The sequence below is a fragment of the Rattus norvegicus genome, chromosome 11 (assembly GCF_036323735.1).
Source record: "Rattus norvegicus strain BN/NHsdMcwi chromosome 11, GRCr8, whole genome shotgun sequence".
In the NCBI taxonomy this organism is placed as follows: Eukaryota; Metazoa; Chordata; class Mammalia; order Rodentia; family Muridae; genus Rattus; species Rattus norvegicus.
This window is the reverse complement of record NC_086029.1, coordinates 99,390,630-99,534,808: the sequence shown is the minus strand read 5'-3', so window position 1 is coordinate 99,534,808 and position 144,179 is coordinate 99,390,630. Positions and strand designations below refer to the sequence as shown.

Genomic DNA, 144,179 nt, shown 5'->3' with positions numbered 1-144,179 from the left:
GTCCTAACCACAGTGTCCTTTGCCTTACAGAGCTTTGCAGTTTTATGAGATCCCATTTGTCGATTCTTGATCTTAGAGCATAAGCCATTGGTGTTTTGTTCAGGAAATTTTTTCCAGTGCCCATGTGTTCCAGATGCTTCCCTAGTTTTTCTTCTATTAGTTTGAGTGTGTCTGGCTTGATGTGGAGGTCCTTGATCCACTTGGACTTAAGCTTTGTACAGGGTGATAAGGATGGATCGATCTGCATTCTTCTACATGTTGACCTCCAGTTGAACCAGCACTATTTGCTGAAAAATGCTATCTTTTTTCCATTGGATGGTTTTGGCTCCTTTGTCAAAAATCAAGTGACCATAGGTGTGTGGGTTCATTTCTGGGTCTTCAATTCTATTCCATTGGTCTATCTGTCTGTCTCTGTACCAATACCATGCAGTTTTTACCACTATTGCTCTGTAATACTGCTTGAGTTCAGGGATAGTGATTCCCCCTGAAGACCTCTTATTGTTGAGGATAGTTTTAGCTATCCTGGGTTTTTTGTTATTCCAGATGAATTTACAAATTGTTCTGTCTAACTCTTTGAAGAATTGGATTGGTATTTTGATGGGGATTGCATTGAATCTGTAGATTGCTTTTGGTAAAATGGCCATTTTTACTATATTAATCCTGCCAATCCATGAGCATGGGAGATCTTTCCATCTTCTGAGGTCTTCTTCAATTTCTTTCTTCAGTGTCTTGAAGTTCTTATTGTACAGATCTTTTACTTACTTGGTTAAAGTCACACCGAGGTACTTTATATTATTTGGGTCTATTATGAAGGGTGAAGGGAACACTTCTGAGTATGTCTGTGATCAAGTTTAATGCTCAATAACAGGGTCCAGATAAAATATCTTCAGTTGTTAGGTCAGCTTAATTAAGGAGCTACTTCACACTTGGCACTGTGACAATAGGGAATGCAATATCCCAGCCCCTAAAGGATGAAACTTATAAAATTTGGATTTATTTGAAAGGAGAGAACCTGTACTCAGGACAGAATATGTACTAAAGAGGCCTGCCTTCCCAGGTTCAGTGCTATGGCATACAGAAGCCACTGAAGCTACAGTAGAAGGGGTTAGACCACATTCTGAAATAAAAGTAGCAATCTGCAATTAACACATGACGCTAATTTTTCAGGCATTCAAAGTTCATAAAGGTGCCTACCAAGTCTGCAAAAGCTGTTGAGGACGAGCAATGTGGTAGCTTTGTATTATTTGTAAATAGATGCCGAGAGGCCACTGGGCGAACTGTAAAAGTAGTTCTAATTAGAAATGTAACTTTGGAGATATTAGAGAACCCAGAGCTGTCAAATGTTCACCCAACCTAGAGCGCAATAAAACATGGTGATCTTGAAGAGAAGATGCTAAAGAAGAGGAACAGACTGAGGTACCAGAGTGTTCAGAGTAGACGTCATTCCCAGGCTAAGGCTGAGTGCTGAGAAGAGTTCTAAGTGCCTGCTGTGCTTGGAACGCAGAGCTGTATGTGAGCAAATGTAGAGTTGGTACAGAGCAGGTCTGAGATGTGTATCAGGAGTATTTCATCTCTGATCTTTTCACACCCATGCAGCCCATGTGTGCTTGATTTCAGTGTTCAGTTTTGTCCTCTCCACTGTAACCCACACTATTTTTTGATAAACAGAGTCAGAAGAGTTAGAAAACCCTAATTTTAACTAGACTATTAATGACTGAGACTATTAATAACTGACTATTAATGATCCTCAAAACCCAGAAATATGACTGGCAGAAAGAGGGACCAGTAGCTAGACTAGAGACCAGTAAGTCCCAGCAATGCTTCTGTCTCTGCCCCTCACTGTTCTGAGGTTGCACACCTTGCTTTTACCTGGGTGCTATAATCTGAACTCAGGTTCATGCTTATTTAGCAAGAGCTCTTATGCCAGGAGCATGTCTTTCCCACTCTAACCCACATCGTCTTTCATAAACTGAGAGTCAGAAGAGTCAGAGCACCCTAATTTTAGATAGACTGTTAAATACTGGGACATCTTCACTACCTAGAAATATGACAACTAGTAGCAAGAAGGAGTAGAGGTGCTGGGGTCCTCCATGCAGACAGGACTCAAAAGGACAACTCTTATTGGTAGGACCTAGTAAATGAAGTAGGACAAGATGTATCTTCACAGTCTTCTGACCTCCCTAAAAGCTCAAAGCACTATAAAATTGACCTCAGAGTAACATTCAGACACAAGCTTTTACAACTTATTACTCACATCTTTTTTCCATCCTCAGTTCTGTAGATACATTCCACTCCCATGAGCATCTACCTCTGCAGCTTAGGATGAGTAAGGCCTAATCATACTCACCATCTACTGTGTGTATTTCCCACTCTCTTATCCCCTCCTAGGGTCACACTAAGGGTCTTTATGTCTGTCCCCAGTGCTAACATTCAGAAGTATGTCTTGTTAGTGATTCTAAATCCAATCAAGGTAACAATGGTTATTAGTCTCAGAATTGAAGGTAGTATGGAAGATATCCATATTCACAGAAACTATAGTAGGATGCTCATATTCTGACCATATATAGTGGTCTTGATGTGGTCTTTGGGACCATATCTCCTCAGTTACATCGTGTAAAATCATTTTTTAAAAATTTTTAAATAATATCTACAAGTGTTCAAAAATGAAAAGACAGTTACAAGTAGCAAGTCAAAGCTAAATTCTTGCTAAGTATCTTATTTCTAAAACTATGAGAAAAATGGAAAATGCTTTTAAGAGTGCCTGTGGTCAATGTGGTCAATGGCATAGGAACATCTTAGTTTTCTGATGAAAGAGCAAAAATGCTCAGGGGACATAGTAGTGCTTAAATGTCTCTTCCCTGTTTTCTCTTAGATGATGAGGACATAAGCTTTTGACTTTATAAAGTCAGGAGTGGAACGCAGATGGAAAAGGAAGAAACCTTCTTACAGAACAAATGGACTCACTCAAACACCATTCTCTAGGTAAGGTGTCTGCCTCTGGGTCCTAAGTGCTCTGTGACTACCCACACCAGATCCTGAAGGAGTCATGTGAGGTGGCAGAGTGTGAGACAAGTTATGTATTATCAAACCCTGTCTCATCAGAGAAAAACTCGTCCCCACCTACTTGCCTACCAAGTCATCAAGTCAGCAAGGGCCAAAAAGAAAGTGAAATATGACTCATTCAAGCTGAAAAGTAACTCATAAAGGGGATTGCCTGGTGTTCAGGGTGATGCCATTTACATGTTGGGACTAGGCTTGTCTGTCAGATAGCTGTCTACCTCTGCCTTGGACAGGCATCAAGGAGACATGCCAGGCACACTCCAGCTTCATCTGCCACAGGGTGACTCATTAACTGAGCCTCACCCTCTGACCCCACCCAGCCCCTATGCCCTGCTTCTCTACAACCCAGAATGCAAAAAACTTGCTTAGAGGAAAGACAGGAATGGGGGGGGGCATGAAGGAAGCAAACAAAGGGCGGGGAAGGCCAGGTACCAAGTGCTGCTCTGAGAATTCCTAGAGTTATGGTAAATATGTAAATATTTCCTGTTATATGCCTTCACATATAACACATACCAAAAAAGGAATTTCTTTCTTTTTCCCTCTTCCTCTCTTCCTTTTTATTTTCCTTTCCCTTCTTCCTTTCTCTCATATTTCCTTGATGAAAGCTGATAGGTGCTTATACCTTGCTTTTCCAACAACAGAGAGCCAATTCTCAGGATGCATGAAGGTAGCCAGCACACTGCAGTGTGATGGCAAGGTAAAGGACAGTCAGCCCTGGTTGAAAAAGGGAAGTGGTCCATGACAGTGTCCTGAGATCTGAACCTATAGAGAATGATCACATAGCTGAGTAAGTGTGATTAAATAAACGAGGAAATGAATAACTGAGTATGAAAAGAAGCTGAGTGTTCTTTGCACAGTCACTAATCTAGGTATTGAGGAATGGCAGTAAACAAAATAAATCTTACCTTCAGATTAAGTGTACTTGGAGTGCAAGGGTTCATGATTCACTGAAGAATGATACCCTGAACTCAGATAATATGTAAATGCAAAGAGTGCGTTATTCTGCAGACGTCCAGCATGTTGGGATCTCCTATTATCAGAATAGAGAGACGACCAAGTGAACTTGCAGGAAAGATTTAAAGCACACTAATTCCAAGGTAGTTGACATCAATGTTAATCTATTTGTGTCCATCTCTACAGACATTCCATTGCCAGTGTGTGAGGGCTAGAAACTTGCTAGGGAGGTCTGGAAACTCTTGCTAAGGAAGTAGCTGAGGAAGTCTATAAACTGCTGCTGACCCATTGTCTTTGCCTCAGGTCATGTGGCAGTGCAGCTTCTGAAGCCTGGACTTGCTTGGACTTGCCCAGTTCTTGGAAACAGAGATTTAGGCCCAGTCTCCTTAACCACCAATTTGAAGCCTGTCATGGAATCAATCAGTCTAGCCTTCTCAGGAATCACACTTAACATTTTTTTATGTTAAGTGCAAAAGGAGCAGCAGGGCGAATGCTAGCTATACATTCATAGACCTGGGATTTGATAGGAAAACAGAGGAAAACTTTAGGGATCTAATGCCCTTTAGTAGTATAAAAATGAGAAAGACATCTCCTGGTTTTTGCTTATGTCTGATTAAAATTACTGCTGGCATTTCTAGACTCTTCATTGGTCACCAAAAGAGGAAGGAGAAGTTAAAAAACAAACAAACAAAAAACCGTAAATAGGAACTTTCAACCTGCCACCATCTGGCTATTTACTTCAAACCTGAAAGTTCTGAAGAGAACAAAAAATCCTGAAGGTCCTCTGAGACCTTGTCATCAACATGTGAAACTGGTTCCTTTCCCAAAGCCTGAGACCTCATAGCTCTCTCCAATTCTTAAATACCAACCAACCAACCAACCAACCAGCCAACAAGCAGAAAAACCCAATTTAGTAAAATTAGATTTCTAACACTGCATCTTATTTTATTCAAGTAAAATGGGCAGAAAGTTGATTTAATAATTTTAAGACTATAATTTGAAGTTTTGATAAGTGCACAAATCTGAGCATGTCCTCCCTTAGCATCACACCATATTCTATCTGAAGTTATATATTATATGATACTACCTAGAAACAGACAGTCACTTTACCATAGAAATTAATTCTCAGAGCTGCTATCAGTGGAATCATGAAGTATATATTTTTTTAAGTTCTGACTTCATCAGCATGTCTTTGAAGTTTTATTTTATGACTAACAATATTTTTCATTGTCCTTAGGTAAACATCTTCCAAAATTTTATCTTATTTTATTTTACTCTTATGAATAAAATTACTAAGTATATCATTATTATGGACTTTTAATTTTTTATTTCTCTTGAGATATACAATGATTGTTTTAAAGCAACAGTGTGTTTATCTAATAAGAAGCTTTCACATTGTTTTGTGAAGTACTTGTACTGCTTTATATTCCCATCATCTTTTTTAACTTTAGCCATGTGCTAAAGTAATAGAACCATGGCTTCTTGTTCTCTTGTTACAATTTTCTGCAATCATAGGGATTTTCACATTCTTATGCCATTTTTGGATTCTTTAGTAAAATTTCTGTGTTCATCTCTTTCATATATATGTAATTAATTAAAAATTAACAACAACAAAACAAATTTCAAGTTGGAGAGATGGCTTAGTGGTTAAGAACACTGTCTGTTCTTCCAGAGGTCCTGAGTTCAATTCCCACATGGCTCACAGCCATCTATACTGGAATCTGATGTCATCCTCTAGCTTGCAGGTATACATGCAAATAAAGCATATACATAAAATAAATGAATAAATCTAAAAACAAATGTATACAAACCCAAATTTCATCTTCAGATTTAACTTAGATGAAATCCTGCTCAGTGTGAGTGTATGTGTGTATATTATATGTGTGTCCGTGTGTGTATGTGTGTGTGTGTGTACCTATGTTTCCTTTTTAACTTAGAACTTCTCTTTTCTTCCTAAAAATATTTACCTACTAAAGTACTAATATATTAGTCAGGGTTTTTTAGAGTAAGAGAACTCATAAGCTAAAAAACACACAGTTGCTTCAAAGCAACCATTCTACATTGCAAGAGAAATGAAATAATAAAAAGACCAGAACAAGAACATTCTTAGCATTTTTATCAATAAAAGAGAATGTATTAGGAAGACTTAAAGTTTGTGGTTCAGATAATCCAACTGTGGTTGATAAGGAGCAGAATGTCCAAAAATCCTGTAGGTTTTCAGTCCATGAGGCCAGATATCTCATGATGTGCTGGAATCCTGAAGTAGTAGTCTCTGGTGTCAGGAAAGAAACAGAATTGCTAAAAGTGCTAGAGCAAGAGCAAAAAACTTCCCTCTTCACTGTTCTCATAAAGGCTTCCAACAGACAGATCAGAGGTTGTGATCAGAGGTTGGTCTTTTTAGCTCAAAAGATCTGGATTAAACATGTGTCTTCTTAGCTAAAAGATCTAGACAAGAAGTGAATCTTCCCACTTCAAATTAAACCAAAATCTCTCTAGGGTGAAACTACGTTTTTGGGTTTTAGATAATTCCCGATGTAGTGAAATTGACAACCAAGAATAGACATCACAATTTTATCCCTTGTCAATTTGGCACACAGTCATATCCCCTTATGTTATGATTAACTTCCAGATAAAAACAATAATCAGGTATTATAATATCCAAACATGATACAACTATCACATCCGAATTGCAAATGCATTGTTTATTTAACCAGGTCGTAATTATGCCTAACAATTCCTTATACAACTACAAATGAATTATAAATTTAGAATAGGTGGAATTTTCCCTTGAGGGCTATTCTTTTAGTATCTCAAAGTTAAATATTATAACCATTAATATTCTCTTTTTGATGTTATATCATGTGATAAAGAAATTGAGGAAAGAAAATACAAATTTATTTACCAACGCATTCTTAATAAAATATGAGGGCAACATTGGTGTATTCAGCCTTAGTTATAATTATATTTTCTGCAAGTCCTTAGCCAGTACTTATCACTACCTCCCTCTACTACCCATTCTGTATTTTCTCTGCCCTCAGCAGGCACATCAGTATGTCTTCACTTTTGTTTTTATGAAGAATGACCCATATGCTTATTCCTGCCATGTCTGTGCAATTTATCATCTTGTATTAATTACAGAACATGGTAGCTTCTTAACATTGGAGGCAAGAAATATTATATCTGGAAGGCAGAAAATACTTAGGGCATCTCTTGGTGCTAAACTGCAAGGCTAGCCAGCAGAAACTAAGATTATGGGAACAAACCCCAAAAAATTTCCTAATGGGTCACTACAAATGATAGTGAGTGGAACACAGAACTTTTCCCCCTTTCCACTGCCTGATTCCTGGACTCATAGATCCTGACTATGGGAGAAAACATACTGTATATCGGAAGCTCATTCAAGGTATATATGACCTTCTGAAGAACCTGTCTCAGTCTCAGTCCTCCAGGCTCCTACCACCTAATTGATTCTCTAACTGAATCTTCAAAAGACCATTCCATTTTTTTCTATCAGACCTGCTTGAAGGTAGTGATAAACATGATAAAAAAACTAGTGGATTCCATAATAATGAGCCCAGTGTCAAACTTCTTTGTCTGTGAAATGAGTTCCTTAGACAGAAACAATTCTGTGTGGAATGCCATGACAGTAAATAAGGCATTCTGAAGTCCATAGATGATGGTTTTGGCAGAAGCATTACACAAAGTAGAAGCAGGAAACACAAATGTATAACCAGAATAAATATTTACTCCAGTAAGGACAAAGTGTTGTCTTTAGAGCTCCAGAGATTTAGTCCATTATTGTCATGACAGAATAGAAGACATGATACTGGAGAATGAGCTGCTAGTTTTACATTTGGATCAGCAGGCAGCAGGAAGAACAATTGACCACACTAGGCCTGAGTTGACCATGTGAGACCTGAGAGCCCATCCCTTAATGATATACATCCAACAAAGCCACACCTATTCCAACAAGGCCATACCTCCTTAAAGTTTCACTTCCTATGTGCCTTTGGAGGCCATTTTCCTTCAAACCACCACCAGTATCTTTGGTCCTTCCCCATTTGAGGAGATCTAGCCACATACTTCTGAAGATTACTTTCTCACCGATTTTCCAATCATACATTTTCTCTAAGTCCCTGACTATCCAACCAATCAATTGGTCATAGCTCATGAATCAGTGAATAATCATACATCTGTGCATTTCTCCTACCAAACAAAATGTAACACCATGTGTCTGCCTAAAGTTCTGCCCACTGTGATAGATTTCCCTTCACATGAATGTTTCTGTTTGTAATTCTACAGCTATCCACTTCGGGGTGGTGCCTGCAGAATGTGCAAAATCATCTGTAAGTCAGGCCCTAGCTCTTTATTCCTCAGTCAATTGATTGTAGAATACACCCCAGGAGGCTATGTGCATAGAGTTGGTAGCAAATGACATTGTAATGAGAGTAGAAATCATAGACATTGGGGTAGATTCATCATGCAAGTTTTTTGTGCCCTCAGGACCTGCTCAGGTCTAATCTAATATACCCCACTTCTACTTGATAATGGCTGCTTCTGTGCATGTCCTATTTTATGATTTTAGGGGGTCATATAACACTGAGATCACGATGGACAACTGCATGAAAACTTGCAGTCACTTTTCCCAAAGTGTTGCTGTGAACGAATAATTCCATTTTATTTCTATCCATTATTCTTTTTTAAGTATCTCTTACATCAGTACATTAATTATAATATCTAATTATATACTTAATTTGAATAAACATGGGTATATATCTCCTCTTTACTCTCAGTATTTATTGAAGGAAACTAATATTTCACTACTCAGAACCAAATGACACCTCATAATGTTTTCCAAATTGGTATCTTTTATAGATTAAAAAAGTCCCTTCTTAATCTTATGTTCTAGTTTCTTTTCTGTTGATGTGATAAGACACATTAAACAAAATAAATTAGGAGATGAAAAGGTTTATTTCATGTAATAGGTATAACATTGAGGAAGTGTAGAACAGGAACTCAAGTCTGGAGGAATATTGCTTGCTGGTCTTGCTTTAACTTCTTTAAATAGCTTTTTTATATAGCGCAGGATCACCTACCTAGAAATAGTGTCACCACAATAGGCTTGGGCCTCCAACATCAATAATAATCAAGACAATCATTCCCCACAGACATGCCAACAGGCCAATATGATCTAGGTGATCAATTTTCAAATAGAACTCCCTTTTCCAGTGACTGTGGTTGTCTCAAGGTGAAAATTAACGATAACTAGTACATAATGATACAATGCCAATTTTTATAATGAGTGATTTTTCTGTATCTATAATATTATTATATAATTATCCTTACTGTATAAATGTTGTAAAATTTACTAATTAATACTTGAATATTGTTATGCTTTCCATGTAAAATGTGTCACTACTTGGTTTCTAGCTGGCAGTGCTCTCTTGGCAGGTTGTGAAACATTGGAAGGTGAGTTTTGTGTATCTGGAAGAAATAGATCTCAAGGATATGAACCATGCAGTTCATAACTGGGCCTCATGTCCTGTTCTTTAGCAAGATACAAGGAGGAATGAGATAAGAACTTCCAGGTGCATACCAATGCCATCCATTGTGGATCAACCTACTGCCTTGTCCTTCCTTCCTTCCTTCCTTCCTTCCTTCCTTCCTTCCTTCCTTCCTTCCATTACTTTTGTCAGACATTCTTTTTTTTTAATTTCTTCCTTTTTCAATAATCATTCCATTCATTTACATCTTTAATGATATCCCACTTCCTGATTACCCCCTCCACCAATCCCCCATCTCATGATATCCCACTTTCCGGTTACCCTTCACCAGCCCCACCCCCAATCCCACATCTGCACTCCCCTGTACCCTTTGCCTGTATGAGAGTGCTCCCCACCCATCCACACTGTCCAGCCCCACTGCTCCAGCATCCTCCTTACAATGGGGCATCAAGCCTCCCTTCCTGTTGCTGTCAGGCAAGTCCATTCTCTGCTACATATGTATCTGGAACCATGGATCCCTCCAGGCACATTCCTTGGTTGGTGATCTAAACTCTGGGAGAACTGTGTGGTTAGGGCAGCCTATGTTGTTCTTATAACAGGGTTGGAATCCCTCTCCTCAGTTTCAATAGCACTTTTGTGGCGTGGGCTTACAGGACATGACTGTTAAATATATGAGTCTTGTCCAAGTAGCTATTGTTTCGGTGAATTCAAGGGTGCATCATCCAAGTCATATCATGAAGATGTAATTATATAGCATCCATTTCCATCTTTACCTCATACAGTCTTTCTCTAGCATGAGGCATGCTATAGATGCCTGCTTTAGAGTAAAACACAATTAATCTAAACATTTACCATTCAATATCATTGTAGAACTGACTAAAAGAGAAAAGTGCTAATTTCTAGTGTATATATATATATATATATATATGTATATATATATATATATATATCCTACTTGCTTAACCATTTTCCACAAATACATCAAGTATATGGCACCAAAGTAATTGTATATTAATTCACAGTCTTCGACCCAGATAATCATGGAGAATCATTCTGTAAAAGGAGAAATATCAGTGTTTAATATGTGTGTAATAGTTTGTTACACATGTATTTAAAAAGTGGATGCACTGTGTTTAAGCCAAAGTAATTAGCTAGAAAAGGCTTTAATTAGTATATAATTTAAATTTAGATTTAATATTGAAGATATTAAATCACTGCTTATTGCAGATAAATTTTTTATGTATATTTTTTGTGATTGGGTTACCTCATACAGGATATTTTCTAGTTCCATCCATTTGCCTATGAATTTCATGAAGTCATTGTTTTTAATAGCTGAGTAGTACTCCATTGTGTAAATGTACCATGTTTTCTGTATCCATTCCTCTGTTGAAGGATATCTTGGTTCTTTCCAGATTCTGGCTATGAAAAATAAGGCTGCTATGACATAGTAGAGCATGTGTCTTTGTATGTTGGAGCATCTTTTGGGTATATGCCCAGGAGTGGTATAGCTGGGTCCTCATGTAGCACAATTTTATAATGAACATCTAGACTGATTTCCAGAATGGTTGTACCAGTCTGTACTCCCACCAACAATGGAGGAGTGTTCCTCTTTCTCCACATCCTTGACAGCACCTGCTGTAGCCTGAGTTTTTTATCTTAGCCATTCTGACTTGTGTGAGGTGGAATCTCAGGGCTGTTTTGATTTGCATTTCCCTGATGACTAAGGATGTTGAACATTTCTTTAGGTACTTCTCAGCCATTTGATATTCCTCAGTTGAGAATTCTTTGTCTAGCTCTGTACTCCAGTTTTTTTTTGGGGGGGTGGGGGAGCTGAGGACTGAACCCTGGGCCTTGCGCTTGCTAGGCAAGCGCTCTACCACTGAGCTAAATCCCCAACCCTGTACTCCAGTTTTTAATAGGGTTATTTGATTCTCTGGACTCTAATTTCTTGAGGTCTTGTATATATTGGATAGTAGCCCTCTATCAGATGTAGGGTTGGTAAAGATCTTATCCCAATCTGTTGGTTGCCATATTGTTTTAATGACAGTGTCCTTTGCCTTACAGGAGCTTTTCAGTTTGATGAAGTCCAATTTGTCCATTCTTGATCTTAGAGCATAAGCCATTGTTGTTCTGTTCAGGAAATTTTCCCCAGTGACCATGTGTTCAAGGTTCTTCCCTACTTTTTCTTCTATTAGTTTGAGTGCATCTGGACCTCCAGTTGACCAGCACCATTTGTTGAAAATGCTGTATGTTTTTCCACTGTATGGTTATAGCTCTTTTCAAAGGTCAAGTGACCATAGGTGTGTGAGTTCATTTCTGGGTTTTCAATTCTATTCCATTGATCCACCCGCCTGTCTCTGTACTAATACCATACAGTTCTTTTTTTTTTTTTATCACTATTGCTCTGTAATACAGCTTCAAGTCAGGGATGGTGATTTCCTCAGAAGTTCAACAATAAGTTGAGAATAGTTTTCACTATCCTGGGTTTTTTGTTATTCCAAATGAATCTGCAAATTGGTCTTTCTAACTCTACGAAAAATTGAGTTGAAATTTTGATGGGGATTGCATTGAATCTATAGATTTCTTTTGGCAAGATAGTCATTTTTATAATATTAATCTTGCTACTCCATGAGCATGGGAGATCTTTTCCATCTTCCGAGATCTTCTTCAATTTCTTTCTTCAGAGACTTGAAGTTCTTGTCACACAGATCTTTCCCTATTCTTTTATAGTACAAGAAAAGTAACTGATATAAAAATGAAACCAACTCTTTAGTTCTACAGAAAAAGCTTGCTTGCCCATAGTGCATTGCCATGGCTGTGTAGTGTTAGACATATTTAGATAAATCTATGGTTGTATTTAGAAATATGGCATTTATAAAAGATTGATCTGTATTTTCTCCAATATTAGCAGATTTTCAGTGTTAGACTACATTCAAGAAGCTTTTGAAAACTAACTTCTGCAAAATTTTAGAAAAAAATAATTCAATTAAATAATTCTAAAATTTAATATCATAAGTCATCTCATCTGAAGTAAATGTTATATTCCCAGTGCTTAAATTATAAAAAAATTTTAACTCCTCTATTAAAACCTAGAAACTTAACCATGTTTCAAGATCTTCAGACACCCAGTCTCTCCATAAACAATGGAGGTACCCATTTTCCTCTAAACTAAATCAACCTAACAATAAGTAACTATGAATTTCTATACAGAAGCTGTTTGATCATGGAATGAGTCATGTACCTTATTTGATTTAGGAAATGCAGGATATGAAAGATAGTTACATGAGGAAAAAAAAGAAGGGAAAACAAAAAGGCAAAATAGGATTTATGGGGATCTGGGGACATATTTTCTAAGAATTTCAGCAATGAAATGAGCTTTGATATTGTCATAGGGCAACAAGGGCCCAATATGTGCCATGCACATTTCCTATATAACAAGCAAAAGCCGAAGAATTCAAATATCAATTATCAATTTTGAACCCTTAGTGAAATGGAGGTCATAGGTTCTAAATAATGTAGCATTTCCATGGTGTCATTTCTGGGACTAGGAAACACTGGCAACAGGATTCCATCACATATGCTTTTAATTTTATTGTCTTTCCCTTTTCTTACAACTAAATCAGAAGGCAACTAAATCAGGAACTGTGCAGATTTCCTCATCATTGACTCTTAACATCATCACCCAATATGAATAACATGAAAATTAGTGGTATAACACATAATGGAGCTGGACCAACAAGTGTCTTCAGTTTATATGTCTGTCATTGATGGAACTTTTGCAGACAAGTATGAACTAAGAGTAATACTCTGAGAGCTCACCAACATACTTGGATATAGCATAAAAGTTTTTGTCATAGCAATAGTTCCATTATTTTTCTTGAAGAATGGAAGAAATAAGAGCAATTGATGATGCTGTTGTAGTAAAAGTAGGAAAGAACATTGTTAGGAAACTCTTTGACTGGGTAGAATATGAGCAGAAACTCTCAGTTTCTACAGCTACAAGCCATCATGGAGGCATTGTGCTAGTCTTTTAATTTCACCATGTACAATGAAGTTACTAAAATGATATCAAAAAAGGATATCTGTCAGGGAGGACAAAATGATCAGGGCTGAATGGTTTCAAAAACTGTGGGGAAGTCCTTATACCCCTTAGAGTGCTGAAAGGGTCTTGTTTAATTAGATAATTGCAAAGAGACACTCTAAATTTGGCCATTATTATTGCAGTAATCCTATTCATACATTAGTTTAAAAATATATACCGAGGCTGGCCTCGACTGGTCACCCAATTAGATAACATGGATGAAGCAAAGAAGTGCAGGCTGATAGGAACCAGATGTAGATCTCTCCTGAGAGACACAGCCAGAATACAGCAAATATGTAGGCGAATGCCAGCAGCAAACCATTGAACTAAGAATGGGACCCCCGTTGAAGGAACCAGAGAAAGGACTGAAAGACCTTGAAGGGGCTCAAGACCCCATATGAACAACAATGCCAAGCAACCAGAGCTTCCAGGAACTAAGCCACTACCCAAAGACTATACATGGACTGACCCTGGGCTCCAACCTCATAGGTAGCAATGAATATCCTAGTAAGAGCACCAGTGGAAGGGGAAGCCCTTGGTCCTGCCAAGACTAAAGCCCCAGTGAATGTGATTGTTTGGGGGAGGGCGGTAATGGGGAGAGGATGGGGAGGGGAACATCCATAGAGAATGGGAGGGGGAGAGGTTAGGGGGATGTTGGCCCGAAAACCGGGAGAGGGAATAACAATTGAAATGTAAATAAGAAATACTCAAGTTAATAAAGTTGGAGAAATATATATATATATATATATATATATATATATATATATACTGAATACCATGCTAAATGTCAGAGAAGCAAAATAGTGAGCAAATCATCTTGTTTTTTGCACTCTGTCAAAATGGTATCCAAAGCATATAAAAATTCAGTACATACCTGTACAGTATGATCTCTGCTATAGAGACCATGAACACAGAGAAGGAGCTGTTCCTAGCTGACCAGAGCAGAGATGCAGACTTATAAGGAGACAGAAAGTAGAAGGTGTGGAGTAGTAAACATTGTCAACAAGAATACATGGTTTGAGTACACAGTGAACAGACCATGTGCCACATGATGAGATGCATGTAACGTCAAAGCCAATGAGAAAGTTTAAAACTGACTGGAAATAGGGCAGTGGTGCTGTCCCTTCATACATTAATCCCAGAAAGAGCTCATCCATGCCTTGAAGGCACCTAAGCACTTAGATAGGCAGCCTTAACTGTTAGGCTTCTTTTCATTCACAACTTAGATTGTATTTTATGTGAAATTTTGAGACCTCTAAAAGGGCTTCCTGATTTGTAAACTTACTTTAGGAAGGGAGGTCAACTGATTCTGATTTTGCAAAGCTCTAGTGTCAGCAAAGAGACACTGCTTTGCACCCTGCCTCTGCTTTGCTGCTCTTTTGTTGGAAATGTTTTGTGCTTTATGTTTTGTTCTAACATCAAGAAACCATTCAGTCCTTGAATAACTCAGAGGGTACATGACAATATTTCTTAAGTAACAGATTCAACTTTTCAATCCTGTGAGAAATGTTGTGAAATTCGAGATCCTTAAAAATCACTTTAGTAAATTCAATATTTTCTTCTCTTTTCTCATATGTACCATTTAGATGTTTGTTCTAGTATAAACTCTTTCTGCATTATCAAATAATATAGAAGTGTTGATGTTTTGCCCCATGCCCACTAATGACTGAATCTGATCCTTAACTGATTTCTATACTATGAGCCCATCCCTGTTCAGTAACTTAGCTAAATTATTTTGTTTTATTGATTTCAATTTACAAATACAATTAGACAGTTTGTTCTTTTACATAATTAAAAACATATGCATATGAACTATATGTGATATGTATGTGTATATAACCATTATTCTATGAAATATTTCTATGAAACAGCAATCTGGGCTTCATTATATTTCAATATAACTCATGTATATGTGATTTACTTGGCACTCATATATAATAAATACATGTTATCTGTTAGATAATAAATTGAAATATGGCCTCTGAATTATATCCACAAAGTTAAAAGAGAAGACAAACTACTAGATATAAAAGTAAACTCCTGACATACTTATCACTTAGCCTGTGTTCAGTGATTCCATGCATGAGAAAAGGCATAAGCAAAAACTTGACATCCATTTCCAGGATTTCAGGAGCAGGTCTCATTTTCTCAGTTACCATTAGATATTTCATTATATACATATCTTTTCCGTGGTTGAATACAAAAGTCTAGTCCAGCAAAAATCACCAAGCAGAGTATCAGTGGATATAAGCAGACAGTTTTCTGAAATTACCTTCACCTGCTCTCAAATAAGTACAGATATATTCTGGAACCATGTGGTCTCACAGGAAGAAAATTATAAAGTGAATGGAGCTGAATCATAACAGGGATGGCACTGGGTTGAAAGACAAAGTAAACATATAGAATAAGTTAGATTTCCCTGTTAGATTTCATGGTATAACTAGAACACTAATTCAAATAAGTAAAGCATTTATTAACTGTCCCTTCAGAGTCCTGCACAAAGTCTATTTCCGTTGCTATAAGGTGTTTTTTTTCTGTTTAGAGAAGTTATGAGGAGCCTTGATTAGTTGACTTAATGACTTCAAAGATGAATATTTCAACAAAGTATCAGGAAATTTTAGAGATTCCTGGAAGCAATATTTTTACCAAAAATCACTTCATTAATGTCAGAGACTATCTTACCAGCCTATTCTGTACAAACACAAAATTTTAGATTTGTGAGTAGACAAGAGAGCAGACCAGGAGATTAAAGCTGTACTCTGAGTAGGAGCAGAACACAGTGACAGTAGACAGCTTTACAGTTGGGCCATTCTCCCTATAGGTGCCTGTCTATGTCATGACAGACATATCAGAGAGAACACAGGCTAAGACTGGAAAGAGTATACAAATCTGAATTTGAAAAAGTTGACTGTCCATAAAGATCACCTGCATAAGTCCAGAGTTAAAAGGTTGACTGTGCCTAGACTGACAGTGAAGATAGAGCTGTGTAGTCACTCTGCACTCCTTTTCAGAAGCCAAAGGCAGCCCTTCAAAATGAAGTGCACTGAAGATGCATCAATTCTTTTATGGTCCCATGAAGCAAACAGCAGTTGGGCATCTGTGAAACTACTAGATTGTACCTAATTACTTTGTGAACAAATTATCTTACTGAGGTAGAAAAGGGGGGAGACTAGTCTTTGTCATGTGTTGTGATCTCTGTTATATAAGAGTATAGTTCCAGAAGTCATATGGTAACAGTATCTTTCAGTAACCAAGAAGGAGCGAATTCTCTTCTTTTGAATATCCATGTATATAAACCTATTTGAGGGTCCTGGCAAAGGAGAAAAAAACCCACATATACTTGTGTGTGAAATATGAATTAACACACTGTAGTAGTTAGGGTTTCATTGCTGTGAAAAGACACCATGATTACAGCAACTCTTATAAAAAGCAAACATTTAATTGGGGCTGGCGTACAGTTTCAGAGTCTGTCCATTGTCATTATGGCAGGAAGCATGGCAGCGTGCAGGCAGACATGGTGCTGGAGAAGGAGTTGAAAATTCTACATCTTGAGCCGAAGGCAGCAGAAGACTGTGTATGACCCTGGGTATAGCTTGAACACAGGAAACCTCAAAGCCCACCCCTATAGTGATACATTTCCTTAAACAAGGTCATACCTACTGCAGTAAGGCAATTCCCCCTAATAGGGCAACTCCCTGTGGGCCAAGCATTCACACACATGAGTCTATGGGGGTCATATTTATTCAAACCGCCACACACGATAACAGTTCTAAACCTAAGAAAGTGAGGTTTACTGTGTGTTAAATTCTGTAGTTTAAGGTTTTAATCCTAGGTCAACACCTTTAGTATCTTCACACCAAATGACCTTATCAGAGGTCTCCATTCCACACTGGCTTCTTTTGTTTTTGCAAATAACCACTACTGTTTAAATTTTCAAAGCACATTGTTAAAAATGATGTTGCTTAAAACCAGTGAATCCCTTGGCAGGGAAGAGAGAGGCAAAGATTAAAACAGAGACTGAAGGAACACCCATTCAGAGCCTGCCCCACATGTGGCCCATACATATACAGCCACCCAATTAGACAAGATGGATGAAGCAAAGAAGTGCAGACCGACAGGAGCCGGATGTAGATCGCTCCTGAGAGACACAGCCAGAATACAGCAAATACAGAGGCGAATGCCAGCAGCAAACCACTGAACTGAGAATAGGACCCCCATTGAAGGAATCAGAGAAAGAACTGGAAGAGCTTGAAGGGGCTCGAGACCCCATATGTACAACAATGCCAAGCAACCAGAGCTTCCAGGGACTAAGCCACTACCTAAAGACTATACGTGGACTGACCCTGGACTCTGACCTCATAGGTAGCAATGAATATCCTAGTAAGAGCACCAGTGGAAGGGGAAGCCCTGGGTCCTGCTAAGACTGAACCCCCAGTGAACTAGACTGTTGGGGGGAGGGTGGCAATGGGGGGAGGGTTGGGAGGGGAACACCCATAAGGAAGGGGAGGTGGGAGGGGGATGTTTGCCCGGATACCGGGAAAGGGAATAACACTCGAAATGTATATAAGAAATACTCAAGTTAATAAAAAAAATAAAATGTAAAAAAAGAAAAAGCTCTACAATGTAAAATAATAATAATAATAATAATAATAATAATAATAATAATAATTTTTCTGGTTATTGATTAAAGAATCCACAACCTGAATGTAGCTATAAAAAAAAAACCAGTGAATGAAGGGTAGAAAGCAGTGGTTATAGAGAATGACTAGACACACAAAATGTGCAGGGTTGCTCAGACTTAGGACTGTGGAAAAGGTGGTCTCTAAGAACTGCTGTGCTCCATGCATGTTCCTATATCTCATAAGTAAGAGACTTCATTAATCCTCTGCAATCTTCCATAAATGTCTGTTGCCTCTGATTAAGGAGACACTTGTGTGCCCAATGAGAAATCTGGAACATAGTGTATATTACCATGTAATGCAGTCAGATGCATATTCACTTCTCACCTCTATATACTAAAAAATTTACAATTCCATGTTATTATTATGAAAGAAAAAACAATGAGCATGAAATGCATTTGCTGTCTCACTCTAACAGTCTTGAATGGCAAACCATCCATCTGCTGAACATTTCCTGTTGAGCTGTTGTTTTTCATGATGTTCGCAAAACCTTTGGAAGTCAAAATGTCCACAGAGCAGCATTACAATATTTTTAGGTAGAGATTCTCTTGCTAATTTAGCCTTGGAAGGACAAACTGATAGCTTGGGGTGGACCAGCTCAATGCAGAGCACACCAGCTGACACTTTTTTACTGGCATTCCATGGGATAGGATTGAAGACGATTATGTATAGGACCCACACAGTTGTCACAATATCTAAAGGGACATTTCAAACACAATGGTTTCTCTCCAGAGCATCTTGTTGAACTTGCTGTACCTTCCTCATACCCTTGTACTACAAGACACTACTCAAAGGTGTCAATAGAATCTGTACCCTTGCCAAGTTGACAAGACTTGTCAGTTCTTATTTCTTACCATTAACTGGAAAATTAAAACTGCTACAAAAAGAAACATCAACTGAGTCAAAAAGCTAACAAAGGGTTTATTCACAGAGGTATCACTTTTTAAAAAGAAGCAACATGATAGTGGATTTCAATGCCCAAAAGTTACCACTGGCTAGATATAGTCTCAAGGCTAAGCCTCAGGCAGCAGGAAACAGTGAAGAAACTATCAAAATATAAGAAGAAATACCTAAGCCTTCAAACCATGTGCACAAAACTAGCCCACAGCTGTTCAGGTATCATTTTATTTATTTTCTGTCATTAATGATAAAAATACATATATAGTGCTAAGTCAGCTCAAAGTTATGCAACTTTTTTTTTATTTTACATCAAACTTTATAAAATGCAATACCTCAAGGGAAAGAAAGGCGCACACACAGAGACACACACACAGATACACGTAAACACACACACTTTGGATAAGGGGATAGGGTTTTTTTTCCCCACTATTTTTTATTCATTTTAAATCCTGACACAGCCCTCCCCTTCCTCCCAGCCTCCTCCAGGATCCCTTCCCCCCATGATAGTTTTGTTTTTGTTTTTGTTTTTTTATTTCTTTGTTTTCCCCTCCATCTTTATTAACTTTGGTATTTCTTATTTACATTTCAATTGTTATTCCCTTTCCCGGTTTCCAGGCCAACATCCCCCAACCCCTCCCCCTCCCCTTCTTTATGGGTATTCCCCTCCCGATCTTTCCCCATTACCACCCTCCCCCCAACAATCACGTTCACTGGGGGTTCAGTCTTGGCAGGACCCAGGGCTTCCCCTTCCACTGGTGCTCTTACTAGTCTATTCATTGCTACCTATGAGGTCAGAGTCCAGGGTCCATCCATGTATAGTCTTTGGGTAGTGGCTTAGTTCCTGGAAGCTCTGGTTGCTTGGCATTGTTGTTCATATGGGGTCTCGAGCCCCTTCAAGCTCTTTCAGTCCTTTCTCTGGTTCCTTCAATGGGGGTCCCGTTCTCTGTTCAGTGGTTTGCTGCTGGCATTTGCCTACATATTTGTTGTATTCTGGCTGTGTCTCTCAGGAGAGATCTACATCCGGCTCCTGTCGGCCTGCACTTCTTTGCTTCATCCATCTTGTCTAATTGGGTGGCTGTAAATGTATGGGCCACATGTGGGGCAGGCTCTGAATGGGTGTCCCTTCTGCCTCTGTTCTACACTTTGACTCCCTATTCCCTCCCAAGGGTATTCTTGTTCCCCTTTTAAAGAAGGAGTGAAGCATTCACATTTTCTGTCATTAATGATAAAAATATATAAGTAGTACTGATAAGTCAGCTCAAAGTTATGCAACTTTTTTTGCAGATCCCTTCCTCCTTTTGTTTCTATACAAATACAAACACAAATGTTTTGTATTTTGCAGAGGTTTTGACATATAAGCTATAGCAGAAATAATTTTAAGGATGTATACTAAGTTTTACACCATCAATAACTGCTCATGACTCAATTATAAAAGTAGGGTATAGCATTTGCAGAAACTCATTGCAGAAATACTCTGTATCTCTAAACCAAATCTTCTCAGTTTCTCTGGGCTGCCATATGACAGAAACACCATAAGCATATGGCTTATCACAACAGAAATTTATTTCTAAATATTCAGAGGTCCACAACCAAGGTAATAGCAGATTCAGTTCCTGAGGAAAGCCAGCCTCCCATTAACCATCAGCTGTCCACTTGATGCATTAACATGGAGAAAAGAGATGAGCTTCTCTGGAGTTTCTTTTATCAAGACAAAAAAAAAAGAGAGAGAGAGAAAAAAAAAACAACCAAAAAACCAAAAACCAAAAACCAAAAAACAAACTAGTGAAAAAAAAAAAAAAACTTGAGGCCAAATCACCTCTAAATGTTGCATCTTGAAATTTTGCTGTAACCTTTAGGAATGGCTTTCACCATATTTAAATCATGGATATTCAGACACTAATACCATGGAACTTGCCACAGTTTCTTTAAATCCTAAGGATTCGTGCTGATCCTGGAAGGATTTCCTTATACTTAATGTGTACTCTTCAAAACACATTTTTTTCTCCAGGTTACAGAGGGGCCGTTCTTGTGTTTCACCTTCATCATTACCATAGCATGTCTAATAGAGATAACACAACTAAACTCAGGACTTGCTCACTGTTACCAGGTCACCATAGCCAGACTGAAAAAATTACTCAGCAGACAAAGAAGCCGATATCCTCAAAGTGTTACAAGAGCAAGTTTTAAATATAAAATATTGAAGACCTATGGCCAACAGGATGGTTCCTCCGCAGACTGATTAGGTACTGGTTGGGTAGGAGGGTCCTCAGCTACTCTGTGGTGGAAAATGTAAGCTTTACAGGAGCCTCTTCTGGAGTACTCTGCTCCTGGGCCTTCTAGCAAAACAAAGGGCTCACTTAAATATGGTCGGCTTGGAGGCAATTCAGAGGTGTTTTTGTACACAAGTAGCTCATTACACATGGAGAGAAGTTCTACAGTGCTGTACTCAACTGAACAGAATTTCTTTTCCAGAACTCCTCTTTCCAGTTCCTCTGAGCAGCAAAGGGAGACAGAATTTCTCAAAATGAATGAATTCCAATTCTCCCAGGAGTCAGACCACTCATAGAACTTTAAAGGAAAACATTTCAAGGGCTCTTTCCCAGAATCCTTATGAACCAGACTTTCCAAGGGCAGGACTTGGAGATCTTTAATTTTCGATATCTCCTATGGGTTTGTCACAAAAGGGACAGGTTTCACTGGTTCCCCAATATGTTTGCCACACATCATGAAGCAGAAACTGCCTCTAAACATCCAATAATTTTCTCTGGGGTACCTGTTCAGTCACACAGATCACCTGTAAGGATTTCCAGAATATTCACCTGGAGTGTAGAGGGACCTCACTTTTAAGTCTCAACCTGAGTATGAAGATGTAAGCCTGTGGCCTTGTCCAAAGCTAGGACTCCAGTGTCCCCTGTGACAAACTGACAGCTATAGAAACTATAATGTGTCCAGAGTGGCTGACTTAAATATAAAATGCCTAGTCTTTATACCCAGAATTCTGGTCAGTGGGTCAGCAGAGAACCCCAGGCTACTTGAGTGAGATCCTGGAGAATAGAGACATGTGTAGCATGGTGAGTAGCTTTCTACTTGGAGATGAAGGGTGCTGTCTATAACTAACTCCTTCTCAAGAGGTCATGGGCTTGTGGGAACACAGTTTTGTTTCACATTATTAAATCGCTTCTGGGGCAAAATAGAAAGATTTTTTTTAGGTCTGTTTCACAAAGAACAACTTTTGCAACCAGGGATGTAGATGAAATCCTTCTCCTTTTTTTTCTCTCTCCCTCCTCCTCTTTTTCCCTTTTCTCCCTGTTCTGTGCAAGTCTCTAAGTCAGGGATCATTATCCAGGCAAAAGAAAGAGTATGTGTGCTGTGGCCTTCATAAGGAGGCCTGTGGGTTTGGGCCAGGAGCAGGAATTCCCCACACAGACAGCAAGTCGGCTGCTGGGGATGAACTCGCCAGTTCTACAGAAAGCCGCTCTGTTCCCAAGCACCGAGGGGCCTGAGTGCTGTGCTCTGGAGGTTGCAGAAGGAGGGACTGTTTGAAAGGGGGTGGTTTTTTTCCTTAGAATACACAGTGATCCTATTTCCTTAGGGGTGCAGTAAAAACTAGCCATGAATAGATTGCCAAATGTAGCTAAAAGTCAGCAAGGATATTTATCTCCTCAGGCCAGAGTTGTTGGGATGGATCTCTGGGATCAACTTTGAATACTCAATAAATCAAAGTGAAAGATTAAAATAAGAAAGCATTTGCTAAGCATGTTTGGAAAGAACACTTTTATATTGCTTTTTTTTTTTTTTTTTTTTTGCTGATTTCCCTGGCTTTTTAATCCAATAAGAAATGTACATGTACTTGAGGTGGGAAACAAAAACAGAAGATGAAAAGGTAACTGATTCTTGGAGCTTTGACTCTTGAGAGATTTTCAGGCCAAAAAAAAAATCTAGTAACTAAATCTAAATTCATTTGTTTTATTAAGTGTAAAACACAAACAAAAAGTGGAAACAATCCCTGAGAGCACATGGATGATTAACAACACCACCAAAAAGTCTACTGAACTGTAATCTTTGTTTCTTTTTCGTTAAAATGTAAGGACTGATTTCCTGGGAAGCCCCATCACTAATGTTAACAACTATGAATACTTGTGAGCATGTGACTTTCTGGAATGCACAAGGAGACACTTCCCAGAACATGGTCTCTGGTGTGTAATGTGAAAGTGTCTTACTTGTTTAGAGAACGACATTGCACAACAAAGTTTAGGAGGCCCTTTGTAGCTTAGAGGCTGTCTCTTGCTGTAGCTTGGCTTAACCCCCTGGGCAGCCGCAAAACCTCTGCTTCTGCTTCTTCATACAACTGGGGGCTGGCTGCCTCTTCTCAGTCCAAAGCAGACAAGCACGTGCTGCAGCTGTTCTTGTGGGTGGGGCTTCACCTACTTGCATATCCATAAACCTACGGAGGACACAAGCATGCCAAGCAGTGTCTCTTAGAAGTTTGTAGACTGAGCCATAACCTCAGAATCCAATGGCTATATTTGGAGATAACCTTTAATGACATAATTAGGTTAAATGAGCTTATTAAGGTGGGTCTAAGTTAATATTACTGGATATGTTAACATGCCTTTGCTGAAGACTTGAAAACACAGACACATAACAAGGAAGACCACATGAAACACAGAGATAATGGGAGGATGACCATAAACAAGTCCAGGAAGAAGATTAAGGTTGCATCAGGCTTGTCAACACATCCACCTTGAACTACTAAACAATAGCTATCTATTGTTTAATCCAGCTGGTCCTCTGTGGTAGTAGCCCAAGTAGTTGATATTAACTTTGAACAACGCCTAGCATTCCTGCTCTCAAGCTTTAAACAAAAAAGGCAGAAGTTCTGCTATAGCCACGGATAAATCTGCCTCACTCTTGGATAGTAATGAAGATACATTAGTACCTAACATAAAATGTGGTAAAACACACAAAGCAAGCAAGCATGTTCATGAAGCTTCAAATGCATAAATACATGGCTGCTTCGAGATGGCAAGACTCTGGTGTTCACTTAAGCATCTCTTTGCAAGAGAAAGTCTGCTTTTTAATATAAATAATAATGAAGGAAGGTCAAATCTGTACCTAAGCCAAGAAATAAAAGCCTACAAGCCAGATTTGAGCAAGGTCTAGCTCTCAAATGACAGTGTATACATGTCTGTCGAAAACACTCAGCAATGGGGCATTTGGAAATAGAACACTTTCTTTACCTCAAAAGCTCGGTCTACATCCATCTTCCAAGGGAAACAGCTTTTCAGAGACTGCAAGCTGATAAGAAATGGCAAGTGATAAATGGAGCTTTCGTGGTAAAAATACAAATAGCCCCTAAGAATAAAAAGGCCAGGAAACTGTCTAAGGAGTTATGTAGGCAAAAGTATGCCTTTTAAAACACACACTCACACTCCTGCTCTCTCTCTCTCTCTCTCTCTCTCTCTCTCTCTGTCTCTCTCTCTCTCTCTCTCTCCTCTCTCTCTCTCTCTCTCTCTCTCACACACACACACACACACACACATGCCTCCAGGTACACATGTAATCTATGTGGAAGAGGAAGCATCATCAGCCCACTTAGAATGGAAACAGCAGTTTGTTATTATTGAGCCCTATTCTTCGGTTTGTAATACTGAGAAGGTTATGTAACTTCACAATCCCTCAGCCTTGATTTCCCAAATGTAGAACACAAAATATTGAGTAGTACGTACTCAATAGTGTTGTTATCACAAAGACTAACTTGTTACATGGTTAGTTAGTTCAGACAACAAGGCCTAGCAGATGACATTCACTAAATGGAGCTTGTTCTTTAAAACGAAGTATGAATAGGAGCAATAGAGAGAGGAACAGCAGGTACAAGTGATTTGAAAGGAGGATGGAAAAATTGGAAGCGGTTTTAATTAAGGGAGAGAGGAAAATAAATATAGAAGAAAAGGGAAGAGGGTAAAATAAAAGTAATGATGTCCAGAAAAGTTTTAAGAAATCATTATCCATTTACATAAAATTATATATAATTCATATAACAGACATAATTCTAGTGAAAATTTTCTATTTTGGGAGCAATGGTATTCCCCCCCAATAAAGTATCTAACAAAATCACAACACTAGGCATATGAAGACCCCCTTCTCAAGAAACTACCAAAACATTATATATTATTACTTTTAACCTTGATGGTCACCCAGAAGTGAATAGTAAGAGCCTAGGGCTGAAGACGCCATGCCACTTACACACAGAGCTCAGAGCATGCAGGCTGGATCGGATTTGAAAGCTTCCTCCCTGCAAACTAGTTTTCATCATATCAGAAGTCACCATGCAATCTTCCAAGGAAGGGAAACAACCAATGGTCTTACCCAGCTTTGATGATTATGAACTATAACAGTGACCAACGTGACATGATAAAGTTAAGTATACAGTAATGACATGCACAGCTTAGTGGTAACCAATGGCTCTTAAGTGGACTTGAGGTCAACAAGAGTCTGGTACTAGAAACCTACTCAACTATCTATAACTAATAAAGTTCTAGATCTTGGAGGAGAAACCATAACCACTACTTGACTAAACCAGCATAATTTCTAATCACTTTTTAAATATTTACCCTTATACCCATGGGTTGAGACCATTAAAAATAATCATAACTGTCAAAATGCAGAGAATAAGAGACTGTGTGGTACCCAATCCCATCTGATATATGGACAACACAATTCTTATACTTATGGTTTGGGAACTATTGTGAACGATGGGGCAGGGACAGAAAGATTGTAGAAGCAGAGGAAGATGGAAGTTTGCTGTGACCTCACTAACCCCAGGAAGTTGATAGGTTTCAAGACACGATTTACCTCCTGTTGAGTGGGCCTTATTTTATTAAATAGATGGAGATTATTATCAACATATGAATGCCACTTGCTACATTTTTACATATTTCTTGCCATAATGATTATTGTGGATCATGGGTGTTGCAGACGAATAGGACTATTAATTGCTTCCCTCCTGTAGTGATTTGTATTTCCTGTTATCCTGGAAGATGGCAAGGCGGTGGTGGTGGTGGTGGCAGTGGTGGTGGTAGTGGTGGTAGTGGTAGTGGTGGTAGTGGTGGTGACTATGGATTAGATTCAGCTCTAGTAATCTGAGTCCTGTGTCCTATGGGAAGTGTCTTCAGTAACAAGGGTTTACCTTCAACCTCTGAGAGATAAACAAGAGGAATGCCAATTTCTATATTATTTTGGAAATCCCTTGGACTAACCTGCCTAACCAGTCTAAAGGAAATTTCTTATGTCTGTTACTAGGGCATTATCAATCTATGGTTCTTGTGGGAACCACTGTCAATCTAATGCTATAACTTCATTTGAAAAAATACACATATTGCATTTATTGTATGTGTTGTGTATTTATATATGTGTGTATGTGTGCATGTATGTGTGTGCGTCTGTGTGTAGATATATATATGTATATGTATATATGGGTACACACATATGTATGCATATATGTATATATGTGTGCATATACATATATGATATATATCATCACTTAAGATATGTATGCACATTTACTTATATGTATTATTTATAACTTAGATAAGTATGAAATAATGCATTGAGGTTTTATCAAACAATCTTGGTGATGTCTGTCCCTCTTTCTTCTTCTGAATTGTCCTCATCTTCCTTCACCAGTTGGATATTTTTACATCTTCTGCTTTTGTGGAGTCCCTAAAATAAGTACCTAAAGCTTAAGCACAAATGCAGCAAAACTCATAATACCTCATGATCAGTCCTAATTGTTTCTAACCTCATCAATCTGTGTGTTCTTGCAGAAAGCACTCCTCGTAGATAGTAAACCACTGCCAAAGTGGCTACTCTTCCTAACTTGGCACCTCTTACTCACGCTTCACTTCTGCCTCAGCCTTGTGACTTGAACAAGTAGATGTGCCAGTCTCTGTTGACTTGGCTTCACAGAGCTGTAGCTCCTATTCGGGCTCTTTCTGTTATATGAAAGACTGAGCTTCTCTGAAAATATAAGACGAGGGCCTGGTGGAAGAAACCGATCCAAGACAATACAAAGCCTTTAAGAGCTAAGTAGGCACATTATCTCCATCTTGTAGGGATGAAACTATACATACAAGAAATCTTGGACACTGCCCATGGAATTGAATGCTAAAACAGACTGTGATTTTGAGCCTCAAGTTTCAGAATAATTTGTTTTGTATAATTAAGGTAGTGTCAGAATTTTTCTTTAGATATGGGGCCCTTCTCATACTTTCTCAAACATGTCATGCCTGAACCTAACTCAGGGATTGGTCTGAGATCTTTGGCCTAATGTTTTCTGCCCAGATTTCTTCTGCATGATCAGTGATCTATGTGCCTGAAGTTTATGTTGCAGAGGTTGCCTTCCAGGGAAGCTTCTGTTAATCCTTTCGCTTACTTCCCTGCCCAATGGAACTTGCTATTGTCAAACATAGCTGATATACTAACTTTGCTTATTTTCTATCACACTCAGCAGAACTCTGTAGGATTAGCTTCCAGAGATATACTACCAAGAACACAGACTCCTATATCAAACTGTATTAGCTTAGAGAGTATTGACTACTATAACAAAAAGACTCAAAGTAATCAGGTAGGCCTTTCTCAGTCAGTCAAGATGCACTTTCCAGGTTAGCAGATGACTATGGTCACAGAATGCACAAACTACTTATTTTCCAGGCAAGTCTTCTAATATACCTTCTAAGATGGACGCAGGTACCAGGAAGTTACCTTTTCTTGACATTTGGGAAGAAGAAAAATGATGTATTCAGATAGCTTGTGTCACAGAATGGGGTGGTACAAACCCCTCCTGACCTCTTGGTTATTTCTAATGATCAGGCCTTTAAAGCTGTGGTCTAGCTTGATAGATGTGTACTCAGCTACATGACCATGACCATAGCAACCAACTGAAAAAAAGGGTGCCAGCCAGCAAGCAAGCAAGCAAGAAATTTTACCTTTTTTCCTCACAAACAAATGCCTTTTCTGGGAATGATTACTATGAATTCATAATAAAGAGGAGAACTAAAAGATGCACTGCTTTTCTGATGTCCCTTGGGCTTCACTAATAGACATGATAGATCAGTTGGTGTGGTCCATAACCAGCAGTGAGAAAGCATCCAGATCCATAGAGCATTAGAACATTGCCATGTGAAAGAAAGCATAATCTGGACAAACACAATACTTGATTGAAGTCTGGCCTTACAATTGACTTGTTTGTGGACTAATCCATTTACTATTCTTCTTACCATCTTCTTTTTCTATAATAACCCAAAGATCACTTCAGAAAGATAAGATGCCTGTTAGAAGACAGGAATTCTAAAAGCAATGGTAATGTTCTCTGAACCAATATGGTGAGGCATCAAACAAGTAGCTAAGTAATTTCTGATACTATAATCAAGTCAGAACCTGGTCCAGGAATGGAGTTATGTGAAGAAAGTTCTGAGAAAACTAAAGGCTTGTGACCTTGGTTTCTTCGAAACATGGAATTGTTTTTAGAATATTTTCACGATCCTCCAAGGTATAGTGAATAGGAGTGAGTTTATTTTAGATTGCTGATAATTCTTGCTGTTGTTATTTAATTATGCCTCTATGAAAAAACATGTTTGTTTTTTTTATCATGTGGGGTTTATCCTCATGATTGCATACAGCTTGAACTCGTGAGATGTTTACTTAGGTGGCCCTTTTGATCCCTAAGAATATAAAGTGTTTCAGGTTCTAAATAAAGGTGACTACTGCATGAACCCTTTGTCCATCTCATTTATCAGCGCCATTGTTCCAGGTCCCACTGTCTGTAGAGTGGTGACCCAGTCATACCTATCATACTTAAAGAAGGAAGATGTGTACAGGACATTGTTTCATATCAAAGATGTGACACTTAGCATTAAGGGGTGACTTTATTAATGAGGTGAAAAAGGTAAATACTAGCAATATATTTAATTGGTGTGCACACAGGTCAAGCATGCTTAGAGATCAGTGAGTTCAGTGAATAGGGAAGAGCAAATGCATCCAAATTATTCTGTCCAAAAGGTGATTCAGCATAAATCACACTCTCCACAGTGGACTGGATTGGCCATTTTACCACAAAGAAACTGTGGTTTTTTCCTCAGAGACTCATAGTAAAATGTTCCCAGCAACTTTGTTTAAGAGAAAAGCCCCAAATTGCTTCAAAATTGTTTTTATGAGCCTCATAATGCTATAGTAGGAACTGGCTGGGTTCTGAAAAGCCTAAAGAGTGATTGTCTTATAGCCATGTCCTGCTGTCCTCACTATCTTAAAGTACTATAATCAACCAGTTACCTTAAAGAGAATTCAAATTCTCTTTTTAAAAAAAAACTATGTCACTTTAAAAGTACAGAATCTCTCAACTTTCTGTAAATCCAAAACTATCTAATTACTTTATTAACCCAAGCAGGAAGATCCAGGTTATAGCAAAATCCCATCAAAGCAAACCAATATGCAACAGTCTAAATCAAATCCTGTAGCCCAATATCCTGAAGCTGGGATTCACTCATGATTGTCTAGGCTCCAGAGCACTTGGGGGCCTCTACATCCCCAGGTCTATGATCTTCAAAGTACACAGATTGTCTCATATGCTTAGGCTTATGTAGAATCTACCTGCCATTGTTGTCGTAGACATCCCATGGCTCATACATCACCAGTGTGCTGGGATTCACTGCAACTAGGCTACACATTCACCATTGACCTCTCTTCAGGGACTCTAAGTCCATCACATGGTGTCACAATTCAGCTTCTCTTTAAAACCTTTCCAAAGAGGAATCCTGTGTTTTTCACCCCAATTGTAGCTGCTCCTTTAACAATGGCCTCTCCTGGTCTTACACTAAGTTAGGCATCAACATCTTTGCATACCCCTGCAAGCCTGTTATTTTCATCCTGCTAAAACTAGTAGTACATAGGAAACCCATACACATTACCAAGTTTGGCTACCAGCCTAATATATAACTTTAACCTCTCTGGATAACAGATATTTATGCTGACCCTAAGAAAATGCTTCTCAGAATATTTCACCCTGATGGAGGGCTAACAGATATATGCAACTAGCTTCAGGAGAATCTGATGCCTCCGGCCACATAGGTATGCTTATGTACATACTCATACACAGGCATGTATGCACAAAATTTAAAATGATTAAAAAATCTTAAAATTAAAACTTTACATATTAAATAAGGATTACTGATGGATGAATTATTCTGTAGTTAGGTTGGGCTTTCGGTTAAATGCATAGCCCTCTGAGCCCACAAAAAGAAAAGTTTTAAATTATTTGAAATTGAAAGTATGTGACTCCCCACTTATTTGCAAGCAGTCCAATCCAGTTTCAGAAATTTTTATTAATGATGAGCCATTGACAGCTTTCAAGGAGATAACAAATGAAATCACTCTGCAGAGTGGACTACTATCTTCTATTGTTCTGTTGTAACTGCTGATCCCTTAACAAGTCCTAAAGCTAGCAGCACACACATTCCTACCTAAACAGTCAGTTTCTTAAGGGTCTAAATACCATCTCAGATATGAACCATTTAATGACTATGCAATTCTAAAACCACATCTCTAGCCCCTTTCTTCTTTATCATTCACCATATTCATCAGATTGAGTCACACTTGTTTCATAGAACCATACTTGCTTCTGGATTGATTGGTCCTGCTTGAGAGACTCCAAAGACACATCGGTTGTGAAGTTCCATTGGCATAGAATAAGTTATACACATTTCCCACATTTTAAATACTTTTGGGGAGAAATTTCAGCCTATGTACTATGATCTCTTGCCTACTGTGGGCATTGAATAGTCATGTGTATGTAATCAGATTTTCATAAACAGCTCTTAGATTATTTTAAGCTGAAACCTTGATTTCATCAAGAACTATTTCACCACGGTGGATGAAGAAGGAACATGTATGTGTTTCTTTCTCAGTCATGTGGCCTGTAAAATTGAAAACGTTATTAAAGAACTGTTTGACTCTAAATCCTCAAGTATAACAAACCTACATGGTTAAATGTGAATTTAGCCTAGAATGTAAGAGAAAATGAAAGTCTGCTATCTCAAGTCTATCCTGTTAATTCTAGGAAACCAAACATCGTCATGTTCAAACCTCAACCTGATCTGTAACATGATGTCTATTTAATAGGTTCTGGTTGGGTTCTTTGACATGATTTCACCCAAATAACTGAAGATAGTTATATGTTCAAATGAAATACAAATGGGCATAAAAAGCTAAAACATTGATTCACTTGGTTTCAAGGTCATGTTCAAGTATGCACTTGAACATAAGCTGCAAAACTGAAGGGATATTTACATACTTTTGCAAACATTAAGATGGTTTTTGTTAGTATATTAGCTTTCTATCACCAAAACAAGAATCTTAGATAATCAGTATATAAAGAAAAAAGTCATTGAGTAGTTGTTTATAACTACTCAATGGTTACATTGTTTCTGGGACTCTGGTGGCAAAAGCACATCATGGCAAAAGCCTGTGGCTTAGTAAATCTGCTCATCCTGGAAGAAAAGAAAGGTAGGCAGAGAAGGGACTGACATATCTCTACTCCTTTCAAGGGAATGCCCCAGGTGTGCAAAACCTTCTTTTAGGTCACATTATCTGAGTTTTCATATATCATAGTTACTCTAAGATGAGGACTAATATTTTTTTTACACAAACCTACAGGAAACATTCTATACTGAAACTACAACAGTCATGAAGAACATATTTCTTATGCAACAGAATGGTTTTCTATGATTTTTTTCAAGGCAGATATGACGAGAATTCAAGATGACAAGATGGTTCAAGAATTCAGGAGTCCTATGTAGGATGTCATTACTTGTTTGCAGGTTAGGAGTGAGGCTTTGTGCTGAGGGATGTGCAGGGTGGTGAGGAACAAACAAAACAGGCAAAAAGAATTTTAATTTTTCACAAAACTCAATGGGTGGTTTGAAGTAAATTCCTGTATTGGCAAAAGATATCTTAAATAAATATAATTATCCTGACAAGGATGTGCTGAGGTTGTCTTCATAGCTCAAAGAAATGAGCTGCACACAATTCATGCAGATCTCTTTAACTCAATGGTACCTTGGGAAAGCACAGGAGTTTTCTTTCAAATGTTGTTTGATGGTTAAGAGATGTTTGTCACTGGCCTGCTTTAATCTCAGCAGGCTTTAACACTGACCCTGCATTTTTTTTCAGGTTAAGCAGACAGGGCCTGTTGAAATAATCAATCATCTCATATATATGTGCCTCTGAGAGACCTTCAATGTGTGCTGTCTCCCAAGATACTGGGACATACTTATTAGTGTGTTCACCATCAGTGGAAACCTGATCCCTAAGACACAAACTTGGTCTGTCAACTTGCCTCACCATCCATGGAAGCCTGCTTCTTAAGACACCTCATATGTCCATGATTTTGCCATTAATTCTGTGATGTAAAGAACAAACTCTAAGATTTTATGGGAACCAGATCACAGTATTTCCAGTCCCCATTTGCTTCTAGTACCCCAGAGCTTCTTGGCTTCTAGATGTGAGGACACTGGCACTATTTCATATTGCTTAACAGTTCTCAATTTTCTTTAAGGAGGAACAGTCCCTCGGGTTACTCAGGGTTTTTGGTTCTGGTTTCAAACAACACTGCAATTATTTCTACAAATAAAACAGTAAAAGAAAACCGGGGACCCCCAAAACTGGTACTATTTCATATTGGGCTGTTCCTTATTCTTAGCACAATGTATCTATTTCAGGTTGAAAGAACATTATGTTTACAATAAACTACTGTAATTCTCCAGCCTTTTAGATCTGAAGGTTCATGTTGAGGTAGCTCATTCATTTGCATCGAAATTCAAGAGGAGCATCCCATGTGTTGTTGAGTAAAGCAAAGGGTATTGCAGCCCATCCCTCCCTTTCCTTTCCTTTCCTTTCCTTTCCTTTCCTTTCCTTTCCTTTCCTTTCCTTTCCTTTCCTTTCCTTTCCTTTCCTTTCCTTTCCTTTCCTTTCCTTCTCTCTCTCTCTCTCTCTCTCTCTCTCTCTCTCTCTCTCTCTTTCCTTCCTTCTTTCTTTCAACAGAGCCAGAACTTGTCTTAAATATAAACAAAGGATCAATTTTAATGGGAATTTTAAAAAAGCAAACTTCAGTTATAAGCCATACCTAAGTGGGAACCTATTTCCATAGAAGAGAATGTATTTTTAATTAATGAACTTAAAATCACTGGTCTTTTGCAAATTTCCCCAATCCAACGAGTGAGACAGAAGATAGAGAGAGGGAGAGGGAGAGGGAGAGGGAGAGGGAGAGGGAGAGGGAGAGAGAGAAGAGGAAGAGAAGTAAGAGGAGGAGGGAAGGAGGGAGGGAGGCAGGCAGGCAGGGAGGGAGGGAGGGAGGGACGGAGGGAGGGAGGAAGGGAGGGAGGGAGGGGAGAGGGAGATCTACTTTCTCTTAATTGTTCAGACTCCTTTCTGGCAATTGCTCGGATGACACCCCTACTTCACTCCAGCACCCCCACAGATCTCCCTGAGAAACCTAAATCCTTCTTGTGCTCATCACACGAAACATCTATCCAGTTTGCACACCTTACTCTTCTAATTATGATGCAGTCTTGAGAGGCTGTGAACCGAAAAGATGGTGTGACAAGTGAAAATAAAAATTTCCAACACGGCAAACATTACAGTCTGCAAAGTGACAGGCTAGAAAGCTGCAACTGGGACTAAATGTAGGCACAGTGCCTATTCTGGGAAGCCTTGACTGGCAGGCATTACTGAGCTGACCAGGCTGCCTCCCAGACAGGAGGCAATCAGTGTACCGCCAGGCCGTTGCCACGGCTGCTCTGCAGAGGCTGCTTTAAACTCGAGAGCGCCCCGCCCCTGGGAGCCAATTGGTAGCCCTCTGAGGCGTTGTCATGGCTACAGTCTGTTGGGGTCGCAAAGGCGCAAAAGCTCAGAGCCATCTGGCTACACCAGGCTCCCTCGGCCTGGCGCTCCGGAGCCGGAGCGTCCTGGCACTATGCTCTGGATGACACACTAAAATCTAATTTTCTTAACACCGATCATGAACCGAAAGAAACTGCAGAAGTTGACGGACACCTTAACTAAAAGTTGCAAGCACTGTAAGTAAGAACCGAATGCGAGAGGACCCATGGCTTCTGGACTAGATCTCTTTCTACCCAGTCCCCACTTCCTGCTTTCATCAGCAATGGCCCCTCCAAACTCCCCCTCAAGAGAATCTGGAAGGGAATCCCTTTCTGGAGTTCCAGGTCCTTGGGAGGCATCCTGTCCCATCTCAAGCATCTAGTGTGTGATCTGCCCGAGCTCCCTCTTTATTTGCTTTTATGTTAGAGAAGCAATATGGTGTGTTGTGTGTCTGGGAGGTATGTGGGTTCAGCTTTAAACAGGTTGAAAAGTAAGTCCTAGAAAAACACCAGAATCAAGAAAGTAGAAGAGCCATAACCTACTTTCTGGCTCTTTCTAGAGCAAAAGAAGCTGAGGTCTAAGCTCTGGAAGTTTGCTAAGATATCCATAAAGAAAACAGTCATCACCATTAAGAAAGAGACTTGAAGTGTTACAGGCACTGTCTTAGGCATTCTTTTGAAAAATGTATTGCTCAGCAAATCTAAGATGGTAAGGAATCTGTCCCCAGTTTCAGATATTCAATTTCCAACTCGCAGTCATATCCACAGGTAAAGGAGATCCTGCGGTTGACCAAACACCAGAGCATTGTACTCGGACTGAAAAATAAGCTATTCTTGGGCTGAGAAGCAGTGTGATTCTCAATTGAGATTAGAGCAGTATTGTTTGATGTGTGAATTTAGAAGCTGTGTGATAGTCACAGTAGACACTAGAAGAGCTACTGGTCACAATGAAAATCGAGAGGTCACATCTTCAAACCACCTCTGTTGTATGAAGGTGTGGAAGTGAACTTCTAGTGCAGCTCTGGAGTTTTTGGGCCTAGCACATTTATATCATTAGTATCTAACACAGTGTATGAGAATTGATACCATGGGAGTAGTGCCCTGACTGAAAACTATGATACATTGTTACACTGCGAGCATCTTAAAATTCTCAGAAAGTGTCAGGCTGTCATTTAAGTTGTTTATTAATGTGATAAGAGATGGTGTTCTTTTGTTGTTTATATGAAATGCTTTCATCTCTGGGAGAATATCTGATATTTTTAAAATGAGTACAAACATTTCTGTAATCAGAAATTGATACATTAATAACTGGCACATACAATGTTTATTTGATTGAGTACGCTTCGTAAGTTCACAATTCTTCATGAACTGTGATAACAATTTAAAAAATAAAGAGGTGAGGGTATTTTTCCTATTTCCAAGAGCCATATACTATTTGACACAAAATTCAATGCCAGACTTGGGAAAGCTCCAGGCCAATTATTGGTTAGGAGAATACATGAGATTTCCAAGACAATATGAGCTGCAGCTGTTGCCTTTGTCTTCCAGAACTTGAAAGTGAGACCCTATTGCTGAAGACATCACACACTTAAGAGACAGAATTCATAGAAATTGACATGGAGCTGGCCTGGAAACCCTGAGGACTAGCTCTTATATTTTAAAGTGTTATGCATGCTGCCAAGAGAGAGGAGCAATCAGTAGTCCTACCCAGAGAAAAGCCTATGAGCCAGAAAAACAACTGGGCTGGCAAAAGATCCACCATACTGCAAGGTGGCACTTTTATCTTGCAAGTAACCACCAGCTGTTTAATTGGTCTGAGCAGGAGAGGCCTCGTGTCTGGTACTATAATCCTAGACAACTAACCATGGCTGGAACATGAACCCTAAAGGAGAACCTACAATTGCCATTTTCCTAAACCAGAATAATTTCTAACTGTATTCTAAATAATTATTCCTGTAGCCACAAATAAGTGTAGTTTTCATTCTGCATCAAGTAAGTCTCTTTCTCAACAGATAGAGACTATTTCAGAGAAGCACAGTTTGTCATTATGCAAGAATAAGGGACCATGAGGTACCTAACCCAAACTGATACATATGCAACACAATCAATCAATCTCTCTCTCTCTCTCTCTCTCTCTCTCTCTCTCTCTCTCTCTCTCTTTCTTTCTTTCTTCAGGTACCCTGTTCTCAGTTCAATGGTTTGCTGCTAGCATTTGCCTCTCTATTTCTCATTCTCTGGCTGAACTTCTCAGGAGCAGGCTCTGAATGGCAGTTCCTTCAGTCTCTGCTCCAAACTTTGTCTCTATATCCCCTCCTATGAATATTTTTGTTCCCCCTTTTAAGGAGTGAAGCGTCCACACTTTGGTCGTCCACTTTGGCCTGTGGATTGTATCTTGGGTAATTCCAGCTTTTGGGCTAATATCCACTTATCAGTGAGTGCAATACCATGTGCGTTTTTCTGTGATTGAGTTACCTCATTCAGGATGATATTTTCTAGTTCATTCCATTTGCCTATGAATTTCATGAAGTCATTGTTTTTGATAGCTGAGTAGCATTCCATTGTGTAGATGTACCACATTTTCTGTATCCATTCCTCTGTTGAAGGGCATCTGGGTTATTTCCAGCTTCTGAATATTATAAATAAGGCTGCTATGAACATAGTGGATCATGTGTCTTTGTTGTATATTGGAGCATCTTTTGGGTATATGCCCAAGAGAGGTATAGCTGGGTCCTCAGGTAGTGCAATGTCCAATTTTCTGAGGAACCTCCAGACTGATTTCCAGAGTGGTTGTACCAGCCTGCAATCCAACCAACAATGGAGGAGTGTTCCTCTTTCTCCACATCCTCACCAGCATCTGTTGTCACCTGAGTTTTTGATCTTAGCCATTCTGACTGGTGTGAAGTGGAATCAGAGTTGTTTTGATTTGCATTTCCCTGATGACTAAGGATGTTGAGCATTTCTTTAGGTGCTTCCCAGCCATTTGATTTTTTCTCAGCTGAGAATTCTTTGTTTAGCTCTGTACCCTATTTATAATAGGTTTATTTGACTCTCTGGAATCTAACTTGAGTTCTTTGTATATTTTGGATATTAGCCCTCTATCAGATATAGGATTGGTAAAGATCTTTTCCCAATCTGTTGGTTGCCATTTTGTCCTAATGACAGTGTCCTTTGCCTTACAGAAGTTTTGCAGTTTTATGAGGTTCCATTTGTGGATATTTCTAAGACTCAGAGAAAAATCAAAGAAGAGGGAGAAGACAGCTTTTAAGAGTTAGAAGACCAAGATGCTAGCTACTATATAGCATCCCTAGACATGACCAGGAAAATGCAGCCATAAAAACTCAACAGTATAATTTTGGGAACATGATCAGAGGAAAGACAACATTGGTTGACTTGTCAGTGTGTACAGAGGAAATAGGTGCAGCTCCTAGTTAAAGTGCTATACTCTACAGCATTCTACATAGCTTCTCTCTCTCTCTCTCTCTCTCTCTCTCTCTCTCTCTCTCTGTGTGTGTGTGTGTGTGTGTGTGTGTGTGTGTGTGTGTGTGTATACACAGCAATTTAAAAGGTCATGAATTTGGAAGGAATTGGAGATTATGAGATGGGGAGGAGTTAATGGAAAGGAAGGAGAGACAATGATGTAGGTGCACTGTTCACATATGAAGTAGTCAAGAAGTTTTAAAATCAGTGAGAAACTTTTTCTCATAGATGACTTTCAATCACAGTTACAAATTAAACTAATGTCACTTAAAGGACATTTCTGTTGAGATTGACTTGTGTTGCTGAGCCTTCCTTGGACACTAAAAGATCTTAACTTTTAGAGCTTTGCTTGATCATGAACATTCATTTTTTTATCATTAGATTTAATATATTAACTATTTTATATGTTTGGTTCTTGGCATTAAGTTCAGAAGTTTTCACTTTACCATGATAATGGGGATGAAGTTCAAGATGCCTGCTCTTAGATATATTGAACATTATGTAGTCGATGTTTTTCCCTGCATACATATATACCTAATGTATTTTAAGTTATATATGAGGCATCTAACAGGTCAGATTAGTTACAAAGAATACATTAAAATTGTTACAATATTCTGTAATAAAAGTCAAGTTTTTTAATTGCATCTATCAATCTTACACTATAATATGTGAAGTGAAACTTCATACAGGAGGGGACTCTGTAGATCACAGGGTCATGTCGCTGTTATAATCATCAGTCTCCAGTCTTCCCCAAGTAAACCCTGTACCAACTAAACACTAACACTCGTTTCTATGACACAACCACTGGAACCCATCAGACTCTGCCACTATTTTGAGAAAAGTAGCTACATCACATAAATGGAACCATATTTTCTCTTCTTGTTAAATCAACGTTGGTCCCTAAACATGCTTCTTCAGTTTACTGTATTTCAAAAGATAATAGAAAATAAAAATTGGTAAAGGAAAACAAGATTTATTTACTGATTGAAAAATTGAGTGAGGGTATCTAGCTTTCCTCCTGTGCCTATGGGCAGTTTCGAGTTTATAGAAAATTAGAAGAGACAGTAGGACACATGCAAGTATATCTACAAAACAGGTCTTTCCTTGGGGAAAAAGGGAGCCTAAGCCCAGTTGTTCTGTTGTTCCTGTTCTCTACTGTCCCTGTTTTCTGTTGCAGATATACTTTTATTCAGTTCCAGGAAAGAAAGTCATCTCAGGGGGTTTTGTTCTGGACCTGGCAGTTCTTTGTCCCTAGGTCCATCTCTGTGGTAATTCCATCTTTCTGCTAGGTCCATATATCTCCATGATAGGTCTATCTCTGTGCTGAGTCCCATCTCTGTGCTAGTCTCATCTTTGTTCTATGTCCATCTATCTCTGTGCTATGTCCATCTATATACTAAGTCCATCTCTGTGCTAGATCCCTCTCTTTCTCTTCCTCTCCCTTTCCCTCTCCCTCTTCATTCCCATTCTCCCTCTTAATCACCCCTCTCCCCCTCCATCCCTATCTCTCTTTGTGCTAGGTTCATCTATGTTCTAGGTCCATCTCTACTAGGTCCATATCTATGCTAGGTCCAACTATCTCTGTAATAAGTCCATTTCTTTGCTTGGTCTCTCTCCTTATGTTTGTCTACCACTGTGTAAGGTCCATTGCTGTGGTAGGACCATCTCTGTGCTAGGTCCATCGCTACTTGATCTATCTTTGCATTAAATGTGAGGCAGAAGAGTATTATTGTACAATTTGGGTTTTTTTCTTTTTCTTTTTCTTTTTTGTTTTTTCTTTGAAGGTCAGCTTCAGGCTCTGACTCCAGAGTGCCTGTCATTTTGCAAATAAAAAGCAGGTCTGATAGTGAAGAGACAGGCAGAAGTAGTTCCTTTTACATTATTTTTCCAATGCTGTGGCATCAGCATGAGGACATGGCTATACTTTCTGTCTTTCAGCTAAATGCTCATGAATCTTGTAACAACCCTCAAAAGTAAGGATTCTATTGCTTGGCTCTATCACATTTTGTTTAACCATTCATCCACCACAGAACACTTAGGTTGCTCCTCTTGGCTCTTCTGAAGGATGTTACTGTGAACATTGATGTCTAGGCATATACACTGAGTTCCTTCTCTCAGTTCTCTAGTGCTGTGCTGAAGTAAATCACTGAATCACTGGATCTCATTGATAGGGACTGACATGCTGTTTTCCATTTTAACAGTTCATTTAAAAGTCTTAACCATTTTCTACTATTGTTTTCTTTTCCAACGTTTTAAGATTTTCTCCTAAACTGTGATCCCTAACCATCCTCAGTCTGCTGTGGCATGTATTATGGGGTGCAGTTTCTCTATTTTCTTTTACACACAGGCTTTGTCCTTATGTACGAAAGCATACATACATAAAATTTCTCTAACTCCCACTCATATTTCACATTTAAATTCACTTATATTCTTTTTGGTAAACTGAATATAAAAATGTTTTATTTATTGTTGCTGATGACAGTGTTGGCAGTGCTGGTGCTGTATAAGTGTGTGTGTGTGTGTGTGTGTGTGTGTATCAAACTCAAGTTACCAGGCCTCTATGTCAAGGCAAGTGCCTTTTTTTAACCAGCTGGGTTATGTTGCCAGCCTTCACATATGTTCTTAATGCCAGTAAGTATTCATTCTTATACTCTCTCATTCCCTCTCATATTCTCACTCTCTCTCTCTCTCTCTCTCTCTCTCTCTCTCTCTCTCTCTCCCTCTCTCCCCCCCTCTCCCTCTTTCTCTTTCGTGTGTGGGTATATGTTTTAAGTAAATAAAAAAATCCGTTTACAAAGTAAACTTCATTAGTTTCTTGTTAATGTTCACACAAGTTGTAGGAAAAAAAATGCTGCTTTGTAGAACATGCTTAAGAGAAAGGACTGAAGTAGCTGAAGGGGTTTGCAACCCCATAAGAACAACAATATCAACCAACCAGACACCCCAGAGCCTCCAGGGACTAAAGCACCAACCAAAGAGTACACATGGAGCGACCCATGGCTCCAGCTTTGTATGTAGCAGAGGATGGCCTTGTTGGGCATCAATGGAAGGAGAGGCCCTTGGTCCTGTGAGGGCTCAATGCACCAGTGTAGGGGAATGCCAGGGCAGGAGGTGGGAGAGAGTTGGTGGGAGGGTGGGGGGTCACCCTCATAGAAGCAGGGAGAGGGGGTATATGATAGGAGATTTCCAGAGAGGAAACAGGGAAAGGGGATAACATTTGAAATGTAAATAAAGAAAATATCCAACAAAGAAAATAAAATAATAAAAACAACCTCTGATTTCAAAACTGTACCTTATAAATTCAGTGAAATGGAAAGCATTACACGGATATTTGGTAGCCTAAATTTCCAGGAAAACTCTTGTTTGTAGCTGCCATAAACACCTCCATCAAATGCTGACTGTTGCTGTCAGTCTGAAACAATTCTACTATCACTATCCTCTACCTGCACTGTGAAGTTTAGAATTTGTCAGCACAGTCATTTGGATCATATGGCTGATATCTTTTTTCATTCTAAATGCAATGAGCCTACATCTATTTACCATTTGGCTCCAGCAGGAAGAACTTACCTTGTTAGTGGATACTGTGATTTTGGCATTATCTTCCTTTAATTCTAAACCTGTGACTCAGAATATAGGGGTTGTAAAAATGGCAAACAACTATTAGATGTCTTTGTTTTGAACACATAAATTAAAAAATGCAATATTTGAGTAAGAACTTAAAATTTTAAAGTGCACTTTTGTTATGTGTCCATTTTGATCTTTTACAGTTAATAAATTTGAAGTAAAATGTCTTATAACACTTTTCTATAATTTGGTGGGAGATGTGCCAGAGAAGCCAGGAGTAGTCACTGGACTAGATCGTAATGTATTTCGGAACATCTTGCATGTGACATTTGGAATGACAGATGACATGATCATGGACAGAGGTAAGATAACATACAAGTCAAATTGCCTTATTCAACTGTAATTTAAAAAGGTTTAAGACTGGGCTTACTTATGGGAGGAATCATTCCCAACTTCATTTGAATATATATTAATCTTCCAAAATGTCTGCAAAAGGAAGAGGTCCCCTCTTTCTTTTGTTGTTTAGAAAAAGACCAAATTTGTGTTGGGTAGCTAAGTGCATACAGTCATACGAAAGCCCCATAGTGTTCCAGTTCTATTTAAATTTCCTTACATGCTTGTAAGTAGTTTACAACCAGTTAAGGCATACTTCTACCATGTAACCACAGCACTTGTCTTGAGGACTAAAATAATTTTGATTTTGATTAATAAGTTTAAATATCTAATGACTAGTATATTATCATCATTATTATTAATTATTATTATTTCTTCAACCATAATTTATATATTAAGAACATTATTCATTCCCACAGCACATGAAGACAAAATAAAAATATAATTAAAAGAATTTTCTGCATAATAAGTTTAATATGTAATTAAAAGTTTATGTACCTCAGTTTCTTTTGCTAAAGGAGGGCATGGGATCTTGGGTCTTGAAATAGCTTTGTATAGCAGAGTGATGTGAGACTTGCTATATTACAAACTTTTAAAATCCAACCCAAATTATATTGTGTCTTTTTTAGTATTTCGAGGTTTTGATAGAGACAACGATGGCTGTATAAGCGTATCAGAGTGGGTTCATGGATTATCACTGTTTCTTCGAGGGACTTTAGATGAAAAGATGAAATGTAAGCTTGCAGTTGATACATTATGATAAACATACCAAAAAGCCTTTAAATGACTGTTTTCCAAACCACCAATAAAGTGCTTTGGTTGGTTGGTGAATCCTTTCTATAGGACAAATTTAAGTTAATAAAGAATGGGAGTATATTAATTAAAAGAGAAACCATTTAAGGACTGAATGGCATGAAAAGAAGCACTGCCAACACCGACCTTTCATTCTAATGATGCACCAATACATTCAACTCATACTTTAAGCAAGCAAGTTATTATACACACACACACACACACACACACACACACACATGCATACATACATACACACATATATGTTGCATGTAGCTTTTGCTACCCTGCCTAAGTTCTGGGAACAGGCCGTATAACAGTCCCTACCCAGACAATATTGGATCCTTGGATGAAAAACACAGGCACACACAGTTACTCCATTTCAACTTGCCTTTTTGGCTCAACTGCTGGGTGGCTCCAATCCTCCTTGGCTAGTATACCCTTTTCAGTATTTCCAGTTCAGCACTCAAATCTGTACTCAGCTTCAATTGCTCAGCCACCTTCAGTCCCAGCTCAACATCTCCAGCCTCCTGCCTGTAGAAACAGTCTGTGGCCACTCTGCCCAAGATCTCACATGGATTGTTGGCTTTTCTCCCTCTGAAGCATGGCAAAACTCCTTTCTTCTCTCCTTGCATGTCTTAGCTGGCCTGTGGGAACCTGGAAGTCCTGCCTATCCTGCCCAGCAATTGGCCACTAGTATTTTTTTTTTATGGTTCAAGAACCTATTGGTGAACAGGACCTTAGCATAAGAACCACCCTTCACCCTTATGTACACACACACACACACACACTTAAATATAAATATATATATATATGATTTTTTTAGATTGCTTTGAAGTGTTTGATCTGAATGGTGATGGCTTCATTTCAAAGGAGGAGATGTTCCACATGCTGAAGAACAGCCTTCTCAAGCAGCCCTCTGAGGAGGACCCTGATGAAGGGATTAAGGATTTGGTTGAAATAACACTTAAGAAAATGGTAAGTATGGGTAATTTAGAGGTTTAATATTGAAACTTGAAGGGAATCCACAGGATAGAAGTAATAATTGAATTACAGTGATTTTCAGTACTCTGTTTAGTTAAGTAAGGGTTAACATTTCCTTGTTTGTATTTTCTTTGGGCTGCATGTGTGACTCAGTGACAGAGCACTTGCCTACCATGTCAGAGGCTCTCAATTCCATGCTAATAACACCCCCCCACACACTATAAAAGTTATTTTTCACCTTCCCAACCTAATCTCTCATTCTCCTACTAACACTTGAATGTGAAAATGAGTGTGCATTTGCACCAAGAATGCCATGTGCTGACTGACCCAGACTGTACACCTCACAGGACCATGACCATGATGGGAAGCTGTCTTTTGTAGACTATGAGACGGCTGTGAGAGAAGAGACTCTCCTTCTGGAAGCATTTGGGCCATGCCTACCTGATCCAAAGGTAACAATATTCCTTTTGTTGAACCAAAACCTAATTTGGAACAGCCAACTTAGGACATCTCAGCTTTGGGTATGGTAGCCAGAAAAGTATGAATACAGAAAGACTCCAACAGAAGGGACAGCTTTTCTCAGGGGACTGTTACATCCTACTGCTCATTTTTTCCTTCCTTAATACATTAATCCACATTGGAAAGAATTCATGAGGGTCAAGGTGCCAGAAACTAAGAGGAAAGGCTCAGTGACTGCACTGGAGGATAAAAAACAACATGAAAAATCATTACACAACATTGTGATAAGTATATCATTATAATAATATTAAGTGACTTGCATGGTGCTTCCACTGTGCCAGGCAATAATGCAAGAATGATACCTCATATCATCCAATTTATAAATAAGAAATCAAACAGAATATTTACACATTTTATCAAAGCTAAATTAACTAATAAGTGGCATGCCAGGGTGGATAAGCTGGTGCATTGTCTATAGAGAGTTGTTTAGAGTGTGGTGATGGACAGGAAAAAGAACATCCATACCATCCAATCTACAGGAGAACAGAAAGGCTTACCCATGGAACCAGGTCAAAGATAAAATAGCTAGATAAGATGGGAAAGTAATCCACGCAAGAGAAGTGGAGTGTGTACAAAAGAAAGAAAGGGAAGAACAGAAGGATGGAGGGATGGAGGGATGGAGGAAAGAAGGGAAGGAGAAAGCAGAAAATGTTTTACATGAGAGCTTGGTATATAGACATGGGATAGTAGGTGCCTAGAAAAACTAAGTCCTGCATAGCCTAGGTTGTCTGGAAAGTGATAAGGATGTGGTTGGATTTAAGCAAACAAGTAATGCAAATTATGGGTATCCCCATCCCCTGATCTCTAGTTTGTATCTCCAGCTACCAACTCACGTGTCTATTCCGATATTTTGTAAAAGTTTCTGGTTTCCCCTAAACTTACATCTCTCTTCTCTCCCGTGTTGTCAAGTGGTGGCCTGCTTCCAGCAACTTCAGCAACCGGAGAGCCAGTTTTTGTTTCTTCTTGCACTCTGAGCTACTCCTTTAGCATTTAGCCTTAAATATGGCCCATGCCAGTTGCTATTATCATCTGTCCTTTCTAAATAACTAGCTGTGTTACTCCCATTGTTTTCTTCCTACTGCCTTTCCAATGTAACATTCACTATATTTGAAAATGCAGATTGCATCATGACCCACACCCTCCAATGAAATCTCCATATGCAGAGTCTGTATCCTGTCTTTCCAGAAACATCTCTCTGCTTTGACATTCTCTCAGGCACTGCAGTGGAGGCAGTCAATTCTTTGTGTTCCACTTTCTGTTGTATCCTTCCCATCTCTTCCCCAACTCTTCACATCCTCCATTCCCTAAGTCACCCAGCCTCACTGGACTAACTGCATTGTTCAGAAAGCCTTTGCCTCCTTACCCTTCATCTCTGTGTTCAAATATGCTTTTTGTACTATTTCTTTCACCCTTTTTATTTATTTGCATATTGTCTCATCACATGAACATGAATTTCCCGAGGTCAGGAAAGAAATTTGTTTTTCTCTGTTTTTGCACAATTAATGTATTGAGTTCACAGAATAGATGCATAGAGAAACATAGATACATGAATGGAGATATAGGTAAATGGATGATCTCAGATGTTCCTGGTAGAAAGTTCTGGTTCTGTCCTCCTTCCTTGTTCAGGAGCTGTTTAGCCTTTCTTTTGTACCTTACCAACATTCTTAACTTATCCCTTATCTACTAAAACCTCCCTGTTAGAATTCTAAAGGCTTTAAAAGTCTCTCCACTTTAAAAAGAATCTGAAGAAATGGTTCAGCAATTCAGAGCTTTACTCCTGTCCGGTTCCCACTATGTATGTTTGCTTCTCACTCTGTCTTTAGGGAAATTTGATACCTCTGCCACTTACTAGTACCCACATTCATGTGCATATACCCCACATAGAAACATATACACATGAAATTAAAAAGTAAAATTTTAAAAAGCAAATGGAAAGGACAGGGTAAAACTCAGAGAGGGAAGGTGTGTATTTACACGCGTTTCACAGCCACTTTCACATTCAATTTAAGACCAATACTATCATGTATCACTCCTCATCTTCTAGAATCTTGTTGAGTTAGTGAATCTCATGAATGTCCTTGGGTCTTTGGATGTTCCTGAGTTCCTGGAAGTGCACACTTCAATTTCACTCCCCACTGAAGCCTCATACCCAGACTAAGTTGGAGGCCACTGGAAGGAAGTTTGAGAGTCAAAAAACACATAAAGTAGTTACCAGTGCTCATTGTATTAGAGAAGATATTCTCAATCTGTGGGTTCAACCCATTGGGGGTCAAACAACTCTTTCACAAGGGTCACTTAAGACTGTCAGAAAACACAGATATTTACATTATGGTTCATAACAGTAGCAAAAGTACAGTTATGACATAGCAAAAAAATTAAGTTTATGGTTGGGGGTTACCATAACATAAGGGACTATATTATTAAAGGGCCCCAGCATTAGTAATACTGAAAACCACTTTAGAGAAACAGAACTGATAGAATGAAAAAAAGTGTGTGTGTGTGTGTGTGTGTGTGTGTGTGTGTGTGTGTGTGTGTGTGTATTTGAGATTTTTGGTAGTGGCTTACTGCCTGTGGTTTAACTATTCTAATAGTGACTGTTGCCTAATGGAAAGTCCAGGAATCCAGTAGTTGTTTAGTTCAAAATCCTAGATATCTCAACTGGTTTTCAGTATTTGTTGGGTTCCCAAAGAAGTAGACTCCAATCCCTGTGAAGGAATCCACTGGCCAGGAAGAGTGAAAGCAAGCAAACAAAAAACAAAAGCACCCTTCTGCCATGTATGCTGCCTCCAGAAAGTGTGGCCTAAATTTCAGGCAAGTTTTTCCACTGCAAATGATCCAATGAAGAAAAATGACTCTATACCATGGATTTTAGTTTATTGCAAATATAATCAAGTTAATAACTAAGAATAGCCACCACACCCACCTTCATTGTGACCCTGTCTCTCCAGATACTAGAGGGATGCAATGTTTTGTTTTGTTCTGCCTCTATTTTTAGTCTATACTAAGCTCAGCACCTTTATCTTACAGAGGCAGATGGAATTTGAAGCCCAAGTATTCAAAGATCCCAATGAATTTAATGAAACGTGAATTCCTAAATGTATTGTACAAAAGGAGCCACATTAAGTTCATCAGTTCTTCTCAGCTTAGAAGATGCTATGGTGAGATTCAGTTGACTTGTATGTATTTTAGATTAGGACATCCTCACAGACACTAGGTTTGGAAAGAAAGGTTAACATTGATAAAGCTATTTCACCACATGGACTCTGTGAAGACACATACCTGTTATAAAGCTCCAGATTAATTAAAGCAATGAAGAAATTGTATAGTTATTACTTAGGAATGCAACTTCATATCAGAGGGATTTTGATTGCACATCGAAATATTGTTGAAGCTACATAGCATTTTTCTTCCTAGCATTAAGTAGTATTGTACAAAAAAGAATAGTAGTAGTACCAAAAAAAGTAGATGCCAGGTACTGGGTACTGTACAGCAAGGTGGACTCATGGAAACTATTTAATATACTGTTTTCTCTTATGTGAGGTTTGCTTAAGCAGCTCATAAACATTGGAGGGAAAAGATTTGTCACACACACTTTCATCACCACCATAGCAGTTAGCCTTCTGCATGTAATTGGCCCTCAATAAATATTTCAGATTGGATTTAAAGATAGAAAACTGCCACACAATTACCCTCTGTCCATGAGCTGATAGAAGTTGTCTCCATTTCAAGAGTCAAGCTTTTAGTTAATCTCTGGAGGTATGCCTGACCTGTGGGTTGCAGTCAGATGCCAAGGCCTTCTCTGCTCTAGTTTTTAGTGTCATGCCTCTCTCACTTTGCTGTCATGCACTCACCATCACCATATGGAATATAGTGTTATGGCTCCACACTGTCTGATGTCCAGTATACAACTTATTATCACGTCACATTGTATAATAATGGTGTTGGCCAATTATGGCAACCCAAAGACTCCACTGAGTTCTGTGGGCATCATGTGGTAATGAAAGGGCACCCTCTCCCAATTGAGATCTCTGTGAGCTCACCTTTACCTCTTTGTACTCAACAGGAGAGCAATTGAAAGGGTTAACTATGTGGTACCTTCAACTGATGTGTACAAATTCTAGAGAATACATGAAAAAGCAAATGTGCCTCCTTGTTATATGCATTATTAAGTTTATGCAAACGTTATATTATGTGTAACAATAGGCTGCTACTAATACCTGGAACAAGCAATCTATAAAATAAACTTACTATACTTATATAAGGCATTTTAATGAGAAGTTTCTATATGACAGTTACAAATAAAACACAATATTCTTTATATTTTAGCTTCATTGGGAAATGTCAATCAAAATGGTGTGTAATTAAGGTGTACCCAATGTTTATTTGTGTGTATGAATAAATGAATCTTACTCAAAAGTTAAGTAACATACCTGTCTACACATATCTGTCTGACTTGAATATAATCTGCCTTTCTGGTAAGTTTAAGGTACATTGACTGTATCTTCTGTTGAATAACTGAAACCTAGTACACCTTAATTAACACACCCTCTTTTCTGTTTAGTGGTGGTCATAGCCACATACCACCCTACTTTCTGCAATCATGAGAGTCTCAGCTTTAAATTCACATAGAAGAATGAAATTTTGTTGTGCTTATTATTGTCTGTGTGAGACATTTTATACTTTTATAATTTCCAGCTTATCAATGGTGTCACAAAGTATATGATATCCCCCCAGTAAATGTATATAAAATATATAATGTAGATGATGATCACATTGTCTTTTTCTATTTATCTAATGGCAACAGGTTATTTCTGCATTGTGCTTGTTTACCTGTATTATGTGAATGCTATGAATAAAATGCAGGAGTCTGGTGTTTCTCTGTGTGATAGATATAATTTCGTTTGGTACCTCTGCTTCCACTTTGTTGCATTCTTTCTAGTGATGGCTTTCCTTTTTTTTAAGATTTATGAAAAAACATTTTATTAGTTTTTAATACAAAAATAGGATGTGCTTTCTATATTTAGAGAACAGACTTAGATTTAGATTTGAATGAGCAAATATCACAATGTTTAATAACCAAATACAGTTACTATAAGGGAAAGTAGCTATAAACTGTGAAAAATTTACAAAAAGTCATATACATTTAAATACTACATATAATTCCTTGTGTATCTTGGCATTACTGGTTGGCTGTCATATGAAGTAATTAAGGCAAGGAAAAGTTCCAATTATGATTTTCTTTACATTCTTATTTTTTATTGGGTATTTTTATTTACATTTCAAATGTTATTCCCTTTCCCAGTTTCCTGAACATAAGCCCCCTACCCTATCGCCCTCCCCTTCCACCATAAGGGTATTCCCCTCCCCAACCACACCCCTTTCCCAAACCCCCAACATTCCCCTACAGTGGGGAGTCTAGCCTTGCTAGAAACAAGGGCTTCTCCTTCCATTGGTGCCCAACAAGGCCATCCTCTACTACATATGCAGCTGGAGCCATGTGTCAGTCCATGTATAGTCTTTGTGTAGTGGTTTAGTCCCTGGGAGCTCTGGTTGGTAGGCATTGTTGTTCTTATGGGGTTGCAAACCCCTTCAGCTCTTTCAATCTCTTCTCTAATTCTTCCAACAGTGATCCTGTTCTCAGTTGAATGGTTTGCTGCTAGCATTTGCCTCTGTATTTGACATGCTCTGACTGTGCCTCTTAGGAGATAGCCATATCAGGCTCCTGTCAGCATGCACTTTTAGTTTTATCAATCTTATCTAGTTTTGGTGTCTGTATATATGTGGTCTGTATACTCATGTGGGGCTGTCTCTGAATGGCAATTCCTTCAGTTTCTGCTCCAAACTTAGTCTCTATATTCTCTCCTATTAATATTTTTGTTCCCCCTTTTAAGAAGGAGTGAAGCACCCACACTTAGGTCATTCTTCTCAAGCTTCATGTGGCTGTGGATTGCATCTTGGTAACTCCAGCTTTTGGGCTAATATCCACTTATCAGTGAGTGCATACCATGGGTGTTTTTCTGTGATTGGGTTACCTCACTGAGGATATTTTCTAATTTTATCCATTTTCCCATGAATTTCATGAAGTCATTATTTTTGATAGCTGAGTAGTACTCCACATTTGTGCAGATGTACCACATTTTCTGTATCCATCCCTCTGTTGAAGGGCATCTGGGTTCTTTCCAGCTTCTCACTGTTATAAATAAGGCTGCTATGAACATAGTGGAGAATGTTTCTTTGTTGTATGTTGGCGCACCTTTTGGGTATATGCCCAGGAGAGGTATAGCTGGGTCCTCAGGTAGTGGAATGTCCGATTCTCTGAGGAACCTCCAGACTGATTTCCAGAGTGGTTGTACCAGTTTGTAATACCACCAAAAATGGAGGAGTGTTCCTCTTTCTTCACATCCTCAATAGCATCTGCTGTTGCCTGGGTTTTTTATGTTAGCCATTCTGACTGGTGTGAGGTAGAATCTCAGGGTTGTTTTGATTTGCATTTCCCTGATGACTAAAGATGTTGAACATTTCTTTAGGTGCTTCTCAGCCATTCAGTATTCCTCAGCTGAGAATTCTTTGTTTAGCTCTGTACCCTTTTTAAAATAGGGTTATTTGACTCTGGAGTCTAACTTCATGAGTTCTTTGTATATTTTGGATATTAGCCCTATACCATGATGACTTTCCTAATGTACACTAATGCTATGTGGACCTTTTCCCTTAAATTGCCAACATGTGTTACTTTTGTGTGGCTTTTTAACTAAAATTGGGAAAATTCCACCATATTGTGATTTGGACCTGTACTTCCTTAGAACATGCCAACATTGAACATCTTGCTTCTTCTTTTCACTTTATTTCATTTTTTTTTACTTTTTAAAAGTGTGGTCAAACACAAAGTTGGGCCATTAGTCCAGTTTGCATCACATCTTCTGGTGTACTTGTGGTTCACTGAAAAAAAAAACAGAAGCTTAAGAAACTAATAAGCTAAAATACTAAAGTATTGGTTAATATTTTGGTGAGTACTTTTAGTTTTTAGTGGCATGTTTATGCTTGCTTCACGATATGTTCAGATTTGCATGTGATTGCATTGAAACTGCATTTCTTCCAGATGCTACCTTGTGAATACTTTTTAGGTGGGCCAGTGTTTGTCCACAGCCTGCCTTGTCTCACCTTCTATGTGTCAATGCCACTGTCAGCATCAGGCCACTGATCATTGAGTACCTTAAATTTATTCTAGTGGTTGCAATTATAATAACTAATGGTGAGCACCCTAGAGGCCTATCTCTCATGCCTCACCACTGACTCTCTTGGAATCAATTTGGAAATTAAATTATTGTGAGGTCATGTGAGGTCCTGCAGTTCTCACAAAGCTGTTCCTGGTCTATGAGAACACCAGTCTCATCACTAATAAAAGTAGTCTCGCCAAAACCATAGATGATTTGTATCATTCGTTTTATCACTATAGCTGTTCTCTGAAGGTCCTAGCTTGCTTTTTATTGCTATGATAAAAACTATGACCAAAATCAACTTGGAAAAGAAGGGATTTGTTTCATATTCCACTTCCAGGTGGAATATGCATCACTGAAAGAAGTCAGGGCAAGAAGTTGAGGAGGGTAGGGATCTGAAAGCAAGAACAGAAGCAGAAGCCATGGAGGGATGCTGATTACTGGCTTGCTCCTAATGGCTTGCTCAGTCTGTTTTCTTCTATCATCCTGAACCACCTCTCAGGGTAGCACTGCCCACAATGGGCTTAGCCCTCCCAAATAGTTATTAATCAAAACATGTCCTACAGACCTGCCTGTAGGCTCATCTTCAGGAAGCAATTTCCTAATCCCAGTTCTCTCCACTCAGATGACACTAGTTTGTTTCAAATAGACCAAAACCTAAAGAGAATACTGAATCTAAATTTCTATATTGTGTTCTATGTGAATAACCCTCCTTATATAATGTTATTTAAATCCTAAAAATGTGAATAAAAAACCCATAGAGAAAGTTAATGAACATTCAGCTGATGCTGGCACATAAACCACAGAGCTAATATGCCTTGTCCATTAGCTTTCCAAAGTGCACAGGAGCACACCCTTTTTGTTCACATCACCATGTGAACAAAACTTTTTCTACTGTTACTATGTCAAAGTTTTTGGATTCTCTTAATTTTGTTGCTGTGGCAACTCCGGTGATTTCAACAAACATCTCCTCACTTAATGCCAGACATATTTAAGCACACAGAGTTTTTTGTAGGACCATCTTTCTCTCTCTTCTGGCCCACTGTGAGTCATTATCCTTACTACTCAGTTTGGCTTGACTTACTACTAAAGCATAACCAGCATATAGGCCAGTCCCCTGCCTGCCCTGGGGTGACAGAGTTGGGATAGTGAAAAAGCACTTACAACAATCCAGGATTGGTTATCATTCTTTTCATGGACTCTTTACAACTTTTGCTTTCCCCTTGCTCCTCTGTTCAATAGAATCAGCAAAAACTACCGTGGGCGACAGAAGTATAAATATACATTACCCCGTAAGTAGCACTGAGACTCTGTTTGGAAAAGTACTTTTAAGTACCTACAGGATTTGAAAACTACCACCAAAAACTGGTAGACCAGCATTCTTCCTCACAGATATGTCTGTGTACAAGACAGTACTTGTGGGAAACGAGGGCTGGAATTGCTCACATCATGAAGTCATCCTATTAGCATTAGGTTACCACTTTGTGTGATACAGTGAGGGTTAATGTGGTCTAAATCAGTGGGGTAGCCTCTGATCTTTTGTGTAAAGGATGATATGAGGCATTGGCTGTGTCGTTATATGTCATGGGTTCATGATGTCCACTCTTCTCCTCCAATACATACAGGTGTATCAATTTAAACCAAATGTTGATAAGAGAAACTAAAAATCAAATATGATTTTAGAATATTCAAGAAACTAAGAATGAATACAAGTGGAGGCTCTAAGTTCCATGGCTGAGCTCTTAGTGGGTCCTCACATATCATCACCATTCTTACCAGAGTTAATGACCAAAATAACTTTGGGCCAAGTTTGACCAAAATAAGTTTGAGAAATGCCCTTCAGAGAGAGAGACGGCTAGGGAAGCAGAAGAAAAAGGGAGAAGAAGGGGTAGAAGAAAAAGGAGATGGGGAGGAGGAGGGGAGAGGAGGAGAGAGTATAAAACAGCCAGAGATATGAACCACCAGTGCATTATTTACAGTTTGAAAACCTGTGGCTTATGGTATCATGCCTTCCCTGTTACAGTCATCATTGGAAAGATTTTCCAGCCTGTGTTATCACTAAGTTATCAAACCAATTGCATATAGAACACACCTCAGGAAGCATGTTCATCTCATGTTAAATCTGAAAGCCATCATCACATTGAAATGCTTTGGTCATGGTGAAATCACACTTGGGTAGCAGTTGATCATTTATAGTTTCTTGTGGATCTGTTGCCTCCTACCTAGTTTGTCAAGAAAATATCCTTCCTCTAAGACACACACACCTTCTTGTTTACTTTTATTTTTCTCCTATCTGGCCCTCACAGATCACTGGAGTGGAGGCTTGTTGCCTTAATAAGTATTTGAAGAAACTGAGAGAAATACAATCTGCTTTCCCCTTAAAGTGAACTTCCTATCTTCTGTTTACAACTTTGGGGATCCTGAGGCTTCTGTAGCTAGGAGCTGCATGATACGGAATTTTGGAGTCTGGAACAATGAGTGGTCTACTAGGCTGAAAGCAGAAAATACAGAGGTTCTCTTGGGAATGAGGACCTTAAGGGAGGAACAATTTACAGGGAAATGCGGAAGATTGTAGAATACTCAAACCATTGGAATAATCTTTTTTAGTGAATGCTCATAAATATGCCAAAGCCAGAAATGTACTAGAATCAGTTCACAGCCTCAACTATGCCTTCTGTAATGATGCCACAAGTACTTTGGGGCTAAGTACTCCACATTATTGCATCAGTGTCTCACAAGTAAATGTTAGCATCATTGATAGTTTTCATTCACAGAGTGAGGAAAATGGGCTCAACATAAACTAGAAGTTTGATATTTGTTCATGGCTGGAAATAAATATATATACAAGATTTAGACATAATCTATTTCTGACATTAAGAAGTTATCTGAAGCACAGTTTGTTCCTGTGGCCTCTTGCCTCCTAGCTGTGATCACTGAGTAATTTATCTTCCAGAAGAATCTTCAAATGTACTTTTGAGACTGCAGTTTGCTACTGTATTAAAATACATATTCAATGAGAATCATCATCTCTTCCTATCTGAGCACACCTTGAGAATTTTCCTATTAGGAACCTGGACATAAAGCTAGGCCTGTGCCTTACCAAGCTTCCAGATGTTATAAGTTCTATACAGAAGTCACTAGACTGACACTACCTTGCTGACCAGGCCAGATAAAAAGGAAAGATAGGTTGGCTATTGATGGACTGTGGAAAGAATAGGGAAGTTAGACTCCTTATTAAAAGACAAGGAATATACCTGTATGCATAGTCATTGGATAGCAGAGGAAATCTATCGGAGAGGATGATCCAAAAACAAGAAGCCACTGAACCAACTGGTAAACACAAGAAACCATGATAGGGTTACTACATGCCACAAAAAGCCAAATGTACTACTAATCAATTCAGTTTAAAAACCCAAATTCAAGCTTTACTGTGTCACTGAGCTCAGTGAAATAGCCCTACCCTAGCATGGAAGAAATCTTAATTCTCACTATCACAAAAACAAACCAGAAGAAAAAATATTCAATGTGCTTTTACACTGACCCCAGACAGTATATTACAGAGGAATAAATGTAATGTTTGATTTGTATGAAAGCATATGAACCTAAAACCCCACAGAGTGAACAAGACCTTGTATACAAGCTAGTGAATGCCAATGATCCAAATCTATACTGTAGCCTCCTTGTTGTAGTCTTATTTGATCAAGTGAAATGCAAGCCACTGCATGCCGTGGATTTCAAATTACTTGATGTCATGTTTCAGTCATTTAACGTTAGGAGAGAGTCCAGCATCTCTAGAACACTGTTATGCACCAGAAAGTGGGCAGACTCACTATTTTAAGGTCCCTGAAATCATGTCTGAATTCCCATATGATATGCACTCACTTCTGCCATAGCAACTACAGATAATACTGAATGTAAAATGCATGTGTAAAGAGATTTCTTCCTGCCTTTGAAGAATGGAGTGCAGAAAATTACCATGGTGGCTGTCTTGTAAAAGGAGGAAAAAGAAAAAATATAGCAGAAAAGGAAAAAACAAATGATGGGGTAGAGTAGACAAGCGAAACTTGGTTTATGTCTATGACTTTTTTCTAAAGATCAGTGAGAAAACAGCAAGAGAGCTAAAACCTCCTTTCTGTTCCTTCTGTGGGTACACAATTAGAAAACATCAGGTGACTGGCAAGACAAGCTGGCCTCTCTAGGCTGTTAGCAGGGCACAGGAGGTGGAATGAAGCAGCAGGATGTGAAGCAGGCCAGGGCCTGTACCAAGTCCCAGGTATGTGCTGAGAGGCAGGCAGTGGCCTACAGCAGGTGCAGCACAGCCAGTGCCCAGCGGCCTCAGGAAAGGAAAACCTGCAGGTGCAGTCAGGACATGCCCTGAGCCTCCCCAGCCACATGATTTTCTGAATAGCTGTCCTATCCTCATTGTCTGTCTGCAAGATTATGGTTTGCAGTGGGAGGAGATGCAAGAGAGGGAGTGGCTTGGTGGAGTCTCCAGTTCTGGAGACTTTGATGACACACAGGCTGCTGCAGAAGTTAGGGGTGTCTGAGGGGGTGGAACAGCTTCAGAGTCTTGATAATTTGAACTGGCTGAAGCCATGTGGATAGAGATGTCCCCTGATATCTCCTATACAACGTACCTCCATCGTTAACCCATGTGTGTGAGACACAGGACAGAATGCCCTCTTTTTCTCACTTAGGTGCTACCTGATGCCTTCCACACCCAAATTCTTGTCTTGCAACCCTAACTCTGTGTCCACAATGCTGAGAATTTCCTGTGACTTCCTGAGCTCTTTATCCAATGAAGAGCTATATCTAGCTCAGAAATACTGTGCTCAGCATTTTATTAAGCTATCTCTCAGTGTTTCTCATGACTTGTAATCAGAAGTGCTTTTACAAATAATACGTCATTTTTTTACAGCTTGGAAAAGGAGTGCATGTAGAGCCACCTGTCTTTGGCCAGCTTCCCTTCTTTCCTGTTTAAAGCCTACTTGAAGTGAAAGAGGGGTCTGGGGACTGAGACAAGAGCATAAGTATAATTGTTGTTGTAGCACTGAGTCACCACCTCTTTAAGTAGTGGAAAGAACAGAGACTGAGACTGGTATTCCCCGCCTTCTACCCCATGGCTTGAACTGGGGTGTGATTCCAAAGGACACAGCCTGGAGAGAGGTTGTTTGGAGGGATAAGTCACCAAGGAAGCACTAGAGATGGGGAGAGAAATCTACAAAAACACTACCTGGTAGAAGAGATAGTGAATAGGGACATGGAGATGAGAAAAGAAACTAAGCTAAAGATCCTGTTGGCACAAATGTCCTAGAAAGACACATGCTGAGAGATCCTCCATACATAAGCAGGCAGATTACTAGGGTCATCTAGGTACCAGGAGAAGCTTCAGGACATCAGTGTCTGTGAGGGCCAGGGTTTTCTCAGTCTTAACACATCTACTTTGAGTTTCCCTTCACTGCTCTGCATACCTTCCTGGATGCTTCAGTCTACTGAAAGACACACAGTGCAACCTACAGGACTCCACTGCTTCTGGGAAGAATGTAAGAATATGGTATACTGGGAAACAAACATCCTCATACTGGGAAAGATGAGTAAGAAGAATGACAACTTAAGAGCTGACCTCATGGTAGACAGGGAAGAGAGGGAGAGTAGGAGAGGGAGAGAGAGACAGAGACGGAGACAGAGACAGAGAGAGACAGAGAGTGTTCTGATCATAAGAAACCAAAGATGAAAGAACTGTCCTAGGCTGTAACTGGGATATGAAAAAGGCACCTTCAGTTCCCCTCCAGCTAGAGTTGCTTCCTATTCTGGGAGCTTGAAATTTGACCATGCTTTGAACTTGATCCTCATGGCAAGATCTAAAGAAGACCTCCATAGTATAGGAGATCTCCAAGACCTCCCAGAATTCCAAATGTCACAAATTAAAAAACTATGTGCACCAGGCAAGGTTATGCCCCTGCCAGAGTACAAGGCAAATCACAGCCAGCATAGCATCATTACAGAAGCTGAGTTCCTCTTCCAACGCCACCTCACCAACTTCATCCCAACCTACAGCCTTGGTTCATAGGTCCAGCACCCAGATGAGATCATAGCACTAAAGTGCCTTATACACGTAACACCTTGCTTTATACAGCTGCAGTGTTGGGTATGGAATTGGGGCTGTCATAAAAATACAGTCATGGTAAGGGAATTTTAAGTGATACATTTAAAAACATTTTACAAAGGTGCCTAGTACATACAAGACACTTTGTAAACACTAGCTTCCATGATTATTATGTGCAGAAATTTCTCATTTAAAGGTCTGTGTATTTTGGCACATTTTATTGTTTTGGCATTTCTTCCTATTCAGCATTACATTACTAAGAATGGCTATGATTTCAGCAAATAGCTTGGCCATCTCCTAAAACTCTCCAACAGCAGACGCTGGCTCATCTTCAGCTCCTGAACAGAACTGGATTCCTTCCTCCATGAATCAGCACCCTCTTTGGGCATGCCTGCAGGAAGCCAAGACAGGTGGGGTTTTGCCTAACTGAATAGGTGATTAAGACATTCCTTATTGGATGTTACACAAATACCTTCCCCACAAAAGTACTCAACTCATAATGGTCCACTATCAGAGAATTCTGCCTTATTTCAAGTCAATGTTATTTTTATGAAAATCATGTCCCAGGCACACACAGGGTGTTGTGAAAAAAATCTTTTCTCTGCCTGTTACTAGGCACTTAGCTGAAAAACTGAGTGAGTTTTTGAGCATTTTAATATCTGCTCTAAATTTAAGCTGTGGATGCCTCACCCACCTCTTCTTTCCCCACCTGTGCTCTGTGTGTTTGTGTCTGTAATGCACCCATATGTGGTGTGCACATATCCATGCACAGGTACAGCAAACTCACCGTTACATTTAGTGAACCCTGCTCCTCCGAGAATTCTGTGTTCTTGGTTCCATCTGTTGCTACAACTGCCTTCATGTCTTGCAGATGAAGAGAGAAGATTTATTTATATAGACTTTTTATTCTTGCTGGCCCTCCTCAATACCTCATAGAAGGGAATGGGCAAAATGACCCTATGTGGAAGCTAGATAATATGAATTAGAAAACAAGAGTGGCAGAGAAGTATCTAGATTATGCCTATATGCTACATGGGTCCCCCCACAACCATTTGCATGAGCAGCAGGGAAGCTGGTGAATTAATATTCACCTTGGAGATCCATGGTGGGAAAGTGAAACCTAAGTCTATTAGGTCATAGCTTCTTAAATTTAGTGTCACACCATGTATGGTATTACATAAGTGAACTGTGGGTTACAAAAAATTTAGCAACAGTAAAAACTCATCAGTTAACTTATACCTGTAGTGTGTCCAGACCTTTCACAAAGGTGCCATACAGCTCTACTCCAACTTTTGCTGCTATTATTCCTTCCCCAACATGATTACTCAATGTATATCCTCAAGTTGCACAAAGACCCTGAAAATTTCTTGAACTACCTCATCTTCATTTGGAGGCCATTAAGTATTAGGAATTGCAATTCTTTTTACTACATACACCAACATCTCAGCTCTTACAGAAGTACGTGGTCTAATTAAATCCTTTTCACATCATTCTGCTGTGTATGGGCATCAAGTTAGGATTTCTCTGGAATGTATTGTGCTATAACATTCTGTTTTAAAACTTCTATTTGCATTGTTGATTTGAATTTCATAAAAATATCATCAAATGAATTTGAGGTTGGAATTAGGATAGAATTTTCAACAATTTCTGATATAGTCCTAAATATGCTTCTGCCATCTTTTTTACTATATATGCATGCATGCATGTATTATGCAAAGATGTATTCTTGGCATTGATGATTATAAAAATCAAAACATAGATCAACTCCAAAAGCAGTAAGGTATTCAGCTTACAGTAAAGAGAGCAATGGCCTTTCCTTGAGAAAAGGACACTTCTGATGGTAGGAAGGAGGCAGGGACTTCTAGATCACAGCAGTGTCCCTTTGTGTTCTGTCTGTGACACAGAGCCAAGCTCCATTCTCTAGAAGGGCAGTAAATAAAGCAGTTGTTTAGGGCTTTTGCTCCTTTCAGATGCTTCTCAGTTAACAAGTGGCTAGCAGAAAAAAATTACAGTTTGGAAGTAACAACAAAATAATTTTATGTTTGAGACCACTACAGCACAAAGGGTCACAGAATGAGGAAAGTTGCAAACTGTTGGATTCAACCACATCAGGTGGATAGAAGTCCTGTAATGCCTCTTACTGGCACAAGCATTCTTAATTGTGGAGTTCTGCATAGAAACCTTGGGAGCTACAACAAGGAGTGCTCAAGACATGCACTAATCCCCTCAACATGTCATTACATCTGCATGTATTTGCCTCCAGCCTACAGAACAGGACAACCCTCTCTGGCTTAGTAATTTGTGGCTTGCTGTGTATCTAAGGCTGTCATTTAGTTCATCAGGAAAAATTTCCTCCCTCTAATACACATTGCCTTTTGTTCATTCTGCCTCCCTCTTTCTCTTCTTACCCCACTTTGCCCCAATTAGATGACTCCAGCCACTGGCAAAGTCCCCTTCACAAGGGCTTGTTAGGTGAAAGGGCATTTGAATGTAGAAGAATACAGTTCTGCCGCTTCCCCTTTATCTAGGAAATGCTTGCCCTCTATCTTCCCTCTCTGCAATACCAAAGGTCATTGACATGGATGAGTAAACATAAGAGCCAATCACCTATGCAGCAGGTATTATCTTCAACAGACTTCTGAGCAAACATGAGTGCCTTCAAGAAGACTCTAGCCTGCTGCTATAAAACAATTCCTAATATGCACATTACTGTTGGTGAGGAAAATTAGTGAGACCTGTCCCATCATTCATGGTAAAACTTTCATTGCTGAGTGCTGACTGACAAATCACAGGAACAAAATTAGTGCGTGCCATCAAAAGCAAGCCTCATTAATGATTCAGGCAGTGATAAAGAAGTTCAGAGAACCAGTATGCCCTCTGCTGTTTCCCTTTACCTGCATGGGAGTGGTTTAATGTCTATTCACTTCTTAGCATTTCCCCATCTCTGAATAAACTCACCTGTATACAGAAACTGGAGGTTGCCCAATAATTTTTAAATCTTCAAATTTTAGCTGTAAATACCCTGTAGATTTTATAGAAAATGTACATGCTTCTAAAGCTGGCTCATTACTTTTCAAGATCTGTGCAGTATAAGCAAACACCAGCCCACAACATAAGACTGATTTGTTAAATGATCTATGATAATCAGGAAAAAACACTGACTGAAGCAAATGGAATCATGGCAAGAAGGTCCTACCCTGCCTGTGGCAGCGAGAAAGAGGCAAAAAGCTGCTCCTTTCTGTTCCTTCTGTGGGTACACAATTAGAAAACGTCAGGTGACTGGCAAGACAAGCTGGCCTCTCTAGGCTGTTAGCAGGGCACAGGAGGTGGAATGAAGCAGCAGGATGTGAAGCAGGCCAGGGCCTGTACCAAGTCCCAGGTATGTGCTGAGAGGCAGGCACTGGCCTGCAGCAGGTGCAGCACAGCCAGTGCCCAGCGGCCTCAGGAAAGGAAAACCAGCAGGTGCAGTCAGGACATGCCCTGAGCCTCCCCAGCCACATGATTTTCTGAATAGCTGTCCTATCCTCATTGTCTGTAAGATTATGGTTTGCAGTGGGAGGAAATGCAAGAGAGGGAGTGGCTTGGTGGAGTCTCCAGTTCTGGAGACTTTGATGACACACAGGCTGCTGCAGAAGTTGGGGGTGTTTGAAGGGGTGGAGGAGCCTGGAGGTCTGAGGATGAATATGTGTTCGATAACTGTGCTGAAGACTGGGTGACAGTGGTTATGCTGGCAAGTCTCCAGGCAATCCCTTGTCACCAGGGAGAATACTTCTCTTTCATGATATCATAGACACTTGCCTTCCAAAAAGGGCTTTGATCCTAGGCCAGTATCTAGTATGTCTCCCATTGGCTTTTTGAAAAAAGTAGAAAACAGCACTTAAGCATGCAGGGTGGCTTCTTGTTCTGAAGCCTTCAGTAGTATTGAATAAGGGGGACAGGGCATGGGATCTCTGGAGGAAGCTCTCTTGCTTTACTTCCTATTTGCTTCTTATATTTACCTTTTTTCAAAAACAAATCCATGAAAAAATCTCCAGTCCTATTCACTATTGTTTCCTGTGTCCTGACATACATTAGATTGTCTGTTTTTTGCTGAAGGGCTGAGCAAGCTTGAACTCCGAAGCATATCACGATGGAAAAATTCACTCCATGTTAGATCTCAGTTGAGTTCTTGTGTTCAGGATATGTTGATTCTCAGGAAAGCTGATGGAGCATGACTTTGAACACAATATAAATCAAGGGGCCAGATCTGCTCGTTAAATCCCAGCCCATGCATTGCTGAAAGCCTCTGACATAGCACATGGGATCAAGAAAAGAAATTGATGTTTTTACTCCATAACTACATGGGTTTAGGGAGCATCCTGTTCAATTGGGACATCACACAGAATTTAAAATACTCCAGAGTAAGCATAAGAGCTCAACCATGGACTTTACTGTGTCTAAAACTGAAATATGCATTCCTTTTCCTAGAGGAAAAGTCAATTTGATATCTGTCTTCAAGCACTATGTGTCTGGATAAGTTGATCCAAGAGAGTCCAGCTTTCTGAAAGTAAGACACCCGAGCAATGACAAGTAGTTTAGTTTGTTGTAAATATGTCCTAGACATAATGGCACAAATTATAACAATCAACTAAGTAGTAACCGTCTATAAGACACACAGAAACTGACCAAGGGGTTGCTGCCAGAATGAGCTGATTCAGTTCTTACTATAGCACAACAGAGTTTCAAAAGTCCTTGCTGATCACACATTCTCAACTAAAGACAATCCTAGTACTCAAATCAGCTGGATGTAAAATTTGACTATAACAGTTTTCCCTTCATTTTACATACAGGCAGTATTGCCAATCTAGGAAAGGATATCAAAGCAGGCTGGTGTTTCTGAAAGATGGCTGGCTATCACCTCCTGCGACATTCTAAGAAGCCACTGGGTTTTTAGTTCTTTCAACTCATTTTAGTCATTACATTTGAACATTTGGCCTCACCACATGTCCATATATCTTATACCTTCTTAGAATGGGCTTCCTTCTGCCCACAAGTCTCCAACTCTAACTCTTTATCAAATTTCTCCTCCTTTGTGACAACATCTTTATCTCTGCTAAGAAGGTAGATTGTTATAAGTCCCCTGACCAAGCATTTCTTCCACATCAGAAGACTTTGCACTACTTATCTACATGAGTATTGCTAAAATCCCAGGCACAATCAACTCATTGTCTAATATATAATAATTGCCATTCAAAGGACAGATCAATAATGCATATTTTCAAACCATACTCATAGACCTTAGAGGCTCTGAAGTGCCCCAGGATACCTTTGGATTTCAGTTGCCTTTAGTCGTGAGGAATAAGATCCACCCAGACAATCTATTGTGTACTGACTTCACAGTATACAATGCAAAGCTAGAGTGACACTCTAGGGATTTAACATTAATGGAGCCATTTCCTTTGATATCAATCTTAGATTTTTAAATCTTGATCATGATTTCTTGCATTCTATGTCTCAAACTCAGTCTCCCTTGCTATTGTCTTCTTGTCATATTCTCAAGTCCAGGAGCCCAACATTTCTTTTTCCTGTCCTTTTGGCATTCTTTGCCCTTCTGTTCCTTTGAATAACTTATTCAGACACCTTTGCCTCCAGCCCAGTATCAGAAACTTCTCTAGTGTTCTGTGTGTTTATGGTGCCCTGAAAAGTCTGTTTTGTAAAGTGTAAAGATACAGCACAGATCCTATGGCAGGCCAAGCACATCATGGAATGACATAAACTTTTCAGAGCACAGAATAGATATGGTTTATGTGCCCTCTCCACAGAAATAAGTGCCATTTGTGTATCACCCCATTAAGATTCTATTAGGTAAGCTAGATAGAACTGAGAGCTTGACAGAAGTTACAAAGTGCCTGCAACTTTGAGAAATGGGTGAATGCAAGAAACATTGCTAAGTCTTAAAGGGTTTTCCTACCTGTTAGCCTACACTAAGGCCTCTCATCTGGATTGCAGGGACTCAGGTTCATTATAATAAGTTGACACTTAGTAAGTCAATAAAGGGCTGGGCAGCTCTAGGCACATCCCATACTATGGTTCATATGAGTCCTCTCTATATAATTTTTCAACCATTATTCTTTCCTTTATAAACTGATTCAATCCATTCTTGAAGGTGTGCTCTATTTCTTCTATAACACTTTTTCAATCCTACGGTTGAATTTGAGAAGAAATATAAAAGCTCCCCTTTCTTCCCTTGAATTTAGAACTATGGTGTCTTTACCAGTAATGTGGTATAATTTTTCCAGATTTCAAAGGATTGGAAAAATTGTATGCCCCAATGCCCCATACATGTGTAGGCATTGTCTATTTTAGTATGATCAGTACCATGCAAAAGGTGTTCCTGGAGTTACATTGATTAGGAAAAAGAAACAATTTTTACTGTTATAAGAAAAACATACCATTTAATAATGAAAATAATAATATATTAATAATGTAATTCATAAAACCAGAAGTTCTAGTAAGACAGGATAGTTCTTTTGTAGGATCATCTTGGTCACCATTAGTTAGGGTTTTACTGCTGTGAATAGATACTATGACCAAGGCAAATCTTATAAGGACAACATTTAATTGGGGCTGGTTTACAGGTTCAGAGGTTCAGTTCATTCTCATCAAGGCAGGAACATGGCAGAATCTGAGAGTTCTACTCTTCTTTTGAAAGCTTCTAGCAGAATATTTGCTTCCAGGCAGCTAGGATCTTAAAGCCCACATCGACAGTGACATACCTACACTAACAGGGACAAGCCTTCTAATAGTGCCACTTCCTGGGTCAAGCATATATAAACTATAATGTTCTACTTCCTGACCCCCATAGGCTTGTTCAAACATGTGAGACTATGGGGGCAATACCTAAAAGTAGAGTAATACAAAATACACTTGGTCCAACTTCAAAAGTTCTTGTAGTTTACAGCAGTCAAAAGAATCTTAAAAGTCCAAAGTCTCTTCTGAGATTCATCTAATCAATTAGCTGTAATTCCCAAATCAAGACAGGAAACCAGCTGGACAAACTACAAACTCTGCATCTCCATGCCTGATATCAAAGCAGTATTCAGATCACCAACTCCTGTTTCATCTTTGTTGACTGCAATAAACTACTTTCTCTTTGGCTTCTCCTGCTTTGTTAGCAGCATTCCTCAGCAGGTATTCCTTCCCCTCAACTCTGGCATCTGGAACATCTTGGGGTCTCCAGGGTAACTTCAATGTCACAGCCTGTTTCAGTGTCTGGGATCTACACATGATCTTCTGGGCTCCTCCAAAGGGCTGTTGTCACTTCTCTGGCTGTGCCCTCTGTAGCACTTTTAAGCTTAAATTGATCTACTCCATTGCTGCTGATATTCTTGATGATCATCCCATGGTACTGGCATCTCCAATATACTGGGGTATTCTGCTATAACTAGGCTTCAACAAAACCCTTGCATAGCCTCTTTTTATAGTGCCAAGCCCCAAATCCTTTGTCTGACCCCTTCAGTCCTTGGTGATCAACTGCAACTGAGGTTGCACCTTCACCAATGAATGGCCTTCCATGGCCTCTCATAGTGCCAAGCCACTGCTGCTCTTCATGATCCTTTCATGCCTTCAAAACCTACCTGTGTGACTCTTAAACATTACCAAGTACAGCTTTAGCACAAGGTACAACCTTAGCTATCTTTGGAACATAGCTTCTTTGTGCTCTGACAAAACATGTCCCAGAAGATTTCACCTCATTGATGCTGCTCTCTTCTTAAACACCACTAATTTCTTAGCTCTAGTTAACCAGCATCAATTGTTCTGTAATCCCTTCTATTCTAGACTCTAAAGACAGAGCTACATGGCCAAAGCTGCCAAATTCTGCTGCTTGCTGGGGCTGGAACACAGTCTCCTTGTTCTATTACGTTAACACCAGTTTTCTGTTTTCCAACTCCATTCTGCCTAAGCTTGGCCGTCTTGGAATTTGCTCTGTAGACTGACTTTGAAATCAGATATCCCAAGACCTGTCACTTAAGGACTGAGATTAAAGGTGTCATCAACCAAGCCTGAACTTTAAGTTTTTCTTCACCTAGAACTTGCTTTGTGCTAGGCTGGCCTTGAATTCAGAGATCAGTTTGTCTTTGTCTCCTGCGATTAAAGGTGTGTACTACCATGCCTGGACCTAAACTTAGCCCCCTTTAATACTTGACCATATATGTTTATTTTTCCTTTCTCAGCTTGCTATGCTGAGAACACAGAGAAAAAGTCTCTTCTGGGCTGTTTTTGAGATTTCCTTTGTCAATTAAATTAATCTGAGTCATATCACCTTAGCCTCAGGAAGACTCTTCAGACAAGGGCACAAGCAGCCATGTTCTTCACCAAAATACTACAAAAAAAATGTCTCTAGGCCACATACTGAAGTTCTCCACTGAAACCTCTTGGGCCAGGTCTGCACAATTCAAATCACTCTCAATAACAATGTCTTCCATATTTCTACTTGGATAGCCCATTAAGCCCCATTTAAAGCATTCCATTGCTTTCCCCATCCAAAGTTCAAAAATCCACATTCTTTAAAACAAAGAATGGTCAGGACTATCAAATACTGGACTCCCAGTACCAACTTCTGTCTTTTGGTTTTATTGCTATGAGAGGACACCATGACCAAGGCAAATCTTATAAAGGAAACATTTAATTGGGGTTGGCTTACAGGATCAGAGGTTCACTCCATTATCAAGGCAGGAACATGGCAGCATCCAGACAGGCATGGTACAGCTGGAGCTGAAAGCTCTACATCTTCTTTTGAAGGCTGCTAACAGAATACTTGCTTCCAGGCAGCTAGGGTGAGGGTCTTAAAGCCCACACCCACAGTGACACACCTACTCCAAGAGGGCCATACCTTCTAATAGTGCCACCCCCTGCGCTGAGTATATACAAACCATCATACCATGCAATCTAATTTCCTAAAAAGTAATGGTTAGAGGGCTGCATTATGAGTCAAAAGCTGTCAAGATTAGAGTAGCAATGCCTCACTCCTGGTAAACTGCAGTGTTTTTATTATTTGTGTGGCATTTTAAAACTTTGCAGATCACTTTTATATCCTTGACTTCATTTGATCTTTACCCTCAGCCTGGCAGTAGATGGAGCTGGTATAGTGACTAACAAGTGAATGGACCTAGGTCCAGAGAGGTCAGCAGAACTTAGCTCCAGAGTCTACAAAAGAGAAGTAAATGTAGCAAAATCTGTGCTCACAGTTTGGTAGAGGGAACTGATTTCACAGATGACCAAATAGAGGCTTGTGTGTTATGAGTACTAATTCACTGTAGCTCTCTATCCAGAATTTGCAGATATGAGAGAAATAGTGACTTCTGATAGCATGACTCTTCTTCTGTGGAGAGCAGCCTGACCCTAAGCAGCCAGGGCCAGAGACACTAGAGTATAGACCTTCCCAAATACTGTAGGTCCTAGAAGGATGAAAGGAGCTTTAAGTAACTGAGTTACAGTAATTATGTTGGCTTTAATGGAGCAATACCTGCTTTTGTTGTGCTATGGTGCAAAGACCTAATTATTCAAACACAGCCATTAGTTCCCACACAGCAAAGATGACGGCAGATGTTATAAAGATACCATCTCTTGGACACCTGCCCACTAGGCCCAGCTTCTAAGACTCTTTATACACAAGTACAGCTCTGCCAGAAACATCCACCACATATTTTAGGACACCATAGCCCAGAAGTGACCAGTGATATCTGAAGAAGAACAGATGTGGTAATGAATGTTTCTCTCTCTACAGCTTCCTAGTAAACCAAGGACTGGTTAGAAAGGAATGGCCTTGACTGCCTGGGGCCTACTGTGTCCTCATCACAGTTTCACATAGACAAAAAACTTCCACCAGGGCACAGAAATCCATTACACACACACACACACACACACACACACACACACACACACACACACGACTGAAGAAAAAACATTCATATTATCAGAGGACAAAATGTACTCAGAACTCAGAAACCTGTCCAACTTCTTACTGCCACCACCAGGAGGGAAAAAAGTGGCTTGCTGAATTGTAGGTACACTATTGCTTAAACTTAAGCACTCAAAAGCAGGCACCAGCCTGCCTGCATTTTTCCTATCCCAGCCCTTCAGTGAGTAACTGTTAGGAAAACACAAAGGGCTTTTAAAAGTTCAAAGAATTTTTTAAGTGGCTGCATCATTATTACCACCAAACATCTCAATACATTGACTTTTATAAACTAAAACAAATAAAAAAACTTACTTTGAGAGGAGACAAAGGAGGTTTCACTGTGTCAACCATAACAACAAAATTTTCTAGAAGAGGGGTCCCTCAAGGCTTTCTCATTTTTCCTGTGTGTACACACACGCACGCACGTGTACACACACACACACACACACACACACACCACACACACACCACACACACACACACCACACACATGCACGCACGCACGCACGCACGCACGCACACATGTATGCAAACACTTTGTAATGTGAATCCTTCCCAGAAGCTGGAAAACTGAAAGCAAAAGTAGGAAAGATTCTGGAGATGTTTCTCTTAAGTTTTCCTCTATAGTCTTGTGTCGGATTTCCTTCTGGCTTCTTCTGTGTCCACCAATGATAGAGTGTCTATTTGTCTGAAAACTGCAGGCTGCAGAGTTCTGCTTATAAAAAGAAAAGCATGGAAGTCTAAAAATGCTGCTCGGTTGCAACGTACTTTCATAACAGTCTGGGTTTAATCACAAGTACTGAATAAGGAAACGCTGGAGGGAGGGATTGAAAAACAGATTAGTTGTAATAATGAGAACTCTTGTCTTGGCATCAAGTATTTGATATGAACAATACTGTGTTATGCTGAGTGGAGGAACTGACACACCAAATGGAAGTGAAGAGAAGCACAGCCCTCCACATGGCACTGGCAAGTCCTACTGGTAAGAAGTGATCAGCTTGGTGATGTTTCACATACAGATGTAAAATCAAACTTGCAAAGATGAAGGGTGAGTGCTTACTTTTTAGGAGAACTGAGTTTCAGAAACCTGCAGATGTCAGGAGAGCTTTTCAAGTATATCAGCTCTAAATTGCACACAGTAAAATTGACTAATTAAATTTAACTAAAAATAGAATGGTAGCATTGAAATGTATTGGGGAGCGTGATCTCTTACTAAGAACTGGAACAATTTCCCATGTTTGACAAAGACCTGAAATAGCACCTAAATCCTTCACAGTTGTCCTAAGGGTAAATGCCAAGAAGGGAGTGAAACTCTTATAAGTCAAAAGCTGGTTCTGTATGTGAGTAACCTAGAATTCCATAGTCCCCAGGTCTTGAAACGAGAGAGTTGTTGGGTACAAGACTGAAAAGGAAGTTGAGCCATGGTCTCTTCTCCCTAGCCTACAGATAAGGGATGAAGCTGAGAAATAAAGTATCTAGAGTCTTCAGCTAGAGACCAGCATACACCTAGGTTCTACCTATGCTTATTGGCTGTAGAAGCAACACTATCAAACTCACAGTAAAACAGCTCTGGGAAACAATGCCCTCTGTGCAGAGGGGACAGAGCTTTGGAATCGAGTGTATGGATGCTTCCCACAAAGCCGTCTCCTCACTAACTGGTCACAGTCTGTCCTCCAGTTCAGTCAAATCCCTAATGTTACCCAAATAAGCAAGCACCTTAGTTTTCTTAGGTTATCTTTTTTCAGAAACTTAGTTTGTCATTTTTCTTTCACCATGGAACATAGCACAGAAGAGCCAGGACAGTCCTGCTATCTACATGCAAAGGCACAGCACTGGGCAGAGTAAGACTTCTCATATCCAGAGAGGACATGAAACTTCTGTTGATCAAAAGAACACTTCCATCTTCCATAGCCCCCCAGCCTCTTGTCTTCCTGAATGTTCATCTTAAGAACAATGATATTAGATTGTCATGTAACAATTTAACTAGGACCAAAGACCAAGACAACATGCCTATAGGGGACAGAATTCCTCTGTATAAAGGGAATATTTTCCATTGTGAGTATTTACACTAGGAAGGCAACCTTGAGACCAGGTGAAGTGGTAAAACTCACCTTCTGTGTGGTGCCAGGAACCAGGTTGAGGTAGGCTTCTAGGGTGCCAGGGAATGACCTGAAGGGAAAGTAGGGCATGTGGTGAATTGAAATGCTTTGGGGAAATAAAAGTTTTTGGATAGTTGAGAACATGTTTGGGGGCTTTTACCCTTCCTATGAATTAATTTTAAAACTAGTGCCATAAATATGCAAAATAAATGGTATTTGAGAAAAGCAACTAATTATAGGTCAATCCCTCCTTGATTAAGATCTCCCAAGGAAGCTCAAGGACTTATATTTTGTCATAGAAAATAATCTTGGACAAACAAAGGTATTATGGGATCCACCTTGCTACTATCAGACCATCACAGGGTAATTGACAGTCACTTGTGTTAATAGACATCTGTTCCATTCAGAACCCAATCAAATGACTGAGAGCCTGTGGGCAATGTGTAGAGGTCACTTAGATATTTGTATTATAGTCACAGAACAGACTGAAAATTTAATCAAAATGTAGCTTGCACATCCAAAGACATCTCTATAGAGAAATATTTTTATAAAATGTTTTGACCAGATTTGCTAATAAAGAAAATCAATGAATATTTTCCATCTTCTTAGCAAATTACAAATAAACTAAAGGTTATTTCCTCAGGGACAGGTTTTGTTTGTTTGTTTTTTAGACGCAGTATAACTTTGTAAGGAAGGCTGATAAAACCTTTCTGGTGCCAAGATATCAGACATATACTACCATGATTGGCTCCCAAGTACTTAGTTTTGGTGGGCTGTGTCTATCTAGAGCTATCTGGTGACCAATGTTGCTGTTCACATAAGATACTTTCCAGAAGTTCCTGGGCGGATGTCATACAGACCGAAAGAACACACAAATGTTAGGACAGGACACTATATCCTGCAAAACTCTCAATTAGCATAGATGGAGAAACCAAAATTTTCCATGACAAAACCAAATTTATACAATATCTTTCACAAATCCAGCTCTACAAAAGATAATACATAGAAAACTGCAACAAGAGGAAGGAAACTGCACCCTAGAAAAAAAAAGAAAGTAATCTTCTTGCAAGAAACCCAAAAGAAGAGAGCCACACAGACATAATTCCACATCTAACAACAAAAATTGCAGGAAAAAAACTTTCCTTAATATCTCTTAAAATCAATGGACTCAATTCTCTAATAAAAAGACATAGACAAAAAGACTAGATACTGAAAGAGGACCCAACATTTTGCTGCATACAGGAAACACACCTCAGTGACAAAGACAGGCACTACATCAGAGTAAAAGGTTGGAAAACAATTTCCCAAGCAAATGGTCCCAAGAAACAAGCTGGAATAGAAATTCTAATATGGAACAAAATAGAATTGCAACCAAAAATTATCAAAAGAAATAAAGAAGGACACTTCATATTCATCAAAGACAAATCCACCAAGATGAACTCTCAATCCTAAATATCTATGCTCCAAATGCAAGGACAATTACATTCATAAAAATGAAAATCCTACTAAAGCACCTCACACAATGACAGTGAGAGACTTCAACACCCGACTTTCAGCAATGGACAGATCATGGAAACAGAAACTAAACAGAGAAACAGAGAAACTAGAGAAATTATGAACCAAATGGATTTAACAGATATCTATAGAACATTTCATCCTAAAACAAAAGAAAATACCTTCTTCTTAGCACCTCATCATATGTGCTCCAAAATTGACCATATAATCCATCACACAATGGACCTCGACAGATAAAAGAAGATTGAAATGATCCCATGCACCCTATAAGATCACCTGGTCTTCAATAACAACAAAAAAGACAGAAAGCCCACATACACATGGAAGTTGAACAGCACTCTACTCAATGATAACTTTGTCCAGGAAGAAATAAAGAAATTAAAGACTTTTTAGACTTTAATAAAATTGAAGATACAACATACCCAAAGTTATGGGACACAATGAAAGCAGTACTAGGAGGAAAACTCATAGCTCTGAGTGCCTCCAAAAAGCAACTGGAGAAAGCATACACTAGCAGCTTGATAGCACATGTAAAAGCTCTAGAACAAAAAGAAGCAAATACTCCTAAGAGGAGTAGAGAGCAGGAAATAATCAAACTCAGGCCTGAAATCAACCAAGTAGAAACAAAAAGATCTATACAAAGAATCAACAAAACCAGAAACTGGTTCTTTGAAAAAAATCAACAAGGTAGATAAACCCTAAGCCAGACTAATCAGAGAGCATGGAGACAGTATCCGAATTAACAAATATTAACAAATTAAGCAATATCAGAACTGAAAATGTAGACATAACATAATCTGAGGAAATTTGAAAAATCATCTGATCCTACTAAAAAAACTTATATTCAACAAAACTGGAAAATCTGGATGAAAAGGACAATTTCATAGACAGATATCAGGGACTAAAGTTAAATCAGGAGGAAATAAACCATCTAAACAATCCCATAATTCCTAAAGAAATACAAGCAGTTATTAAAAGCACCCCCCCAAAAAACAGGACCAGTAGGATTTAGTGGAGAATTCTATCAGACCTTCATGGAAGACCTAATACCAATACTGTTCATACTATTCCACAAAATAGAAACAGAAGGAAACTACCCAATTCCTTCTACAAAGCCACAATTACTCTTATACCTAAACCACACAAAGACCCAACAAAGAAAGAAAACTTAAGGCTAATTTCCCTTATGAATATTGACTCAAAAATACTCAATAAAATTCTTGCAAACTGAATGTAAGAATACATAAAAATATCATACATCATGATCAAGTAGACCTCATCCCAGGGATACAGGGATGGTTCAGTATAAAGAAACACATCAACATAATCTACTATATAAATAAACTCAAAGAAAAAAGCCCCATGATCATCTCATTAGATGCTGAGAAAGCATTTGACAAAATTCAACACCCCTTCATTTTAAAAGTCTTGGAAAGATCAGGAATTCAAGGCCCATACCTAAACATAGTAAAAGCAATATACAGAAAACCACTAGTCAACATCAAACTAAATGGAGAGAAACTTGAAGCAATTCCAGTAAAATCTGGGACTAGACAAGGCGGCCAACTCTTTCCAGACTTATTCAATATAGTGCTCGAAGTCCTAGCCAGAGCAATTAGAAAACAAAAAGAGGTCAAAGAGATGCAAATTGGAAAGGAAAAAGTCAAAATATCATTATTTAAAGATGATGTGATAGTATACTTAAGTGACCTCAAAAGTTCCCCCAGAGAACTATTAAGCCTGATAAATAACTTCAGCAAAATGTCTGGATATAATATTAACTCAAACAAATCAGTAGCCTTCCTCTATTCAAAGGATTAACAGGCTGAGAAAGAAATTAGGGAAATAACACCCTTCACAATAGTCACAAATAACATAAAGTACCTTGGTGTGACTCTAACCAAGCAAGTAAAAGATGGATATGACAAGAACTTAATTCTCTGAAGAAAGAAATTGAGATGATCTCAGAAGATGCAAAGATCTCCCATCCTCATGGATTGGCAGAATTAATATAGTAAAAATGATCATCTTGCCAAAAGCAATCTACAGATTCAATGCAGGACCCATCAAAATTCCAACTCAATTCTTCATAGAGTTTGAAAGAACAATTTGCAAATTCATTTAGAATAACAGAAAACCCAGGATAGGGAAAAATTATCTTCATCAATAAAAGAACTTCTGGGGTAATCACCATCCTTGACCCCAAGTTGTATTAAAGAGCAATAGTTATAAAAACTCTATGGTATTTATAAGAGACAGGCAGGTAGATCAATGGAATAGAATTGGAGACCCAAATATGAACCCACATACCTATGTTCACTTGACCTTTGCAAAGGAGCTGAAACTATACAGTGGAAAAAAGATAGCATTTTCCACAAATGATGCTGATTCAACTGGAGGTCAGCATGTAGAAGAATGCAAATCGATCTATTCTTATCGCCCTGTACAAACCTCAAGTCTTAAGTGGGTCAAGGACATCTACTTAAAACCAGATACACACAAACCAATAGAAGAAAAAGTGGGGAAGATCCTCAAACACATGGGCAATGGGGAAAATTTCCTGAACAAAACACCAATGGCAACCAACAAATTAGGAAAAGATCTTTACTATTCCTACATCTGAGAGAGGACTAATATCCAGTATATACAAAGAACTGAAGAAGTTAGGGTTAACCAAATAACCCTATTAAAAAATGGGTTTCAGAGCTAAACAAAAATTCTCAGCTGAGGACTATTGAATGGCTGAGAAGTACCTAAATAAATAATCAACATCCTTAGTTATTAGGGAAATGCAACTCAAAGCAACTCTGAGATTCCCCCTCACACCAGTGAGAATGGCTAAGATCAACAACTCAGGTGGCAACAGATGTTGGTGAGGATGTAGAGAAAGAGGAACACTCCTGCATTGCTGCTGGGACGGCAAGCTGGTACGCTGGAAATCAGTCTGTAGGTTCCTTAGAAAATTGGACATTGCACTACCTGAGGACCCAGCTATACCATTCCTGGCCTAGACCCAAAAGATGCTCCTACATATAACAAGGACACATGCTTTACTATGTTCATAGCAGCCTTATTTATAATAGCCAGAAACTGGAATTCACCCAGATGTCCTTCAACAGAGGAATGGATACAGAAAATGTGTTTACTCAGGTATTAAAAACAATGACTTCATGAAATTCATAGGCAAATGGATGGCACTAGATATATCATCCTGAGTGAGGTAACCCAATCAGCCCAACTGCCACTCCCCACACATACACACACAAGGTATGTGTGTATCATTCTCTGATAAGTGGATATTAGCACAAAAGTTCGGATTGCCCAACATACAATTCACAGACCACATGAAGCTCAAGAAGAAGAACAACTGTGGATGCTTCAGTCCTCCTTAAAAGGGGAACCTCCAATTTTCATTGGAGACAAAGTTTGTAGCAGAGACTGAAGGAATGACCACTCAGAGCCTGCCCCACCTGCGGATCCAGCCCACATACAGCCACCAAAGCCAGACAATATTGCTGATGCCAAGAAGTGCATCCTGATAGGAGCCTGATTTAGCTGTTTCCTGAGAGTCTCTGCCAAAGCATGACAAATACAGAGTCAAACACTGACTGCCAGCCATTGAACTAAGAATGGTGTCCCCATTGGAGGCATTAGAGAAAGGATTGAAGGAGCTAAAGGGGTTTGCAACCCCATAAGAACAGCAATACCAACCAATCATAGCTTTCAGGGACTAAACCACCATCCAAAGAGTACACATGGTCAGACCCATGGCTCCAGCTTCATATGTAGAAGAGGATGGCCTTGTTAGTCACCAATGGGAGGAGAAGCCCTTGGTCTTGTCAAGGCTGGACCCCCAGTTAAGGAGAATATCAGGGAAGGGAGATAGGAAGGAGTGTTTGGTTGGGTGGGGGAACTCTCTCATAGAAGTAGGGGGAAGGGGTAGGGGATAGGGGTTTATGGAAGGGAAACCAGGAAAGGGGATAACATTTGTAATCTAAATAAAAGAATATCCAATAAAAAAGATTAAAAAAAGAGACATTCCTGGACTACCTGGAAGCCTGTCAGTACACAGGCTCTGTAAGAATTACCTTCGCCTGACTAAAGCATTGCTCACCTGCTCCGACAATGCTCTGCATTGCCAGCAGGCACCTGCACAGTGAGGATGTTGTCATTACCCTCAACTATGTACACAAGCATGTCCTGGCCTGCTGAGAGTTGTCTCAGGTAATCACAGATCCAGACACTTGGAGCTGTACATGAGCCAAGAAACCAAGCATCATACAACTAGCTTCAACGCTCCAGCCATAAGAGATGTAACACTAGTACCCTATTGCAGACGTACCTGGCACTTCTCATACTGTGGCTATAGGTCTCCTGCCAGTACCCCATATATCTCAAAATCAAAGAAGGGAGATCTACAGTCTGAGTTCCTCCAGGACTATTTGCCCCATTCCTTCAAAGCAGCCATTCCATCTCACTTTATAGCAACTCCTTTCATCTTCTGTGTTCAGTTAGCAGTAGCTCTGAGTACATAAACAGGCTCATTCTGAGTCACCTTCCTAACTGTACCTAATCCAGATTTTCAAGGAACTTCTACCTGGATACATCGCCTCTTATCACCATCTCACAAGCCTACTTGATGCTTCATCTGATGCTTCAGAAGTCCAGGAAGAGGCAATTCTGAATGTTTTAAGTAGAAAATATGTAACTTCTTTGTGGGAAAGTTGTTAAATGAGGATAATATTTCATTGAAGAGATCCAAAGGTAAGAGAATAAAATTACTAGTTTCTACAAAAATTAGGTTTTCATGACCTAAAGTTCCTATAGGTGGCCCAAATGAAACCTAGAGAGCCATGATTTCTCAAACCAGTGTAGCAGTTCAGCCCCTAATAAAACAACTGTTCTGAAATCTTGCCCAGGCTACTTTGCTTTCAGATATTCTTTTACACAGCTCTGGCTTGACACTTTTGAGTGGCATTCTCCAAGCTATTTGTGGAAACAATTAGAACTTCCTTCCCTGTAAAGTCCCCATCCAAACAGCTTCCCTGCCTTCCCTCAATATCTATGTCCCACTCTAAACTTTGCTCAGGCAGGTTCTAGTCGTCCCTTCATCCTGCTTCCTCTTCTATGTGTGGTACATGGTCCCTCATTGTTCTACCTTAAAAATGAGGAAAGTATGGTCATCATATACTAGATCCTCATACTCCATGTCACCTACTTACCCCTGGAGCTCAGACTTGGGTCACACACCAGAATTTGGGATCCTGACTCACTCACAAGAAATGTTTTGAATAATAAAGAAACAATTTACCTGTGTTACATATTATAGTGTTATTCATGTGTACCATCCTTAATTTTAGTACTGTATTATCTCTTTTACATTTTAAATTAGTTTTACATGTATGGGTGTTTTGCCTGCATGTATGTCTGGGCACCATATGCTTGGTGCCTGCAAAAGCCAAAAAGAGCATTGGATTCCCCATAACTGAGTTACAGATATATGTAAACTGCTATGTGAATACTAGTAATTGACCTTGACTCTTCTGGAAGAACAATCACTGATCTTGACCACTGAGCTATCTCTTCATTCCAAGTATGTTATTTCTTAAAAGCATTTTCTGATGGTTGCCTGATATACTATTTCCATAAATTTATAATGGGTTTTATGGGAAATCTCAGTTAATTCTTGCATTTGACTTTAGTTTAAATAACCTAATTTTCTTTGTATCACAGTCACTTACAAACCACTTAAAGCCTTTAAATGAACTTTGTTGAAAGGATGCTCTGTAGGTGCGACTTGATGTGAGTTAACACAGAGACAGAAAACTGGTCCACTTGCTAATAATGAGAGTCTGAGAAGTGCTCAAGTATAAATGGGACATCAGTATCACATCCTTAAAGTATAAGGATCATCATGGAAGAGGGATGGAGTAAAGATATTCTAGGAGCCACAGGGGGGGGTGTATGTACAGTGAAACAGTTTTGGCAAAACAGATTCACACAAGTACTTACAGCTTCTACAACCACACAAGCTGGAACCAAGCAAAATCTCAGCAATGACTGTGGAGATTTCACTTCTATCTAAGATGCTACTGAGAATTAGTAGCTATTGCGGGGACCAGGTTGGGAGGGTTGAAGTCAGTTTTCTTCATGTGGAGCTGAGAAATTTCTAGTCCTATACTTCTGCAAATACAGACAGTAATAAATGGATGCATGGACTTAATGCAAAAAGGTACATGAGAATGATGAATGAAAATGGTAGAATAGGAAAGAAACTAGGTGGATGGGAATGTGAGGGAGATTTTATCAAAATACTTAATCAGCATGTATGAAATTTTAAAATGATAATAGAAAGGCTAAAGAAAATTTAGTATCTTAGACAAAAGAACTGTTACTAATGAAACTAAAGCTGAAATTTTAATTTAGTTCTTTTATTTAAATAATCATATATGGGTAGTGGCTAAAATTAGACTATATTTGTAACACATTGAAAATGATAAATGGAAGAGGACAATGTAAAAATAAAATTAAAATGGTCAGGAAGTCCAACACCTGCGGATCCCGGCCCGCAGCAGCTCTCTGCTCCCAGACCCCGTGAGAGAGAGACCCAACCGCCTGGTCAGGTGGGCACTCCTGAGGCTGCAGAGCGGAAGAGACCACCAACACTGCTCACCCCTGCCCACATCCCTGGCCCAAGAGGAAACTGTATGAGGCTTCTGGACTCCCGTGGGGGAGGGCCCAGGAGCGACAGGACCCCTGCCTGAGACACCGCCGGACCCTGAAGGAAACAGACCGGATAAACAGTTCTCTGCACCCAAATCCCATGGGAGGGAGAGCTAAACCTTCAGAGAGGCAGACAAGCCTGGGAAACCAGAAGAGACTGCTCTCTGCACACACATCTCGGACGCCAGAGGAAAAAGCCAAAGACCATCTGGAACCCTGGTGCACTGAAGCTCCCGGAAGGGGCGGCACAGGTCTTCCTGGTTGCTGCCGCTGCAGAGAGCACGTGGGCAGCACCCCACGAGTGAACTTGAGCCTCGGGACCACAGGTAAGACCAAATTTTCTGCTGCAAGAAAGCTGCCTGGTGAACTCAAGACACAGGCCCACAGGAACAGCTGAAGACCTGTAGAGAGGGAAAACTACACGCCCAAAAGCAGAACACTCTGTCCCCATAACTGACTGAAAGAGAGGAAAACAGGTCTACAGCACTCCTGACACACAGGCTTATAGGACAGTCTAGCCACTGTCAGAAATAGCAGAACAAAGTAACACTAGAGATAATCTGATGGCGAGAGGCAAGCGCAGGAACCCAAGCAACAGAAACCAAGACTACATGGCACCATTGGAGCCCAATTCTCCCACCAAAACAAACATGTAATATCCAAACACACCAGAAAAGCAAGATCTAGTTTCAAAATCATTTTTGATCATGATGCTGGAGGACTTCAAGAAAGACGTGAAGAACTCCCTTAGAGAACAAGTAGAAGCCTACAGAGAGGAATCGCAAAAATGCCTGAGAGAATTCCAGGAAAACATAAATAAACAAGTAGAAGCCTATAGAGAGGAGACACAAAAATCCCTGAAAGAATTCCAGGAAAACATAAATAAACAAGTAGAAGCCCATAGAGAGGAGACACAAAAATCCCTGAAAGAATTCCAGGAAAACACAATCAAACAGTTGAAGGAATTAAAAATGGAAATAGAAGCAATCAAGAAAGAACACATGGAAACAACCCTGGACATAGAAAATCAGAAGAAAAGACAAGGAGCTGTAGATACAAGCTTCACCAACAGAATACAAGAGATGGAAGAGAGAATCTCAGGAGCAGAAGATTCCATAGAAATCATTGACTCAACTGTCAAAGATAATGTAAAGCAGAAAAAGCTACTGGTCCAAAACATACAGGAAATCCAGGACTCAATGAGAAGATCAAACCTAAGGATAATAGGTATAGAAGAGAGTGAAGACTCCCAGCTCAAAGGACCAGTAAATATCTTCAACAAAATCATAGAAGAAAACTTCCCTAACCTAAAAAAAGAGATACCCATAGACATACAAGAAGCCTACAGAACTCCAAATAGATTGGACCAGAAAAGAAAAACCTCCCGTCACATAATTGTCAAAACACCAAACGCACAAAATAAAGAAAGAATATTAAAAGCAGTAAGGGAAAAAGGTCAAGTAACATATAAAGGCAGACCTATCAGAATCACACCAGACTTCTCGCCAGAAACTATGAAGGCCAGAAGATCCTGGACTGATGTCATACAGACCCTAAGAGAACACAAATGCAAGCCCAGGTTACTGTATCCAGCAAAACTCTCAATTAACATTGATGGAGAAACCAAGATATTTCATGACAAAACCAAATTTACACAATATCTTTCTACAAATCCAGCACTACAAAGGATAATAAATGGTAAAGCCCAACATAAGGAGGCAAGCTATACCCTAGAAGAAGCAAGAAACTAATCGTCTTGGCAACAAAACAAAGAGAATGAAAGCACACAAACATAACCTCACATCCAAATATGAATATAGCGGGAAGCAATAATCACTATTCCTTAATATCTCTCAATATCAATGGCCTCAACTCTCCAATAAAAAGACATAGACTAACAAACTGGATACGCAACGAGGACACTGCATTCTGCTGCCTATAAGAAACACACCTCAGAGACAAAGACAGACACTACCTCAGAGTGAAAGGCTGGAAAACAACTTTCCAAGCAAATGGTCAGAAGAAGCAAGCTGGAGTAGCCATTCTAATATCAAATAAAATCAATTTCCAACTAAAAGTCATCAAAAAAGATAAGGAAGGATACTTCATATTCATCAAAGGAAAAATCAACCAAGATGAACTCTCAATCCTAAATATCTATGCCCCAAATACAAGGGCACCTACATACGTAAAAGAAACCTTACTAAAGCTCAAAACACACATTGCACCTCACACAATAATAGTGGGAGATTTCAACACCCCACTCTCATCAATGGACAGATCATGGAAACAGAAATTAAACAGTGATGTCGACAGACTAAGAGAAGTCATGAGCCAAATGGACTTAACGGATATTTATAGAACATTCTATCCTAAAGCAAAAGGATATACCTTCTTCTCAGCTCCTCATGGTACTTTCTCCAAAATTGACCATATAATTGGTCAAAAAATGGGCCTCAACAGGTACAGAAAGATAGAAATAATCCCATGCGTGCTATCGGACCACCACGGCCTAAAACTGGTCTTCAATAACAATAAAGGAAGAATGCCCACATATACGTGGAAATTGAACAATGCTCTACTCAATGATAACCTGGTCAAGGAAGAAATAAAGAAAGAAATTAAAAACTTTTTAGAATTTAATGAAAATGAAGGTACAACATACGCAAACTTATGGGACACAATGAAAGCTGTGCTAAGAGGAAAACTCATAGCGCTGAGTGCCTGCAGAAAGAAACAGGAAAGAGCATATGTCAGCAGCTTGACAGCACACCTAAAAGCTCTAGAACAAAAAGAAGCAAATACACCCAGGAGGAGTAGAAGACAGGAAATAATCAAACTCAGAGCTGAAATCAACCAAATAGAAACAAAAAGGACCATAGAAAGAATCAACAGAACCAAAAGTTGGTTCTTTGAGAAAATCAACAAGATAGATAAACCCTTAGCCAGACTAACGAGAGGACACAGAGAGTGCATCCAAATTAACAAAATCAGCAATGAAAAGGGAGACATAACTACAGATTCAGACGAAATTCAAAAAATCATCAGATCTTACTATAAAAACCTATATTCAACAAAACTTGAAAATCTTCAGGAAATGGACAATTTCCTAGACAGATACCAGGTATCGAAGTTAAATCAGGAACAGATAAACCAGTTAAACAACCCCATAACTCCTAAGGAAATAGAAGCAGTCGTTAAAGGTCTCCCAACCAAAAAGAGCCCAGGTCCAGACGGGTTTAGTGCAGAATTCTATCAAACCTTCATAGAAGACCTCATACCAATATTATCCAAACTATTCCACAAAATTGAAACAGATGGAGCCCTACCGAATTCCTTCTACGAAGCCACAATTACTCTTATACCTAAACCACACAAAGACACAACAAAGAAGGGAACTTCAGACCAGTTTCCCTTATGAATATCGACGCAAAAATACTCAATAAAATTCTGGCAAACCGAATTCAAGAGCACATCAAAACAATCATCCACCATGATCAAGTAGGCTTCATCCCAGGCATGCAGGGATGGTTTAATATACGGAAAACCATCAACGTGATCCATTATATAAACAAACTGAAAGAACAAAACCACATGATCATTTCCTTAGACGCTGAGAAAGCATTTGAGAAAATTCAACACCCCTTCATGATAAAAGTCCTGGAAAGAATAGGAATTCAAGGCCCATACCTAAACATAGTAAAAGCCATATACAGCAAACAAGTCACTAACATTAAACTAAATGGAGAGAAACTTGAAGCAATCCCACTAAAATCAGGGACTAGACAAGGCTGCCCACTCTCTCCCTACTTATTCAATATAGTTCTTGAAGTTCTAGCCAGAGCAATCAGACAACAAAAGGAGGTCAAGGGGATACAGATCGGAAAAGAAGAAGTCAAAATATCACTATTTGCAGATGATATGATAGTATATTTAAGTGATCCCAAAAGTTCCACCAGAGAACTACTAAAGCTGATAAACAACTTCAGCAAAGTGGCTGGGTATAAAATTAACTCAAATAAATCAGTTGCCTTCCTCTATACAAAAGAGAAACAAGCCGAGAAAGAAATTAGGGAAACGACACCCTTCATAATAGACCCAAATAATATAAAGTACCTCGGTGTGACTTTAACCAAGCAAGTAAAAGATCTGTACAATAAGAACTTCAAGACACTGAGGAAAGAAATTGAAGAAGACCTCAGAAGATGGAAAGATCTCCCATGCTCATGGATTGGCAGGATTAATATAGTAAAAATGGCCATTTTACCAAAAGCAATCTACAGATTCAATGCAATCCCCATCAAAATACCAATCCAATTCTTCAAAGAGTTAGACAGAACAATTTGCAAATTCATCTGGAATAACAAAAAACCCAGGATAGCTAAAGCTATCCTCAACAATAAAAGGACTTCAGGGGGAATCACTATCCCTGAACTCAAGCAGTATTACAGAGCAATAGTGGTAAAAACTGCATGGTATTGGTACAGAGACAGACAGATAGACCAATGGAATAGAATTGAAGACCCAGAAATGAACCCACACACCTATGGTCACTTGATTTTTGACAAAGGAGCCAAAACCATCAAATGGAAGAAAGATAGCATTTTCAGCAAATGGTGCTGGTTCAACTGGAGGGCAACATGTAGAAGAATGCAGATTGATCCATCCTTATCACCCTGTACAAAGCTTAAGTCCAAGTGGATCAAGGACCTCCACATCAAACCAGACACACTCAAACTAATAGAAGAACAACTAGGGAAGCATCTGGAACACATGGGCACTGGAAAAAATTTCCTGAACAAAACACCAATGGCTTATGCTCTAAGATCAAGAATCGACAAATGGGATCTCATAAAACTGCAAAGCTTCTGTAAGGCAAAGGACACTGTGGTTAGGACAAAACGGCAACCAACAGATTGGGAAAAGATCTTTACCAATCCTACAACAGATAGAGGCCTTATATCCAAAATATACAAAGAACTCAAGAAGTTAGACCACAGGGAGACAAATAACCCTATCAAAAAATGGGGTTCAGAGCTAAAGAAAGAATTCACAGCTGAGGAATGCCGAATGGCTGAGAAACACCTAAAGAAATGTTCAACATCTTTAGTCATAAGGGAAATGTAAATCAAAACAACCCTGAGATTTCACCTCACACCAGTGAGAATGGCTAAGATCAAAAACTCAGGTGACAGCAGATGCTGGCGAGGATGTGGAGAAAGAGGAACACTCCTCCATTGTTGGTGGGATTGCAGACTGGTAAAACCATTCTGGAAATCAGTCTGGAGGTTCCTCAGAAAATTGGACATTTAACTGCCTGAGGATCCAGCTATACCTCTCTTGGGCATATACCCAAAAGATGCCTCAACATATAAAAGAGACACGTGTTCCACTATGTTCATTGCAGCCTTATTTATAATAGCCAGAAACTGGAAAGAACCCAGATGCCCTTCAACAGAGGAATGGATACAGAAAATGTGGTACATCTGCACAATGGAACATTACTCAGCTATCAAAAACAATGACTTTATGAAATTCGTAGGCAAATGGTTGGAACTGGAAAATATCATCCTGAGTGAGCTAACCCAATCACAGAAAGACATACATGGTATGCACTCATTGATAAGTGGCTATTAGCCCAAATGCTTGAATTATCCTAGATCCCTAGAACAAACGAAACTCAAGACGGATGAACAAAATGTGAATGCTTCACTCCTTCTTTAAATGAGGAAAAAGAACACCCTTGGCAGGGAAGGGAGAGGCAAAGATTAAAACAGAGACTGAAGGAACACCCATTCAGAGCCTGCCCCACATGTGGCCCATACATATACAGCCACCCAATTAGACAAGATGGATGAAGCAAAGAAGTGCAGACCGACAGGAGCCGTATGTAGATCGCTCATGAGAGACACAGCCAGAATACAGCAAATACAGAGGCGAATGCCAGCAGCAAACCACTGAACTGAGAATAGGTCCCCCGTTGAAGGAATCAGAGAAAGAACTGGATGAGCTTGAAGGGGCTCGAGACCCCAAAAGTACAACAATGTCAAGCAACCAGAGCTTCCAGGGACTAAGCCACTACCTGAAGACTATACACGGACTGACCCTGGACTCTGACCCCATAGGTAGCAATGAATATCCTAGTAAGAGCACCAGTGGAAGGGGAAGCCCTGATTCCTGCTAAGACTGAACCCCCAGTGAACTAGACTATGGGGGGAGGGCGGCAATGGGGGGAGGGTTGGGAGGGGAACACCCATAAGGAAGGAGAGGGGGGAGGGGGATGTTTGCCCGGAAACCGGGAAAGGGAATAACACTTGAAATGTATATAAGAAATACTCAAGTTAATAAAAAAAAAAGAAATGTAGATAAAGAAAATATCCAATAAAAAATGAAAAAAAAGAAACTTAAAAAAATTAAAATGGTCACAGATACTGTTTGACTTTTCTTTGCTGTATTGAACATATGAGGAAACATGGAGGGGAGGAAAGATTTATCCTTTCTCATAATCATGGAGGTCCTTTCATCTATCTTGTGAACGTAGTGTGACAGGGCAGCGGTCAAAGGTAGAGGAGGAAGAAGAGGCTTTCCCTTTGTTAACAGTCATTAACTCCACCTGGGTCCCCAGCCTATAGAATGCTGCTGTCCAAATTCAGGGCTACTTTTCTTTCTTTGTTAGCTGTCTCAGTTAGAGTTGCTATTGTTATGATGAAACATCATTGCCAACTTGGGGAGAAAAGCATTTATTTGACTTATATATCTACATCACTGTTCATCGTCAAAGGAAGTCAAGGTAGGAACTCAAACTGGGCAGGAACCAGGAAGCAGAAGCTGATGCCAAGGCCAAGGGGATCTCAGCCCTAATTAAGAAAATACTCCATACGATTGCCTACAGCCCAATCTTATGGAAATATTTTCATAATTTTAGTTTCCTTCTCTCAGGTGACTTTAGCTTGGGTCAAGTTTAGATAAAATTATTCAGCTCAACTGACCCCTTGTCAATCTGACACATTAAACACTTCATTGTTAAGCCACAACTGGTCCTTGGTTGTTCATTCCCAAGTTCATACATTAATATTGGAATCATGTTATAAAACATTTTCAAACATTAAAAGTCTCATGAGTCTTACAAACTGAAACAATTTAAAACTTCACACTGTTAAAATCCAAAGTCTTTGAACCATAGGTTCTTACAAAGAAAAAAATAGGTTTGATACCTTTTTGTTCTGAGTGGAGAAAACCATGGCAATTTACAATCAAATCAAATTAAAACCAAACTCCAACTATGCACATGCCTCAATGTCCAGTGTTTTATGGGCTCCTCCAAAATGTTTGAGTCATTTCTCTGGCTCTTTCCTCTGCACCATACTAATCTTGTCTTCTAGACTCTGGCTGCTCATACTCCACATCCCCTGCTGTTCTTGGTGATCATACCATGGTAACACATCTCCAGAATGCTGGAGTCTTTTGTTGCTGCTAGGCTTAACTTTCATCAATGGTCTCTCCTAGACTCATTTCAGGGAATTTAGTCCTTCCACACAGTGCCAAATCTTAGCTTCTCTCCATGGTCCCTTTATAACTTCAAAATCAGCACAACTTGGCTGAATCTTATACTACCAAGTTCAGTTTCCAGCACAAGGTTTAACCTTGGTCACTTCTGCACCACAGGTTGCTGACCTTAATTTCACAAAAGATATTGCCTCAATGATGCTGTTTTCTTTTTAATCACTTCTGATTTTTCAGTCCCAGATGATCAGTATCCACTGTCCAAGCAAAAGTAAAAGGTTTTACTTTAGTCATCTGGTTTCTTCTTGATCACAGTTAATTCTTCAGCTCCAGCTAACCAGATACACAGACTTGTTACACATATGGCCCTGTAGGGGTTTTGCTTCTCTTTGAAACTTCAGAAGCCAGGATTCCATGCCTGCACTACTCTCAGTATTCTTATCTTTCAAGCTTCCACAGAATAGGACCCTGAGCTCCCAATACGCAGTGGCTTTTTTAATTCCAAAGTCCTTCTGCAATGACCTAGACAGGTTTATCACAGCATAGTGAAGATCTGTATGCCAAGACCTTCAACTATCTGAAGAAAGAAATTAAATAATCTTAGAAGATGGAAAGATCTCCCATACTCATGGAGTGGCAGGATTAATATAGTAAAAATGGCCATCTTGCTAAAGGAAATCTACAGATTCAGCATAATCCACATCAAAATTCCAACTCAATTACTCATAGACTAAGAAAGGGTAATTTGCAAGTTCATTTGGAATAACAAATAACCCAGATAGCCAAAACTATCCTCAACAATAAAAGGATTTCTGGTGGAAGCACCATTCCTGACTTCAAGCTCTATTACAGAGCAAAAGTGATTAAAAATTAAGTGATTAAAAACTGTATGGTATTGGCACAGGGACGGGCAGATAGATCAATGAAATAGAACTGAAGACCCAGAAATGAACCCACACACCTATGGGCACTTGATTTTTGACAAAGGAGCCAAAACCATTCAATGGAAAAAAGATAGCATTTTCAGCAAATGGTGCTGGTTCCACTGGAGGTCAGCATGTAGAAGAGTGCAAATCGATCTACTATTGCCCTGAACAAACCTGGAGACCAAGTGGATCAAGGACATCCACATACAACAAGATAAACTCAAATTAATAGAAGAAAAAGTGGAGAAGAGCCTTGAACACATGGACACTGGGGAAAATTTCCTGCTCTAAGATGAAGAATCAATAAATGGGACCTCATTGCAAAGCTTCTGTAAAGCAAAGGACACTGTCATTAGGACAAAATGGCAACAAACAGATTGGACAAAGATCTTTACCAATCCTACATCTGATAGAGGGCTAATATCCAAAATATCCAAAGAACTCAAGAAGTTAGACTCCACAGAGTCAAATAACCCTATTAAAAATGGGTACAGAGATAAACAAAGAATTCTCAGCTGAGGAATATCGAATGGCTGAGAAGTACCTAAAGAACTGTTCAACATCCTTAGTCATCAGGAAAATGTAAATCAAAACAACCCTGAGATTCCACCTCACACTAATTAGAATGGCTAAGATGAAAACCTCATGTGACAACAGATGCTGGTGAGCATGTGGAGAAAAAGGAACTCTCCTCCCTTGTTGGTACAAGGATGGCAAGCTGGTACACCCACTCTGGAAATCAATCTAGAGATTCTTTAGAAAACTGGACAAGGTACTACCTGAGAACCCAGCTCTACCACCACTGGGCATATACCCAAATGATGCTCCAACATATAACAAGGATACATGCTCCACTATGTTCATAGCAGCCTTATTTATCATAGCCAGAATCTGGAAAGAACCCAGATGCCCTTCAACAGAGGAATGGATACAGAAAATGTGGTACATTTACACAATGGAGTACTACTCAACTATTGAAAACAATGACTTCATGAAATTCTTAGGCAAATGGATGGAACTAGAATATATCATCATGAATGAAGTAATCCAATAACAAAAGGACACACATGGTATACACTCACTAATATGTGGATATTAGCCCCAAACCTCAAAATACCCCATATACAATTTACAGAACACATGAAGCTCAAGAAGAAGGAAGACCAAAGTGTGGATGCTTCAGTCCTTCTTAGAAAGGGGAACAAAATACCATAGGAGGAAATATAGAAACAAAGTGTGGAACAGAGACTAAGGAAAGGCCATCTAGAGACTGCTAGACCTAGGGATCCATCACACATAGTCACCAAATCCAGACACTACTCGCTGATGCCAAGAAATGCATTCTGACAGGAGCCTGACATAGCTGTTTCCTGAGAGACTCTGCCAGAACCTAACAAATACAGAGTCAGATACTCACAGCCAACCATTGGACTGAGAACAGGGTCCCCACTTGAGCAGTTAGAGAATGAACTGAAGTAGCTGATGGGCTTGCAACCCCATAGGAAGAACAACAACATCAACCAACCAGACCCCCTCTCCCAGAGCTTCCAGTGACTAAACCACCAACCAAAGAGTACACATGGAGTGACCCATGTCTCCAGTCACATAAGTAGCAAAGGATGGCCTTGTTTGGCATGAATGGGAGAAGAGGCCCTTGGTCCTGCCAAGGCTCAATGCCCTAATGTAGGTGAATGCCTGGGCTGGCAGGCAGACTGTAGTAGATAGGTGGTTGGAAGAACACCCTCAGAGAAGCAGGGGGAGGGGGTGGGATAGAGGCTTTTAGAGGGGAAACTAGAAAAGAGGATAACATTTGAAATGTAAATAAAGCAACTATCCAATAAAAAAAATAAAAGCAAATAGCACATTATTACATAGAAATACACATAGAGCTCAAACAGGGAGCATAGCAGTGAGTAGAAGATCTATCCATCTATAAAGATGTGTTTTTCATGAATATACTTGGGACACATGCTGGGAATTTTTTTTCAGTGAATAGTTCTGGGTACCTGTGTTGGGGATGTCAGATATCATTAGACTGTTTGCCTGGGTACAAAGCACTTGAAAGAAACCATCATGCTTTGTCAGAACATAGTTTAAAAAAGGAGTCCTGTGAAAATTCTGAATAGTTTGTGAGAAAACTCCAAGATAACAAGAGTCCTGTTGTTGCAGTAAAATTTAAAAAGCAGCAGAACTGGTTTCTGTGCATAGCCTGGTGGTCACTAGTTCAGGCTTCAGTGGGCCATTGGAACTAACACTAATTTATCTCAGATTAGTATCTCTCCCAACAGCTATCTACTAGACTCTGGTTCCAACTACCTGGTAAAATCATGGTTCTAGAAGTTCAGCATGGTCTGACCTGTCACTGTTCTCTGCCACAGACTCTGCCCACACTCCCAGCAACAGCCCTGTGCTAGTTAAAGTATAAACTCCCAAATATCCGGTAAAATGAAGACTCAATAAACTGTAACTCAACAATAAGATTTATATGTTGAATGCTCAATCCACAATACATCCATACAATAAACTTACAACAAATTGATAAGGATATAAACTGCCCACCTAGATAAAATAAATTTGCCTACAGAAACCCATGCCAGTTACTTTGGCAATTCAAGACCACCCAGATCTGCGTCATCCTTCCCCATCTCTATCGTGATTCTTCCTTTCTTCTCCTCTCCCACCTTATAAAAGCTTCGTCCCCGCCTTATTTTTTTTACTGTGCAATCATGGCCTGGACCTAACTTGTCTGCCTTCACCTGCATAATGACATCAACCTACATTCTGTGACCTCAGTTTCTTCAAAACACAGAATTTTTCTTAGAATGTGTTTTCTTGCTCCTCTCCAGTGTAGTGGAAAGGAATGAGTTACTCCAGCTGTTGTTATTCATAGGCCTCTGCAGAAAACATGTTTTTGCCATATGTGTCTTGCCTTTGTGGTTATACACTTAACTCAGGTGACTCTGTAATCCTCATGATATAAGTTGTCTGATTCTCTGAATAAAGTTGGTTACTGCATGTGACTTTATTTCTGCATACTTACTGTCTTTATTCTCCCTGGTTCATACCCACTAGTGCTTTATTACTTCTTTATTTCTAAATTGCTAAATTTTTTTAAACTCTCTTTCTGTGACTTGCATATTGAAGTTTAAGAGATACATAGACATAGGATAATATATATATATATATATATATATAAAACAGTGTTTGATACTATCAATAATCTCTATCAAAAATTATCCTGAAATTATATATATATATATTAATTTTAAAATGCACATAGGAACAGCTATGAATGGTAAACTTTTTCAGAAGACAGAGAACAAATAATCCACTAGAGTTAGTGTCCAGTTTCTTTCCAGAGACTCCAACTGAACCTTCAGCCCAGTAGGGCTGGGGAGAGAACAAGATCTCAGCTCAACTTAGCACAAACTCTAGGCTGGTATGCCTGAGTAATCATAAAGGCATCCTCAAAATCAAGGTTACAAAAAACACTGTGAACAGAATCACCAAGACAAAGAGAACTTAAAATAAGATGAAATGAAAGTGTTGCCAAATGAGCCCGCTCTAGTTGAAACATTGTTCCAAAAACATTTAGACAACAGAGACCACCAAAGGAAAAATGCTAAGCAAAGCACTTCTTGGGAGCCAACCAGCTATGATAATGGACTGAATTTCTAGAATGTTCACTTGGAAAGGTTCTTGACTTTAAGACAGACCACTATCATACAAGAATAAGTGAATGAGATAAGGAAGGATGTGCTGAGCGTCCTCCGAGTGGATAAAAGCTTGAAAAATATGGAAAAGAAAAACATTAAATGAAAATGTCTCTGTGGTACTGAGTTTGAAGCACCAAGATCTGTGTTGATCACCCAGAAAGAGGCACATCTAGCCTCAGTTTCTAGCACAGTCATTCCCTGTTCTTATAAATTGGGGTTTCCTGGATCATGGTCATGCTTGTTCTGCCTTTTCATTGGAACCATGAGTTTGAAAAGCTGTGGTAAAAGTGGTAGGTTTACAAACACTAAGTGTTTACTTTGGCCTGTTGGACAAAATACCACTGATTTCTGCCTAGAGGAATCAATGAAATAGGCACATTTTTTCTGGCATTTTCTTTTTTATATGGTCGCATGGAGAAGTAGGGTAATTGAATAACTAACCTGCCCAACTGACACACACTGAATGATGTCTCTATTTCATTGGAAATAAGTAAAATATCTCCCCAATTCAGAAAGTCTAGTTGTCAAAAGAAAGAAGTAGATGTTTATAATTAGTGACGCTATGTCTGGTACAGGATATGACTACAAGTATGAGGAGGGTACCCAGGTACACTACATGACAGGGGAAAGGGACATAGCAGAAGGTTTAGGCTTTACAAGACACATTACATGACAGCATAATCACTCTGCTTCATTGATACAGGTACTGTCTAACTGTTTCTGAATAGGTGAAAAGACTGAGAATGCCTTGGCAGGCTTCTACCCCCATGTAGGGAGGAGTAAAGCTACTGTGTGTGTGTGTGTGTGTGTGTGTGTGTGTGTGTGTGTGTGTGTGCGCATGTGCGTGCATGTGTGTGTGTGTATGTTTTGACCATTGACTCTTTTTATATTTCTTTTTTTTTTAATCTTAAATTTTTTTTATTAACTTGAGTATTTCTTATATACATTTCGAGTGTTATTCCCTTTCCCGGTTTCCGGGCAAACATCCCCCTGCCCCCTCCCCTTCCTTATGGGTGTTCCCCTCCCAACCATCCCCCCATTGTGCCCTCCCCCCAACAGTCTAGTTAACTGGGGGTTCAGTCTTGGCAGGACCCAGGGCTTCCCCTTCCATTGGTGCTCTTACTAGGATATTCATTGCTACCTATGGGGTCAGAGTCCAGGGTCAGTCCATGTATAGTCTTTAGGTAGTGGCTTAGTCCCTGGAAGTTCTGGTTGCTTGGCATTGTTGTGCTTTTGGGGTCTCGAGCCCCTTCAAGCTCTTCCAGTTCTTTCTCTGATTCCTTCAATAGGGGACCTATTCTCAGTTCAGTGGTTTGCTGCTGGCATTCGCCTCTGTATTTGCTGTATTCTGGCTGTGTCTCTCAGGAGCGATCTACATCCGGCTCCTGTCGGTCTGCACTTCTTTGCTTCATCCATCTTGTCTAATTGGGTGGCTGTATATGTATGAGCCACATGTGGGGCAGGCTCTGAATGGGTGTTCCTTCAGTCTCTGTTTTAATCTTTGCCTCTCCCCTCCCTGCCAAGGGTATTCTTTTTCCTCATTTAAAGAAGGAGTGAAGCATTCACATTTTGATCATCCGTCTTGAGTTTCGTTTGTTCTAGGCATCTAGGGTAATTCAAGCATTTGGGCTAATAGCCACTTATCAATGAGTGCATACCATGTATGTCTTTCTGTGATTGGGTTAGCTCACTCAGGATGATATTTTCCAGTTCCAACCATTTGCCTACGAATTTCATAAAGTCGTTGTTTTTGATAGCTGAGTAATATTCCATTGTGTAGATGTACCACATTTTCTGTATCCATTCCTCTGTTGAAGGGCATCTGGGTTCTTTCCAGCTTCTGGCTATTATAAATAAGGCTGCGATGAACATAGTGGAGCACGCGTCTCTTTTATATGTTGAGGCATCTTTTGGGTATATGCCCAAGAGAGGTATAGCTGGATTCTCAGGCAGTTCAATGTCCAATTTTTTGAGGAACCTCCAGACTGATTTTCAGAATGGTTTTACCAGTCTGCAATCCCACCAACAATGGAGGAGTGTTCCTCTTTCTCCACATCCTCGCCAGCATCTGCTGTCACCTGAGTTTTTGATCTTAGCCAATCGCACTGGTGTGAGGTGAAATCTCAGGGTTGTTTTGATTTGCATTTCCCTTATGACTAAAGATGTTGAACATTTCTTTAGGTGTTTCTCAGCCATTCGGCATTCCTCAGCTGTGAATTCTTTCTTTAGCTCTGAACCCCATTTTTTAATAGGGTTATTTGTTTCCCTGCGGTCTAACTTCTTGAGTTCTTTGTATATTTTGGATATAAGGCCTCTATCTGTTGTAGGATTGGTAAAGATCTTTTCCCAATCTGTTGGTTGCCGTTTTGTCCTAACCACAGTGTCCTTTGCCTTACAGAAGCTTTGCAGTTTTATGAGATCCCATTTGTCGATTCTTGATCTTAGAGCATAAGCCATTGGTGTTTTGTTCAGGAAATTTTTTCCAGTGCCCATGTGTTCCAGATGCTTCCCTAGTTTTTCTTCTATTAGTTTGAGTGTGTCTGGTTTGATGTGGAGGTCCTTGATCCACTTGGACTTAAGCTTTGTACAGGGTGATAAGGATGGATCGATCTGCATTCTTCTACATGTTGCCCTCCAGTTGAACCAGCACCATTTGCTGAAAATGCTATCTTTTTTCCATTGGATGGTTTTGGCTCCTTTGTCAAAAATCAAGTGACCATAGGTGTGTGGGTTCATTTCTGGGTCTTCAATTCTATTCCATTGGTCTATCTGTCTGTCTCTGTACCAATACCATGCAGTTTTTACCACTATTGCTCTGTAATACTGCTTGAGTTCAGGGATAGTGATTCCCCCTGAAGTCCTTTTATTGTTGAGGATAGCTTTAGCTATCCTGGGTTTTTTGTTATTCCAGATGAATTTGCAAATTGTTCTGTCTAACTCTTTGAAGAATTGGATTGGTATTTTGATGGGGATTGCATTGAATCTGTAGATTGCTTTTGGTAAAATGGCCATTTTTACTATATTAATCCTGCCAATCCATGAGCATGGGAGATCTTTCCATCTTCTGAGGTCTTCTTCAATTTCTTTCCTCAGTGTCTTGAAGTTCTTATTGTACAGATCTTTTACTTGCTTGGTTAAAGTCACACCGAGGTACTTTATATTATTTGGGTCTATTATGAAGGGTGTCGTTTCCCTAATTTCTTTCTCGGCTTGTTTCTCTTTTGTATAGAGGAAGGCAACTGATTTATTTGAGTTAATTTTATACCCAGCCACTTTGCTGAAGTTGTTTATCAGCTTTAGTAGTTCTCTGGTGGAACTTTTGGGATCACTTAAATATACTATCATATCATCTGCAAATAGTGATATTTTGACCTCTTCTTTTCCGATCTGTATCCCTTTGATCTCCTTTTGTTGTCTGATTGCTCTGGCTAGAACTTCAAGAACTATATTGAATAAGTAGGGAGAGAGTGGGCAGCCTTGTCTAGTCCCTGATTTTAGTGGGATTGCTTCAAGTTTCTCTCCATTTAGTTTAATGTTAGCAACTGGTTTGCTGTATATGGCTTTTACTATGTTTAGGTATGGGCCTTGAATTCCTATTCTTTCCAGGACTTTTATCATGAAGGGGTGTTGAATTTTGTCAAATGCTTTCTCAGCATCTAATGAAATGATCATGTGGTTCTGTTCTTTCAGTTTGTTTATATAATGGATCACGTTGATGGTTTTCCGTATATTAAACCATCCCTGCATGCCTGGGATGAAGCCTACTTGATCATGGTGGATGATTGTTTTGATGTGCTCTTGAATTCGGTTTGCCAGAATTTTATTGAGTATTTTTGCGTCGATATTCATAAGGGAAATTGGTCTGAAGTTCTCTTTCTTTGTTGTGTCTTTGTGTGGTTTAGGTATAAGAGTAATTGTGGCTTCGTAGAAGGAATTCAGTAGGGCTCCATCTGTTTCAATTTTGTGGAATAGTTTGGATAATATTGGTATGAGGTCTTCTATGAAGGTTTGATAGAATTCTGCACTAAACCCGTCTGGACCTGGGCTCTTTTTGGTTGGGAGACCTTTAATGACTGCTTCTATTTCCTTAGGAGTTATGGGGTTGTTTAACTGGTTTATCTGTTCCTGATTTAACTTCGATACCTGGTATCTGTCTAGGAAATTGTCCATTGCCTGAAGATTTTCAAATTTTGTTGAATATAGGTTTTTATAGTAAGATCTGATGATTTTTTGAATTTCCTCTGAATCTGTAGTTATGTCTCCCTTTTCATTTCTGATTTTGTTAATTTGGACGCACTCTCTGTGTCCTCTCGTTAGTCTGGCTAAGGGTTTATCTATCTTGTTGATTTTCTCAAAGAACCAACTTTTGGTTCTGTTGATTCTTTCTATGGTCCTTTTTGTTTCTACTTGGTTGATTTCAGCTCTGAGTTTGATTATTTCCTGCCTTCTACTCCTCCTGGGTGTATTTGCTTCTTTTTGTTCTAGAGCTTTTAGGTGTGCTGTCAAGCTGCTGACATATGCTCTTTCCTGTTTCTTTCTGCAGGCACTCAGCGCTATGAGTTTTCCTCTTAGCACAGCTTTCATTGTGTCCCATAAGTTTGAGTATGTTGTATCTTCATTTTCATTAAATTCTAAAAAGTTTTTAATTTCTTTCTTTATTTCTTCCTTGACCAGGTTATCATTGAGTAGAGCATTGTTCAATTTCCACGTATATGTGGGCATTCTTCCCTTATTGTTATTGAAGACCAGTTTTAGGCCGTGGTGGTCCGATAGCACGCATGGGATTATTTCTATCTTTCTGTACCTGTTGAGGCCCGTTTTTTGACCAATTATATGGTCAATTTTGGAGAAAGTACCATGAGGAGCTGAGAAGAAGGTATATCCTTTTGCTTTAGGATAGAATGTTCTATAAATATCCGTTAAGTCCATTTGGCTCATGACTTCTCTTAGTCTGTCGACATCACTGTTTAATTTCTGTTTCCATGATCTGTCCATTGATGAGAGTGGGGTGTTGAAATCTCCCACTATTATTGTGTGAGGTGCAATGTGTGTTTTGAGCTTTAGTAAGGTTTCTTTTACGTATGTAGGTGCCCTTGTATTTGGGGCATAGATATTTAGGATTGAGAGTTCATCTTGGTGGATTTTTCCTTTGATGAATATGAAGTGTCCTTCCTTATCTTTTTTGATGACTTTTAGTTGGAAATTGATTTTATTTGATATTAGAATGGCTACTCCAGCTTGCTTCTTCTGACCATTTGCTTGGAAAGTTGTTTTCCAGCCTTTCACTCTGAGGTAGTGTCTGTCTTTGTCTCTGAGGTGTGTTTCCTGTAGGCAGCAGAATGCAGGGTCCTCGTTGCGTATCCAGTTTGTTAATCTATGTCTTTTTATTGGGGAGTTGAGGCCATTGATGTTGAGAGATATTAAGGAATAGTGATTATTGCTTCCCGTTATATTCATATTTGGATGTGAGGTTATGTTTGTGTGCTTTCATTCTCTTTGTTTTGTTGCCAAGACGATTAGTTTCTTGCTTCTTCTAGGGTATAGCTTGCCTCCTTATGTTGGGCTTTACCATTTATTATCCTTTGTAGTGCTGGATTTGTAGAAAGATATTGTGTAAATTTGGTTTTGTCATGGAATATCTTGGTTTCTCCATCAATGTTAATTGAGAGTTTTGCTGGATACAGTAACCTGGGCTGGCATTTGTGTTCTCTTAGGGTCTGTATAACATCAGTCCAGGATCTTCTGGCCTTCATAGTTTCTAGCGAGAAGTCTGGTGTGATTCTGATAGGTCTCCCTTTATATGTTACTTGACCTTTTCCCCTTACTGCTTTTAATATTCTTTCTTTATTTTGTGCGTTTGGTGTTTTGACAATTATGTGACGGGAGGTGTTTCTTTTCTGGTCCAATCTATTTGGAGTTCTGTAGGCTTCTTGTATGTCTATGGGTATCTCTTTTTTTAGGTTAGGGAAGTTTTCTTCTATGATTTTGTTGAAGATATTTACTGGTCCTTTGAGCTGGGAGTCTTCACTCTCTTCTATACCTATTATCCTTAGGTTTGATCTTCTCATTGAGTCCTGGATTTCCTGTATGTTTTGGACCAGTAGCTTTTTCCGCTTTACATTATCTTTGACAGTTGAGTCAATGATTTCTATGGAATCTTCTGCTCCTGAGATTCTCTCTTCCATCTCTTGTATTCTGTTGGTGAAGCTTGTATCTACAGCTCCTTGTCTCTTCTTTTGGTTTTCTATATCCAGGGTTGTTTCCATGTGTTCTTTCTTGATTGCTTTTATTTCCATTTTTAATTCCTTTAACTGTTTGATTGTGTTTTCCTGGAATTCTTTCAGGGATTTTTGCGATTCCTCTCTGTAGGCTTTAACTTGTTTATTAATGTTTTCCTGTGCTTCCCTAAGTGTGTTCATGTCTTTCTTGAAGTCCTCCAGCATCATGATCAAATATGATTTTGAAAGTAGATCTTGCTTTTCTGGTGTGTTTGGATATTCCATGTTTGTTTTGGTGGGAGAATTGGGCTCCGATGATGGCATGTAGTCTTGGTTTCTGTTGCTTGGGTTCCTGCGCTTGCCTCTCGCCATCAGATTATCTCTAGTGTTACTTTGTTCTGCTATTTCTGACAGTGGCTAGACTGTCCTATAAGCCTGTGTGTCAGGAGTGCTGTAGACCTGTTTTCCTCTCTTTCAGTCAGTTATGGGGACAGAGTGTTCTGCTTTCGGGCGTGTAGTTTTTCCTCTCTACAGGTCTTCAGCTGTTCCTGTGGGCCTGTGTCTTGAGTTCACCAGGCAGCTTTCTTGCAGCAGAAAATTTGGTCTTACCTGTGGTCCTGAGGCTCAGGTTTGCTCGTGGGGTGCTGCCCAGGGGCTCTCTGCAGCGGCAGCAACCAGGAAGACCTGTGCCGCCCCTTCCGGGAGCTTCAGTGCACCAGGGTTCCAGATGGTCTTTGGCTTTTTCCTCTGGCGTCCGAGATGTGTGTGCAGGGAGCAGTCTCTTCTGGTTTCCCAGGCTTGTCTGCCTCTCTGAAGGTTTAGCTCTCCCTCCCACGGGATTTGGGTGCAGAGAACTGTTTATCCGGTCTGTTTCCTTCAGGGTCCGGCGGTGTCTCTGGCAGGGGTCCTGCCGCTCCTGGGCCCTCCCCCACGGGAGCCCAGAGGCCTTATACAGTTTCCTCTTGGGCCAGGGATGTGGGCAGGGGTGAGCAGTGTTGGTGGTCTCTTCCGCTCTGCAGCCTCAGGAGTGCCCACCTGACCAGGCGGTTGGGTCTCTCTCTCACCGGGTCTGGGAGCAGAGAGCTGCTGCGGGCCGGGATCAGCGGGTGTGGGACTTTCGGTAAACACAGAACGTGCCCGGTCCTAGAGAAATTCTGCTTCCGTGTGTCCCAACCTCACCAGGCAGCTTTCTTGCAGCAGAAAATTTGGTCTTACCTGTGGTCCCGAGGCTCAGGTTCGCTCGTGGGGTGCTGCCCAGGGGCTCTCTGCAGCGGCAGCAACCAGGAAGACCTGTCGAGAGGTATTTTTTTTTACTCCTGGTCATTTCATTAAATTTATACGTGGATTTTCTTGTGTTTATTTGAATTTCTCTGAACATTATATATTTTTTCACCCTTAGAGAGCAATGATCTTTCTTTGTTTCTTAGTCTACTTTGCCTGATGTTTGACCTTCTGGCCACTGGTATACTGTAACTTTCTTAACACATTCTGTTCTCCACTACAATGTGATTATAAAATATCAATAGATTTTACAAGTCACATAAAGTAATTTTTGTCAAATATCATTGATTGTGATGTTGCCTGCTCCAAGTGATTCTATTTGAGGATTGCTGTTTGGGGATGCCATCCTGGTAAAAATAGCCCATATTAGTACCAGGAAAATATTTAAAGTGGCTCTGTTTTCCTACCCCCATCCTTTGTTGTTGTTGTTGTTGTTGAGAGTTTCAGTAACTTAGAAAAATAAATCGGGGATAAAGAGAAATCAAGGATGTAGAAACATTCCTGTTTTGTACTTCTCTCCAACAATTTAATCAATGAGGTGAAGATAGTGTGCTTGGAACTCTGCCTGTGATAGCTGCACTGGCCCAGGACCTGGGGATGAGGCATTTTCAATACCTGAGAGATCTGACTTTACCTTCATTCATATGTGACCTGTCACTTTGTGCCATAGAAATTTATTAGTTAGAAAATGTAGGTTTTTATATAAGATGTTAAGAGTGGATTAGATGTCTCTAGTACAGGATCAAAATTAAAAAAAAAAGATTCATGAAACTGGAAAAGTCTAACCACAAAGAAATGTGGCCTTGCTTCCTTGATTCTACACATCCTATTCCAAATCCAAGGCCTTTGTACTTCCCACCTCAAGACATGTGAACATATGGCATAATGGAGAAGTTCTGACCTTAGCCTACAGACTGCTTGTACACAATGCTGGTGAGCTACAAGACCCATGTCCTTTCATATTGAGCCACTGCTCCAGTGGTTCATGGAAAAAGACCACATAACTTTTTTATGCAAAGATCTGTCAACATGGACATCACTACTGTGCTGTAGTACGGCTCATCACTCTGAGCAGAATGTTGAGCCAAATAAAGTGTAGTTAGTACCACAGTTATGTGAACTAACAGTATATAGGTAAGATAGTAAAATGAGTCTAAACAATCCATCTATCTTTATATAGTGTCTTAGAAGGTGATATTTATGGCTGTTTTCATCATTCCCCTATAAAATTGTCATTCTTTAATAAAATCTTACTCTGTGGCTTGAAAAAAAGTATGCTGTCATAAAAAGAAGTCCAGAAAAATGCCAAGTGTCAGGTTTGACTCCACAGCTCTGGAGTCTTTTTACTCACTCTGCAGCCTCCTGTGCTATCCTGTCTTATCTCTGAGGACAATCCGGAAGACAGAAAGAACCTGGGAACTGCTACTCTTCAAAGCTACCTTATTGAAGACAGAGTCATACATATGAGATGATGTGTCCCTACACTGAAGTATAATCAAGGTAGCCACTTATGTTACTGTTGTTGCCTTCCTCTTCCTGTGTATTTCTGACTATGCTTATGACTCCTGATCCTACTGCAGGGCTTTCCCTGCTCCTGTAGGTTACAAACTCACACAGAATTTTCAACAGCTTGGCTTTGACGTTGAGACAACCTTGTTCCTCTATCTACTACCTGTTTCCAGGTGGTAAGAGCTTTGGTACTCACATACTTTAGCTTTAATGATGCACCATGAAACTTCAAGACCTTCTTAAATTTTCCCAATAGAACTTGCAGGGAGGTCTGGGAGGTCCTGAAAGGTTTAGAAGAGTCTGGCATTCCAGATAATCACTCTTTCAATTTCCCTCCTAAACCAAAAGGTTTGGAAAGACCTTTATAAGAAATATAAAAAGAGGCTGCCGCTGCAGAGAGCCCCTGGGCAGCACCCCACGAGCGAACCTGAGCCTCGGGACCACAGGTAAGACCAAATTTTCTGCTGCAAGAAAGCTGCCTGGTGAGGTTGGGACACACGGAAGCAGAATTTCTCTAGGACCGGGCACGTTCTGTGTTTACCGAAAGTCCCACACCCACTGATCCCGGCCCGCAGCAGCTCTCTGCTCCCAGACCCGGTGAGAGAGAGACCCAACCGCCTGGTCAGGTGGGCACTCCTGAGGCTGCAGAGCGGAAGAGACCACCAACACTGCTCACCCCTGCCCACATCCCTGGCCCAAGAGGAAACTGTATAAGGCCTCTGGGCTCCCGTGGGGGAGGGCCCAGGAGCGGCAGGACCCCTGCCAGAGACACCGCCGGACCCTGAAGGAAACAGACCGGATAAACAGTTCTCTGCACCCAAATCCCGTGGGAGGGAGAGCTAAACCTTCAGAGAGGCAGACAAGCCTGGGAAACCAGAAGAGACTGCTCCCTGCACACACATCTCGGACGCCAGAGGAAAAAGCCAAAGACCATCTGGAACCCTGGTGCACTGAAGCTCCCGGAAGGGGCGGCACAGGTCTTCCTGGTTGCTGCCGCTGCAGAGAGCCCCTGGGCAGCACCCCACGAGCAAACCTGAGCCTCAGGACCACAGGTAAGACCAAATTTTCTGCTGCAAGAAAGCTGCCTGGTGAACTCAAGACACAGGCCCACAGGAACAGCTGAAGACCTGTAGAGAGGAAAAACTACACGCCCGAAAGCAGAACACTCTGTCCCCATAACTGACTGAAAGAGAGGAAAACAGGTCTACAGCACTCCTGACACACAGGCTTATAGGACAGTCTAGCCACTGTCAGAAATAGCAGAACAAAGTAACACTAGAGATAATCTGATGGCGAGAGGCAAGCGCAGGAACCCAAGCAACAGAAACCAAGACTACATGCCATCATCGGAGCCCAATTCTCCCACCAAAACAAACATGGAATATCCAAACACACCAGAAAAGCAAGATCTACTTTCAAAATCATATTTGATCATGATGCTGGAGGACTTCAAGAAAGACATGAACACACTTAGGGAAGCACAGGAAAACATTAATAAACAAGTTAAAGCCTACAGAGAGGAATCGCAAAAATCCCTGAAAGAATTCCAGGAAAACACAATCAAACAGTTGAAGGAATTAAAAATGGAAATAAAAGCAATCAAGAAAGAACACATGGAAACAACCCTGGATATAGAAAACCAAAAGAAGAGACAAGGAGCTGTAGATACAAGCTTCACCAACAGAATACAAGAGATGGAAGAGAGAATCTCAGGAGCAGAAGATTCCATAGAAATCATTGACTCAACTGTCAAAGATAATGTAAAGCGGAAAAAGCTACTGGTCCAAAACATACAGGAAATCCAGGACTCAATGAGAAGATCAAACCTAAGGATAATAGGTATAGAAGAGAGTGAAGACTCCCAGCTCAAAGGACCAGTAAATATCTTCAACAAAATCATAGAAGAAAACTTCCCTAACCTAAAAAAAAGAGATACCCATAGACATACAAGAAGCCTACAGAACTCCAAATAGATTGGACCAGAAAAGAAACACCTCCCGTCACATAATTGTCAAAACACCAAACGCACAAAATAAAGAAAGAATATTAAAAGCAGTAAGGGGAAAAGGTCAAGTAACATATAAAGGGAGACCTATCAGAATCACACCAGACTTCTCGCTAGAAACTATGAAGGCCAGAAGATCCTGGACTGATGTTATACAGACCCTAAGAGAACACAAATGCCAGCCCAGGTTACTGTATCCAGCAAAACTCTCAATTAACATTGATGGAGAAACCAAGATATTCCATGACAAAACCAAATTTACACAATATCTTTCTACAAATCCAGCACTACAAAGGATAATAAATGGTAAAGCCCAACATAAGGAGGCAAGCTATACCCTAGAAGAAGCAAGAAACTAATCGTCTTGGCAACAAAACAAAGAGAATGAAAGCACACAAACATAACCTCACATCCAAATATGAATATAACGGGAAGCAATAATCACTATTCCTTAATATCTCTCAACATCAATGGCCTCAACTCCCCAATAAAAAGACATAGATTAACAAACTGGATACGCAACGAGGACCCTGCATTCTGCTGCCTACAGGAAACACACCTCAGAGACAAAGACAGACACTACCTCAGAGTGAAAGGCTGGAAAACAACTTTCCAAGCAAATGGTCAGAAGAAGCAAGCTGGAGTAGCCATTCTAATATCAAATAAAATCAATTTCCAACTAAAAGTCATCAAAAAAGATAAGGAAGGACACTTCATATTCATCAAAGGAAAAATCCACCAAGATGAACTCTCAATCCTAAATATCTATGCCCCAAATACAAGGGCACCTACATACGTAAAAGAAACCTTACTAAAGCTCAAAACACACATTGCACCTCACACAATAATAGTGGGAGATTTCAACACCCCACTCTCATCAATGGACAGATCATGGAAACAGAAATTAAACAGTGATGTCGACAGACTAAGAGAAGTCATGAGCCAAATGGACTTAACGGATATTTATAGAACATTCTATCCTAAAGCAAAAGGATATACCTTCTTCTCAGCTCCTCATGGTACTTTCTCCAAAATTGACCATATAATTGGTCAAAAAACGGGCCTCAACAGGTACAGAAAGATAGAAATAATCCCATGCGTGCTATCGGACCACCACGGCCTAAAACTGGTCTTCAATAACAATAAGGGAAGAATGCCCACATATACGTGGAAATTGAACAATGCTCTACTCAATGATAACCTGGTCAAGGAAGAAATAAAGAAAGAAATTAAAAACTTTTTAGAATTTAATGAAAATGAAGATACAACATACTCAAACTTATGGGACACAATGAAAGCTGTGCTAAGAGGAAAACTCATAGCGCTGAGTGCCTGCAGAAAGAAACAGGAAAGAGCATATGTCAGCAGCTTGACAGCACACCTAAAAGCTCTAGAACAAAAAGAAGCAAATACACCCAGGAGGAGTAGAAGGCAGGAAATAATCAAACTCAGAGCTGAAATCAACCAAGTAGAAACAAAAAGGACCATAGAAAGAATCAACAGAACCAAAAGTTGGTTCTTTGAGAAAATCAACAAGATAGATAAACCCTTAGCCAGACTAACGAGAGGACACAGAGAGTGTGTCCAAATTAACAAAATCAGAAATGAAAAGGTAGACATAACTACAGATTCAGAGGAAATTCAAAAAATCATCAGATCTTACTATAAAAACCTATATTCAACAAAATTTGAAAATCTTCAGGCAATGGACAATTTCCTAGACAGATACCAGGTATCGAAGTTAAATCAGGAACAGATAAACCAGTTAAACAACCCCATAACTCCTAAGGAAATAGAAGCAGTCATTAAAGGTCTCCCAACCAAAAAGAGCCCAGGTCCAGACGGGTTTAGTGCAGAATTCTATCAAACCTTCATAGAAGACCTCATACCAATATTATCCAAACTATTCCACAAAATTGAAACAGATGGAGCCCTACTGAATTCCTTCTACGAAGCCACAATTACTCTTATACCTAAACCACACAAAGACACAACAAAGAAAGAGAACTTCAGACCAATTTCCCTTATGAATATCGACGCAAAAATACTCAATAAAATTCTGGCAAACCGAATTCAAGAGCACATCAAAACAATCATCCACCATGATCAAGTAGGCTTCATCCCAGGCATGCAGGGATGGTTTAATATACGGAAAACCATCAACGTGATCCATTATATAAACAAACTGAAAGAACAGAACCACATGATCATTTCATTAGATGCTGAGAAAGCATTTGACAAAATTCAACACCCCTTCATGATAAAAGTCCTGGAAAGAATAGGAATTCAAGGCCCATACCTAAACATAGTAAAAGCCATATACAGCAAACCAGTTGCTAACATTAAACTAAATGGAGAGAAACTTGAAGCAATCCCACTAAAATCAGGGACTAGACAAGGCTGCCCACTCTCTCCCTACTTATTCAATATAGTTCTTGAAGTTCTAGCCAGAGCAATCAGACAACAAAAGGAGGTCAAAGGGATACAGATCGGAAAAGAAGAGGTCAAAATATCACTATTTGCAGATGACATGATAGTATATTTAAGTGATCCCAAAAGTTCCACCAGAGAACTACTAAAGCTGATAAACAACTTCAGCAAAGTGGCTGGGTATAAAATTAACTCAAATAAATCAGTTGCCTTCCTCTATACAAAAGAGAAACAAGCCGAGAAAGAAATTAGGGAAACGACACCCTTCATAATAGACCCAAATAATATAAAGTACCTCGGTGTGACTTTAACCAAGCAAGTAAAAGATCTGTACAATAAGAACTTCAAGACACTGAGGAAAGAAATTGAAGAAGACCTCAGAAGATGGAAAGATCTCCCATGCTCATGGATTGGCAGGATTAATATAGTAAAAATGGCCATTTTACCAAAAGCAATCTACAGATTCAATGCAATCCCCATCAAAATACCAATCCAATTCTTCAAAGAGTTAGACAGAACAATTTGCAAATTCATCTGGAATAACAAAAAACCCAGGATAGCTAAAGCTATCCTCAACAATAAAAGGACTTCAGGGGGAATCACTATCCCTGAACTCAAGCAGTATTACAGAGCAATAGTGGTAAAAACTGCATGGTATTGGTACAGAGACAGACAGATAGACCAATGGAATAGAATTGAAGACCCAGAAATGAACCCACACACCTATGGTCACTTGATTTTTGACAAAGGAGCCAAAACCATCCAATGGAAAAAAGATAGCATTTTCAGCAAATGGTGCTGGTTCAACTGGAGGGCAACATGTAGAAGAATGCAGATCGATCTATGCTTATCACCCTGTACAAAGCTTAAGTCCAAGTGGATCAAGGACCTCCACATCAAACCAGACACACTCAAACTAATAGAAGAAAAACTAGGGAAGCATCTGGAACACATGGGCACTGGAAAAAATTTCCTGAACAAAACACCAATGGCTTATGCTCTAAGATCAAGAATCGACAAATGGGATCTCATAAAACTGCAAAGCTTCTGTAAGGCAAAGGACACTGTGGTTAGGACAAAACGGCAACCAACAGATTGGGAAAAGATCTTTACCAATCCTACAACAGATAGAGGCCTTATATCCAAAATATACAAAGAACTCAAGAAGTTAGACCGCAGGGAAACAAATAACCCTATTAAAAAATGGGGTTCAGAGCTAAAGAAAGAATTCACAGCTGAGGAATGCCGAATGGCTGAGAAACACCTAAAGAAATGTTCAACATCTTTAGTCATAAGGGAAATGCAAATCAAAACAACCCTGAGATTTCACCTCACACCAGTGCGATTGGCTAAGATCAAAAACTCAGGTGACAGCAGATGCTGGCGAGGATGTGGAGAAAGAGGAACACTCCTCCATTGTTGGTGGGATTGCAGACTGGTAAAACCATTCTGAAAATCAGTCTGGAGGTTCCTCAAAAAATTGGACATTGAACTGCCTGAGAATCCAGCTATACCTCTCTTGGGCATATACCCAAAAGATGCCTCAACATATAAAAGAGACGCGTGCTCCACTATGTTCATCGCAGCCTTATTTATAATAGCCAGAAGCTGGAAAGAACCCAGATGCCCTTCACCAGAGGAATGGATACAGAAAATGTGGTACATCTACACAATGGAATATTACTCAGCTATCAAAAACAACGAGTTTATGAAATTCGTAGGCAAATGGTTGGAACTGGAAAATATCATCCTGAGTGAGCTAACCCAATCACAGAAAGACATACATGGTATGCACTCATTGATAAGTGGCTATTAGCCCAAATGCTTGAATTACCCTAGATGCCTAGAACAAACGAAACTCAAGACGGATGATCAAAATGTGAATGCTTCACTCCTTCTTTAAATGAGGAAAAAGAATACTCTTGGCAGGGAAGGGAGAGGCAAAGATTAAAACAGAGACTGAAGGAACACCCATTCAGAGCCTGCCCCACATGTGGCCCATACATATACAGCCACCCAATTAGACAAGATGGATGAAGCAAAGAAGTGCAGACCGACAGGAGCCGGATGTAGATCTCTCCTGAGAGACACAGCCAGAATACAGCAAATATAGAGGCGAATGCCAGCAGCAAACCACTGACCTGAGAATAGGTCCCCTATTGAAGGAATCAGAGAAAGAACTGGAAGAGCTTGAAGGGGCTCGAGACCCCAAAAGTACAACAATGCCAAGCAACCAGAGCTTCCAGGGACTAAGCCACTACCTAAAGACTATACATGGACTGACCCTGGACTCTGACCCCATAGGTAGCAATGAATATCCTAGTAAGAGCACCAGTGGAAGGGGAAGCCCTGGGTCCTGCTAAGACTGAACCCCCAGTGAACTAGTCTATGGGGGGAGGGCGGCAATGGGGGGAGGGTTGGGAGGGGAACACCCATAAGGAAGGGGAGGGGGGAGGGGGATGTTTGCCCGGAAACCTGGAAAGGGAATAACACTTGAAATGTATATAAGAAATACTCAAGTTAATAAAAAAAAAAATCAAAAAAAAAAAAAAGAACACATCAAAAAAAAAAAAATGGGGTTCAGAGCTAAAGAAAGAATTCACAGCTGAGGAATGCCGAATGGCTGAGAAACACCTAAAGAAATGTTCAACATCTTTAGTCATAAGGGAAATGCAAATCAAAACAACCCTGAGATTTCACCTCACACCAGTGCGATTGGCTAAGATCAAAAACTCAGGTGACAGCAGATGCTGGCGAGGATGTGGAGAAAGAGGAACACTCCTCCATTGTTGGTGGGATTGCAGACTGGTAAAACCATTCTGGAAATCAGTCTGGAGGTTCCTCAAAAAATTGGACATTGAACTGCCTGAGAATCCAGCTATACCTCTCTTGGGCATATACCCAAAAGATGCCTCAACATATAAAAGAGACGCGTGCTCCACTATGTTCATCGCAGCCTTATTTATAATAGCCAGAAGCTGGAAAGAACCCAGATGCCCTTCAACAGAGGAATGGATACAGAAAATGTGGTACATCTACACAATGGAATATTACTCAGCTATCAAAAACAACGACTTTATGAAATTCGTAGGCAAATGGTTGGAACTGGAAAATATCATCCTGAGTGAGCTAACCCAATCACAGAAAGACATACATGGTATGCACTCATTGATAAGTGGCTATTAGCCCAAATGCTTGAATTACCCTAGATCCCTAGAACAAACGAAACTCAAGACGGATGATCAAAATGTGAATGCTTCACTCCTTCTTTAAATGAGGAAAAAGAATACCCTTGGCAGGGAGGGGAGAGGCAAAGATTAAAACAGAGACTGAAGGAACACCCATTCAGAGCCTGCCCCACATGTGGCTCATACATATACAGCCACCCAATTAGACAAGATGGATGAAGCAAAGAAGTGCAGACCGACAGGAGCCGGATGTAGATCGCTCCTGAGAGACACAGCCAGAATACAGCAAATATAGAGGCGAATGCCAGCAGCAAACCACTGAACTGAGAATAGGTCCCCTATTGAAGGAATCAGAGAAAGAACTGGAAGAGCTTGAAGGGGCTCGAGACCCCAAAAGTACAACAATGTCAAGCAACCAGAGCTTCCAGGGACTAAGCCACTACCTAAAGACTATACATGGACTGACCCTGGACTCTGACCCCATAGGTAGCAATGAATATCCTAGTAAGAGCACCAGTGGAAGGGGAAGCCCTGGGTCCTGCTAAGACTGAACCCCCAGTGAACTAGTCTATGGGGGGAGGGCGGCAATGAGGGGAGGGTTGGGAGGGGAACACCCATAAGGAAGGCGAGGGGGGAGGGGGATGTTTGCACGGAAACCGGGAAAGGGAATAACACTCGAAATGTATATAAGAAATACTCAAGTTAATAAAAAAAAAATACCTCTCCCATTCCAGAGATGCAAGAGGAAACAAAAATAGTTCATCCACACAAAACATCTGAGCACTGCCAAGGTCAGTAAGACCAGAGCAATTGCTTTATCGAAACTTGGTTTGTTCATTACCTCTCATAATTGTTTTGGTTCCTGTTCTTGTTTGCATTTTTGTGACTACCCAGAACTTTCCAACACTACCTTAGCACATGCTATATGATCATCCCATAAGATAAATAGCATGTGTAGTATCTCAGTTCCTGGGCCCACACTCTTGTTTCTTCTTGCTGTCACTTCTAGAAATAGTGGCATGGTGGTTTGAATATGAGTGCTCCCCTTAAGCTCATATATTTGAATGCTTAGTCATCAGTGAGTGGTACTACTTGACAAGGAGTAGGAGGTTGTTGGAGGAACCGTGTCACTGGAGTTGGGCTTTCGGGTTTCAAAAGCCCAAGCCAAGCCCAGTGTCACTTTCTCTTTCTGCTTTCTGTTGATCCAGATAGAACTCTCAACTCCTTCTCCAACATCATGTCTACCTACATGCTGCCACCATGATGATAATGGACTAAACCTCTGAAAATGTAAGCTAACACCAATTAAATGTTTTTCTTTATAAGAGTTGCCATGGTCATGCTGTGTTTTCACAGTATTAGAACTTCACTGAAACAAGTGGCATGGATGCATGCCAGTTAGTTCAAATTACCACAGTTTTTGTCAAAAACCAGTCAGATGTTTCTTCTACCTCTTGTCTTCCCATGTTTCTCTTTCTCTGTGAAGTTTTTACAAGTTTTCCCCTTTCCAAGAGTAATATGATTTCACCAAAGTACAACTACAGGTCAAAAAGTATGCAACTTTAAACAATGTCTCAATTTCTCTTTTAAGAAAGTAGAATCTAACTGATTTAATGAATCAGTGCTTTCAGGAATAATGATGGTTCAAAAAATCTGTATTGACATGGTAACAAGAACAGAGTAAGAAGTTTTAAAAATCATTCAACGCAGAATAAAGCTTAGTTTCAGATCTGAAACAAGTGCTACAGTTTCTATTGACCCAAATGATAAGAAAATAACATGTGAAAACAAAGTGTCCTTGATGCAGTCCTGTTAGGAAAGAGTGTTCAGGTCTGTGCTGCATCTACTGTTCGAGTAATTTATCTCATTTAGCCCTTTGTTTAGGTTTATATATTTAAAAAGAGGTATTTTTTTCTGAAAACTTTCCATGCTATAATTTATCTCTTTCTCTAGGGTCACTTACTTACATTTTGAAAAGATTTGTTGTTTCATCTGATTATGGGCTTTGGATATTAGGGAAGCATGAGGTAGAGGAAATCCAAATGTAAGATCTTTACCCATCCTACATCTGATAGAGGGCTAGTATCCAAAATGGCTGTCTTAGTTGATGTTCTATTGATGTTAAGAGACCATGACCATGGCAACTCTTATAAAAGAAAGCATTGAAGTGTGATTTGCTTATAGATTTAGAGATTTAGTCCATTGTTGCCATAGTGAGAAGCATAACAGCATGCAGGCAGGCATGATGATAGTTTTACATCTGCATACACAAGCACCAAAAAGAGAGAAAGACATTGAGGCTGACTTGAGTTTTTAAAATTCAAAGCACACATCCAAGTGACACACTTCCTCCAACAAGGCCACCTCCCAACCTCTCCCAAGTAGTGCCAATTCCTGATTAGCAAACATAAAAAAGTCCCCTATAAGGGTCATCCTCATTCAGACCATCACATTGACCAAATCTATACATTAATTTTAAATTTAGATCACTAATTGACATAGAGAACATATTGTATTTATTTTTACTTCAACAAGGAAGATAATTTTATGAATTAATTAAGCCTAAATACAAATTTATTTGTAGCTATTAGTCACCCTTCAGAATCACTCTGGGTGTTCCTTTTCCAGTTGTACTATTTATGTCAATGGGTCAATTCCCTGAGAATAAATTATAAAAGACAGCTGTATAGCCCCAACTGACATTAGGCTATATATTTATAACAGATATCTGCAAGGACTTAAGTTTAATTACATGTGTGATGTCAAAGATACATCTGTATTCCTATAAAAAGTAGATACAATTAAAGAAATGTCTTTGGCACAAACCTAAGAAGACTGTGCAGAATTGAAGATAAAACTCTATTTCTAGCTATACTGGACTTCACTTAAGTCATGTTACTTTTTATAACTTTCCTGAACCATTAGTCTATGGATACACGATCCCTAGCACTGCGCCCATTAATTGAGAAATTTGCTTTTCTAAATAGATTCCAATGATTCTAAATTCCATGCCATGCATCTACTCAAGATTTAAATTAACTTTATGCTTCCTTCTAAGTGTCTAACTACTGTTGCCAGTTCTGAGATCAAGTTAGTAAAATCAGCTTCCTAGAAATGCTAGATCTGCCTGCACAATCTGATGCTTCCAATGAGGTATGATTGACCACTGAAACCTGGGAAGAGCAACTTTATCTCAGAGCTCACAGAACTTGCTCCAGGTTATAGCCTAGCCAATAGCAACATGCCTGGAGCTAAGAAAAATTGTTTAAGAGCTTGTGAAAGAGAAGAGGGACATAGCAATGAAGGAAAGGCCCACAGGAGGCCGTTGCTTAGTTGAAAAATGTAATAGCTTAGTAGAAACTAGTAGAAACTAAAATGACTAGTAGGAAAAAGTCTAGAGAGAGTTACACAAACAAAAAGAAACAAACCTTTATGCCATAATGCCACTGTCTGACCAGGAAAACAGCTACCTATTCCTCTGCAATGCACAAAAATGCCAGCACAGCCTTCCTTCCCTCAGTATAGTTTCCCCAGCTCTTCGAATGTTTCCTTCCCTTTATGTTTTTCCCTTTCACCCCCTTGTCTTCCTAGTACAGTGTTTATAGGACCAGGAAGACTTCTTTTCATAGGAGAAATTTGGCCCTGCAGTTAGATTTCTTATACTCACGATGTTTTGATTTGTTACATTTTAAGCCTAACTTAGCCCTTTTCTTCTAAAATTACATTTATATAGAAAAGGCTTAGCAGGCAACATGGACAGACATGTCTCCAAGTTCTTTGCCACAAAAATGTGAATTGTTTTCTTCTGCATACAGGGATTTTGAGTTATTGAAGAATTTCAGATTTTTATAAACATTTACATTTTGGGATTTAACTGGGATCTGGGCTCATATGAACTCTTTTCAAGTTCTTGAAATATTCACACTCTAGCTAAAATAGAAAGGTACCAGAATTGAAGACAAGGACCTGGAAGAAGGAAACAAATTTGAACTGTTTTTTTTAATTAACTTGAGTATTTCTTATATACATTTCGAGTGTTATTCCCTTTCCCGGTATCCGGGCAAACATCCCCCTCCCACCTCCCCTTCCTTAGGGGTGTTCCCCTCCCAACCCTCCCCCCATTGCCGCCCTCCCCCCAACAGTCTAGTTCACTGGGGGTTCAGTCTTAGCAGGACCCAGGGCTTCCACTTCCACTGGTGCTCTTACTAGGATATTCATTGCTACCTATGAGGTCGGAGTCCAGGGTCAGTCCATGTATAGTCTTTAGGTAGTGGCTTAGTCCCTGGAAGCTCTGGTTGCTTGGCATTGTTGTACATATGGGGTCTCGAGCCACTTCAAGCTCTTCCAGTTCTTTCTCTGATTCCTTCAACGGGGGTCCTATTCTCAGTTCAGTGGTTTGCTGCTGGCATTCGCCTCTGTATTTGCTATATTCTGGCTGTGTCTCTCATGAGCGATTTACATCCGGCGCCTGTCGGTCTGCAATTCTTTGCTTCATCCATCTTGTCTAATTGGGTGGCTGTATATGTATGGGCCACATGTGGGGCAGGCTCTGAATGGGTGTTCCTTCAGTCTCTGTTTTAATCTTTGCCTCTCTCTTCCCTGCCAAGGGTATTCTTGTTCCCCTTTTAAAGAAGGAGTGAAGCATTCACATTTGGATCATCCGTCTTGAGTTTCATTTGTTCTAGGCATCTAGGGTAATTCAAGCATTTGGGCTAATAGCCACTTATCAATGAGTGCATACCATGTATGTCTTTCTGTGATTGGGTTAGCTCACTCAGGATGATATTTTCCAGTTCCAACCATTTGCCTACGAATTTCATAAACTCGTTGTTTTTGATAGCTGAGTAATATTCCATTGTGTAGATGTACCACATTTTCTGTATCCATTCCTCTGGTGAAGGGCATCTGGGTTCTTTCCAGCTTCTGGCTATTATAAATAAGGCTGCGATGAACATAGTGGAGCACGTGTCTTTTTTATATGTTGGGGCATCTTTTGGGTATATGCCCAAGAGAGGTATAGCTGGATCCTCAGGCAGTTCAATGTCCAATTTTCTGAGGAACCTCCAGACTGATTTCCAGAATGGTTGTACCAGTCTGCAACCCCACCAACAATGGAGGAGTGTTCCTCTTTCTCTGCATCCTTGCCAGCATTTGCTGTCACCAGAGTTTTTGATCTTAGCCATTCTCACTGGTGTGAGGTGAAATCTCAGGGTTGTTTTGATTTGCATTTCCCTCATGACTAAAGATGTTGAACATTTCTTTAGGTGTTTCTCAGCCATTCGGCATTCCTCAGCTGTGAATTCTTTGTTTAGCTCTGAACCCCATTTTTTGATAGGGTTATTTGTCTCCCTGCGGTCTAACTTCTTGAGTTCTTTGTATATTTTGGATATAAGGCCTCTATTTGTTGTAGGATTGGTAAAGATCTTTTCCCAATCTGTTGGTTGCCGTTTTGTCCTAGCCACAGTGTCCTTTGCCTTACAGAAGCTTTGCAGTTTTATGAGATCCCATTTGTCGATTCTTGATCTTAGAGCATAAGCCATTGGTGTTTTGTTCAGGAAATTTTTTCCAGTGCTCATGTGTTCCAGATGCTTCCCTAGTTTTTCTTCTATTAGGTTGAGTGTGTCTGGTTTGATGTGGAAGTCCTTGATCCACTTGGACTTAAGCTTTGTACAGGGTGATAAGCATGGATCGATCTGCATTCTCCTACATGTTGCCCTCCAGTAGAATCAGCACCATTTGCTGAAAATGCTATCTTTTTTCCACTGGATGGTTTTGGCTCCTTTGTCAAAAATCAAGTGACCATAGGTGTGTGGGTTCATTTCTTGGTCTTCAATTCTATTCCATTGGTCTATCTGTCTGTCTCTGTACCAATACCATGCAGTTTTTATCACTATTGCTCTGTAATACTGCTTGAGTTCAGGGATACTGATTCCCCCTGAAGTCCTTTTATTGTTGAGGATAGTTTTAGCTATCCTGGGTTTTTTGTTATTCCAGATGAATTTGCAAATTGTTCTGTCTAAGTCTTTGAAGAATTGGATTGGTATTTTGATGGAGATTGCATTGAATCTGTAGATCGCTTTTGGTAAAATGGCCATTTTTACTATATTAATCCTGCCAATCCATGAGCATGAGAGATCTTTCCATCTTCTGAGGTCTTCTTCAATTTCTTTCTTCAGTGTCTTGAAGTTCTTATTGTACAGATCTTTTACTTGCTTGGTTAAAGTCACACCGAGGTACTTTATATTATTTGGGTCTATTATGAAGGGTGTTGTTTCCCTAATTTCTTTCTCGGATTGTTTCTCTTTCTCTCTCTCTCTCTTTTTTTTTTTATTAACTTGAGTATTTCTTATATACATTTAGAGTGTTATTCCCTTTCCCGGTTTCCGGGCAAACATCCCCCTCCCACCTCCCCTTCCTTATGGGTGTTCCCCTCCCAACCCTCCCCCCATTGCCGCCCTCCCCCCAACAGACTAGTTCACTGGGGGTTCAGTCTTAGCAGGACCCAGGGCTTCCCCTTCCACTGGTGCTCTTACTAGGATATTCATTGCTACCTATGAAGTCAGAGTCCAGGGTCAGTCCATGTATAGTCTTTAGGTAGTGGCTTAGTCCCTGGAAGCTCTGGTTGCTTGACATTGTTTTACATATGGGGTCTCGAGCCACTTCAAGCTCTTCCAGTTCTTTCTCTGATTCCTTCAACGGAGGTCCTATTCTCAGTTCAGTGGTTTGCTGCTGGCATTCGCCTCTGTATTTGCTGTATTCTGGCTGTTTCTCTCATGAGCGATCTACATCCGGCTCCTGTCAGTCTGCACTTCTTTGCTTCATCCATCTTGTCTAATTGGGTGGCTGTATATGTATGGGCCACATGTGGGGCAGGCTCTGAATGGGTGTTCCTTCAGTCTCTGTTTTAATCTTTGCCTCTCTCTTCCCTGCCAAGGGTATTCTTGTTCCCCTTTTAAAGAAGGAGTGAAGCATTCACATTTTGATCATCCGTCTTGAGTTTCATTTGTTCTAGGCATCTAGGGTAATTCAAGCATTTGGGCTAATAGCCACTTATCAATGAGTGCATACCATGTATGTCTTTCTGTGATTGGGTTAGCTCACTCAGGATGATGTTTTCCAGTTCCAACCATTTGCCTACGAATTTCATAAACTCGTTGTTTTTGATAGCTGAGTAATATTCCATTGTGTAGATGTACCACATTTTCTGTATGCATTCCTCTGTTGAAGGGCATCTGGGTTCTTTCCAGCTTCTGGCTATTATAAATAAGGCTGCAATGAACATAGTGGAGCACGTGTCTTTTTTATATGTTGGGGCATCTTTTGGGTATATGCCCAAGAGAGGTATAGCTGGATCCTCAGGCAGTTCAATGTCCAATTTTCTGAGGATCCTCCAGACTGATTTCCAGAATGGTTGTACCAGTTTGCAATCCCACCAACAATGGAGGAGTGTTCCTCTTTCTCCACATCCTCGCCAGCATCTGTTGTCCCCTGAGTTTTTGATCTTAGCCATTCTCACTGGTGTGAGGTGAAATCTCAGGGTTGTTTTGATTTGCATTTCCCTTATGACTAAAGATGTTGAATATTTCTTTAGGTGTTTCTCAGCCATTCGGCATTCCTCAGCTGTGAATTCTTTCTTTAGCTCTGAACCCCATTTTTTGATAGGGTTATTTGTTTCCCTGCGGTCTAACTTCTTGAGTTCTTTGTATATTTTGGATATAAGGCCTCTATCTGTTGTAGGATTGGTAAAGATCTTTTCCCAATCTGTTGGTTGCCGTTTTGTCCTAACCACAGTGTCCTTTGCCTTACAGAAGCATTGAAGTTTTATGAGATCCCATTTGTCGATTCTTGATCTTAGAGCGTAAGCCATTGGTGTTTTGTTTAGGAAATTTTTTCCAGTGCCCATGTGTTCCAGATGCTTCCCTAGTTTTTCTTCTATTAGTTTGAGTGTGTCTGGTTTGATGTGGAGGTCCTTGATCCACTTGGACTTAAACTTTGTACAGGGTGATAAGCATGGATCGATCTGCATTCTTCTACATGTTGCCCTCCAGTTGAACCAGCACCATTTGCTGAAAGTGCTATCTTTTTTCCATTGGATGGTTTTGGCTCCTTTGTCAAAAATCAAGTGACCATAGGTGTGTGGGTTCATTTCTGGGTATTCAATTCTATTCCATTGGTCTATCTGTCTGTCTCTGTACCAATACCATGCAGTTTTTATCACTATTGCTCTGTAATACTGCTTGAGTTCAGGGATACTGATTCCCCCTGAAGTCCTTTTATTGTGGAGGATAGCTTTAGCTATCCTGGGTTTTTTGTTATTCCAGATGAATTTGCAAATTGTTCTGTCTAACTCTTTGAAGAATTGGATTGGTATTTTGATGGGGATTGCATTGAATCTGTAGATTGCTTTTGGTAAAATGGCCATTTTTACTATATTAATCCTGCCAATCCATGAGCATGGGAGCTCTTTCCATTTTCTGAGGTCTTCTTCAATTTCCTTCTTCAGTGTCTTGAAGTTCTTATTGTACCGATCTTTTACTTGCTTGGTTAAAGTCACACCGAGGTACTTTATATTATTTGGGTCTATTATGAAGGGTGAGATCTTTTACTTGCTTTGTTAAAGTCACACCGTGGTACTTTATATTATTTGGGTCTATTATGAAGGGTGTTGTTTCTCTTTTGTGTAGAGGAAGGCTACTGATTTATTTGAGTTAATTTTATACCCTGCCACTTTGCTGAAGTTGTTTATCAGCTTTAGTAGTTCTCTGGTGGAACTTTTGGGATCACTTAAATATACTATCATATCATCTGCAAATAGTGATATTTTGACCTCTTCTTTTCCGATCTGTATCCCCTTGACCTCCTTTTGTTGTCTGATTGCTCTGACTAGAACTTCAAGAACTATATTGAATAAGTAGGGAGAGAGTGGGCAGCCTTGTCTAGTCCCTGATTTTATTGGGATTGCTTCAAGTTTCTCTCCATTTAATTTAATGTTAGCAACTGGTTTGCTGTATATGGCTTTTACTATGTTTAGGTATGGGCCTTGAATTCCTATTCTTTCCAGGACTTTTATCATGAAGGGGTGTTGAATTTTGTCAAATGCTTTCTCAGCATCTAATGAAATGATCATGTGGTTTTGTTCTTTCAGTTTGTTTATATAATGGATCACATTGATGGTTTTCTGTATAGTAAGCCATCCCTGCATGCCTGGGATGAAGCCTACTTGATCATGGTGGATAATTGTTTTGATGTGCTCTTGGATTCGGTTTGCCAGAATTTTATTGAGTATTTTTGCGTCGATATTTATAAGGGAAATTGGTCTGATGTTCTCTTTCTTTGTTGGGTCTTTGTGTGGTTTAGGTATAAGAGTAATTGTGTCTTCATAGAAGGAATTCGGTAGTGCTCCATCTGTTTCAATTTTGTGGAATAGTTTGGATAGTATTGGTATGAGGTCTTCTATGAAGGTCTGATAGAATTCTGCACTAAACCCGTCTGGACCTGGGCTCTTTTTGGTTGGGAGACCTTTAATGACTGCTTCTATTTCCTTAGGAGTTATGGTTTTGTTTAACTGGTTTATCTGTTCCTGATTTAACTTCGGTACCTGGTATCTGTCTAGGAAATTGTCCATTTCCTGCAGATTTTCAAGTTTGTTGAATATAGGCTTTTATAGTAAGATCTGATGATTTTTTGAATTTCCTCTGAATCTGTAGTTATGTCTCCCTTTTCATTTCTGATTTTGTTAATTTGGACACACTCTCTGTGTCCTCTTGTTATTCTGGCTAAGAGTTTATCTATCTTGTTGATTTTCTCAAAGAACCAACTTTTGGTTCTGTTGATTCTTTCTATGGTCCTTTTTGTTTCTACTTGGTTGATTTCAGCTCTGAGTTTGATTATTTCCTGCCTTCTACTCCTCCTGGGTGTATTTGCTTCTTTTTGTTCTAGAGCTTTTAGGTGTCCTGTCAAGCTGCTGACATATGCTATTTCCTGTTTCTTTCTGCAGGCACTCAGCGCTATGAGTTTTCCTCTTAGCACAGCTTTCATTGTGTCCCATAAGTTTGGGTATGTTGTACCTTCATTTTCATTAAATTCTAAAAAGTCTTTAATATCTTTCTTTATTTCTTCCTTGACCAGGTTATCATTGAGTAGAGCAGTGTTCAATTTCCATGTATATGTGGGCATTCTTCCCTTATTGTTATTGAAGACCAGTTTTAGGTCGTGGTGGTCCCATAGCACGCATGGGATTATTTCTATATTTCTGTACCTGTTGAGGCCTGTTTTTTGACCAATTATATGGTCAATTTTGGAGAAAGTACCATGAGGAGCTGAGAAGAAGGTATATCCTTTTGCTTTAGGATAGAATGTTCTATAAATATCTGTTAAGGCCATTTGGCTCATGTCTTCTCTTAGTCTGTCTACGTCTCTGTTTAATTTCTGTTTCCATGATCTGTCCATTGATGAGAGTGGGGTGTTGAAATCTCCTACTATTATTGTGTGAGGTGCAATGTGTGTTTTGAGCTTTAGTAAGATTTCTTTTACGTATGTAGGTGCCCTTGTATTTGGGGCATAGATATTTAGGATTGAGAGTTCATCTTGGTGGATTTTTCCTTTGACTTATCTTTTTGATGACTTTTAGTTGAAAATTGATTTTATTTGATATTAGAATGGCTACTCCAGCTTGCTTCTTCCGACCATTTGCTTGGAAAGTTGTTTTCTAGCCTTTCACTCTGAGGTAGTGTCTGTCTTTGTCTCTGAGGTGTGTTTCCTGTAGGCAGCAGAATGCAGGGTCCTCGTTGAGTATCCAGTTTGTTAATCTATGTCTTTTTATTGGGGAGTTGAGGCCATTGATGTTGTGAGATATTAAGGAATAGTGATTATTGCTTCCTGTTATATTCATATTTGGATGTGAGGTTATGTTTGTGTGCTTTTCTTCTCTTTGTTTTGTTGCCAAGACGATTAGTTTCTTGCTTCTTCTAGGGTATAGCTTCTAGGGTATAAGGAGTTATGTTGGGCTTTACCATTTATTATCCTTTGTAGTGCTGGATTTGTAGAAAGATATTGTGTAAATTTGGTTTTGTCATGGAATATCTTGGTTTCTCCATCAATGTTAATTGAGAGTTTTGCTGGATACAGTAACCTGGGCTGGCATTTGTGTTCTCTTAGGGTCTGTATGACATCAGTCCAGGATCTTCTGGTTTTCATAGTCTCTGGCAAAAAGTCTGGTGTGATTCTGATAGGTCTGCCTTTATATGTTACTTGACCTTTTTCCCTTACTGCTTTTAATATTCTTTCTTTATTTTGTGCGTTTGGTGTTTTGACTATTATGTGACGGGAGGTGTTTCTTTTCTGGTCCAATCTATTTGGAGTTCTGTAGGCTTCTTGTATGCCTATGGGTATCTCTTTTTTTAGGTTAGGGAATTTTTCTTCTGTGATTTTGTTGAAGATATTTACTGGTCCTTTGAGCTGGGAGTCTTCACTCTCTTCTATACCTATTATCCTTAGGTTTGATCTTCTCATTGAGTCCTGGATTTCATGTATGTTTTGGACCAGTAGCTTTTTCTGCTTTACATTATCTTTGACAGTTGAGTCAATGATTTCTATGGAATCTTCTGCTCCTGAGATTCTCTCTTCCATCTCTTGTATTCTGTTGGTGAAGCTTGTATCTACAGCTCCTTGTCTCTTCTTTTGGTTTTCTATATCCAGGGTTGTTTCCATGTGTTCTTTCTTGATTGCTTCTATTTCCATATTTAATTCCTTCAACTGTTTGTGTTTTCCTGGTATTCTTTCAGGGATTTTTGTGACTCCTCTCTATGGGCTTCTACTTGTTTATTTATGATTTCCTGGAATTCTTTCAGGGATTTTTGCGATTCCTCTCTGTAGGCTTCTACTTGTTCTCTAAGGGAGTTCTTCACGTCTTTCTTGAAGTCCTCCAGCATCATGATCAAATATGATTTTGAAATTAGATCTTGTTTTTCTGGTGTGTTTGGATATTCCATGTTTGTTTTGATGGGAGAATTGGGCTCCGATGGTGCCATGTAGTCTTGGTTTCTGTTGCTTGGGTTCCTGCGCTTGCGTCTCGCCATCAGATTATCTCTAGTGTTACTTTGTTCTGCTATTTCTGACAGTGGCTAGACTGTCCTATAAGCCTGTGTGTCAGGAGTGCTGTAGACCTGTTTTACTGTTTTCTTTCAGCCAGTTACGGGGACAGAGTGTTCTGCTTTCGGGCGTGTAGTTTTCCCTCTCTACAAGTCTTCAGCTGTTCCTGTTGGCCTGTGTCTTGAGTTCACCAGGCAGGTCACTTGCAGCAGAAAATTTGGTCTTACCTGTGGTCCCAAGGCTCAAGTTCGCTCGCGGGGTGCTGCCCTCGAGCTCTCTGCGGTGGCAGCAACTAGGAAGATCTGCGCCGCCTTTTCCGGGAGCTTCAGTGCACCAGGGTTCCAGATGGCGTTTGGTGTTTTCCTCTGGCGTCTGAGATGTGTGCAGAGTGCAGTCTCTTCTGGTTTCCCAGGCGTGTCTGCCTCTCTGAAGGTTTATCTCTCCCTCCCACAGTTTTGGGTGCAGAGAATTGTTTATCCGGTCTGTTCCTTCAGGTTCCGGCAATGTCTCAGGCGCAGGGGTCCTGCCGCTCCTGGGCCCTCAAATTTGAACTTTTTAAGAAATAATCATGTAAGCTCAAGAAGTTGGAAGACCAAAGAATGGATGCCTCAGTCCTTCTTAGAAAGGAGAACAAAATATTTACAAGAGAAAATACAGAGACAAAGTGTGAAGCAGAGACTGAGGTTATCCAGAGAGGGCCCCACCCAGGGATCCATCTCACATACAGTCACCAAACCCAGGCAATACTGTGGATGCCAAGAAATGCATGCTGACAAAAGCCTGTTATAGCTGTCTCCTGAGAGGCTCTGTGAGCACCTGACAAATACAGAGGCAGGTGCTCACAGCCAGTCATTGAACAGAGAACAAGGTCCCTAATGGAGGAGTTAGAGAAAGGATGAAGGGGCTAAAGGGGTTTTTAACGCCATAGGAAGAACAACAATATCAAATGACAAAACACCCCAGGGCTTCAAGGGACTAAACCACCAACCAAAGAATACACATAGAGCGACCCATGGCTGCAGCCACATATGTAGTAGAGGATAGCCTTATTGGGCATCAGTGGGAAGAGAGGCCCTCGGTCCTGTGAAGGCTCAATGCCACCATGTAGGGGGAAGCCAGTGCGGTGAGATGGGAGGGAGTGGGTGGGTGGGGGAACACGCTCACAGAGACAGGGGAGCGGGGAAGGCATAGGGGGACTCCAGAGGGGAAATCAGGAAAGGGGATAACATTTGAAATATAAATAAAGAAAATATCCAATAAAAAAAGAAATAATCATGTAATTATCATGATAGGCAAAGAACTGAAAATAAACATGTAAGAAGGCCCCAAATAACCTACTTGTTTCACATAATATCTAGGGGATGCATAATATGTAGAAGGAAGGACACCATGTCTTCTGTATACCTAGCAACCACCCGGAAGAACTGATAGTTTTAGCAACCATCAGAACAGCACCAGATGCCTTAGCCCCAGAAACCTTTCCATGTCTAGAGACAGCTTTCTGTTCTTGTGGCAGGTGTAGACATGCAGATGCTGGAAAGGACCCTGTGTTTCCCCAGGTAGACCTTCTAATCTGAGAGTTAATGATGACAGCAATTATACACCAGCCTTTCTACAATCAATGTCTGCTGGCCATAGGGCCACATAAATTAAGCCATAGACCTGCACATTGGGATAATATTTCATTCTCTTTGTGAGTTTCAAAAATTTAAGAAACTTTATTCACAGATGCTCCAAAGCATAGACAGACATACTTGAAGGGAGTTTGGCCTAATGCTGCTTGTGTTATGTTAATTTTGGTCCCCCAAATTTCTTACATGAGTGTCTGCACATAAGACACTGAGAGACCCTGCTATCAGTTGGCTCCAATTGGTAAATAAAGATACCAGCAGCTAATGGTTGGGTAGAGCAGACAAAGGCAGGAATTTTAGGATTCCCAGGGCTTGAGACAGATAGGAGAGAAAAAAGGAGGCAGATTTGCCATGACTCAGAGGCAGAAACATCAGGTTTAGGAGCTATAGAAGAAAAACCATCCAAAATGTAGGTGGAAGAATATAGTAGCTCTATGTGGGGAGCTGCTCAGAAGTTAACAGAGCAACAAAGATTAAACATAGAATTAGAAAATATTAAGCCTGGAGTACTGAGGGAAATGTATGCCAGTTTCAGGGAGGATTAGAAGTGCCCAATCATTAAGTAAGCCAAGACATACCAAAATAAACTTGTGTGTATGCCTGCATGCGTGTGTGTGTGTGTGTGTGTGTGTGTGTGTGTGTGTGTGTGTGTGCTTCATTTGCAAATCCAGGAGGGCTCTGGCAGGTGACTAGAAGCCCAACCAACTGGGAACAGAGAACAGTTTAACTAATTTACTGCTACACATACTAACATAACCGAAAGTATGTCTCTTAAAAAAGAGAATGCTGGAGTTTCTTACTATTAAGAATATCTTAAGTTGTATTTGTCAATAGATTATAAGGTATGACATATCATAAAAATGGTAATTATGTAAGTTTTGTTTTAACTTTGGAATTCAGAGAATATTTTCTTTTGCTGCCACCCCATCCTTTCCTTTCCATCTATCCTCTTACCTTATAATACATTTACAAGTCCTCTGAAGAATTATAGCCTCTGCAGCAGGGGACCACCACCCAGGTCACTCTTCAGTGCTGTTGGTTTTCATTCAGAGCACCTGCTGGATCCCTGTTACCATTTGTAACCTAAGATTAAGTCTAGCTTTCCCACACTCCCCATGTTGAAGAAGAGGGACTACCACAACTAATGGAATAACTAACACTTGGACTGAGCCATCCCAGTAGGACTGCAGGATTCCATGATGTGAGAAAACAGGAAAAGAGAGCATGGTTCACCTGGATCATGGGAGGGAAAGTGGGCTATTCACCCAGGTAGTTGTCTAGAACACTGGCAAAATCCTTTAAGTGCCTGGATCTTTAATATATATATATATATATATATATATATATATGTATGTATGTATGTATATGTATATATATGTATGTATATGTATATATATGTATATGTATATATACATGTATATATATATGTGTGTGTGTGTATGTATTAGCCATTTTGATAAAGATGTTCATATGGTGTTTGTACACTAGCTTTCAGCAGTGCTGTATGAATTACAGGATTAGATCAGAATATTGTGGAAGCAACTAAGATCATAGACAGTGAATGAAACTGAAAGCTATTTGATTGCTGCTCATTTTATCGCTGCAACTGCAATTTCAGGTTTAGACAGCAAGGTGACTCTGTTTCCAGACCTACAATACAGGAGAAAGCCTTGTGTAGGTCATAAAGTCTTTATCTATACATGTGTCTAGCCAGGCATCCACATCCATATCTATTGGCCACTGTTTAAATATTGCTATGCATTCTGCTCTCCTGAGTACTAGAAATTATATCAGGGACCATTAATAACAACATTATGACACTGGGATAAGGAAAAGCAAGGTGCTCCTTTTTCATATGTAAAATTTTAAATGACTGATTTCATGAAGCAGAGACTAGAACAATTATTATTGGAAGCTAGGGACCAGGTAGAGAAAATTATGCTAGTAGGTACAGAGATGTAGTGAGCAGAAGAGGTAACTCCTATTGCTCTATAATACACTATGGAAACTGTGGAACCTCTATCAACAATTATTGTTGATTATAATAATATGATATAGCATAATGTAATAAAACATATAACCAACTATGTATTTCAAAATAGCTATTAGAGAGTATTTAGGTATTGCAAACACAAGGAATGTCAAATACTTGAAGTGATGGCTCTACTAACATTAATTTGATTGTAGAACTATACACACATATGGGTAATGTACACATTACTATGGTATAAGTATAAACAATTACTCTGCTGATTAGAAATTTCAAAAAACTTTAAAATGTTAATGAGAAGAGATAAAGAAAAAAATGAAAGAAAAGAAGCTCTTGAACAAGAGAAAGATCATGGAACTGACGTTTGTTCTCAAAACTAAAACATACTTACAATGAACAAGTCAGCCAGAAAGCAAGCACTGTGTCACTCTGGCAAGAATGTTCCCATAGAATACTTACATCATTGCCTGCCCAGAAGGGAAATCACAATTAGTTCCTGACTGACTGACAGAATTCACCTGACTTCCACCATGCCATTATTATTCAATATACAGCAGTTTTTTAGCCATTACAGAATCTAAGCTAGGCCTGGGTTTCAAAAGAAAATTCGCAAATCCAAGCTGGACCATGCATTCCTGTCCCAATTTACTTTCCTCCTTACTTTCTTCTACCAGAGACTCAGCTGTGACTGACGTTCAGTTTTAACAATGACTTCTCTCAGAGATTTAAGTTAGTTTACTATACAAAACAGAAAAGCAAGTTCTTTCAAAATAGCATATCCTGAAATGAGTGATAACTAGTAAGCACCCTTTTGATTAAGGCACAGTCTGCCCATGTGGGCTTAATAGGAAGATTTAGAAAGAAACTTAACTTGTTATTGAATATAATGTCAGGACTAACAACTAAAGAAAAATTATTTCTCAACTCTCCAACTACCACTTGATTTCTTAAGATGGTGAATGAACATGTGAGGATATTCTCAGCTCTCCCATAGACATATGTCAGGGTTATTGTGAACTTCAATTTTTCTTTGTTTTTTTTTAATTCAAAACGTCTATTCTCTACAGATTTATTAACCTCTCTTTTATACTTTATTAAGTATATTGACATGTTATCTTAAGCATCTGCCTTAAGAGTTAAAGATGCCTCTGGAAACACAGTAAATATTAGTCCAATAAAAGAGTAAATGGATATATATGAGATATATGGAGATGTAAAGTAGGAAGGCCTGATGTATGTAAAAAGGAGAAGGAGTGACTAGTGCTAGATAGAAGCTGACCTGCAGTCTCCTGCAAAGTTCAGATGGGCAGATTGCACCACTTTGAGCTGGGAAAAAGTGAGCACTAACTCTCAAAGTCCTAGAAACAGAGGGGTCTGTTGTGCACACTGGCCTTCGGTTTGATGTCAACTAACACAGAACATTTTTTAATGTAAAATCCCTAATTGTTCCTATCAGGCAATGATGAAAAATGGGTTGTGTTATTTGTTGTTTCTGTTGTTGTTGTTGTTGTTGTTAAAATTTTTCTTTGTTGCCCTAAGAGTTTGTATCTGATTAATTCTTGATATGATTAATTCAGGACCTCTCTATTCCTATGTTCACTATTTTTATGTAACCTTTTGTCAAAATGGTTTACCCTTTTTCTTTTCACCATTTGATTACAGATCAAAGATGGAATCTTCTTTCTAGAGCATAATGTCTGGGGAAGAGTAACCTTGGTGAGATTCCCTTAAAGAGGTTTGATGGACCCTCAGGAGGCTGCTCATGTAAAATATTTGCCTTCCGTACATTATATTTTGATCTTTCCTGCATTTTTTCTAAACCAATTGAAAGTCCAGTGGCATTGGGCCATTTGTTGTTGTGACTATAAGAACCATCTGAGGAAAAGTTGTTTCTATACCAGGGAACAGAGGTTGATACATTAGTGGTTGGTTCTCATTTAGTTTCCTAATAACCAAAGAACCTTGCTTAAGACTCCTCTCTTCTATTGCTGCAGATTCCAATAGGACCATGGGGGGAGAGAGAGGATCATGATACATGGGAAACCCAAGAGAGACTTTCATAGCAGCAAAGACTAAAGCTTTATTGTCAGGCATACCCTGAGCTGTCAGGTTGCAGCATGGAATGTTTACAGCTATGTTTTAAGCCCCTGACAATGAGACTCTGCAATGGAAATGCTGCTAGACCTTTAACTATAGTGACACCACTGTAATACTTATAAGTACCTTATACTCTTTTCAAACACATGTGCTCATTACTTTTGTCTCTGTTTCTGTCTTACTTCTGGGAAAAACTCTCTGTATAAACAAAACAGATTCGTCTGATTATACTTCTAAACTGTAATTGTTCTCTATCTCCATCTGTCAGAAGAAAGCCAGCCTCAGGGCTCAGTGACAAAGCCCCACTATACAGTATCCAGTAGCACACAGGTTGCCCCTACTCTCTTCTCTGTCAGTACTAAGTGTGCATATCTTTTAGTGTTTGCTTCTAATTCTTTCTTTCAATTAGGGATGTGTGGGAAGACTGGCCAGCAGGTTGGAGACAAGCCATGAACCCAGTGACTGACAGATTCTGACCATCAGGCAATTTTTAAGTAAATGTGACCAGGCACCTAACGTTGGTGAAAGGCCACTCAGGACTGCTGACAGCTTATCTGGTTCAATATAAGTAGGGAAATTGATTGCTTAATACTGATGAGGAATGACAAGAGTTTCTTAGGCCTTCTGTGCAAAACTCACAGGAATTGTATGTCTGCACTGAACTCTTAATGAGATGCAGAGATGCTGAGCAATGGACATAGCTATGGCCTGCAGGTGAGAATGATACTATCCTCATGTTGACTTGGGCCATTTGACATCCATCTTCTGGACAGAATGCAGAACAAGGGGAAAAGGACTTCAATATTTTTCTAGACTGGCTAAGGTCAGCTAAGTGCCCAACCTTCAGAATGTTGGTATAGACTTGTATAGCATGGTCTAAGACAATTGAAAGTGAAGACTTTGGGAGCAATTTTATTTCTAGATTCTAGACTCTTAAAGTCAATGGAGAACTGTACCACTGAGCCAACTCACCAAGGCTCTCTGCACTCCAGAAACACAGGGTATTAACAAGACTAGCTTTGAGACAAAGTTCTGAATACAAACATACAATATGGGCACACAGCAAGATAACACACATCATGTCACAAGAACACCCACTCAAATCATCTCTTAAATGTCAGATGGTAAATTCCAAGTGTTAATGAATCACATGATAAAGCCCAATGCTAATGGATCCCATGATAAGTCACAACTCTATAGAGCATGTGAGAACACAGAGTAACAATCTTGTTCAACAAACAATCTCCAAGGGAATTTTAGTTTCTATAACTGTAGTAAAACACCATGACAAAAAGCTACTCAGGAAGGAAATCATTCATAGTTTACAGGCAATAGTCCATCACTGAGGGAAGCCAAGGCAGAGCTAAAATGATATTGTGGAAAACAGATGTTTACCACATCATGAGGAGGTTTGTTCCTCCTCATGACTTTTTCAGCTTGCATATTTATATGCTCTAAAAGAATTTGCCCAAAAGTACTACTACCCACAGTGGGAAAGGCCCTCATGTATCAATCATTAATTGAAAAAAATGCCCCTCACAAGTATGCCCAGGGACTAATCTCAACTTCTCAATTGAGTCTCTTCCTTCTCATGTGTCTATAGCTTGTGTCAAGTTAATAAAACTAACAGTACACAGGTTAAGATATGCAGACAACTTAAATGCCACAAACACAAATGCAGTTCCCTAAAATTCTATCTCTAATGGAAAACAGAAGATTACAGTAATAACTTTGCATTTGATGTTATTGACAGGAAGCGAGATCTTGGGTATCATAAGCAGAGAAACAACACAGTGCACATTTTCTTTAAAGCCAAATAATACAGCTTTGAGAACTAGCCAGAAAGTAAACTTCTCCCAATATTGCAAGCATGTTCTAAGTCATCTGCAACCTCTGACAGTATACACTATAGGCAAGAAATTTGGCCTGTGCCCTTCAAATCAATGAAGGAAAGTCACTGATGATAATTTAAGGATGATGAGACCAGTACTTAGAAGCACACCCATGGGTTCAGTTTTGAGTGCAAGTTAACAGCTGGAAGATTGTCATACAACAGTGTCAGGAACCATGCTTCACTGAGTCTTCTGGGTAAGTATCTGCTTTGTGTGACTATATCATCTAATTAAACTTCTTTAATATTAAACTAAGTTAATTATAATTTTGTAGCAACTACCAGGATTGGTATATACAGTCTCCTAGTGAGAACAAAATGTGTCTTTGTAATTTCTAAGGAAAATTCATGATTCATAGATGTTCTTCTGAGACTCCTAAAGAAGACGTAATGTGAGAAGAAGACTTATCAGGATATTTGGGACCAAGATCATTGCAGAGAATCACATGCATGCAAGGAACATGAATTTCCTCTAGGTACTTGAGCAAAGTTGTTAAACTACCGCCATCTTTCTGAAACTGTCTTAGACCCCAGCCAAGGGAGTATGAACATCAACATATTTTGAGTGATACCTTCAGAGAAAACTATGTGGGGCCCATAGATACATGTGCCTACCCATCACTGCCAGTGGATGTTTGTGTGAACAGAGACCTTGCCATAAATGTAGGCTGTGTTTGCACTCTACCTGTCCTCAAAAATTCTCCCCATAATCCTGCCAAAGTCTAATTGAGTCCATTTTACAGACTGTATTTGAGTGATTGACTTTAAATAAATTTTTGAAAATGAAGAGCTAGTGGCATAATTTTACGGAAATATTTGGCAACCCATGAAGCATAACACAAATCACAAATTTTATATGAAAACTATTTTTCTCTATAATCTATCAGAATTTCCTATGATAGAAACAGTTGTAGGACTAAAGATTCAAAACTAGCATTGTAAAATAATATTAAGAAGTCCTTTTTGAGAGAAAGGCAACATCACAAAATAATCACCATTTCCCAGTTTAACACATTTGCAGTAAAGGACAGATGGAAGAAAGCAGAGTACCAATGTAAATATGAAGAGAAAAGCTTTCACATAACTTTCTTCCACAAAACATCACCACACATTTCATAATGTGTTCGGGAACTCTGCATCCAGCCAAATGAGAGGATACGTACCTGTCTCTGGGGCTGAAAAACCATCTCTCCTGAGCAAAGAAGAGTTACACACTAAAGAATGTTATGAGAAATTCTGTCTGTTTTAAATGTGTTAGTATACAATCCAAACACACAAAACATAACACTGTATCTGGGCTAAACAAATCGTTGAAGCAGTGACCAGGTTCCCTTGGAGATGGTGAAAAATCTTGACAACTATGTAGTCAGTTTTCTATGGCTGTGACAAAATTCCTAAGAACTATATATAAATGGCAAAGGGATTGTTTGACTTCCATTTAGTTTCAATTCATAGTCACTTGACCAATTGCTTTTGGACCTGCTATTTGGCAGCCCAATGTGATGGGAGCATTGTAATGGGAGGAGATGCTCACCTCACCTTGTGGGAGCCAGGTGATAAGAACAAGAAAAAAAAGGGCCAGAGAGCTAGTACCTCCTTTCAAAAGAGTAAGCACGATAACCTGACTTCCTTTCACTAGGACGTACATCATAAAGATCCTATGCCATCCAATGATGTCCTGGGCTAAGAGCATACATTGCCCTGTGGGACTCATTTCAGATTCATACTTCATTTCCTCTGGTGCCATGAATATCATCTATGTTTCTTCTGGTGTCAACCTTTCTCTTCCAATTGCTGATTCACCTCACGTGCAGCACACTCTTCACCCTCAGTTTGTTTCACAGAAGTGTGGTAGCATGGGATGTACACATCACCTGCAAATATATTCTTCACTTTCAGATCGTTCCATGGAACTATGAGGGCATAGGCAGGTGGCAACTGCTATGTAACTCCTGAGAAAGAAACTTCTCTTCTTTTGTCCCCTAACCTGAAATTATTTTCTGGAGAACTATACAATGTTCCCCAAGGAAAGTAAACAGTTCCAACACAAGGGATGTCCATTAGGATGCAAATGTAAACCCTCTATGCTCCAATCCTCCCTTTAAAAATATGGTGCCCCTCATAGACAATTAATTTCATTAAAGCACCTTCTCTGATTCAATATCATATTCAAGAATCAGATTTCAGTTCTATGCTAAAGAGTATGCTAAAATTAATGTGAACTTCACACAAAATGCATCTCTCAGAAGCTATCATTTTGATAATGGAATGGAATTAAAGTCTGTTAATTTGCTTCCTATATCTACAATAAAACGAAACAAAACATCATGTGTGATCATTAACTTAAAATGAGAAATTGTTATTTGGCTCACAGGTTTAGAGGCTCCAGTCCATGGCCAACTCTGAGGGTGTATGGGATAAATCAAAGCAGCTGACCTCTTTGACAGAGAGAAGGAACAGGTAGAAGTTGAGATACCACTGTCCTTTTCAAGACACTACTTCAATGATCTAAAGACTGTCCAGTGAGCCTCTTGAAATTTCTGTCATCTTCCCAACAACACTACCCTGGTGGCCATGACTTTAGCACATATGCACTGAGGAACATTCAGCATATAAAATATAGCACAGTGATCCTTTAGTACTTATAATTTCCAGAACTCCATGAGGATACCAAACAACACAGACACTCAAGTCCCTAGTAGAAATAGAATTTTTAGATGACTTAAAAAACTATTGCGATGTAATAATTATATACTATGCTATTTAGAAAATAGTTGATATACTTTATTGTTTAGGGATATCATCTATTAGCATTCCTTCTAGGCTCTGCCCCACAGTTAAGTGGCAATAGCCAAGTAGGCCTGGCTTACTACAAAAGGGGCTGTTTGCCCCACCTCTCTGTTTTATTCTTTTATTCTCTCATTCTCTCTCTCTTCTCCCTCTGACTGATTTCTCTCTCTCTCCCCTCCCCTTACCCCATTTCTCTCCACTGGTTTCTGAATGGCCTTTCTTCCTCCTCCTCTTCCTCCTCCTCCTTCTCCTCCTTCTTCCTCTCTCTCTCTCTCTCTCTCTCTCTCTCTCTCTCTCTCTCTCCTGATCTCCCCTTCCCATGCCTTAAATAAACTCTATTCCACATTATATAGGTCTTCTTGCTGGTATTTCAGAAGGAAGGGATACCTCAGCATGGGCCAGCCCACCACCACCCTACCCCTCCCACTGTTCTCCTGTTGTTGTTGTTGTTGTTGTTGTTGTTGTTGTTGTTGTTCTTCTTCTTCTTCTTCTTCTTCTTCTTCTTCTTCTTCTTCTTCTTCTTCTTCTTCTTCCTCTCTCTCTCTCTCTCTCTCTCTCTCTCTCTCTCTCTCTCTCTGCCTCACTCTCTCTCTTTCCAAAACACATCATCTCTACATACTCAGCAAGTTACAAGATTTTAAAATGCTTTATATACAATAGACTGAATCTTAGTTATAGAGCCTGTGACTAGGAGGGCTAACATTACTTAGAAATTTGATTATCTCCTTCAAGCCTGACTCACTTATTCTTACAACCAACAACAGAGGTAAGACTGTGTAAGTGGCATGTGACTGCACAAAAAATAGCCTGAAAACAACTCTCTTAAACAAATAAACAACTCAATGTTTGAACATTATTTGCCTAATCTTTGACACCATTAATCACATTCATAGTTTTTCTTTAAAAGCCTGCAGTGAAGAAGTAAAAATTGGGGGAAGGGAAGAAAAATAAACATGGAGTCAGTGAGATCTGAGACACACAGAGGATAAAAATCTACCTCACCTGCCAAAAAGAGCCACAGGAAGCTAGCAAGATGTGCCAACAGTGTTCTGAGACAGCCATGATGAGAGTCAAAGCAGGAATGAGTAAGCATTCAGAATTCAGACAGAAAATCTGGAAACCAGAATGAAGGTTCTTCCCTTCCTGCACATTTGTGTCTACTCTTTAAGGAAATAGAAAAAAATAGGAATCACCTATTTGAGTTGGGCCAAATGAAGAGATATGAATATACGAATATAGGCTTCTTGGATACTGTCGTAAGATATGATGTATAATAGTATATATATTTGCCTATAATTTAAATAGACTTAAAATAATGTATAATACAGGAAAACAAGGTTGAAGCTGGTTGTGTGTACCAGTCTACATCCCACAGTATCCCTTCAAACATGAATTGTACATTGTAGGAAGCAGCACAGCACAACCATCTGTAGCACAGCACAGCTATCTGCAGCTGTCACAGAACAAAAGTCAATAAAAATTTAGCTTTCTACCTGTACCTTCTAATCTTTTTTCCCTCAGTTCCAGATACCATGCTAGATCTTAAACAACTTCATCATCATCATTTCCCATTCACAAATAAAATGCTCTGTATTCAAAGAAATGTAAGTGTAAAGTTACAGGACTGCACTAAGCCATCTTCCACCTTGTAGTATTGAAAGCAGGCTGGGTATCATTGTGTATCCTGTTCATGACATGAAACAGTAGTGATTTATAGTGGTTATGGAAGGAAAGACATGATCTCTTTCAAGTTATTTGTTATTTTTAACATTTTAATTAAAATAGAATTACACCACTTCCGCCTACTTCCAAGCCCTCTTTTATTATGTCTCAAATCCTTCTCATCCCTACTCTCAAGATGTTAAGGGGTTTTGTTTATTTGTTTTGGGGTTTCTGTTATATTTGTTACATATATGTGTAGTGTGTGCACAACTATGTGCTAAATCTACTTTTGGTGTTTGCTCAAATATGGTTCCAAGGCTGGCTACTCTGCATTGCACAACCAATAAAGGAGCTCATCCTGGAAAGAGGCTAGTTCTTTGTTTTCCAGCAGTCAAAAACTACCTGTAGCTCTTTGTCTAGAGGTAGGGCTCCAATGTATCCCCTTCTGTGTTAACATCTCCATTGATAATTGATGTTGTTTCAGTTTTATTTTATGGGTTTTGTTGTTAGGAAAACTTCTCATTGCTTTCTGGCTAGGAATTCTCTTACTGGGTGTGAGAAGAATACGAGGCAGATGATCGAAGCCAGTTGGCTCACTGCATGTCTGATATAACAAATAGATTTTCACTTTAAGAGTAAACTTTGGCTAACTTGTAGATATCCTCATCTTACTCAAAGATGAGTCTGCTGGCTCAAAATAGTTCCAATGTTCTAACCCACTATTAAGAAAGAAGACAAAGAAGCAGCCATTCAAAGAGTATAATATTACTCAATACTTGATGTAGATGCTCAGCCTGGCTTCTAAAAATTAATTCAGCCTCAAGTAGGTTGCCTGCTGTGTTAATTTGATATTCTTTTCACTGTGAGCAAGAACCATTGAGATTCATCCTCAGTTTGACCTTTTAGCTCACTGGAACTCTACCTTGTATATTTTCCTAGAAATACAAGTTGACACCATATGAAAGAAACAATGCAATGTAAAGATAATGCAAGGTCAAGTCATTTTTTAAATAATTTGGATAAGGAAGTGCATCTCTCATTGTTGAGAGTATTTCCTGCTCTAGCACATTTATTAAACTCAGTAGGGTGAGTATTATAATGTTGTTCTAATACAAATTTAATTATTTCCCATAATGTTCCAGTGTGACTTGTCTATGGAAAACCATTTTGAAATTCTCACTAAATTGTCTGTATGTTGGCCAATGTCATGAACCCAGAAGTTTCAGACATATCACACATGTTCTTATCAAAAGACAACCATCTATTCTAGAAAAGACTTTTTTCCAATGGGCCTTTGATGCAAATTAAATGTAAACTCAAAGGAACCCAGCTGCTGGGGTACTACACAGATGCCTAAAGGGCCATCAATTTTTATAAAATATTGCTTTCAGTCTTTGGGATATACACTGAAGTTCCTTTTCCCTGCCATTTCCACAAAAGTTAACAGCAACTATTAGATAACACAACTCTTGGTGAGTACAAATTGGCCTAAAACAGACATTTTCAGTGTTGCACATGGAAAAAAGCTGTGCTTTCAGGTATAGCTAAAGTTTCAAGCTCAAGTTAAGCAAAAGATAAAAAGAAAAATAAATGGAAAAACTGAGAAAGATGTGGAAGAAATAACAGGAATGGGCCACTTATGACTGAGTAGGTATCTGCTCACTGTGGACAGAAAAATCATCTAAAAAGTGTATATAGGAAGATGGACTTGTTTGAATATTGAATTTTGTATCCAATCACAAATTTTAAATGTAGCTTTAATTTCAGTAAAATACAATACAAAAGATAGAGCATTTGATAGCATACATATATACATTTTCAGCTAAGACTTCTTATCTCAGTTCTGGGAGTCAAGGAGGAATTCCTGAGCAATATCCGATTGTAGTTTTTTTTTATTCTTTTTTTCAGAGCTGGGGACCGAACCCAGGGCCTTGCGCTTGCTAGGCAAGTGCTCTACCACTGAGCTAAATCCCCAACCCCCCGATTGTAGTTTCAAAGTACTACAATTATTCTTAGCAAGTTACTCTATCTTTAGCACCTTCAGTTTGGCTTGTAGGTCCTTTGATACAACTCTCAAGATAGTCTAGCCTTATTTGAAACATTTCCTCCTCTGAAACTGGAACTAGCCAGTCCACAAAACAACTTGTGATAGTTTCTCTAAGCAATGGTGGCTATAGGTCACAGTCTAGAGGATAGAGAGTAAGAGATCAACACTATTAAAATGATAAAAGGACTCTCAGAGATTATCAGTGATTCTCAGTTTCCAAAGCTATATACAGTTACATTAGTAATGATACCATGCATAACAACACAAAGTATCCCTGCACCAAAATTCTGTGGGGGAGAGTGCTGAAAACCCAGAAGTTCAGTCAAACCTGAGACTACAGGACATGTCGCCACTTCTGCCCACCTCTCCCACATTCATGTTCCAACAGGAAACTGCATACTGCCTGGGGATACAGGAATATAGGAGCATCAGCAGCAGGAACCTCCTCGGTCTGGCCTGTGCCCGGAACTGAACCAAACCAGTCACATGGCTCTCTGTACCCAAATCCTTTGGGGGAGAGAGCTAGACCCTGAGAAGGGCAGATACTCCTGAGAACTCAGAGAAGACTACTCTGCCCACATTCCTGACCGAAGAGGAAATTACCTAGTGCCATCTGTGACCCCTGGGCACAGGGAGTTAGGAGCAGTCAGGAACAGGACCTTTCCAGTTTCTGCCTCGCCAAGAGCTGAAAGTCAGCTTCCAGGAGCACCTACACACCTGAGAGCAGAGGTAAGACCAACTTTTCTTCTCAAAGCGACCTGCCTGGTGGACTCAGGACACAAAAAGGCAGAAGTCCTCTGGAAAAGGGCACATCTGGTTCCTAGTTGTGCCTAGAACTGATCTGAACTGATCCAACAGCTCCCCACACCCAAAACCCATGGGGGAAAGAGCCTAACACCCAGAAGTTTGGACAATCCTGAGACTACAGGACAGCCCACCACTTCTGCACACCTCTCCCACATCCCTGGCCCAAGGAGAAACTGCATAGTGCCTCTGGATACAGAAATTTAGGAGCAGGCAGGAGCAGGAACCTCCTGCATACAGCCTGCACCCTGAACTGAATTGAACTGGTCACATAGCTTTCTGTACCCAAATTCCTTGGGGGAGAGAGCTAGACCCTGAGAAGGGCGGACACTCCTGAGAACCCAGAGGAGAGTATTCTCTGCTCACAATTCCCGACAGAAGAGGAAATTGCCTTGTGACATCTGTGCCCCCTGGACTCAGGGATCTAGACTCATTCTGGTTAGGGGCATGACCACTCCGGTTTCTTCTTGCTGGAGAGCTGAAAGCCAGTCACCAGGAGTGCCTACACACATGAGAGCAGAGCTCTCTGTTCCCAGATCCAGCTGAAACAAAAGGTCTACAGGAGTGCTGACACACAAGCCTACAGGAAGGTCAAGCCACTGTCAGAGACAGCAAAACAAGCTAACACCAGAGACAACATGATGGCTAGAGGCAAACACAGGAGCATAAGCAACAGAAACCAAAAATACATGACATCATCAGAGACCAGTTCTCCTACCAAAGCAAATACTGGATATCTAAACACACCAGAAAAGCAAGATTTAGATGTAAAATCACATTTTATGGTGATGATGATGGAGGACTTTAAGAAGGAGATAAATAACTGCATTGAAGAAATACAGGACAACACAAGTAAACAAATAGGAACCCTTAAAGAGGAAACACAAAAATCCCTTAAAGAATTACAGGAAAACACAATGAAACAGGTGAAGAAATTGAACAAAACCATCCAGGATTTAAAAATGGAAATAGAAAAAATAAAGAAAGCACAAAGGGAGACAACACTAGTGATAGAAAACCTAGAAAAGAAATCAGGATCCATAGAGGCAAGCATCACAAACAGAATACAAGAAATAGAAGAAACAATCTCAGGGGCAGAAGATACCATAAAAACATCAACATAACCAGCAAAGATAATGTAAAAGGCAAAAATCTCCTAGCACAAAACCTCCAGGAAATCCAGGACACAATGAGAAGATCAAACCTAAAGATAATAGGTATAGAAGAGACTGAGGACTCCCACCTTAAAGGGACAGTAAATATCAACAAAATTATAGAAGAAAACTTCCCTAACCTAAAGAAAGAGATGTCCATAAACATACAAGAAGCATAGAGAACTAAAAATAGATTGGACCAGAAAGGAAAATTTTCCCATCACATAGTAGTCAAAACATCAAATGCACAAAACAAAGAAAGAATATTAAAAGTAGTAAGAGGAAAAAGGTCAAGTAAAATATGAAGGCAGACCTATCAGAATTATATCAGAGTTCTCACCAGAGACTATGAAAGCCAGAACATACTGGGCACATGTCATATAGACACTAACAGAACACACATGCCAGTCAAGGCTACTATATCCAGCAAAACCCTCAATTAACATAGATGGAGAAACCAAGATATTCTATGACAAAACCAAATTGACACAGTATCTTTCTACAAATCCAGCCCTACAAAGGATAATAGATGGAAAACTATAACATGAGGATAAAAACTATACCCTAGAAAAAGCAAGAAAGTAATCTACTTGAAATGAAATCAAAAGAAGAGAGAAAACTAAATATAATTCCACCTCTAACAATGAAAATAACATGAGGCCCAGACAGGTGGGCACTCCTGAGACTGCAGGGCACCAGTACTGCCCACCTTTGCCTATATCCCTGGCCCAAGAGGAAACTGTATAAGGCCTCTGGGAACAGGAAGATAGGGGCACTCAAGCTGCAAGAGCCCTGTGGTCCACACTGTGCCTGGATCTGAAGGGACCCAGTCAAACAGCTCCCTGCACCCAAATCCCATGGGAGGGAGAGCTAGACCTTCAGAGGGGTAGACAGGCCTGGGAAGCTAGAAGAGACTAGTCTCTGCCCACATTTCTGACTCTAGAGGAATAAAACTAGCGCCATCTGGGCCCCGTGCACAGGGATCTAGGAGAAGGCAGGGCAGGCCCTTCTGGTTGCTGCCCTCATGGAGAGCTGAAACCCAGACACGAGGAGCGACTTCAGGCCCAAGACCAGAGGTAAGACAAACATTTCTGCTCCAAGTGATCTGCCTGGTGGACTCAGGACACACGCACACAGGAACAGCTGAAGACCAGTAGACAAGAACGGCTACACACCTGAAAGGAGAACACTCTGTTCCCATAACTGGCTAAAAGAAAACAGGAAAACAGGTCTATAGCACTCCTGACACACAGGCCTATAGGACGGTCTAGCCACTGTCAGAAATAGCAGAACGAGGTAACACCAGAGACAACCTGATGGCGAGAGAAAAGCGCAGGAACCCAAGCAACAGAAACCAAGACTACATGGCATCATCAGAGCCCAATTCTCTCACCAAAGCAAACACTGAATGTCCAAACACACCAGGAAAACAAGATCTAGATTTAAAATGACATTTGCTTATGATGAGGGATGACTTTAAGAAAGATATAAAGAACTCCCTTAGAGAAATGCAGGAAAAAAACAAATAAACAAGTAGAAACCTATAGAGAGGAAACATAAAAATCACTGAAAGAATTACAGGAAAACACAATCAAACAGGTGAAGGAATTAAAAACGGAAATAGAAGCAATAAAGAAAGCACAAAGGGAGACAACCCTGGATATAGAAAACCAAAGGAAGAGACAAGGAGCTGTAGATACAAGCATCACCAAAGGAATACAAGAGATAGAAGAGAGAATCTCAGGAGTAGAAAATTCCATAGAAATCATCAAAACAACTGTCAAAGATAATGTTAAATGGAAAAAGCTACTGGCCCAACACATACAGGAAATCCAGGACAGAATGAGAAGATCAAACCTAAGGATAATAAGTGTAAAAGAGAGTGAAGACTCCCAAATCAAAGGACCAGTAAATATCTTCAACAAAATCAGAGAAGAAAACTTCCCTAACCTAAAGAAAGAGATGCCCATAAACATACAAGAAGCCTACCGAACTCCAAATAGATTGGACCAGAAAAGAAACTCCTAACGTCACATAATAGTCAAAACACCAAATGCACAAAACAAAGAAAAAAATATTAAAAGCAGTAAGGGAAAAAGGTCAAGTAACATACAAAGGCAGACATACCAGAACTAAACCAGACTTCTCAACATAGATTACGAAAGCCAGAAGATCCTAGACAGATGTCATACAGATCCTAAGAGAACACAAATGCCAGCCCAGGTTACTGTATCCTGCAAAACTCTCAATTAACATAGATGGAGAAACCAAGATATTCCATGACAAAACCAAATTTACATAATATTTTTCTACAAATCCAGCCCTACAAAGGATAATAAATGGTAAAGGCCAACACAAGGAGGCAAGCTACACCCTAGAAAAAGCAAGAAACTAATCATTTTGCAAAAAAAAAAAAAAAAAAAAAAGAGAAGACAAGCACACAAACATAATCTCACTTCCAAATACGAAGATAACAGGAAGCAATAATCACTATTCCTTAATATCTCTCAACATCAATGGACTCAATTCCTCAATAAAAAGACATAAACTAACAGCCTGGATATATAAAGAGGACCGAGCCTTTTGCTGCATATAGGAAACACATCTCAGAGACAAAGAAAGACACTACCTTAGAGAAAAAGGCTTGAAAACAAGTTTCCAAGCAAATGGTCCCAAGAAACAAGCTTGCATTCTAATGTCAAATAAAATCGTCTTTCACCAAAAGTCATCAAAAAATATAAGGAAGGATACTTCATATTCATCAACGGAAAAATCCATCAAGTTGAACTATCAATCCTAAACATGTATGCTCCAAATGCAAGGATACCTACATTCATAAAAGAATCCTCACTAAAGCTCAAATCACACATTACACCTCAAAAAATAGTAGTAGGAGATTTCAACACTCCACTCTCATCAATGGAGAAATCATGGAAACAGAAATTAAACAGAGACATAGAGAAACTAACAGAAGATATGAACCAAATGGACTTGGCAGATATTTATAGAACATTTCATCCTAAAGCTTCTTCTCAGCACCTCATGGTACCTTCTCCAAAATTGAACATATAATCGGTCACAAAACAGGCAGCAACAGGTACAGAAAGATAGACATAATCCCATGTATCACCACAGATTAAGACTGGTCTTCAATAACAACAACAATGACAGAAAGCCCACATATACAAGGAAGTTGAACAACACTCTACTGAATGATAACTTGGTCAACAAAGAAATAAAGAAAGAAATTAAAGACCTCTTAGAATTTAATGAAAATGAAGGAATAACATACTCAAACTTATGGGACATAATGAAAGCTGTGCTAAGAGGAAAACTCATAACTCTGAGTGCCTCCAAAAAGAAATAGGAGAGAGCATATATTAGCAGCTTGACAGCAAACTTAAAAGTTTTAGAAGAAAAAGAAGCAAACACACCCAAGAGGAATAGACAGCAGGAAATAAACTCAGGGCTGAAATCAAGCAAATAGAAACATAAAGGACTATACAAAGAATCAACAAAACAAGGAGCTGTTTCTTTGAGAAAATCAACAAGATAGATAAACATTTAGCCAGACTAACCAGATGGCATATAGAGTGAATCCAAATTAGTAAAAACAGAAATGAAGAGGGAAAGATAACAACAGAGTCTGAGGAAATTCATAAAGCATCAGGTCCTACTACAAACCTATATTCTACTAAAGTGGAAAATTTGGATGAAATAGACCATTTTTTAGACAAATACCATGTACCAAAGTTAAATCAGGAACAGATAAACCATCTAAACAACCCCATAATTCTTAAAAAATAGAAGCATTTATTAAAAGTCTCTCAATGAAAAAGAGCCCAGGACCAGATGGGTTTAGTGCAGAATTCTATCAGACTTTCATAGAAGACCTCAGACCAATACTGTCCGAACTACTCCACAAAGTAGAAACAGAGCACTACCAAATTCTTTCTATGAAGCCACAATTATGCTTATACCTAAAACACAAAGACCCAACAAAGTAAGAGAACTTCAGATCAATTTCCCTTATGAATATCAATGCAAGAATACTCATAAAATTCTCGCAAACTGAATCCAAGAACACATCAAAACAATCATCCAACATGATCAAGTAGATTTATCCCAGGGATGCAGGGATGATTCAATATACAGATTTCCATCAATGTAATCAGCTATATAAACAAACTCAAAGAAAAAAAAACTTCATGATTGTTTCATTAGATGCTGAGAAAGCATTTGACAATATTCAACACCCCTTCATGATAGAAGTCCTGGAAAGATCAGGAACTCTAGGCCCATACCTAAACATAGTAAAAGCAATATACAGTAAACCAGTAGCTAACATTAAACTAAATGGAGAGAAACTTGAAGCAGTCCCACTAAAATCAGGAACTAGACAAGGCTGGCTTCTCTCTACCTACATATTCAATATAGTACTAGAAGTCCTAGCCAGACCAATCAGACAGGAAAAGGAGGTCAAAGGTATACAAATTGAAAAGGAAGAAGTCAAAATATCACTATTTGCAGATGATATGATAGTATACTTAAGTGACCCCAACACTTCCACCAGAAAACTACTAAGCCTGATAAAAAACTTCAGCAAAGTGACTGGGTATAAAATTAACTCAAACAAATCAGTAGCCTTATTCTATTCAAAGGATAAACAGGCTGAGAAAGAAATTAGGCAAATGACACCATTCACAATTGTCCCAAATAATATAAAATAACTCAATGTGACTTTAACGCAGCAAGTGAAAAATCTATATGACAAGATCCTTAAATCTCTGAAGAAAGAAATTGAAGAAGATCTCAGAAAATGAAAAGACTTCCCATGCTCATGGATTGGCAGGATTTATATAGTAAAAATGACCATTTTGCCAAAAAGTAATCTATAGATTCAATGCATTACCCATCAAAATTCCAGCTCAATTCTTCATAGAGTTAAAAAACCAATTTACAAATTTATTTGGAATAAGAAAATACCCAGGATAGTGAAAAAATATCCTTAACAATAAAAGACCTTCTAAGGGAGTCATCACCCATGACCTCAAGCAGTATTACAGAGCAATAGTGATAAAAACTATATGTTATTGGCAGAGAGACAGGCAGGTACATCAGTGGAATAGAATTGAAGACCCAGAAATGAACCCACACACCTATGGTCACTTGATCTTTGACAAAGGGGCTAAAACAATCCAATGAAAAAAAGATAGCATTTTCAACAAATGGTGCTGGTTCAACATGCTGGTCAGCATGTAAAAAAATGCAAATCGATCCATTTTTATCACCCTGTACAAATTTAAGTCCAAGTAGATCGAGGACCTCCACATCAAACCAGGTACTCTCAAACTAATAGGAGAAAAAATGGGGAAGAGCCTTGTTCACATGGGCACTGGAGAAATTTCTTGAACAAAACATCAATGGCTTATGCTCTAAGATCAAGAATCAATAAATGGGACCTCCTTGCAAAGCTTCTGTAAGGCAAAGGACACTGCCATTAGGATACAACTACAAACAACAAATTAGCAAAAGATCTTTACCAATCAATCCTACATCTGATAGAAGGCTAATACCCAAAATATACAAAGAACTCAAGAAGTTAGACTTGAGAGAGCCAAATCACCCGATTAAAAAATGAGGTACAGAGCTTGACAAAGAATTCTCAGTTGAGGAATCCTGAATGACTGAGAAGTACCTAAAGAAATGCTCAATATCCTTAATTATCAGGGAAATTCAAATCAAAACAACCCTAAGATTCCACCTCACACAAGTCATAATGGCTAAGATCAACAACTCAGTTGACAACAGATGCTGGCAAGGATGTGGAGAAAGAGAAACACTCCTCCATTATTGGTGGGATTGCAAACTGGTACAGCCACTCTGGAAATCAGTCTGGAGGTTCCTCAGAAAATTGGACATTGCACTACCTGAGGACCCAGCTACACCACTCCTGCACATATACCCAAAAGATGCTTCCACATATAACAAAGACACATGCTCCACTATGTTCATACCGGCCTTATTTATAATAGTCAGAAGCTGGAAAGAACCCAGATGTCCTTCAACAGAGGAATGGATACAGAAAATGTGGTACATCTACACAATGGAGTACTACTCAGCTATCAAAAACAATGACTTCATGAAATTCATAGGCAAATGGATTGAACTAGAAAATATCATCCTGAGTGAGGTAACCCAATCACAGAAAAACACACACAGTATGCACTCAGTGATAAGTGGATATTAGCCTAAAAGCTTGAATCACCCAAGATACAATACACAGACCACATGAAGCTCAAGATGAAGGATGACCAAAGTGTAGATGCTTCACTCCTTCTTAAAAGGGGAAAACAAAAATATGGCATATGGAGACCAAGTTTGGAGCAGCGACTGAAGGAATGACCATTCAGAGCCTGGCCCACATGAACCATATGTGTGTACACACACACACACACACACACACACACACACACACACACACACACAGTCACTAAGACTAGATAAGATTGATGAAGCTAAGAAGGGCATGCTTACAGGAACCAGATATAGATGTTTCCTGAGAGACACGGTAAGAGCATGTCAAATACAGAGGCAAATGCTAGCAGCAAACCACTGAACTGAGAACAGGACCCCCATTGGAAGAATTAGAGAAAGGATTGAAAGAGTTGAAGGGCCTTGCAACCCCATAAGAACAACAATGACCACCAACCAGAGTTCCCAGTTACTAAATCACTACCCAAAGACTAAACATGGACTGACCCATGGTTCCAAGTGCATATGTAGCAGAGGAAGGCCTTGTTGGGCACCAATGGAAGGAGAAACCCTTGCCAAGGTTGAAACCCTACTGTAGGGGAATATTGAGGCAGCAGAAAGGGGAGGTGAATGTGGAGGGGAACACCCTTATAAATGAAGGGGAAGGGTATCAGATAGGGAGCTTATGTTTGGGAAACTGGGAATGGGAATAATTTTTGAAATGTAAATAAAAATATAAATGTAAAATAAAAAGAAACTGGATGTGAATACATAGACCAAGTATACTAGCTGGAGATCATACAGCTTTTTGGGGGGCATCTCCTTATGTCCAGAAAAAAATATCATCATTTCTTTTAGGATGCTTATTGGTTAAAGGACTAAGTTAAATATGGAAATGAAATTAAAACAGTTGACCCTTCATATGTGAATGAATACATCCTATATTGTTGAAATTAAAGCTCAATAAAATTACAAGTATAAAGACCAGTGACTTGGCTGTAGCTTAGGTGATAGGGTGCTTAACTAGCATTCATTAGGTCCTGAGTTATCTCCCCAGGATACAAAAACAAACAGCAACAAAAAGAAACAAAATATCCCTACAGGTCAGACCATGACTACCCTGCCCAGTTTCTTGCAGTGGCCCAAGCATACTACCCCACAGTGATTTTGGCACACTTCTTTACATTTACTCCAGCACTCCATCCTACTGTTGCTACAGCACATCATCAAAGTCCCAATACTTTTCTTCCTCTTGTGCTGAGGTAAACCTTCAGTGTCTGACTTCACCTCCCAGCTCCAAGTTTCTGCATGTCTCTTTAGGAGTGTCTCCATTCAATATTCCAATTATATTTAAAATAACTATCTGACAAAGAAAACTTTTCTTTTCAAAAGTTTTATTTTCTCAGTATGCAAATGCTTGAAGTCTAGTATAAAATTATTTTTTAAACTAAGTTAGATCATTGCTTCCATCATTCATCTAAAGGAAATGTTCTGACTAAATAGGGAGGTTTTGAACTTGAGAGTTAAACAAGACAATTTTCATTTAAAACCCATGAGAAGATGCCCATTTTATTTATGTTCTGAAAGTTTTCCATTAATGCAACATCAATTCTAAATATCTAGGTTATTTCTTCACATTTCACAATATTATAAAAGGAGTATATTATTATATTAAGGAGTTAACCTCAAAATATCTAAAATGCCATAAGGGCTGTAAGCTTGAGATTATATATGTTTTAGCTGTGATTTCAGGGAAAACTACTTATTCTGGCTGTGCATTAGTTTTCTCTGCTACAAACTGATCACGACAAGTTTCTATTTCAAAACAATGTTGTAAAAATTAAACAAGACAACAGAAGGAAGGTATTAGAATACTGATCATCTCCAAGACCAACTACCAGGATACAACAGTTTACCCAGAGCAATATTAGCATACAGAGGTCATACAACAAAGACTGGTGAGCTCACAGTGGTCTTTGCTTTAAGTCTTTTAATCTTCACATAGTGTCTAGACATAGCATATAGGGAGGAATAAGTGAGCACTCCATCTTCTCTAAAATGACTATTGTGTTTCTTTTGCAAATGTTATAATGGTGAATCAAAAGAAATAATGGTTAAGTATCAAGAGTGAGTTTTGTGATCCCCTCAACCTGCTCAGAAATGCTCATGTTTACAAAGAAGGAGGAATACAACCCACAAAAAGAAAACAAGTATTAAAGCTGACCCAGACAACAGGCTAACTTTGTGGACAAAAACAGTAAAAAACATTAAGGACAGCACCCCATGGGTTTAAAATGTTAAACAGAAACACATAAAATATTTTTTAAATAAATAGTCTCTAGTCTATCTTTAGAATTGTAAACAATAGCATCTAAGATGAAGCAAGGCTGGGTAGAAGTAGCAACAAAATAGGTCTTGTTACCTAGAGAAACAGTATTCAACTTCAGCAGATCAGTAGAAAAGAGTTAAAAGTAACTAGCAGAGCCACAGCATATCTGAGGATCTTTTGTTCCTCACAGTTGTTTAAACATTTCAAAGAGAAGGGAAGTGGACAGGGAACATATGCAGATAAACCACAAACTTCCAGACCTAATGAAAACTATAATAGATATATACAAATATGTTATATGTATATATAATTCATATATCAGAATATATTATGTGTATATACATAATGAAAAATATAATATGTATACAAGTATAAAAGTGCATACAGAACTCAAAAGAACATAAGCACCAAGAAGCAAATATATTTTTCTTTATGAAGAAACTATAGAAATACCTAGCACCATCAAATTGCTTAAAACAAATGAAACCCCCCAAAAATATTTAAAGTAGGGGAAAAAATTCCAAAAGAAGAGAAATGTTTTATAGAGAACTAAATTGAATCTTACAGACAAATTTTATCTGGAAACACTGTAGACAAGATGACAGTGACTAACAGTCTAACAAACATTATCAACATAGAACTCTATATTCAGGAAAAAATTGAAGATGAAGATGAAAGTGACAAATTCATCAGTGTAAGAAATAGTTTAGAGAGTAGGGGGGAAAAGAAAAAGTAATTGCTGGGCAGTCAGTTCATCAAGAGAAGATTATGGACCTAAATGGTTTTAGACCTGGTTAAAGAACTTCAAAAATATATCAAGCAATCTAGTATGGATACTGGGGAGATGGCTCAGTAGGTTAAAAAAGCTTAATCTGCAAGCATGAGAACCTGAGTTAAAATGCCCAGAGCCCATGTCAAATCCAGGCATTCGTTACTAGGTCCTATAACCTCAGCACTGTAGAATAGAGAAAAATAAATCCCAGGAGTTCACTAGCCTGCAGCTTAGCCAAGATGGTATGTTTCTATCACTTTATGTGTTCTTGTGTTATAGCAATAAGGTGGAGATCAATAGAGAAAGACACCTGATTTTCTGTCCTGATCTCTGCAAATATGTGCATGGGTACATACACCATATCTACACATTTATATACATGCATTACATACAGGCACAACACACAATACATTATGTGACTATGTAACACAAAACTAATGTGACTGTAAAAATTATA

At 39.5% G+C, this 144,179-nt stretch overlaps 1 protein-coding gene across 6 annotated transcripts; it reads left to right on the top strand.

Annotated features, from left to right (window-relative positions):
• The first annotated feature begins 34,095 nt into the window (after positions 1-34,095).
• Positions 34,096-123,884, top strand: Clxn (calaxin). 6 transcript variants are annotated; one of them, XR_010055947.1, is made up of 8 exons: positions 34,109-34,306; positions 41,353-41,511; positions 42,172-42,276; positions 43,161-43,312; positions 43,666-43,770; positions 46,865-46,995; positions 52,294-52,343; positions 53,358-54,071. XR_010055947.1 is itself a non-coding variant. In NM_001106930.1 (6 exons), exons 1-6 carry the CDS (start codon positions 34,249-34,251, stop codon positions 46,922-46,924), a joined length of 639 nt encoding a protein of 212 aa, NP_001100400.1. In that variant the 5' UTR covers positions 34,127-34,248; the 3' UTR covers positions 46,925-47,361. The 6 variants fall into 6 exon arrangements, 3 of the variants coding, with proteins under 3 accessions (XP_038944186.1, XP_063126523.1, NP_001100400.1); XR_005491018.2 differs by lacking the exon at positions 52,294-52,343 and having other exon boundaries at positions 34,096-34,306; XR_010055948.1 differs by lacking the exons at positions 52,294-52,343; positions 53,358-54,071 and adding an exon at positions 123,584-123,884.
• Positions 123,885-144,179: the final 20,295 nt, after the last annotated feature.

What these genes read in the sequence shown, in the direction of transcription:
- Clxn (NM_001106930.1), top strand. Translation starts at nt 34,249, where the DNA reads ATGAACCGAAAGAAACTGCAGAAGTTGACGGACACCTTAACTAAAAGT. An exon ending in TTTAGATGAAAAGATGAAAT is followed by an intron (nt 42,277 to 43,160) that starts GTAAGCTTGCAG and finishes TGATTTTTTTAG; the next exon opens with ATTGCTTTGAAGTGTTTGAT. An exon ending in CATGCCTACCTGATCCAAAG is followed by an intron (nt 43,771 to 46,864) that starts GTAACAATATTC and finishes TTTATCTTACAG; the next exon opens with AGGCAGATGGAATTTGAAGC.